The sequence below is a fragment of the Lates calcarifer genome, linkage group LG1 (assembly GCF_001640805.2).
Source record: "Lates calcarifer isolate ASB-BC8 linkage group LG1, TLL_Latcal_v3, whole genome shotgun sequence".
NCBI lineage: Eukaryota > Metazoa > Chordata > Actinopteri > Centropomidae > Lates > Lates calcarifer.
The window spans coordinates 8,798,984-8,935,053 of NC_066833.1; the positions used below are offsets into that span (position 1 = coordinate 8,798,984).

General features: G+C 42.3%; 2 protein-coding genes across 7 annotated transcripts; one reads left to right on the forward strand and one right to left on the reverse strand.

The window, feature by feature from the left end:
* The first annotated feature begins 1,631 nt into the window (after window positions 1–1,631).
* col5a2a (collagen, type V, alpha 2a) lies at window positions 1,632–35,756 on the forward strand. 2 transcript variants are annotated; one of them, XM_018683186.2, is made up of 54 exons: window positions 1,632–1,909; window positions 17,209–17,436; window positions 17,896–17,915; window positions 18,010–18,042; window positions 18,150–18,182; window positions 18,486–18,539; window positions 19,247–19,336; window positions 19,529–19,603; window positions 21,378–21,422; window positions 21,546–21,599; window positions 21,735–21,788; window positions 22,571–22,624; window positions 22,767–22,820; window positions 22,909–22,962; window positions 23,085–23,129; window positions 23,403–23,456; window positions 23,658–23,702; window positions 23,923–23,976; window positions 24,195–24,293; window positions 24,395–24,439; window positions 24,529–24,627; window positions 24,709–24,762; window positions 24,898–25,005; window positions 25,581–25,634; window positions 25,746–25,844; window positions 25,937–25,990; window positions 26,131–26,229; window positions 26,332–26,385; window positions 26,498–26,551; window positions 26,635–26,688; window positions 26,819–26,872; window positions 26,993–27,037; window positions 27,139–27,237; window positions 27,324–27,431; window positions 27,577–27,630; window positions 27,856–27,909; window positions 28,208–28,261; window positions 28,396–28,449; window positions 28,572–28,679; window positions 28,910–28,963; window positions 29,126–29,179; window positions 29,284–29,445; window positions 29,638–29,745; window positions 29,873–29,980; window positions 30,068–30,121; window positions 30,217–30,324; window positions 30,587–30,640; window positions 30,736–30,843; window positions 31,705–31,758; window positions 31,851–31,958; window positions 32,207–32,513; window positions 32,669–32,850; window positions 33,117–33,359; window positions 34,521–35,756. In XM_018683186.2, the coding sequence occupies exons 1-54, from the start codon at window positions 1,819–1,821 to the stop codon at window positions 34,665–34,667; spliced, it is 4,491 nt and encodes a 1,496-aa protein (XP_018538702.1). In that variant the 5' UTR covers window positions 1,632–1,818; the 3' UTR covers window positions 34,668–35,756. The 2 variants fall into 2 exon arrangements, with proteins under 2 accessions (XP_018538702.1, XP_050925876.1); XM_051069919.1 differs by lacking the exons at window positions 18,486–18,539; window positions 19,247–19,336; window positions 19,529–19,603; ... (5 more) ...; window positions 22,909–22,962; window positions 23,085–23,129 and having other exon boundaries at window positions 1,634–1,909.
* Window positions 35,757–36,572: 816 nt separating this feature from the next.
* On the reverse strand, window positions 36,573–71,899 carry gulp1a (GULP PTB domain containing engulfment adaptor 1a). 5 transcript variants are annotated; one of them, XM_018683187.2, is made up of 12 exons: window positions 71,808–71,899; window positions 56,064–56,142; window positions 49,115–49,176; window positions 44,881–44,952; window positions 42,614–42,712; window positions 42,378–42,515; window positions 42,037–42,153; window positions 41,021–41,107; window positions 40,144–40,374; window positions 39,815–39,953; window positions 39,509–39,603; window positions 36,573–37,380 (listed from the first exon to the last, which is right to left on the reverse strand). In XM_018683187.2, the coding sequence occupies exons 2-12, from the start codon at window positions 56,089–56,091 to the stop codon at window positions 37,309–37,311; spliced, it is 1,140 nt and encodes a 379-aa protein (XP_018538703.1). In that variant the 5' UTR covers window positions 56,092–56,142; window positions 71,808–71,899; the 3' UTR covers window positions 36,573–37,308. The 5 variants fall into 5 exon arrangements, with proteins under 5 accessions (XP_018538703.1, XP_018538707.1, XP_018538706.1 ...); XM_018683191.2 differs by lacking the exon at window positions 71,808–71,899 and adding an exon at window positions 60,207–60,361; XM_018683190.2 differs by lacking the exon at window positions 71,808–71,899 and adding an exon at window positions 60,203–60,361.
* Between the last annotated feature and the right edge of the window lie 64,171 nt (window positions 71,900–136,070).

The following is a 136,070-nucleotide window of genomic DNA, read 5'->3' on the forward strand; positions in this document are numbered from 1 at the left end:
TCCCTATAATGACAAAATCTGTGGCAAACAGGCGACAGCTGGCACCGTTAGCACTGTTAGCACCGTTAGCACCGTTAGCACCGGCCTGACGTTTCCTTTCAGTTTTTCAGAGAGAACACGACTGATGCTTTGTGTGAGTCCTGTAGCAGAGGGACTCTGAATGAACTGACCTGGTTCGTGGGCAGGGTCGACAAGAAAACAGCTGTCTTTCTCATTAGCTCTGCTCTAGTCTCTTGTGTACACACACACACACACACACACACACAGTCTGATGGAAAGCCAATCACCTGATGATTTTAGCACCTTGTGAACATGGCACACAGCTGTTTCCTGTCACACAGTTTGGTGTTAGTTGTGTGTGGTAAAGATGAGAAACTGAAACCTGTGTCGTTTTAATGAGCTGAGTATAAATACATGTGACTTGATGTGAACTGGGAGACAGATTTAACTGTGTTTTTAAAGATATTTATTCAATCACATCAGTCTGTTGAGCTGTTGTCTCTTTAGCTGCGCTGACTTCCTGCTTCTCTGTGAAGATGTTAAGTTGTTGTTTGAGATACAGTGTGCACACTGACGGTAACATCATGTTTGTATCCAGAACCCGTCACTATAACTGGATGAACGAGTGAAAAATGGCTGCACAGAGAATCCCTCTGCTGTTTTTTCCTCCCTTACGTCTCTGATTTTCCCACAGATGAATCAGCGTCTTCTTTACGAGCCATTTCTGTCACTTACAAAGCTAAACTGCTACAGATTCCTCTTTGTCTTTTGGGGGGAGAAAGGAATGGCTCATCCCATCCCATCTGACAGACGCTGGGTCTGTCTATGGCTCGGACACAGAGTTTTTACACAGGCTACAGATTAGATGTAAACTGGGTTTGCACAACATGGACTGTGACAGAAAAGGTTTCAGTAGGTTAGGGTTTAAGATTAGCAACTGTTTATCGTATAAAACATCATATTAATATTGCTCTCTCATCAGATGTGGAAGTGGCCCTGGCACTGTGGGCAGATTCCATGTTCACACCATAAGTCAAGAGGTGCTGACCTCAGATTTCTCTCTAAATTTACACTCTGCATTCCCTGGGATGACCACCTACAACCACGACCACCCAAAGTGACAAAGTCAGGCTGCTTTTTATCTCTCCTCCTGCACGGTCTAACTAAAGAGACACTGCTGATTTTATAAGCAAACAAGTTGACAAGTGATCTTATGTATGCTACAATTTCTTAACTACAGTTTCTCATCAGAAACAATGGAGTTATAAAACTCTATTCTTACTTTTAATTGCCCTGTAAAAAGGAATTCTCGGCTGACTGTGTGTCTTGTTTGGTGCCCCAAGGACTGCAATAAAACAGCACTTTTATGATCTTGCTTTGCAACCACCTCTGAACAGAGGCAAACCCCAAGTGACATCTTCAAACAGGCAAAAGTGATTTTTCCTTATCTGCTCACTGGCATCTTTTTATCTGTGAGTCAGAGCTCAGGCGATCACGTTCAGAGACAGAGAGAATCACTGGAAAGTATGAGAACTTGTGAACATGGGTGTAGCTCTCCCACAGCCACAAAAGCCTGTGAGAGGATGGTTATGGGAGAGGGCTGACAAAAGGGGGAGGAAAATTAGGCTCGCCAGCATTCTTCTCATTTAAAGCTGTAACTACACAAAAAAGCACTCACGCAGTCTGGGCTGGGTCTGCTTGCTGCTTACAAGGAGAGGCACTCTTGTATTCATGGTGGCGCAGTGATAACCTGAACATTTTTTTTTCCTTTTCCCCTCTGCTTCGCACACAAGGAAGGCTCATGTCTTTCTTATAGACATGATGAGCTTTGTGCATTTAAGGACTTTCCTTTTTCTGGTGGTCTCCGTAGCTCAGGTTTTGATTGTTACATGTCAAGACGGGAACAGTGGTAAGTGAGCCCCTCTGCTGTTTGTTTTAACACCTAATTGCTGTTGGTTTTAATGTGTGAAGCTGGTTGACCTTCAGACATTACCTCAGACTTTTTGTTTGTGCAGAAGTTGGCTTTAGTCGAACCAGTTGCTTTTCCCCGAGAGGTTTAAAGTCATTTACAGAAACTCCTCATGTGTGCTCTTGGTGAAGGAGAGAACTTATCTGAGATAAGACATATCTGTCAGATACTGGTGACTTCCTACATTATGTGTTGGTTTTGTTGAGTGAATTTACCTGCTACATGACGACTTCATTTGTTCTTTTGTTTTCTGTTGAACGTCAGATGCAAATGTAGAAACAGCACAGAACATGTGCACTGACATTACAACTTCACTCGGTCACTGAGGAGTCTGTGTATCTTAGAGAAGATTGAAAAGACACGAGAGTAGCTTTAATGTGGATTATCTGCAATTGGCAAATGAGCCCTGTCCGTCAGGAAACGGTGGACATCTGTCAGCGATCGCAAGTGATGTCACCCTCAGGCACTGAAAATGTGCAGAGGAGGGAAATGAGCACCTTTGTGGTTGGAAGTTGCTCCAGCACCACTCCACCACTTTGGAACATTCATTAAGTGTTACCACAACCACCCCCCCTTTGCACTACATTGTACATCTGCGAAAAGAATTTCAGCACCAGAGCTCTCGCGCCTCTGAGGGAACACAGGCTGCATGTTAATTCAGGGCAGATGTGAGGAGACATGAGAAGCAGAGATGCTGTTGGATTCTCTGAGTCACTGAGACTGTGGCAGCAGGAACACCTGAGTGCTCTTGTTTTACTTGAACTGTGCTTCCCCTCCTTTTTCTTTCTCGACCCGGGGCGTTTGATGTCTCGTGTCGTCACGGGGGGCTGCGTTGTTTCTACATATGACGTCATGGCACTGGAAAGTTCTTTTGATGGGCCCCTGATGGAGTCTGGCTGAGCAGTGCAGCACAGACACTGTTGATCTGTTTTTAAAGCTGTCGCTCCCTCTAGATAACTTCAGCTTTTCTTTCATTATATCATTAACTAAAACGAGTCGGCTTCACTCTTTAAGTTCAGTTTCACATAGAGCAGAGACAGCTGTGTGATAGTGAGGCACCAGAAAGAGCGCCACCCTGTGGTGAAGGCAGCACAGAGTCTCACTCAAATAACAGCAACACTGATGCTGCCATGTGAGGAACAGGGGGCGCTGCAGTGAAACTTCGGTCATATTAAATAATAGTAATATTAGCTGACCAAGAAAAAAAGATCGGTGAATTCATTTGTCTGAATTAGTGCAGGAGTTCTTCGAGGCTTCAGCCTCTGGTGAGGAGCCGTCTCTGTCCATATTTGTTCATGTGAAACAGCACAGGGATCTTACAGCCTTCTTTCCATGGAGGGCTGGTGGGTGAGGTGATTGCGTTTCGACCAAATAAAAACAGTGGAAAGTTCATGGTTTTTGTAGACTGAGGGAAAATGTGGTTCACCAGCATTTTGGGACAATGTACTTGTGTGTGTGTGTGAGAGAGAGAGGGGGCGATCGAGGCTCATTCCACACAGTGACCAGTTACATTTGTATTGAATGGTTTCCATGTGCAGATTTCTTGCCATCTTAAACTCCACCTTTTCAGCCGTGTGAAAAGAGAAGATGCTAATGGCTGCGATTGGACCCTGGTTACTCCATTTAATTGGAACTTTTATATGGAAAATTGTAACTTTAAATTGAGTGTGGCTGAATTTTGATGAAACAACATAATTGGAAGCAGACCTGCGCGCTCACGACGACTCTGAACATTTTATTTTTCAGAAAATAAGAAGAAGTCATCAGAGGTCTGTGCTGAGGTTATTGGAAAGATTTCTGAGGGACCAGACTCAAATATGCTGCTTTAAGACTTAAGACTGAAAACATGTTTAAAACAAATGCTGGAAATTTTAGCCAGAGCACTTATACAGCTCTGGATGAAAGTCATATGTCTGCACATGTGCGGAAAGTTTGCTTTCAAAAGAACATAAGTTGGCAAATCAGATCAAGGAGCAGACTTTAAGCTCACAATTGGAAATGGTGACGCCAGCGTAGATTAGCTGGGATGAAATTATAGAACAGCCCTCAGACAAATCCTACGACGTAGAGTTTGTCAGAAGAAGCAGAAGTGTTCAAATAATATTTGGAGTTAGGTTTCGGGATGTGAACATGGAAAAGGGGAAAAAACAGCAACAGATCAGTGACTCCAATAACAGAAAACAGGAGTCTGTGCCCAGAGTTTGGCCAGAGAGAGTCATGCCTCTGCATGTGTGTGTGTGTTTGAACATTACTCCTCCCAGACGCTGACATTAGCTGTAAAACATCCTCAAAGATGCCACTTAGCGCCTCACATCAAAGACAGTCTTTGTGGCTAACGTTGGTCTGTTCACACAGTTACATTCGTCTCATCATCACCAGCTTTTCTTTCCTTTTTTTGACAGTCGTCACAAAACTGAGAGAAACACACGAGCTGAGAGCAAAAAATCTGGAATTTCAAATCAACAAACCTACATTAGGTCACTCTGTCCTCTAAATTGGTTCCAGTTGTTGTTGCCACATCACTGACATCGCAACAAATGGGCTGTTTTCTACCAAAGCTGAAACGTCCAAACATGTGAATTCAACCAGGTCCACAGACGGCTTTGATTAGAAACACATGCTGCATTTTTGAGCTATGACTTGATTACACGCCTCTTTTCTTCCAGAGTTAGGGGGGGGTCGGGGGCTCACAAGACTGTACATGGTGTTGTGTTGGAGGACGAGTGAGTTTTATCAGTCGTCTGATGTGAAGCACCTGAAGCTGAAGCTGGGATGTGTCGGGGGCAGTGACGATGGAGCGGCCTGCGCCTGTGAGGAACCGCTCCATGGGAACTGCTTATAAACCAAATTATTGCAGTCAGCAAATGGAGGCGTGGGGTGGGGGGGGGGATGACTTCCAGATGTTAAAATAGTCACATTGGCAGTATTTGGAGAATATTCTAAAAGACTCAGTGATAGTTGGAAGGGGAGGACGTTAAGTGGCTGATGTAAGACGTAGTGTGTCAGTATTTCTTCAGGGTGACTCAGCCATGGATAGAGGTGGTGCTTATCGGCTCATGGTTTACTTAAACAGCCTCATCTTCACAGTCAACACCTCCACAGGTTCAAGTTAAAGTAACTGCCTCTTCAAAGGCCATGCAATTACTGCTCCTCCCGTCAGGCTTCCCGGCGCTTGATTGGCACTTACTCACTGATCTCCCCTGTGATCCTCTCAGCCTGTCCGTGTGGGAGGATGACAGGACGCAACACAAACACTGAGTGGGCTGCCGCTGCTACTCGTGCTATGCACAGAGGAAGAGGTCAGGCAGTAAATGTGCATGTGACGTGTAATAAATAAACAGAAGTCATTTTCTCCTCGATTCTACAGATAAAGTTGAGTTTACTTGTCAGGAGAAGTTACTGCCCTGCGCTCTTATTTTTGAAAAAACGTCTGTATTACAACCTGGAGATGTGGCCTTCAGGTCAGCAAAGAAAAGACGTTATTCAGCTGCATTATGGGAAATGTAGGATCAGGGATTTTTGTAGCTCGGCCAATACTAAACTGATATCTGATCCTCCAACTACACGTACATTGTTGGAATACCCCTTTAATGATTCACGTTGTCATCTAACATATTATTTTTCTGAACAATTAAAAAGTAATACTGTCCGTCCCTGAATGCCAGGAAAACAAACACGACCGTCATGTCAGTGCTTCTGAGGAGTCAGCCATCGCTGCTGCACTGAGCTCTGCCTCATCAAGTGTTTTCACAGCTGGTTGTAGATTTTTTCCAGGAGATCAGGAGGACTTCTGCCCTCTGGAGTTTATCCTCTGTAGGTTGGCAGGTCTTAGTGTAATATAGCACTCCCTGTGAACATGTTCTCTGTCTCTCCCCTGGTGACAGGGCGCTGGAACTGCTTTAAATCTTCCAATTTTATGAGAAATTATGTTCCATATGGGAACCTCTGCGTCTGTGTGCTGAAGTGCTTCTGGCCAGGTACTGATTCAGTGAGTTAGATTACAGTTGCTGCTGAGTTTCAATTAGAAATAACAGGAGATGTGTGTATGAGTCAGAGCTGAGCCTTAGACAGACGTGACAGTATAGTAACAGCACACTTTACCTCAAATTTAACAACATTTTAATCAAGTAACACCCATATTCTTCAGGTCTAACCTTCTGAAAGCAAAATAACCTCAGAAAGTCTTGATGGTGTCGTCTGTCGGACTCTCAAACGCTCTGCGTACTCGTCTGAATGCCACAGAACGGCGACCGTCGGCCATAATTGCAGGTTGTGGTTCGGCCTAAATTCTAAGTTGTAGCTAGGTCGTGTATATTACAACTTCTGAGGGTGAGCGAGTAGAGCTACATGGGTGTTGGTGGGTGACGAGGGTTAGCAATGTGGCCCAAGATATGTTTAGTCCTTAACAACTTGTCGGACAGCTGAGTGACTCGTATAACTGTGTCAAAGTGCCTGGAGGTAGTTCTGAATCCAGGTGGTCCTCCACCAGCAGGAATCAGATTACTGCAGCATGTTACATGTGATAATATCACATGTTCTTGTACAAAAGATTAATGTACAGTTAGGAGGTTAGTTCAGTGTAAACACTGCGCTTCTTTTACTTAATGCAGGCAGTGTGTGATGGATGTCTTGACTGACTCGGACCTGGTCTTATGTGTTTAATATTTCTGTACCAGACCTATGGAACCAGGTCTTCAGCAGAGAGAGTGAATCATTATAAGAAATGTAGCTGCAGTGATCTTCCATAGTACAAACATGTACAACCAAGAGGCTCGAGTTCAGAGGGAAAAACATTAGGTGTAGTAGAGATCCAACACACATAGTGCTGGAGTCTTTACTACACAGCGCTGCCAATTGTCAGCAGAGGAGCTGATGTTTCTTGAAATGTCATTTCCAATCAAACTCCTATTGTGTATTAGCTGGGAGTAAATCAGCTGTGATGAAAAGACCATTTCTTTGGCTGCAACAGTCACACAGATCAATGAGCAGGGAAAAGCAGGGTGGAGGAGGTTGTAGGTATTTACAAAGGGTTTCTCTTCGTTGTCTGTTGCATCAGTTGCGTTGCTCATTGAGGTTTCTACGAGCCAGATTTAAAGCACGTCCAGTAGGGAACTAAGTCGTACAGTAAAAAGAAGAAGGCTGCATTCTTTGAACACAATGTGAGTCTGTGCTGCCCCGTACCCACCGGCTGCAGCGTCCAGTCAGCGCTCCTGAACAGACGCTCCTCACACCTGAGCCAGACCGATGAGATGTGGAAATGTCTGCTTGTAGCCGGTGACTCACGGCTGCCGTTTAACCTCGATGATTTCACCAAACCGCTGCTGCAGCAGAGACGCGTCCAAAGGAGCTGGAGTTTGTGAGAAGGAGTCAAAGGCAAAGCTAACATTAAACAGGAGATGATTTAGTTTGAATTCAGATCGTCAGCTGCTCTGCGTCCTCACTGCTCCAGCTTTTAGCTGTTTACACCAGACTGAGTTAGAAACATCTCAAACAGGAGAACAACAGATCCAGATGCTGGCAGGGTAACATACAGTTCACCAGCTTTAAAATGAATCCATATGAATGACACTGAATACTAGTGTGTAAATATACTCCAGAATTAAAGCAAAGCCACATGGGTTTACCTAAAGAACAGTATATGGCAGAGGAACCTTGTAATTGCTGCGGTGTGGAGACATTTTCAGTCAGGCGTCAGTTAATCAGCCACACCAGCTCCACACTGATACCTCAGGTTTACACAGCTTCAACTGGGCAGTCTGTATTTACCTGGACTGGATTAGAACTCAAAGACTTTTCTATTTAATCCTCTACTGTTTGTTTGTGGCCTGGTATTAAAGGGCATAAGATTTAAACATGGGATATCATCATCATTTCAGAACTATTAGGAGGAGGAGGGAGACCAGAGTGGAAAGAACAGGGATGGAGGAGGAGGAGGAGGAGGAGGCAGGGACAGAGGATAACTGCCAACCATTAGATGGAATCTATAATGAGAGAAAAACAACAGTGAGAGGCTGTAAGAGGAAGTGGCAGTGAGGGAAATCCAGAGATTGTTTGGTGCATGTCATCAGGGGCAAATACCTCCCTGCACATGACAACAGAGCAGTCAGAGTCCAGCGCAGGAAGTCATGTCAAACTGGAATTTCCTCTGAAAGAGCTCAGTGTTTCAGCTCTGGTTGTTTTTGATGACCGTTGCCTTTTTGTGCAAGCAGCTGATAGCTCTGTCTGTTCAATACGTAGCAATGTGTTGACGCTGCTAAAGGTCCTCTCAGCTCTCTAACCACCAAAACTAGGTCAGCTGGAGATTCGTTAGCTCTTAGCGCTGAAGACCGCTCAGATAATGGTCTTTCTCTGGTTGGAGTCGCCTTTGGGAGGACATTTCTGAAGCTCACACAGCTGTTGATGACATGTTGGATAAAGTATGCAACTGTTACTGATTGAAGGGAGGAGCCACAGCAAACAAACTGCAACACATCTGCCAAGAAATAATCCACTGCTTGGCACCGAGGACACTGCAAGAATGTTTCTCAAGATACAAGTAAAAAACAGAAAGGGCTTCGCTGGCTGCTGCAGTCCTGTCGTTTTGCATGAATGTCACAAGGACATGGGAATGCAGCCGTCATACTTCTCTCATCAGAGAAATGTAGGTCTGTGGGAGTGAGAGAGAAACAGAGAAAGAGCTTTTACTTCTAAGTAGATTGAAGTCCAGTTAACCTTATCACAGTAAGACATACAGCTCGTCATCGCTTGATTTGTCCTTTCACAAACACTCAGTCTATAACTGTGTTTATACACCACACGTTCAAAAACCCGACAGTTTCATCTGTGAATTTCCATGAGGCAAATCTAAATGACATGCAGAGAGAGAGGCGAGTACATGCCCGGACAGATGATACGACTGCAGTGTGTTTATAGCATCTTACTTTCTTCCTCCTCTTGTTTTCTTTTAGATAAAGGTTGAAGGTTAAATGAAGATTGAACAGTTGTGACTGAGGACTGAGCAGAACATGTTGCAGTTGAAAAATACATTTCTATCTAGTGGATAAATGACGTAGTGGAGCTGCTGTTTCTGTTTCGAGTTCAGATAAATAAATCAATCTAATATCTCACAGCTGATTTGTGAGTCAGCTCAGTGAGTTGAAGCCTTCACAGCAGAGATCCCTGTGGCCCCCTCTGAACCAGGCCTACACCTCCTGACCCCGTCACCTCTCCGTCTCCAGCTTTCACAAAAATGCAGCCTGCAGTAAACATCAAAGGGCTCCGTTTAGTGATAAAGAGAAAGTGATAAATTCAGCGTGTCCCCCGGGGCCTCGGCCTCAGTGATGTCACTGCGGGGACGGGGGCCCCGCGGCGTCGACCGGCTCTCCGGCTCAGTTATCAGGCCAATACGAACCACAGCTAACACTGGATACTGGCCAGCAGAGCCTCCTCTGTTTGGCTTCAAATAAGAAGAAATCTGAGTCATCAGCACGGATCCCAGGTGGTTTGTACCTGCACAGAGTCAGTCACTGGAAACTACCCAGGCTAAGTAAGAACAGATTACTCTGGGAAGTGCTGCACTTGATGTAGTTCACCTGGAATTAAGTCATGGTTTCCATTTTGGAGATGATACTGGACGTAGGCCAAATCAAGCATATCTGAAAATGTTTGGAGGACTTTTTTGGCCCAAACATCTGCCCAGACACTGTTTTCTTTACAGATTCAATCTGTGCCTCCACCAGCCTCTCCATAACATTGGCTTTGTGTTAGAGTTTCAGGGCTGTAACCCATTTGTGAAATTGCATGTCTGTAAATCATGTCACATAACTTTCAAACTCGAATCTTCCAGCAGTGTTTTTGGACGAATTGTGATGCAATTTTCTGCTTTGGAAAACATTCAGAGTGTATTGTGGCATTAAGCCCTGTGTTCACTCCCTTACCTACTGACTTTATACCCTCAGACCTCATTTAACACAGAGGCTGAAAGGTGAAACATTGAGAAATAATGACTCATTAAAATAATGAATTTCATTCCTCTGCTCTGAAATGAATGAAAAAAGGACTTTAAGCTCTGAAGACCTGATGTAAATATAACTAATGTCAAGCTTGTGGCCTCACAGTATGCAGTCCAGTAGAAAATGTAAATATTTATGGGAAACATCCTCTGCCCGAGGCTGTTCATACGATACAGTGTGTGCTGAGCAGCTGCATCATTTCTCCGAGAAACAAAATGGAGACAGCGAGAGAGAAGCACACACTTAAAATAAGGACTATAGAAAAGAAGAGAGAGCAGAGAGGGGAAAAAGAGAGGAGACCGTGAGCTCAGGAGAAAAAAGGAGGCCTGGGGAGCTTGACGAGGATATGAGAAAACACCGGCTAATGCGAAAGAAAAAGTGGGATTTAAGAGAGAGCCTCCGGCAGCCATTTGGTTTGAGGAGAGAATGCAGCATCCTTAAAGTGCTGCAGCTCTGAGGTCAGACAAAATGTGGAGGCAATAAATCTCTCTTGCCTCTGGGGTTCCTCCTCACTGCTAATATAGGACGCCTCATAAAACAACTCAAAGTCCTTCCCCACCTTTACAATGATAACGGTCGAACATGTGCTTTCCATCTTTTGACTTTTACAAGTCAGCACAGAGATTGTTAGACTTGTTTCAAAATGAGAAGTGCCTGTTGTGACCATACGCTGTAGTTGCTGTTTTGTATTTGTCAGATTTCTGTGGTGTGATTCGTGCTGTGTGACGAGTGTGACAGAAAGACACGAGACTGCACCGAGGAAAAGTTTGGCAGCGCGTTATTTTCATGCAACCACCTTAATCACCGGCCATCTGCCGTTATGCTCCTGTGCTCTCATTTAATAAAAGTGAGATGAAGAGACAAGGGAGAGGTTTTGTGCCAGCACCTCAGTCTGCACTTGAAAAGACAAACAGATGTGTTGAGCGTGGTTAAAAGTGCAGAGCATGGAGTTTAATGCTTTAAACTGTTGGTTAACCCAAAAAACATATTCTCTCCCTCACCCTCAGAGGAATCCAGCCGTGCACATCTTTTCACATTAACTGCTGAAGTTTGGAGTTATCTGTCTCAACGCTGCAGTAACATGAAACATAACTGAACTCTGTTTGTGGTGTTTACAGTAGGAAGGAGGACGTGAACAACAGTCACAAGATAATCCACAGAGCGCTCTGTCAGCAGATCAATCCAAACTACCTGCACCAGACCCTTTAACATGTTGCACCACACTGACATCAAGCAGTGACCTGACAGGCTGATCTACACTGCACACACAGAAGGTCATGACTTCCTTAAACCCCCATCTCCCCACCACAGTAGAGATAATTAAGCGTACAGTGCATGTTGAGACAGATCTGACGCATCCATCAGAGATAACCAGCAACAGCTTCTATCAGACAAGTTGGTAGAAAACGGCTGAGCAGCAAATTCTAAGTTTGATTAAAACATTTTAAGCAGCAGCTGTGATAGAGGTGGATCACTGCTGTGGTCACCTGAGGGCCACGCTCGCTGCATCTCTCCTCTGGTTACATCCACAGTGTCTTTCTGTAGCTGACCGTATTTCACTGACATTTGTTTTTCAAATAGAAACACTAGCCTTCATTGTGTTTCGATGGTGAACGCTGTGAAGGGAATCCACAGTTTATTCTTTCACATCTGGCTGTGTGCTCAGTTGATGTAAAACACCGGGGTGCTCTGACCCCTTGTATACGTTAACGCTCTGCTTCTGCTAAACTGGAATGTTTGACGTCAGGCGTTTTCCTTTGCTGCGTTCCTGCTTTTACATCAACCAGTTTATTGGAACTTCAGCAGTGGTCAGATAACGATGGTACACACACAGTATATAGTTGTCTGTGTTATGTGCTCAGACCTGATGACGGTCTGTACTGACCGACTCAGCACTTTATTATACATTACTGCAGGTACATGCACTAGTTATTGTATATATGCAGGACACGTGGTGCAGCAGTGTGTGTCAGTGTGTTTCATTTAGCCTGATCAATGTGCAGGATATGAAAACCACATGTTTGACAGTCGACCAGGACCTTGTGTAAGATCTGATTTCAAATCAAACACATTCACCTGGTGAAGTTAAACATCAGTCAGGCGCTTTGTTCTGGACTCAGAGGAACACATGAAGAACCTCTGTCAGCCGTCAGTGTCGGTGACATGGCTCCATCACTGTGATGAAATATCTTTGTCTGGAGTAAGGAATAATAATAATTCATGTTGATGCTTGATGAATAATGCTGGATGACTGGTTCTTGTTTCATGGGCTGAAACATAAACAAAGAAAACACTGAGAGCAGAATGTCTTTCCAGTCAGATACAGCTGAGCCACAGGTCATGAAGCCAGAGGACTGAGGATGAGTGTGGAGGAGGGATTGTGCAGTTTGATGGTTTAAACATCAGTGCTTACATTCCCACTGAGTTCTGATAAAATATGTTTTACAGTCAGATGTTAGAAGCAGCGGAGCAGAGAAAACAAACCTGAACATGGTCGGACATGAAGCATAAAACAGAGAGAGACCTGAGGAATACTCCTCATGAAGACATGCTGAATCAGTGTTTGAACTTTGACCCTGACCTTGGTCAGAGCCTCGGGCCAGGTGTCGGCCTTTGGCCTTTGTAGTGAAGAACATTCGCCGTTTCGTAGCTTAAGTTTCCACTTGAGCAAATGATTCATTTTAGAGAAACCATCTGTCGAGCAGCATGTTTCACTCCCAGTGAGATCACTGTAGATTTCCTTTAGCACAGGATGCAAAGACACAGAGTCTGTTTGATTGGTACAACTGTGAGGACTAAGGGTCTCCCACAATATTTCATGACAACAGGTGTGAAGGAAGCTGGAGAATAATGTGGAGAATCCGTCTTTTAAAAGCTTGTTTTTCTCCCTCAGGTAACTGAACTCAGCAAAGGTTATTTCATAGGTTGTTTTGTTGCAGCTCTGCACGTATCTCCTCTAAAACAGAAAAGGCAAGGCAACAGAGAGTAAGGAGTCCGTCAGCAGAACAGACAGAGGATGGGGGAGGGGGGGTAATTTAGCAGGACCACAATCCTCTCTGGGCTGAACATGGGATGGGAACAGCTCATAACTGTGGTTGCCTCTGTAAAGGAAGACCCGTTGGAGATGGGGCCTGTTGATGGAAAAGCCCAGACATGTAATCAGCAAGCTACTTATTCATTTCAACTTTCCTGGCCAGAGCTCGCCGCCCCTCCCTCGAGATAGCGAGCTTTGTTTGTTGAAGCCGAGGTGAAGAGCATGTTCAAACTGGAGCCTTCTGTTAGACTTCAAGCCCTGTCAATACAGCACAGCTTCAGATGATTGAACAGACAGGATGCATTCTTTACATATATATAAAAAAAGCAAACAGGGGGAGGGATAATCAGAGTCGCTCTGAAGCACAGCGCGGTGTTGAGTGGGTGTCCTTGTGTTTTTGAAGGCTTACGGCTCAGGCTTTGGGCTAACATGACCAAGGCCTTGACTGATGTTTGTGTGACGGCTGCTTTTATGGACGGCTTTATCAGCCGACCCGTCACAGGTTGAGCTAAAGGTCCTTCACGGAAGGAAGATTTATGTTTCGGCCGTGACACCGAGGGGGTTTGAGAGCAGGAAAGCGCAGCTGCTGCAGAGCCACCCCTCAGCAGCTGTAACTCATCTGCATCTGGACGAGGAATCAGGCCGCACTCCTCACGGTATTAATCATGTCACTTGGGGCGAGTTACTCTCACTGCAATGAGGAACTTGTTCAGGAGAATGGGAATGAATTTTACATGAGGTTTGATTCCATTAACGTACCATCCAGTGGGCACTATCTTTTTGAAAATTAGACAACAGCTTTGGGTCAGTTGTGGGTCTGTACTCGGTCCCACTCATCTTTTTTTTCATCTTTTTTATTTTGCTGAAGGAAATGAGAGATCCAGTTTAAAATGACTCATTGTTTCCATAAGGTCATTTTCTAACCCCTCGACTTCTGGCTGCAGTAGATTCTCCCCAAACACAGTATGTTATGAGTATTTCCATATTAGCCAAGGAAAAGCCATAAACTATCTACTTTTTTTTTTTTTTTTTTTGCTTCCTCACATCTGCCAGCGACATCACATTTGTGGCAATGCAGTCGTACGTTTCCCAGGTTTTTCCCCTATGGTTGAGATGTTGGTGATTTCACAGAGGATGCTGGGGTCTTTGATATCTGGCTGGTGTCTGATGAGCTGTGCAGAGCAGACACGTGAGTCATGTTGAAGAGCTCCAGACTCCATGTTTTAAAACCAGGAGAGGAAACCGTCTGCCCTCTTAGCTGACTAGTGGAAAATCCAGATCAAGTAGTCACGGTCGGAAGGGAGCCTTTTCACCGTTGTCACGATTAAACTGTTACAGCGTCTGTGGAAAAGTGTGGAGCCTGCGATGAATTAGCTGAGAGGAGGGGAAAAAGTGAACGTCCCTCTCCTCCTCCTCCTCCTCGTCTTCCTCAAAGCTTGCGGTGGGGTTTTTAAGGCTGCTCTGAAAACCACACTTCTCTTCCAGTAATTTTCAAGCTCTCCCAGCACGCAGTGTTCGAAATCTCTCAAAAGCCCAACAGGAAAAATCATTCAGCGCCGAAAAAGTTACTCGCATCTCAACCACTCGCCCAACAAGGGACAATCCAGTTTGTTTGAGGCGAAAGAAACAATAAAAGACACCAACAAGAATTCTAACACTCTCAGTCACCGACGCGTTGAGTATTTCTAGAGAACAGCTAAGCTTGTAAGATTCATGGGTAAAGTGATTCCAAGTGTCCTCACAAATGAAGAGCAATGCACTCTCACATTCCTTGGAGAACTGGTTTTCATTTTGAAAGGCCACAGCTCAGACAGTGGGATGTTACTGGCCGTTAAAAGAGAGGAAATTTCATCGCTGAAATATGTTGTGTTTTTAGTGCCGTCAAATACTTTGCGGCTGGCAGAACTGAGAAAGCATCGCTTCAGGTTGAGTGTTGATCTTCGAAAATATCAGCAGATAAAAGGTGGAGTACAGCTGGATGACAGAAGGATGACGATAGAGAGTCGTCGTTGACGGCTGTTGTGTGTCAGGAGGTCATTTACAGTCGTATCAACAGGTTTTTCCATGATTCTGAAAACACTACACTTTATTTATACTTAATTTCAAGACTACAGTATATTTTATCATGATTGAGAAAATTAGAAATGGTAGGAAAAAGACATATTGGTCTGTGGGTATTACCTAAATCACAACCACCCATTTGTGTGAGATTAGATGTAATGAGCCTCAGAGTGTCTGATTACATGGTGCATTTGTAAAGCATCCAAGCCTCGACTTTCCTTAATTAGAGGAACTTCAGTTGTTCCAGCGATGTCTTGTTAAGTCAAGTTTACATGCGTCTCTGTCTCAGTCACATTAACTTGGTTTGATCTTTGCACATCAGACCTATGGTTGATACTGAAATGAGTAGCTCTGCTGAACTTGGCTGATCTTTTATTGTCTTTTATTGTGGGAATGTTTTGTAAACTGTTTCAAAATCAGCCAGTTAATTGAGTGATTCAGTGGGCTGTTGAGGGTGTTATTATGGCCACATGGTGTTTTAGCTGCTACCAATAGGGGGCGCCAAAGGTGAAAATCTTTAAAAGGTAAATTACCATTCCACTATTTTCTATACTATTAATGACTAATGTTAACCTAATTCTGCCACAGAACATTTTTTTGACTCTTTGAAAACCAAATTTGAGGCATTTTGACTGAAAATGAGCTTCTGTAGTATACACTGTTCAGACTTTTCCTGGTTTAGTTCACTCAGTTTATTGGTGCCAATCAAATTCAGCACTAATCAACCTTTAAGCTGCACATGCTGCACTGTATGGTGGAGCTCTGAACATGTTACATGAATGTTGTTGTGTTTCACTGAGAGCTGCTGAAAAGCAGAGTCAGATTCCTGAAGTGTGGATTGTCCTGCTGCAGTCAGCGTCTTTCATTTTGCACTCACATTAAAGATCCTCTCAGTATTATCGCTCTCTGTCCCAGGCTTGTCAAACATAAACACGAGTTTGGAACAGGGCCATGTCACAACATGTACTCTTGTTGCCTTAGTTTAAGCAGACCTGCTCTTCTACCTGACTGTTGCTGCTCTTTGACTTTTCCTTGGAGGTTCTCCTCAGTGTACAGTGAGGTCGAGTAAAATCAGTAAACCCTAATCAGTTCTTTTGGTTCCTCTCTGCAACTTCTCACTCCCTGTCCAACCTGACTTACCTGCCATCTGAAGCTCAGAGCTGCCACCTGCTGTTTATAACAGGAACAGGTAAAAGCCTCTGCAGACCTGATGTGAGCTCAGATGACGTGAACAGGGTGGATCCCTGTTAAAGAAACGCCCCGCAACAGACTGAGGCTCTCCCTTTACAATCAGAGGAAAAAAATAATTGTACTACTTCAGGATATTTTCAAGCTTGTTGTGAACAAACTTTTGTGTTTAGTTGTTACACATTACAAGTCTAAAGTCAACTCTCTAACTAAACCAGTTAATGAGACGTCTGTGAGAAACAAGCTGTTTCATAGGTGGCTGCAGGTTTGCTGTTTTGAACATGAGTCAAGTTTCTGAGACGCTGCGTCTGGAGGAAATGACCTCATGTCTAACGACCAGAGACTTCACTGCAACAAAGAGCTGCATTTTCCAGACCTGTTTTCTCTGAGTCTTTCTGCAGATTATTCCACTCTAAACACCTGGATACAGAGAGGATATGCTGATGTTAGTTTGGCAGTATACTGTCCTTTTTGTTTGGATTGATTGTCTCATGTTTGAAAGCACCAGTTAACATAAAACTAAAGCGATGGCTTTGTTGTTTGTTGTTATATCACGGTTACTTTTGCAATTATAAAACCAAACAAGTCCTGTAATAACTCAGCTGACCTCTCAGAGGCAGCTGCTCCAACCTGGACTAAACAGTTTAATTTCCGGAGGCCGCTGGGACAGGCTTCAGCCCCCATGACCCCAAACAGAAAACAGGGCTAAAAGAAAATGGATGGATGATTGTTGATTTCTGTTTCCCTGTTAAAGGATTTAAAAACATGATTTCTTCTTGGTTATCTGGAGGGTATGAACACTTTTTGTTTGAAATCTCAGAGAAACTGTTTGTTTGTGGATCACGATTGAGAACAGACAAAACCTTTTGTGGATTAACAAAAAGCTGAGAAAATCACAAACCACCAGTTGTTTTTGCTTTTTACCTGAGCTGATAAACTTAAGAGAATCCTTCTGTGCGTTCCAGGAGATGACGTGAGCTGCACGGCAGACGGCCAGGTGTACACAAACAGGGACATCTGGAAGCCAGAGCCATGCCGGATCTGTGTGTGCGACAACGGCCAGGTCCTCTGCGACGAAATCCAGTGCGATGAGCTGACTGCCTGTGAGAAGGTGGTCATCCCCGACGGAGAGTGCTGCCCCGTTTGTCAGACGGGGACGGAGTCAACCAGCAGCGGCGGGACGAGCACGTTCGGTGAGGGAGCAGTCGTTATCTGTCAGGTTTAGAAGAGGAAAACGTCTATATGAGGGAATGAACTTTAATTTATGACTTAATATTGCAGCTGAAGGGCACGTTCATTTGCTCAAAAGGCTTCAAACATCTTTGTTTTAAAAGCCTCAAATGAAGACAGACATTAAGTTCCAATCAAGAGGAATAACAATATCACAGCCCTGAGAGATGTGTTAGTTTTGGCAGGTTGTCAGTGAATGGATCTATTTATCTGTCAAACAGTGAACAAATTACTGCCATTGTCAGGCTGCTGTTAATCGACTGCTTTGTTTACCTTGTCTGACCTGAGTAATGATGATAAATGAATCTGTGTGAAGCTGCTTCAGGATTCAATCAGGATTCTTGTATCTGTTCCTGACTCATGATGCAGAGGTGATAGGATGAAGAAGTAATGTGATCTCTCATGCTTTTTCCTCCATGCAGGCGGGGGCAGGATCTATAAGGTAGGTCACTGGATATTTCCTGTTTATCAGTGATGTTATCACCATCATGTAACATGAGTTTGAAAGCTCTTGTCATTTCTGTCTGTTTATTCAGGGTCAGAAGGGTGAGCCTGGGGATGTCCCACTTGTGAGTGTTTGTTAAATATAAACATTTTACACAGGCCTGTAATGTCAGAGAGCGAGGCTCGGTCTAATTGCTGGATCTAACCTGTGTTTTTGTTGATTTCCCTGCAGGTGACTGGTATCAGAGGCCGTCCTGGACCCATGGTGAGAAACTGTTGGAGCTGTTTTAGAGATTTCTTGGAAACCTCTGCAACTGTTTCCCAGCTTTGCAGTGAATGTTCAACTACCTGAATTAACACTAGGTGGCATAAGAGGACAGTTACCTCCTGCATAACTTCACCTTAAAAGGACGTCTGCACAGCTGAGTGGTCCCACAATCGTCTGTCGCTGTGACATTTTAAGCACCACAGTGATGCAGAGTAAAAATACAGCACAGGGCTGTGATGTGATTGCAGTGCTGTCACTCGCAGATTTTTATCAGCTTCTTTTTTTGTTTGTTAATAACAGGGACCTCCCGGCTCTCCAGGAGAAAGAGGACCACGCGGAAACAAAGGAAGGCCTGTATGTCACATATACATGGACACAACATGATAAACCAGAACAGTATTTAATGGTTACAGTATGCATCAACATTTTAGAGAGTTCAGAGTTGAATTACCTCAAATACAGAGCAGTCATCCCATTTCTTTACTTCCTTCGCCTTGTGGCTTCATGTTCAGACTGCTGTAATGACGTCTGTGTGTGTATGTTTTTAATAAACAAATCAAGTAGTTAAACATAGCATCATACCCATATGATCCATCTGCAGCTCCTTCATGCTCTTCATTCCAGCCTTTCACATGACATCTGGACTCTTCCATCACTGGGGTCATGAGAACGACCTCCATTACTCCTCATTCTGTCGAACCAGCCAAACTGGTCAAAAAACCCCACTGCTGTATAAAAACATTTTTCAGCTCCAGGGCGACAGACAGTCAAAATGTAACGTAATGTGCAAAGTTGATGTATAATGTGCTTACCAAGCAAAAAGTGTAGCAGGTTGATGAATGAGTGTGACCCTGTTGGTGGAGCTGTGGTCCAGTTGAGGGCAGCATTTTGAGGGTGATTTATTAGCACATGACCAGCGGTTTCCCTCCTGCACACACTTCACAGCTCCGAGTTCATGAACAACAGAGATCCAGCTGCATCGGTCGAATCAGTATCTTAGCAGCACTGATGGACTGATCGATGTACAGGTGAATCAGCATCTCTCTTGCTCTACTTTCTAGGGACTGCGGGGTCCTGCGGGTTACGATGGAGAGCCTGGTGTGCCAGGTCAGCCCGGTGAACCAGGACCTCCAGGACATCCGACACACGGAGTGAGTTGTGCAGGAAGCGTTCTCATATGCTGCAGACACACAAAGACAAAGTTACACCTACACACTACACCAGTGCAATTTCACTTAATTTACCATGAGAGTATTGAGGACTATTGTGTTGTGTTTTGTTGTTTATCATTTGTGCTCATTTTCTCAGTAATCTAATCTAAAGGGCGTCTGCTTCACCTGCAGGGTCTGGAGTCCCAGATGGCCTCAGGGTTTGATGGGAAAAAAACAGGACCCCAAGCCATGCTAAGTGGCTCACGGGTAAGAAAAATACTGCAACATATGAACGGAACTAATCTGCCAAGTGTTTCTTAAACCACTCAATCATAAAGCAGACTAAAGCACTATTTATCTTTTAAAATTAGCTTTGATTCTTTTTTGGAAACTTCCTGTTTGTAGCTTTGGCAGAGAACAGCAACAAGCTGACAATAAGAACAGGCCTGAGGTACAGTGGTAGAAATGTGTGCACAGGATGGTAATACTTATTTAATATGTTTGTAATTGAGGATCTAAGAATAGAGGCTGTCATATGCTGTACAGACTGTCAGCACGGGTTATATAAATAAACAGATGAAATGATTCTGATTTATAGTTGTCAAAATCAAAAGCTCTCTATTCACAAAGGTCTGCCTGTGTCTGATCGTCACTACATTTCTATCATGATTTAGACTTAAAGGGTTTTTCCATGAGCTTAGTGTTGCTCTTTTGTAAAGCTGGAGGAAGTGAGAGAGACAGATACAGAAAACAATGGTCAAATCAGTGCTGCAGATTGAGAGATCCTGACTCGATACTAGACAAGTCTGAAAGAAGGTATCCCTGTTGACAGAGCTACAGAAGACACATGCAGCATTATACAGTTCTCACTATGTTAATAAAACTCTCCATGACGACTAAACAACACTGATGTGTTTGAAGGTGCCACTTGTAAGTTTTGCTATCGCTACATAGCCAGCATTAGCATCAACAGCTTCACCTACCAGTCTAAAAGAAATGTAGTGAGTTCAACATGAAGTTTCATTCATTTATTTGCTAAGAGCTGTCTGGAGTAGTGGAAAGCAACACCAGTGTTTTGCTTCTAGTTCTATCACTTCTTTTTTTCTACTGAAGCTAGCATGCTAACTAGCTAGCCTCGGCCCAGTCGGCCAGTCTCAACATTTTCCGATAGTATCTCACTGAAGCTCTGGGCAATCTGCCATCACCACCGCAGCAGAGAAATAACTCCTTTAATCAGTGGAGTTCTCCTTTAAACATGGATATATTATGTAATATTGTGTGTTGTTCTTCCAGAAGTAGCTTGCTGCAATAAAACCACTGGAATTTTGGACCTACCAACCACCACACAAACACACTCAGCAGATTTGTGGGATCAAATACAGGAAGTGGTTGAATGTTGTAAAACACTGTCCTTGAACACTGTTAGAAGAAGTGCAGGAGTAAAGATCGAGGTATATAAGTTTATTCAGTCTCATTATGCAACATGGTGAAACTCTAAGAGGAACATAAACCATCTTATTCTGAGTTTTTAGCTTGCCAGCTACTGACTTCAGATTAGGATACATTTACTCTTGTTTTAATTAGAAAGTACATTATACATTTTCATTAGCAAGTACACAACCATCCTGCTTTGGCAGAGTTTTGAAATCAATCCATGCCTCTGTGTAACTGAATCACCATGAGGCAGAGTAATGGCCATAAAGACAGGGAGAGATGTAAAATCTGCTCTTTCTTTATTGTTCTTGTGGAGGTGCAAAATGTTTCAGCAACCGTTGAGACATTTTACAGTGACTAAGCTACACGACATAAACAGACCTTTACGACACGCCTGTTTTGTCAGACTTCGGTAAAGTTACAACACTCAAGTATTTCTTTGTGTGTGAACATTGGTCGGGTTGGAAATGGACCAGAAATTAAAGGACTGCTGTCTGTGCTCTGACGTCCATTTGTTAAGAAAATTTCTACTTTAAAAATGAATTGTTTTAATCTGGAATAGGTTGATCTGTGTTCATCGTTTGATTTTGCATTATGTTTGTTTTAGGGAGAGGCCGGAGCACGAGGACCTCCTGGCCCGAATGGCGCGCCTGTAAGTCCATGACATATTCAACAAGCTTAGACGGACACAGAACATCAGGGACATTTCATTACTTTGATTTGTTCCCTGTTTATATCTTAAATGTTTTATTGTTTCCCTCCTCCCTCCTCTAAGGGTCAAGCTGGACCACAAGGGCCTCCTGGAGATGTTGGAGATCCAGGACATATGGTATAACATTATTCCTCTGTAAATATAGTCACCAATACACCTACTATACTGCATATAAGAGAGGTGGCATATATTTTTGTTGGACTGTGAGGGTTGGTTATTCCTGGATGTTTACAACCTGACTGTGTGTTTCAGGGTCCATCTGGCCAAAGAGGACCGGAGGGTCCTCAAGGGAAACCAGGTGAAGATGTAAGTCAGCTCTGCGCTTCTTGTTGACGTGTTAAAGTCTGCAGAGACAGAATCACGTTTCGTCTTACTTTAAGCAAACTGCAGCGTTTTTCTTACAGTGTAAAGGTTCCAGCCTAAAGCAGCTGAGTGTGAATCTGTAATCACTGATTAGTATTTCCACAGTTTGACAGCCCAGGCTGTGTTTATTACATTTTGAAGTGGAGGATCCTGGAGCCCTTTGACAATTAGAGTGCATACAGACAGAGAGTATACTCACAGACATTATCTGAACTGTCAGAGTTTAGAGTGGTGTTATAATAACGTATCATCACCGACCTGCAAACACTTCATTTTCCATGTCAGACTGAAAGAAGGTTGAGTTTCTGCTAAATCCAAACACACTGTTTAAACATGTCTTCTAGCATTTTTCTGTCTTTCCTTTCCATTCGTGGGTTAGTAAGACAAAATAAAAGACTACGTGTTGGTGACAAGTGTCGTGAAAATGGCATAATGAAAGGATTCGGTTCCTACAAGAAGCCAACAAAAGAGTCTGTGTTTCTAAACTCAGTGATGAGTAAAAAAGTCATGAGAAAATATTAGAAACAAAATGTGGAAAACCACGGACATTAACAAACACAGATTACATTAAGGACGGTGCACCTCTATCTGTGTATGAGTCAGATGGTTTTCATTGTTTAAACAAGAAGCCAAAAACCCACTTCAGTAACAACAAAACCAGAGAGGGAACATCTGATGTGCAGCCAAATGGGTCTGTGATATGTAACTGTCTTATCCTCACACAGGGAGAACCAGGCAAACCAGGAAACTCTGGAGAAGTTGGATTCCCTGGATCACCAGTAAGCCTCTCCTCCTCTATACATTCAACAACTAACTGCACAAACTGTATGACTACAGAGGCGACACTGTAATCTCCTGTTTCTTATTCATGAGTCCTCAGGAGATAAAACTGATGATGCTGTTCCATGTCACACACTTTAGGGTTCTAGAGGATTCCCTGGTACTCCTGGGCCTCCTGGACTGAAGGGTCACAGAGTGAGTGAAACATTTCTGTTCTGTTACTCCTTTTCCTCTCTGTACTCACAGGTACAAGTTTTAACAGTTTCTTCTCTCTTGTTAACAGGGCCATGCTGGACCACTTGGTCAAAAAGGTGAAACTGGAGCTGTTGGATCAAAGGTGAATGTTGATTGGATGACTGCTTGTTGGTTAAATGATTTCTTTGACTTGCCTTGCTACAAGGCCTGTAAATTACCTTATCTTACTATAAGTAAATAAATACCTTTCCTCTGGTTTTCTAGGGTGCTACAGGACCTCCTGGTTCAATGGGAGCACCTGGACCCATGGTAAGTTATATTCTACTGCTTTTTTCCCTAATGTTTCAAGAAGTCTGACACCCATAAGTTGCCTGGGACAGCCCATACTGATTATATTATTCTGATATGAACGTATGTGGACTACAGTAAACAGACACTGATTTTGCTTTGTCGGTTCTTATCTTGAACGAGACAAGGCTGTATCCAGAATGGTTTAAATACTTCTTCCTCTGAACTTCCTCACGTTTAACACATGCAGTGAATGGAGGACAGATGTAATTTATCACTGTCTGTGTGGAACAGGGTCCTGCTGGGATGCCAGGGGAGAGAGGACGCCCTGGACCAGGCGGTATAGCAGTAAGGATGATATCACTACGCAACACTAACATCTGCTACCAACTTTTTCTCGTCCAGCATTTGGACATTTGGAATTAATGTGTACCTGTTTGTAACTAATAAGGTTTATTTTAAGTATCATCTGTTTGTAAAACTGGGTCCTTACAAAGTGACTGTCTAACTGTGCTTTATGAATCAAAGTGAACACTTTTTGTCTTTTAGGGTAAACGTGGGTCACCTGGTAATATTGGAAAACCTGGTCCAATGGTAAGTCAGTGTTCACACTGTTGTGGATTTACTTCATACTTCAGTAACCAACATAGCATTAGTGACCAGTTTAGTTTACACACACACATAGAAGTGGATCTAAGAGTGAAAGTATTTTGTAAATAATTTTTTCTTGAATCATTGATGAGGACGGTCATGCAACCTCTGACATTTTCGATTTATCTTTAAAGTCTTATTTTCAATGCTCTCTGTTGATCAGGGTCCCCTGGGTCTCAATGGCCCACCTGGATATCCAGGAACCCCTGGAATGAAAGTAAGTACAGTAAAACCACTCAACCACTCTTCCATCACCTACAGTATATTCTCCTGTTCATGCTAATGGCTCTTTAAATGACTTTATTCACTGTTATTGTTATTACCATTCACTGTTTTATCATATTTAAAGACTATAGTCTGACACTAAATCTAAAGCCAAACATGTCAGTGTCACATTTCTGTCTGTTAATTGTACCTGGCGACTGTTTTCCTAAGGGACAACCTGGCCCCACAGGAGTTCGGGGTCCTGAGGGCCCACAGGGACAGAGAGGAGAGACTGGTCATCAGGGTAGAGCTGGACCAGTTGGCATCAGGGTAAATTTCTTTCCTTCTTTCTTTACTTACACTCACAGAGGAGTTTTGTTTTTGTTTTGTTTTAATGGAGAAACTTTTCTGATCTGTGATTGTGTTCAAAGGGACCCATGGGAACAGATGGTGGCCCAGGTGCCAAAGGACCAGTGGTACGTACACTCTTATTTAATTAAAACAACTTGTTTATGTGTGATATGACTGCACTGGGGTCACATGTAACATGGCTGACTATTCACAGGGTAATGTTGGTCCACAAGGTCCAGGTGGCCATCCTGGACCCCCTGGCCCACCAGGACCTCAGGGAAGCACTGGTCAACCTGGTATCAAGGGACAACTGGTAAATTGACTTTTAAGTTTTATTAAATTATTTCTGGAATATTTTAAAATCCTTACTAATGTCTGGATGTTTGTGCCACAGGGAGATGTTGGTGTACCAGGATTTAAAGGAGAGGCTGGGCCCAAAGGAGAATCTGTAAGCTCCACATGTGTCCGCAGAGACAGCTAGGTTTTAACTCTGCTCTATGAGAAAAACACTAAAATCTGTACATGTAGACTAGACTTGCCTCTTGGTTTCAAGCATATTCTGGCTTGTGTGTTGACTTCATAGGGTCCGCCAGGCTCTCAGGGAGTGATTGGACCTCAGGGTGAGGAAGGAAAGCGAGGACCACGTGGAGACCCAGGGTCTGTCGGCCCTCCTGGTCCTGTTGGTGAGAGAGTGAGTCAGCATCCTGCCTCCTACTGTAATATTCATCAGTCATAGAGCTGCACTTTGAGGACAGGGGTCATCACAGTAATAAATTCAATCCAGAAAAGCAATCACTCTGTGGGAAAGAAAAAAAAAATCAAGGGCACTGTGAATCATTTTAGCAAATTAGTTTGTGACACTGGAAATGCTCCTATTTATGCAGGGAATATATAGATTCTTGGATAATGTCAAACTGTTGCCTCAAGAAGGTCCTGAGTTTGAATCCCAGGCAGCTGTAGCCTCTCCTTGTGTCTATGGAGTTTCCTCCGGGTGCTCTAGTTTCCTGCCACAGTCCAAAAAACTCGGTGAACTACAGAATAAATTGCCCATAGACAAGTGACTGCCCCCACAGTGACCCTGCACAGAATCCGGTGATAAATGACAGACATTTGCTGGTATGGATTTTCTAGACACATCTAGATGCAACCTTTTCAGGTTAGGGAACTTTCCTTTTACAGGAATGTGATCTTTACTTCATTGGTACAGTTCTCCTCTGCGTGAGTATAATTATGGTATAGAACTGAACTTGTTGATGTGTTTCATAGGGAGCTCCTGGTAACAGAGGATTCCCTGGTGCTGATGGGCTGCCAGGACCTAAGGTACATTTATGGTTTCTAGAAACTGGTCTACAGCATTATGTAGTATAACAAATGATCAAATAGTAACAGCAAACTGAATTAATCATCTTTATTTTTTCTTTCCTTCTAAAGGGTGCTCAAGGAGATCGTGGCATATCTGGACCACCAGGGCCCAAAGGTTCTCTAGGAGACCCTGGGCGTACAGGAGAACCTGGTCTACCAGGTGCAAGGGTAACACTGAAGAGCTTGACATTTTACTTCTCAGCTAAAGTATCTTAATTCATCCATCCATCATCCATTCATTTTTGATCTCTTTTCCAAAGGGTCTTACTGGTACCCCTGGAGTCCAGGGGGCAGAGGGCAAGCCAGGACCGCTGGTAGGTCACAGTGCTCAATCACAGATTCATTGTTGTGGACGTAGAATGTGTTGTAATTATAATCACTCTTAGTTAGCTTTAAGGGTGTGATAGATTATCAGTGCTGGGTTGAGTCAAAGCATGGTTTGCTTCTGTCGAAGGGCGCCCCTGGTGAGGACGGTCGTCCAGGCCCCGCAGGGTCCATCGGTAACAGAGGCCCCGCAGGAACCATGGGAGTACCTGGCCCCAAGGGCTTCAGTGTAAGGCTGCAGAGTCACTGAAGACGTTGCATTTCAAAGTCAGTCTGATCCGTCTGTTTCTCTTCAGTTCTTCTTGTCTCTAAACCTGTTTTACTTTCAAAGGGTGACCCAGGAAAGACAGGTGAGCAAGGATCTGCAGGAGTGCCAGGTCAAAGAGTGAGTACTATTTATCAATGAAAAACTGTGTGGTGCACTTTGTTTTGCTGATGCAAGTCTGTCTTTGGGAGATGTGGAATGAGCAGGTTTTTAATTGTCACTTTGTTTTCAGGGTCCTCCTGGAAAAGATGGAGAAGTTGGCCCTGCTGGTCCCCCTGGCCCACCTGTGAGTGTCTGCTTTCTCTTTTGTTTCTGTTAATTACATTTTTATTCTACAGATCACTGAGACATTATCATCCCTTCTCGCAGGGTGTTGCAGGAGACAGAGGAGAGCAAGGACCTCCAGGTGTGAATGGATTCCAGGTACGTATTGACTGGTAGTAAAATGTGAGAAAAGCAGTTCATGAATGCATTCTCTGTAAAATGTCTTAGACCTCAGTGTGTGCTGCAGAAGTGCTGTGATGGTCATCTTTAACATCTTTTGTGGTCTCAGGGTTTGCCAGGAAATCAAGGCCCCCCTGGAGAACCTGGAAAACCAGGTGATCAAGTAAGTGTGACAAAAGCTTCAAATCCTGCTTTGATCAATCACATCAATATAATGTTGTTAAATCGTTTGAAAAGTTATTGATGGAGCTTGATGGTGATGAGGACTGTTGGTTATTTTCAGGGTATTCCTGGAGAGCTTGGCGCTGTGGGTCAGATTGGACCAAGGGTAGGTGGATTTCCCCATGAAATACATTCATTTCAGTTACTCTGAGGTCGATAGTGACACTGACTATCTGAGACTGAAACTGGTGATTTTCTTTTCTCCAGGGTGAGCGTGGAATTCCAGGGGAGAGAGGAGAACTGGGCCCAACTGGTCTACAGGGACCTAAAGGAATCCCCGGTGCTCCTGGTCCAGATGGGCCGAAGGTACGATTACAGTTGCACAACCTATGTAAGCAGCAGCAGATACTACATTTTAAACAAAGGACTAACCCTGGTGTTTGTCATTGAAGGGTAGCCCCGGTCCCCCTGGTGCACTAGGTGATGCGGGTCCTCCAGGTCTTCAGGGAATGCCAGGAGAGAGGGGCATCTCTGGTCCTCCTGGGCCTAAAGGTGACAGAGTAAGTTTGTCACCATCTTCTTTTTATATTGTTGCTCATGATATACCATGTGTTTCATGTCACACATGAAAAATAACGAGTGTGTGCTCTGATCTGTGCTAACACTGAATAAAGGAGCCTTACACTTTTTTCCCTGTCTGTATAGGGAGCAATTGGTGAGAAAGGATCTGAAGGAACACCTGGAAATGATGGTGCAAGAGTAAGCAAAACATCTTTCATTTAAGGTCACAACACATTCAGTCTCAGCTCAGCTGTGGATAAAGAAGCTCAGTTTACATTTGTAGGACTAAAGCAAATCTACAACTGATGATGCATCAGTGCAGAGCTGGAGACTTGTCGCAGCTTGTTTAAAGAAATGAGGCCACTGACGTGACTGCACAAGTTACTGATAGCAGTAATGAGCTGATTTCCTTTCTGTCAACAGGGGGCCCCAGGTCCTGTCGGCCCACTAGGACCTGCTGGACCCAGTGGTGAGAAGGTACAGTTTTTCTTTTCTTTCTTACATGTGTTAAAAAGCTGCTTTTCACATCACAAAAATTCAAAGTTATGACTGCAGGACACGAAGATGTTTTGAAGAAAGTGTCAGCTCCCAGAATGCCCCACTGTGCTGTTAATCCTTCTGCTGCTTCTCTTGGCTGTATTTGATCACATCCTCCAGCTTGTGACTTTGGCTTGCATTACTTTTACAAATATAAAAAACACTGGTTTTATGGGGCAGCACAGGCTCAATAAATGACTGTAGAATTATTCTCAGTAAACATGTTATATCGCTGCAGGGAGAACCTGGACCCAAAGGACCAGCTGGACCTCCTGGATCCAGAGGAGTGCCTGTGAGTAGACCTGGCCAGTGTTTTCAACTTAACTACATTTTATCGATTTTACCCTTGTTTATTGTGCTGCAGTATATTAAGTTAAGTAAGTTATTACATAGTGCTTTGACTTATAAATACATCTTCTAACACAGGGTGCAAGAGGTGACCCTGGCCCAATCGGTGCTGTTGGATTTGCTGGACCCCCTGTAAGTAGTTGAAAACACTCCCCTCATCTTTATCTCCTAAAACTATTTATTTTTCTATTTAATGCACTGTTATATATATATTATATATATATATGTTTACCAATCTTACCTAAACATTACAGGGTCCTGATGGTCAACCTGGAGTCAAGGGAGAGCCTGGAGAGCCAGGTCAGAAAGGAGATGCTGGATCACCAGGACCTCAAGGCTTGGCTGGGGCTCATGGACCTCCTGTAAGTTTACCTGAAAAATTCTCTCAATAAAAAATGACTTAAACAGCAGTTGTTCTGTCACATTTTCATCAGCAGTTTCTGTTGGACTTTTATTTGGTCCATTTTTTAGGTCTTGGTACATTAACTGTAACTGTGTCGTCTGGTGACTTTATGTCAGAGACGTTAGCTTTTGTGTGCTGCAAACAGACTCCTGATAAATACTTTTCTGATTAAGTGTTGTTGTTTTTCAGGGGCCAATTGGAGTTGCTGGACTGAAAGGAGGAAGAGGAACACAGGGCGCACCGGTAAGATCATTTCATAATGACAGAGCTGTTATTCCAATGAAACAGGAAGAGTATCACTCCTGCCTATTCACTTCATCTTATGCAGATTTCAGTGTTTGTCAAACAGCAGATGTCACCTGTAAATCAGTTTGTGAACACCTTGTGTCATTTTCCTGTTTCCAGGGTCCTACTGGTTTCCCTGGATCTGCAGGAAGAGTCGGACCACCAGGCCCAACTGTAAGTTTAGTTCTTACTGGAAATGAAAACACATTCAGGGCTACAGTGACGACATATATTTGCAATATGACTGCATGCTCCATGATTGTAACCCTTCCTACCAGGGTCCAGTTGGAGAGCCCGGACCTCTTGGACTTCCAGGGAAAGAGGGACCCCCTGGTCTTCGTGGAGACCATGGACCCCCCGGAAGACAGGGAGAGCGAGGTCCACCAGGTCCGCCCGGCAGCCCAGGAGACAAAGGGGACTCTGGAGAAGATGGGCCCACGGTAAACTCATGCTCTTGTTATGACAAGCTGCCAGTTTGATGCACACTGAGGACCACATGTTAAAATTTCTAAATTACGATAGTATGGTCAGTGTGGTGGTATTACTGCCAACCAGAATCTCAAAGCCAGAACATGTATTGATTCTGTCCACATTGAATCTAAATGTTCTGTGTGCCGTGATCTTGGCTTTAGGGTCCTGATGGTCCTCCAGGCCCAGCTGGAACTACAGGACAGAGAGGCATTGTGGGTCTTCCTGGTCAGAGAGGAGAGCGTGGGATGCCAGGCCTTCCAGGACCAGCGGTCTGTATCACTGACGTCCTCATGTCATTTACTGGACGTGGTTTTAGTTCAATGCTTCTACAACTTAGAGTTAATACTGATGTGTCTGTTGATTAGTGTGTGTGGTGTACCTCTTTCTTTTTCTTAGGGTCCACCAGGAAAACAGGGATCCCCGGGACCATCTGGAGATAAAGGCCCCCCAGGTCCAGTGGGTGTTCCTGGCGCCAATGGACCTCGTGGTGATCCTGGTCCTGATGTAAGCACAAGTTTTAAAAATGGTTTCAGTTACATTACCCATGTGTTTCTCAGATGTTGCCATAACGTGTTTTGGTGTGCTCCTCAGGGCCCTGCAGGATCTGACGGTCCACCAGGCAAGGATGGCGTTCTTGGACAAAGAGTAAGAGACAAAAAAGAATTCAAATGTGAGGTTTGTGTTGATGTGTGTATATGTTTTCCATATTTCAAGTGACTGACAGGGGTTACCTTCTCTAGGGAGACAGAGGAGATCCTGGTCCAGAGGGCTTGGTCGGTCCACAGGGACTTCCAGGCACTCCAGGTCCTGTTGGTGCACCAGGTGATGCTGGAAAGAGAGGAGATGCTGTAAGTGGACTGTGTGTTAGTTTGTATCTCTGTCCGTCAGCAGGATGCAAAAGATTAAGAACAGAGCAGCAAAAACAACAAAAACAGAGATCAGTCTGAAGGTGGACTGGATTTCACCCCTCAGGGCATGTTAGAACATAAATGGACTTAATATGAAGTGATGGGAATGATGTGCTTGGGTATAATTAGGAGTTGGAGTTTTTCAGTGTTGGCAGAGGTCTGTGCTCCCTGATGGCTGTATAATTATTTGACTCATTTGCAGGGCTCACGAGGACCTGTCGGTCCGCCTGGCTCAGCTGGAAAGAGAGGATTAGTGGTGAGTATCTGATATCCAATATTAGCCCAGAACCAGAATGAGGACGCCCCCCTTTCAAAGCAAATATGAAATGTGTTCAATTTGTCCTAATTCAGGGACCCCAAGGACCACGAGGAGATAAGGGTGACCTGGGTGATCACGGAGAGAGAGGACAGAAGGGACATCGAGGTTTCACTGGTTTGCAGGGTCTTCCTGGACCTCCAGTAAGTCAGAGTGATGCTCAGTAATGAGAACATGTCATCTCACATCTGATTCATCTCAGATGTGAATCTTTCCTGACACACCCAGAGCAACATACTCTAGTTACACTGTTTCTCCATGATGCTCAGATTCACTTTGCCAGCCGTGCTCTAAAATGCAAATTCAGAACAACAGTGATGAAAAAGTTGAGTGATGAAAATGCATGCATTTCACTTTTGATGGTTTTCTGGTTCTTCTATATTTTTTCACACAACTTTAATGCAGAGCATCAACACAAGTGCAAAGTCTTCTGCTATGACTGTTCTCAGTCCTGTTCCTAATAAGACAAATCTGTTTCTGCTGTGTGAGAACACATTGAGGTGGAAAATAAAATAAAAACACTCCCTAATGACAGTGAAGGGACAATACTAGATAGTCACCTCTCCGCTGTACAGAGCTGTGTGAATGTAAGACAAGAAAATCTGTGGGAGAACACCAGAAGTCCAACACTGTAACAGTATCACACTGGAAAATGCTACAAATCAGGAGAGACCCAAATCCAGACTGGACTATAACTGGTTGTTCCCTTATCTTTCTCTAACATTGAAAATTCCTGACAAAGAAAAACAATCATTCATTATGAGTTTAAGGCTAAAAAACTAAAAACTGCAATATGCATTTTCTCTCTTGCAAACTAGAATGCAGTTCTAAAAATACACCTGAACACAGAAAACAAATATGCTACACATTCTATAATGTAGAATTAAAAACAGATGTATATCAGATTTATAGAGGGAAGTCTTGTGGTTCAGATGTGAGTTTCCTGCTTGAGTTCATCAAGCACTGGTGCAGTAAAGATACTAATGAATATTTATTGCCTTTAGGGTACAACAGGTGAGCAGGGAGCTCCAGGAATTGTTGGACCAGGTGGCGCAAGGGTATGATAATATTATTCTATATAAGTTTCATGCTTACATTCATTTTGGAATTAAACTCTAAGCTAACGACTTTTAACTGGAATGTGATTCAGGGGCCTCCTGGACCTATTGGGCCTCCTGGAAAGGAAGGATACATTGGACAGCCAGGACCCATGGGACCTCCTGGAACCCGTGGAATCAGTGGAGAAATTGGGCCAGAGGTACCATCTCATTACACAGTACAGAGAGAAAGTTCTAACTGTATGTTATGTTGTCTGTTGAATTCATGAAAGATTGCAGCAAACTTAGTTAAAAACAAAAGAGAAAAATTGTTTGAGTCAGTAACAGCTTTAAAGAAAAGCCTAAGACTAAACATCTTTTAAACAGATGCAAGGACGAGGGGAATGGTTTACGAGTCTTATTATTATCTGAACGAGAGTCAAACACCCAACTACTCCTAAATCCACAGGGTCCTCCAGGAGAGCCCGGTCCCCCAGGTCCTCCAGGTCCACCAGGGCCTCCCATTGCTGCTGTAGAAGACCTCTTTGGCCCTCACGATTACGACTCTGGCCCTCCTCCTCCTCCTGAGTTCAGTGAGGACGAGGCCCTGCCCAACAGCAACTCCTCCACCATCGTGCCTGTCGACCCTGGCGTCCAGGCCACACTGAAGGCCCTCAGCAGCCAGATCGACAGCATGAAGAGCCCAGACGGCAGCAAGAAGCATCCTGCAAGGACCTGTGATGACCTGAAGAGATGCTACCCCATGAAGAAGAGTGGTGAGTGTCAGAGAGAGGAATGAGTGTTTTGGGAGACTTTACTCTTCCAAGTAATTCTTACCATGATAGATGTAGAATAAATCAACACTTTAGCTGAAAGGTTCTGCTACATGTTCAAAAATCCAAAGAGTTGTATCACTGTTTTTTTTATGTAGGTGAGTTCTGGGTGGATCCAAACCAAGGCAGCGCTGAGGACGCCATCAAAGTGCACTGCAACATGGACACCGGAGAGACCTGCATCGCCGCCAACCCATCCAGCATACCTCGTAAAGTGTGGTGGAGCTCTTCCAGGAACAAACCCGTGTGGTTCGGAGCTGACATCAACAGTGGAACACATGTGAGCACCTCCATTTTGACGATGGGAGAGAGAGGGGGGAGCAGGGCTGTGAACGGCAAACACACAAAAAGTTGTTAAAGCCTTTAGAGAAAAAGAGTCCTGTAAAGACTGAGACTGAAGTGAGAACGACGTGCTCAGACATGATGCAGAACAACTTAATTTTAGGGAGAGAAATAATGAAAAACTCATGTATTTGAAATAGTGCATCCTGGCTTGCTGGTGGACTTTTCAAGGCTCTTTACTGATTGCCGTTTTTGTTTCTCCAGTTTGCTTATGGCAACAAAGATCAGCCAGCCAACTCCATCACAGTGCAGATGACCTTCATCCGCCTTCTGTCCAAAGAGGCTTCCCAGACCATCACCTACCACTGCAAGAACTCCGTGGGCTATAAGGATGAGAAGACCGGCAACTTTAAGAAAGCTGTGATCCTCAAAGGCGCCAACGACCTGGAGCTTAAAGCAGAGGGAAACAACCGCTTCAGATACACAGTGGTGGAGGACTCCTGCTCAGTAAGTTCACATGTTTTAGTTGAGACTTTGCTCTTTTTACATATTCATTCATTCAAGCTCGCTGTTTTGGCTTCAAACCCTCCTGTTTAGGTTTAGTCTGTTCTCACCTGTGCTGTTCACAGACAGACAGCAGCTAACTCTCTTTTAGCAGCAAAAATGATAAGCAGATAACAGTAAACAGTACAAGTTAGCGATTAACTAATGAACATTGTGGAGCATTTAGAGAGTAGAAAACGGCTGCAGCTGATGAGTTAAGTTGAAAAAACTGACGCAAGCAGGTGGTAATGTTAGCTAGGTTGGGTAGCTAACGTTGGTACCGCTAGTAAAAGCGGGTACCTCTGATATACATTATGGCTTTAGTAGGCTGTTTCTTGGTATGAGTCCACGTATTCATGTTTTGGTTATCAGTCCATTTCTGTACTGCCCAAAAAAATTGCGAAAATAGCTAACTAAGGCTGTCTCTTTTGCCAGGCAAAGATAGCTAGCTAATGCTAGCTTTAGTCGCCTTAGCTGGGCAGCACAGAAAAGTACAGTAAACCGAAACACGAAGACGTGGGCTCATAGCAGGAAACACCCCATTAAATCCATAGCAAATATCAGGGGTGGCCGTTTTAACCGGTGGGTGGTAACTAGGTTAGCTAGTTAACATCAGCACCTACTAACTTCAAACTTCAACTCACTTTTGTAACTTATCAACAACAGCCATTTCCTCTTCTCTTTCATTACAAGGAAAGCAACACAATGACAGTGAATCTTTTTTTGGACTCAGATCTATTTAAACAACACAGAACATAGAACTGCTGCATCCTGGAAATAGGAGAACCACGACAAAGTTGGACCCGGAAACGGCTGTGACCTCAGACTTAAAAGTGGATCTCATGTGACACCAGCCAGTCTGATCTTAGTGCCGGTCCCAATAACAGATAAATGGGAGGGTTGCGTCAGGGAGGGCATCCAGCATGGAAAACCTGTGCCAAGTCAAATATGCAGCTTGGCAACAAGTATTTTTTGGCAGAGAAAGAAGGACTCAGTTACTGGGCAAAGAAACTATTCTGTAAAGTCAGTGCCCAGTCATAAAAATGCTGTTTCTTGATATGTATAAAAGCTACAAAACTACTAAGATACTGACTGAATTTCCATTTGTTTGTCTCCCTTTCACAGAAAGCAAATGGCAACTGGGGCAAGACAGTGTTTGAGTACAGGACACAGAAAACAGCAAGACTTCCTATTGTGGATATTGCCCCTGTGGACATTGGTGGCCCTAATCAAGAGTTCGGCATCGATATCGGGCCCGTGTGCTTCTTGTAAGACCGTCAGCGATCGGTCGGGGATGCGTCGGGGACAATCCTGAGACTATTGAACTGACAGCTGACACGATCAGCCACGTTGTACATACGAGTACTGAGAACTATTCTGGCCCTGTGGCAAGATATTTATTGTGCCTTTCGACCCAGTTCAAGACATCGAAGATTTGTAAGTTAGATGAATGTTTGGAATTTACATAAAAAATTGGTAAAAATCAGAATCATTCCTCTGTCTTCTTGTGTATGTTTGACTTTAAGCTTCAAGCATTTCGAGGCTCACTATGGTCCAGTCTGGTCCATAGGTCTTACCTTTTAATTTTATTTCACAAAACAACACCGCCAAAGATTTATGAGTATAAAAGCTTTAAACTGTTAATTATAACTGCTGTTTATAGGCCCAGAAAAATCCCACTGAAAACCCCACTACTAATTTTTACAGATTTGTCTGTTCTTTTTTTATTTTAAATGTCTGAATATAAAACAACATTGTGGTGCTATTGAGGAACCAATACAGCTGATGATGCGTTCACCAGCTCAGGTATTTTCTTATGACAGTTTTGATGAACCAATGTCTGTATCCAGTTATTTTAAACTCTGTACCAATCACGTAGAACATTAAAGACACATTAAGACTGTCGATTCCTCAGTGTTAGCTACCTCGTCACCGAAACTGAGAAAACGATGACACTACATGTAAATCTTTTCTTTTTCACAGGTGCTGTTTTGTAAGTAGTGTGATGATCTTTGTGCACTTCTCCCAGGCTTCGCGGTACAGGGCAGGGTTTGGGGTTGCCAATAAAGATCTTTCTGTCAACGATGGAGAGATGAATGAGGTGTCGTGTGAGTGGTGTGTGGTGATTTGTGACATTTTTTTTCTTTTCCCTCAACTTTAATATCGAACAGTAACAGGTAGCACAGAATATCCTATTTTTATGCATGTCAGTTCCCCCTTTGCAGTATCCTGGACTTATATGCTCTTGAAATCTTTTTTTTTTATAATCAGTTTTATAGAATAAGGTGGCTGTGAGTGCCTGTTTGCTTTGTATTTCTTGCTATGCAACAAATTAAACAAAATGCTTGTTAATCCCCCCAAGCTCCTGTCATATTAATTCAGGTATAGTTAGGTCCGTTAAGTTTGTTATTTTGCACACAGACTCATTTTTAGACATATTTTTGTAGTTTTAAAAAACAAATGTACTTGACATAGTTACACAGTTGTTTCTAATGTAAGCTGTTTGTTTAAAATTTTTATGAATGTGCCTTCAAGTAATTCCATTGTGACCACTTGGTTCATATTTGAGCATATTTATTATAGATTTGTAAAAGTTTGCAAGGCCTGACTGCCTGCGAACACCCGGGAGGCAGAGAGGAGGAGGAGGAGGAGGAGGAGGAGGAGGGAGCTTTCCACACTGGAAGCAGATGCGTTTCATCTTTTGAAAATAAATATTGAAAATATTTCTCTCTGCCTGTTCTTGTTTGAGGAGAGTTCATTTGGTCCTTTGAAAAACTTGATTTCAGCCTCAAGAGGGAGAGTGTGGAATCTTGAGGCTAAAACAGAAAATCTGTGATGAATGTCGGGAGACATGAAGCCAGACTGCAGGATTAATACAGCTGTAGCTGAAGAAGTGGGACAATGGCAGAGTGAACTGTCACTGAAACTGAATAGGCGCAGTCACGCTTTGTGCTGATATTTCCTTGTTTACCACTGCAGTGTAGTGTGTTAGCATGTTAGCATGCTGCAGGTATCTGGTCATAAACCAAAGTATTGGTTTGTACTAAACTTTCTGACGATCAATTCGATAGTTTTTGAGATATTTTAGTCTTTTTGCCATCTCTTAGAGATTTACAATCAAACACATTAACTACTGAACAGCTAAAGAAAGTCAGAAGAATAATATGAGGATCAATGTGCAGCATTTTTTGCAGTATTTTCTTTAATAACTGTAACAGCAAAGTCAATGCAACCAAAAGTAAAAGAATGGGAATAGTACTGCATGTATGGACAGAGTCTGTCCAAAAAAGTGCCTTCTGGTGCAAGAGAAGAGGAGACTAAGATGACGACAAAGTCATAATACGACAGGTAAATACTGAAATGTCAACTCAAATGACTTTACATGTTAAAAAACAAACAACAACAAATCCATCTGGATTAATGAACTACTTAATGTGTGACTTGATGCTGAGTAAAATAAGCTACAGTATGTGATGTTATGGGCGAGCTGAAAGTCTGTGTTAATGATACAGGTTCCATTTATTTATCTTGCCAGCTTGTGTTGGCGTACAAACAGGAATGTGTCAACAATACAGAATTCAAATGGTGCATACACACAAACTGTCTCATATGAAAATTCTGACACAGAGTGTACCATTAAACATATTCCACTATTTACATCTCTCATTTCCTGTGCAAGCAAAGGTACTCAAAACTACTCCTTCCATACTATTATTATTTTTTTCTTACAAAAATAGTTCTTTTCTATAATGGATCTGTGTTTACCTTGAAATATCGAAAAACCAATCTAAATGCAAATGCATATAAACCTCAAGATGAAAACTGTGACATCTTGACTCGACTGTGGAGTGGATTTTGGCACTTCTTCATACAAACGAGATAAAAGTACGCGACGAGGAACATCTTCTTGGCATCAGCAGCGGCTGTCGAGCGGGTCCAGAGAGAAGACGGTGCCCTCTAAGGTTAGTCCCATTTTGAACCCCTCCTGGAAGACAAGTCAGTCAACAGCTGTGACACACGGACGTGATCTCTGAGAGGAACACAGGGTCTGAGGGATGTTTAGATTAGAGCCAATGGCAAGAAAAGGCTGTAAACCTCTGAGGTTAAGAAAGAATGAAATGATCAACAAGACAGAGATTACAGCACGGCCGCTCCGTCATGCTCCGTCATGCTCCGTCATGCTCTATACACAAGATCATAAGCCCAAACACAAACAACAAGGCATGCATCTCCACGGAGGAGGCACCAGTGAAACTCACAGTCAGATTTCATTTAGCTGACTGCACAAGATAAATGCAGCCAAACTGGACTGGTAATTGTTTTAATGTGCTCTTTCATAATGCATTATTTGATACGGGTCACAACTGCAAAAGCGTATTTTTATTACCATAATGAAAAGCTTACTGATGTATGATGCACCTCTGTGTGTTTGCTCACATTAGTCTGTTGTTGTCCATAAAAGAGACAAAAGAAGCTCATTAGCTGCAGAGCAACAGAGCTGAGACAATAAGACACAAGCTGCTGATTAATGACATGGCCACAGATGCACCGTGAACATTCAAGTTTCTTTCAGTGTGAGAACATGCAGCAACATTCAAAGCATGCACGACAAACAGAGTCAGAGCACAGGCAGAGAGCAAAGAGTACAAACCATCTCTGCCGCTACAAGTAGAAAGAAGAGGAAGAGATGAGTTTGAAGACGTTCAAGTTTGCACTAAAGAGAAGAAAAATGTGTATCAGAGCAACACTGCCTCCTACTGGCCACACACGGCTAAGAGTCAGCAGATGTTCTGCTGCAGCTGATGCTGAGCTGAAGTCAGGATTCTCTGATCAGACTTTAAACAGACAGAGAAAGACATCAGCTGTGTCTGTAACAATCTGACCACACTCTGAAACTCACTTTGGAGGCTGATGAAATAAAAACTGACAGGACTTCACCGTCCTCAACTATTTACAGTGGTGGGAAATTCATACATGTAAAACCTCAGGCATTAATTTAGTGAAATCAGCTCATCTCTGCTTAAACGTTTCATTTTTAACCTCCAGACTATTTTAAAGCTTCTTGTCTTGTGGCTGAGCGATGAGCTGAGTGAACGTGTGGCTCAGTGTTTACATGTGAAGGTGGTAAAGAGAGAAAACTCTGCAGAGACGCCTCAGTTTTGTGTTTTGGAGAACGCAGCCATGATGAAAACTGGCTGTGTTTTTATGGTGATGGTGATGAAAACACTTCAGTCTCCTACACTCCTGATTCCAGTGTAACCCTGCAGCTTAACTTCACACTCTGTTTGACCAGCATCACCTCTCTGACCGTCACATTAATCATGACATCTTAATGTCTTTGCTCATGTGAAGGAACTGTTGATTTAACTCGAGTCCTTTACAACAGCTCTGCGCCCTCAGACGGGCCCGCCCCAGAGTTTGAGAACCACCAGCGATGATATGTGAAGCCTCGAATGAAAATGATCCAGAGCAGCTTGCTGCTAAATGCTGTTATTGTTTCCTCCTTCCAGACAGCAGAGAGCTACTGTTATTTCTAATGAGCACATTCTTCTTTTTATGATGACACTGTTCATTTACTGCTCCGTCACAGCACAGCTGGGACATGAAGACATTTTCACTGAAAGCTGAAAACACCTTTTTATTAATGCAGTTATTTATGAATGTTGAACTGGTTTCAGGTCCCTAATAAATCTAACTCAGTCATGTTCGTGTCATTGTGCTTTTTAAAGAGAATCTAAACAGGAACACAGGATGGGATCATCTCTCATGTCTGCTGGTGTTTTGGCTTCATGCACCACAGTCTGACAAAGCTCATCTGTTTTAACATGAATAATATTAAGAAAAAGGGCACTGCTCGCTTTCAGTTCACAACAGGCCAATTAAGACCAAACAGTCCACGACTGATTCAGCAGCGGAGCCGACCGCTGTTAGAAAACTGAATGGAGTTCAGTGCTCATGAAGCACGAAGCCTTTGTTCGTATAAACAGAGAAAATGTTTTCATCTTCAAAGTGCTGATGCTGATAATAAGGAGCCATGGGGTCTCAGAGTTTAACCAGCCTCCCTGCAGTTCCTCCAAAACCAAACACACAGTGTGGAGGAATCAGACGCTCACCTGCATCTCATCCAGCTTCGACTGAATATCAGGAGGGAAGTCAGCTGCCCCGCAGGTGAACGGATCAAATGGCTCAGCACCAAACAAGTCTTTCCCTACAAACACAGGCAGCAGATAAACACTGTGCACACTGGAGAGGAGAAACATCAACACACACTGATTTAACATTTCTGTGTATCCTGCTGCAGATACAGTGTTTAAACACAAAACAAGCTGCAATCCTTCAGTTCTGAAAAAAGTCCAGGGGACTAATTAAAACATGGAAATCTACAGATCAGAGAAAACGTGGTGAAAGTTATCACTGACTTATATCTGGTGGCAATGTGGTCGGCGGTGGTGGTGGGCAGCCGTTACTGGCCAGCGTGGGCACCAGCGGTGTCACAGGGGAGAAGGGAACCATGTCGAAAATGTCTGTGGACTGTGGTTTCATGGAGATGCTGCCTGCCTGTGTAGAGAGTCGTGGAAACGGTTAAGGCAAGGTCAGGCTTTTCGCTTAGCTTCCACAAACTACACAGCTATTTTTGCACAAAAGCAAGAGGAGCAGCAGAAAAAAGCAAAAAAGGAGGCGAAAGCAGGAGGAAGTAAGGCTCCAGGACGGAGGCAGAGCAGAGAGAAAGAAAGCATAGGGTGTTTACACGAGGCCGGGGGATGCTGCATCCCTCGGTCGGCTTAGGAGGAAGGAGAGCAGGTTTGGCAGGCGGAGGAGTTAGTAGCCCGGTGGACAGGTTGGACTCCGGTGAGCTCATAGGAGTGAGTGTGACAGAGGAGATTTCCAGACAGGACAGCGACTTGATGCTGTGACACCAGAAGAGAGAGGAGGGCCTCTGCAGCATGTACGCTTCGTTAGCTGCGTTTATGTGCAGCGGCTGAGAAAAAAAAAGATGGCAGACAGAGAATGAGCAGACAGGATTATTCAGTGCTGTACAGTAGGAGAGGTGTGGGTAATTGCCTTCGCAGGAGGCTGTCACAAGTACTGGCATGTGCCCCAATGAGATGGTGAATGTATCACATTCCTCATCAGACCAATCAGGTGTGTAATTGCTTTGCTTCAGACGCAGCTTAGACCCCCACAGACAGGTTTGGTCATTCCAAACCTGAGTCTGCGGCTGAGCCTTTAATCATAGGAGCAGTATCAGCAAACTCAGCTGTCCTTAAAAACACTCACAAAACTTGTGCGATTACATTTTGTCAACTTCTATAATTAAATGTGGTGCTGGTTGTGTACTTTTGGCTGATGGGGAACATTTGTGTCCCAAATGAACTGACAGTCAGATTAGATTAGTGTGTTAGCAGACACTGCAGTTAAAACTGTGAAACTCTTCAAACAAGCAGTTTTACTGCTGCAGCCTCACTTGGTCTGACCCGGAGCTTTCAGGGTCTAATGTTAGCTAACAGATGTAGCCAGTTAGCCTGTATTCTGACAGTATCAGAGAGGCTGCTGTTCAGAGGACGTGACCTTGGCTTGCTTTAATATTTAGGATCTAAACTGAAGGATTGTGCCTTTGTCCTTACTGGTGGCACATGAGCGATCATCAGCTGTTCTTCAAGATCTTGGAGCTGTTTCTTTAACTCAGAGTTTTCTGTTTCCAGTTCTTGAATCTGTAAATAAACAAGAGCAGTTGAGCGATGTTAGTCACCACGTTAAAGTTATTCAAAGACCAAATGTGTTCAAACCTCAGCTGAGATCTTACTCATTTTTCTTAATAATTCAAATTAACCACATGTGGGAAAAACATGGCTGCCATTAGACTATTCTGTTAAATCAATATTGTAATATTGGAAATTGTAAACTGTGGATAGAACAGAAGGAAATGTCTGCTTCTGATTAAATTGAATTAAATACAGAAAAAAACAATGTAATTCTTCACACTGATGGAAAAAGTGCTGAAATATTAAAGACAGAGACGATGTAAACAGTCTGACAGAAGAAACATTTATACAAACTTTAAACATCTAATTCGACTAAACAATCCCAACTTCAGAACCACTTCTTTCAACTTCACTAAACTTCCATGATAACAGAGTAAACCTTATCTGCTGTGGAAAACAGCTGAAAGCTCTGGAAAAGCTGGGAAGTGAACCTTGAGTGGGACTGTTTTGTCAAAGAACTATTTCCAAAGTCAACACAACACAAACAGTCTTTCTAAAGACCATTTTAGAAATGACAGAGAGACAGTCCCTGTCACGCCGGTGTTTAGCTTCCACATCAATCTTTTCATCAAGTTCATACAAAAGTCTTAATAAATCAACATTTAAACAAACCCAGTGGGATGGCTCCACGTTTTCAGCAGGGTGCACAATAATTCAATTAAAGAGTGAGTCTGTAACAACAGACTCTGATCATTAATATTCATTACTGACACACAGCTTAATTGTCCACACTGGATGATTTAAAACAATCAATAGAAGCAAGCGTTGCATTAATTAATAAAAAATATCAATGTGTCAGCATGGTGGTGCAAGTTTTCAAAGTCAATTAAAGTCTGTGTGAGAGTAAACAAACTGAACCAACTGGAGGTGAGACGTACTCTTTTCTGAAGGCTTCCGATCTGTTTCCTGGTTTCCACGTCTTTGCCTCCAGACTCGAGGAACTTCTTGTAGGCCAAGTCAAAGGCCTGACCGATAGTTAGAGTTATCTCCTCTGCCTGCAGCGTGAAAGGAACAAAGACTGGTTTGTGATATTTAACTAAATGTCACTCCAGCTTATTTACACTTCAACTGACTGATGATGGTTAATTACGAATCATCTAAATACCAGTTTGGAGAAAGACGACGATCAAAAACACACCATCAGAATATGAAACATCTGTAGGATTTCTACACCTGTCAGGTGTGTTTCAAAGAAAGGACAAGGAAACAGAACACTTACACACTTTTCACTGTCAAACACGTAGCAGAGGTGTTTGTTGGACTCGGAGTCTTTGCAGATAAAAGTAAATATCCTTTTATCAGTTTTGTCATCTGCACAGAAGGATATCCTGTGTAACTGACAGTTATGCTGCACATCCTGGAAAACAAAGGCAGTGGTCAGTGTCATCAGTGTAACTTCAGGTCTCATGTATCAGTGCACCAGCCAAGCAATAAAACTCAAACCTTTGGACTCACTTTCGTCTTGGGGTCGAGTATTTTCACACCATAAATGGAGATCTGCAGTTCCACTTTGGGAATCTTCTGTCCCTCTGACTTCTTGATATGCCTCTGAAACTGTTTATTTACAGAAATTACAAACAGGAAAAACTGATAAGTCCTTGTCAAAAAGTACAAACCTATGGAGGCTCCTTTAAAGCTGCTTAATTATTTTTCTGCCACTAGGGGGCAGCAGAACACACTGAAACCACAACAACATCACCTCAAACTGTTGCTGTGATCCAACATGCTAGCAATCAGCTGCTTATTTGCACATGGAGCAGACAGAGAGAAGCATTAGCATTGATCTGAGGACATGTTTCTGGCCACCTGGTGAATGTAACACTGAGATTCACTCTCCTTTTAGCTCTGAATATGTTGCTACCAACTCCTGAGAAAAACATCTGTCTCTTTAGCTGCAAAGTGCTCCACTATGTTCACTAGCTAGTTGCTAACTCTGTGTGTTGCTTGATGCACAGCTGGGAATAATGGCTAATGAGAGCAGTGAGACTAAACCAGTCAAGTCGAAGACCATAAAACCAAAAACAATGAACAAAACAACAACTCAGACATTTTGGGAGTAAATAAAAATCAATGGCAGCATGTTATCATTTGTTTAGGTGAATTTAATCATTAAGGTGAAATGTTTTATAGGAGACACAAGAGGAAATCCATTCAGTGGGTCACTCTTTCAAGCACTGCCAAAAAACAATTTAAGTCTTTCACAGTTTTGTTGCCAAGTGGCATAAATACCAACGGGACTTGGCAGTGAGTTTAGGTCAATAACCAATGAAAACGTCTGGTCAAAGCGTTAGCTGTCAGCTGAGGAGACACTGTATCACTGCATGTAAGGGAACTTACAGGAAGCTGTTAATACCCTATAACTATTTCTACTTTTAATGTATGTGGAGATAAATCTGTATAAAGTACCCACAGCTTTTAAAATCAGGAGATTAAAGCTGCAGCTCAAACCTTTAAGCTTGTAACGAAGGACAAAGTGTGTGTTTGTATGTAGGTGCAGTATTTTTACAATCTGTACTACAACACTTGATATATACAACTGATATATAACTACAGTATTTGACCTAAACCATGGACACATGCTTTCCAAGGCTGTCTCTCAATTCCTCTTCTTGCAACACATTTTTTCCTCCACATGATCTTTGGAAATATAATTAAGCCTGCCCTGATTGTCAGTGTATCTGGGAGAGTAACCGTGGAGCCTTGGTCTCCAAACAGGCTTTCAAGATCAAATGTAATCTAACAATAGAGGTATGGGTTTGGGAAAACAAGCCTCCCCCTACAAATGGCCTCACAGATTCAACTCTTGGCAGGAGAATACAGAAGGGAGGCCAGCAGGCAGCGAGCACAGCCACATTACCAAGAAGCTGTGAGAAAGGAGAGATGCCTGGTTTGTACCGGTTCCCATGCGTAAAGGCTAGCACTGCTAGTTTAGCTACATTTTACTAATCCTGAGTGCTGTGTATCCTGAAAGCAGCTCAGGTCACCAGTCATTCACTGTTTAATGAAACTGTGTCCTGATTACATCAGATATAAGGCTGTTGGTCAGCACAGCTCAGAATGACCCACTGAGCTTTTTCTTGGCCATTTGCCTGCTGTGTGGTCACTAAGACTACAGGTCGTAACTGAAGAAAACCAACACTGACTATTGGTCGTACAAAGGGACATGAAGCCCAGTCTCTGCTGGAGAACAGAGATGTGACACTGTTCACATTATGTACAGCCACTGTTAGCATATGATTAGTGTAGCTTTAACTAATAGATTAATAAACAGATATTTCTAGAGCACGTTTCTGTGTTTACATGACTGGTATTAACAGTTTAACACAGTTTTAAGGGATTTTATTAATATGTAAAATGTATGCTGCAGCACCTGATCAGATCATTTAGTTGGTATGAGGAACCAGCAGTGGAGAGTTCTGACAGTGTGTATTAAAGGACCTGATGGATCAGGATCAGGTCTGATAGCAGATAAATGTCTGTTTTATTGAATGTACTTCTGCCCAGGGAAGGCTGAAGTGTTGTGCTTATCCAGCAGTTACAGGCGTCCAGACTTGGGAGCTGAAAAACTCCAAGGGCACCTTGCTGGTATAAGCAATAAAGGAGGGGAGGCATTTGTCACTCATTCCCACCCCCCCTCTGCTCTGAGTCTCCCATCCAACCCAGTCACTCAGAAACACTCTGCTGTCCTTTAGGCTACAGTTTATTCTGAGGACTGACTTTACCTTCAGCTTTCTGACTGCATCCTTCACAACCTCTGTGCCTTTTGGGGCTTCAACCTCTGTGTTTCCAAGGAACTAGAGAGAAAACAAAAGGTTGTGCATTTATGATATGACAGTGATACAGCAAAGGTATACAGTTTACTGTACATGAGCGAGTGTTCAGAGCATTAAAAAGAAACACAAGAAAGGAGAGGTAAGCTGTGGAAGAGTCTGGAATAGCAGAGCATATTCCTATCTGCACTAAGAACTCCTCTACATTATCATACCAATCACCAGTGACATTTTGAATCAGTTTCTTCTGGTGTTTCTTATTAGTTAAATGAATGTATCAAATTATTCATGTTCACATCCTTCAGCGACATGAAATTTCATTTAGTAAGGTGCATATGTAAAATGTATTCATGTATTCATGTACATCACCCACACATCACAGACAGACACCGGTGCAGCACTTCTGCCGTTCTCCAACAGATGGAGCCATTAACCTTTGTGCCTGAACATGGTGCTCTCCATCTGGCAGGAGCAGCAGTAATTGTTCCAGTCACACACACTGCCTCGGTGCCTCCTGAGCTTAATGTGCGGGTGCCTGTTCCAATATCAGACTTCATAAACACCGGCGTCAGCCCCTTAAAGGTTGGGAAAAACAAAATAACAATGTCTCCCACTGGAACAGGGGCAAACAGCGCAGACAGACACGGATTATCTTGTGAAGCTTTCCATGACTTGGCTTTGCTAACGCCCATATGACTTTGGAATTTGCCTTGCAGACTATTGCCCTTCTGCTGCAGGTGGAATGATGCTAAAGTCTGTCAGTGGTTTGTTTTGTCTTGCACTTGCCTGTTGGCTCTGTTAAAGAAACCTTCTGTTACCCACACCAACATTTAATGAATTGAGTAATCAGTTATTATTTTGTGTTCGTGACACTTTGCTGATGCCTGACAGCTAAGAAATTAGGAGAGTTCTCAAATTATGCAACCAATTAAACCTGTTACATCTGTTTGAAGCATTAGTCTTTGTAATTCAGCGTCAACACGGAACCTTCAACTCCTGTCCACTTTTCTAAATGCAATGAGACAGGAGAAGTAAGAACCAAAATGGCACTTATTAACAGAAGCACAGAACAGAACAGGCTTAATACAAAAGTGTCAGTGCTGTGAACCTGTATGACAAATGTACTCTACACACTTAAGGACATGTCTGAGAGCTCTGCTGACAGATGCCCAGAATAGAATGGAGAAGCAGTTGTTCCTGACCACTGGGTTCTGGGCTACGACTGGGGAGGTTTCACGAGGCAGACCGAGCTCCGAGGCTCATCCATCAACCGGCGCGTGCAGCTGAGAAACGAAGCGACCCTGCCCCTCATTCCCCACGGTGAGGATTCTTCAGCTGTGCACTCTCAGACAAAATATGCAGAGAGACTCAGATTTCAGCCGTGTGGCAGGTCTGAAAAGTTCGTTGAGATAAACAGTGAAGAGCTGAAAACCACCTCACTGTCTATGCACAGCTCCTGGTCCAACGGCTTCTCTGATTATTTTCTGACAAACTTACAGAACTGAAGTGGATTCGACTGAAGTGATACGATTGTTGATGTCTGATCTCAGCAGCTCAGATATTAACCTCTCAACAATTTCTTTCCTCCTGTGGTCCAGAAGTCAGTAACACTTGTTGACTACAGAGGTCGACAGAAACCCACTGAAGCTGTGCCCGAAAAGCGCCGAATGGCAGCTGTGTATAAGACGTGTCAGAACAAAGGCAGAGCACTGAAACAGATGGGCTATAGAGGTAGACGACAGTCGCTGCTGTCACCACAAGAGAATATAAATCTAATTAAATTCAAAACAGGATTATGCCACCTGGACTGACGCGCTGTGTTTGGTGCTGATGAGGGTTCAGAACAAACATGAAACTGCAGATCTGTCAGGCCTTGGTGTGGAACATGGGCACGCAGAGGCGAAGGGTGTTGGAGGCATCAATTAATGGCCCTTTGTGTTTGGAAAACTGATCAGTGATGATGTGATTAATCAATAATCAAAATGAATTGCACTAATGTCAACTGAATGAAACACCTTCACCTTCAACCCCTGTTGGACAACCATGACCTGGATCTTCTCAGAGACCAGATGCCAATAACTCGTCTGTCAATCGACTTAACGATAAATCATCTAATTACTGTCCTTCTATTATCAACACAGCATCAGTGAAACACAGTCGTGCACCTGGGTATCCGTTCATTTCAAGCAGGGCTGCAGTCAGGACCTGAAATACTGAGGTAACACTGAACCACAAACCCCAACACTCCCAAAACTCTTAACTGATAAATTGACTGATTCATATCTAATAATATTCAGCTAGTATTCCAATAACATTTTCATTTCCATTGTAACAAGTTGTGATTAAAACAAAGCAGTTCTGTCATGGAAATGTCTCTCGAAATAAACAGCTTAAATGAACTCAAATAACCGTGTCTCTAGTTTCTCTGTTATTACTGTAGAACAAAATTACACTGTTCTCTCCAGGAAACCTTCATGTAAATTACTGAGAAAGAACAGACTTGTACAATATCATATTATGAGCTGAAAAACATGTTTGGTTCACCTTCAGAAAATTAATCAACAGTTGTTTTGCTATTTGATTAGCCACTTCAGTCATGTCTTTATCAGAAACACCAAGCCTGTTTTTCTCAGTAGCAGATGATAGTAGATTGATCTGAAGACAGTACGTTGGCACTGTTCACTGAATTTTACAGACCAAACAATTAATTGACTATTCAAGAAATGATGATTATATGAATAAAACTTTGACCAAAACGCACTGAATCCTTTACTTCTTTCTTTTTTTTGTTGGTTTAGAAGTATTAAAGTTAATAAAAAGTCTTAAAATACTGAAATTAACTTCGCAATTCACTAATCAGACTTCATCTAGTTTTAGTTCTGGGAAACAGTTGAGATCAAATGTAGTTTGGTAGTGCCATCGCATCAAAACAGATGAAGAAAATGGACAGTCTTTGTATTCTGAGGCAAAAAGAAGACTCCTTCTCTACTCTAACTCACTAAGAGATTGTACAGTGAATTGCTTAACTGAGCCTTTTTTCAACTATTCTGAAGTGGTTAAAAACTGGAGAACAGGCTGAGCACTTTCTCAGCACTTTTGCTGTCTCATTCCCCCCAATTCCTTCAGCGATGAGTGGTGACTCAGATCTCAGCAAATTTAGACAGACAGGCAGCTCATCAGTGAACAATATGGAAACTGACAATATGCTTTGATTTTAGAGATGTGCCCTCTCTTTGCTGAGCACAGTAAGGGAGCTTCAGCAGTTTAGGGTGGATGTGGTAGTTTTGGAGTTCCACCTCAGGTCCATCATGACGTTTCTGTACCACAGGATGGAGGCTGACAGCAGTCGGAGGAGAGGAGCGGAGCTCTTTGTTGAAATCAAGAGGAAAAGCAGCCTGACAGGGAAGTGCTCCCACAGTGAAACCCTCCTCCTTCAAGATGTGTTTGTTGGATATTTTGAAACAAGTGTTTTGAAACAGACCATGTTCCCAGGCAAGACCGAGCGTCCCATTTCATTTCAACTTATTCTTGCGTCAGGATCTGGAGTTTTGGCTGATTTTGACAGAAGCATGAGTCACGTTACATAAACACCCCCCCCCTCCACTGACACTCATTAAAAATAAACAAATCAAAGTGCGACTAAAACACAAAGGATCGTCCTTCATCACAGCACAGAGGGAAAAAAACAGCTGCTGAAGATAAATGAGGAAAAATCCACTTAGTGACAGTTGATACTGAAGGTGTGCTGGTGGAAGAGTTTATTTCCTTTCCATTAAAAATCCACATTATCACTGCAGCGCATGTCAATTTTAAAGACATGAAATGGGTTAAAGCTGATGATCTGTGCTGGTGGCTTCATCATGCACCAAACTTTAAGCAGCTTCGACCGGACGCTGCCGCACACACACTGCGAGCTGCTGTCCTCAATGAAAGTCCTGGTCGTCTCAGGAGAGTTGCATCATGGACTCAAAAGTGTCTGTTTGACAGGTCTGACTAAAGACAGCACAGATTCAGGAAGGTGGAAGATTCAGTTTCACTTCTGTATTTTATTCTCGCTCTCTTCCTGTCTCGATAAAAGCCTCCAACCATTGTTTAGCATCCGAAGGCCCTCGGCTCTTTTGTGTTTAATTACAATACAGTGAGGATGCTCAGTACAACAAGACACAACGGTGACAGTGACACATACCTTGGCATTGTAGGCTATGTAATGTTTGGCCAGTGCATCCGGGGTGTGCATCCAAGATTTATCTGAAATGATACAAAAACACCTCATTTAGTCTGAGTCTGTGATCTCAGTCAGTGTGGTACAATCAGCTGCACAACGTCAGTAGTTTCATATCACACAAGTGAACGAGTGAGGAAGAATATTACACAACAAAGCGTCACAGAAGGAGGAGGAGTAAATATATTCATAAAGTAGGAAGTAAAATGTTCAGACAGTCACACACATTCACACCTGAAAGATGCCAATTACAGATCTGTTGGGCACCAAGCAGCTCGACTGGAACAGCTGGGGGTTAAACATCCTGTTCAGGAACATACCAGTGGTGGCAATTAGGAAAGAGCAAATGTGGATTCCACTCTCTCACCCTGACTTATCCTGCGGGACAGATATCTGAACCTGTGACCTCCTGGAAAGGAGCCCATCTCTCTAAAGCTGCTCAACACCAAGCAGCTTTTTTTTCTTTACAAGCAGAACAATGCGTTCAAAGTAAATGGAAAAACATGGGTGCAAACAGATGCAACTGTTCTCTACCTGGGACACATTCAAGTGAAGATGCATCCTTGCAAGTCGAGAGCGTTTCAACATTAGAGAAATGAGCGCTCACAACCGAGGCTCCGTGACCCCACTTCAGAACGCAACAAAGACGAGATGAGAAAGCTTCGGGTTGGGGAAACTGACAGAACTGGAGTTTACATTATCACACAAACATACACACACTTCACTGGCTGACATCTGTACAGTCTGCAGTTTGAAGGCAACAACACAGACTGCACAAAGAGACTAGTGGTCAAAGTTACACATCACAAATGAAGACAAAAACATGCTCTACATTCTCCTGAGAGCATCTGAAGCCTGCTTCAAATATCAGTGCTTTATTTACTGTAACTTCAGGTAGGACAGCTGTAAAAAATGCAATAACCTCTGTTTAAACAATTGTGTTTTAGATTTCTGACACATTATCACAGAGTACACACAGTTAACGACTGGCCCTGCAGACAGTGTTTGAAGATTAAAGCAGTGGTTCAGAGGTCATTACAAGGTCACAGTCCCGACCATCCTATCACAACGTTTTCAGCATTTCTTAATCATACGCTGATTAGAGATCCCTCTCTTTCTTCATTTCCCATTCATAAGCAGCTTATCACCCCTTTAATGAAACTTGTGACAAAAGACGCATGACTGTGACCTTGGGGCGTTCGACTCCTGTAGGATGATTGTGTTAATCAAGACTTTGTAAGGTGCAAATGATGTGAATCAACTTTACCATGTCCTCTGCAGAAGTATGCTAATGACTTTGTTTAGATTGATGTTGTTGGCTAAGTGGCTTGATGAATTCAAAGTCTGTTCTAATTAGAGTTAATTTGGTGCCCCACATTGACTTAATTGTGATTGCTTATTTTTGCTAATCCACCATATTATTTCCAAAGGAAACCAGTGGTCAAACTGTTGATTTGCAAAGAGAGTCATGTTTTCATTTTCCTGGAAATCACTCTGATGGTGAAAATCAACCAAAGATACAGTTAAACAACCACTAACACACACATACAGTGTTCTCCCTGAGTTTATTTCACCTCCTCCTCTTAAGTGTTCTTAACAGCTGTGCAATGAGATTATCCCTGCATGTACCTTGCAACAGTCTCCTCCAAAGTGCAATCAATTTCCTAGTGGGCCCTTGAATGAGAGTTCATAGAGGGATGATGGAGCTCCTCCTTTCATGTGCAGCTAAGGAGGCTAAGAAACTCCCAGACAGAGTGAGGAGGAGAGTGGTGAGGGCTGACATTTTTTCAAGGCATCAGCACACACTGTTCTGATTAAAGGAGGGAAGGTGTGCAGGGGTGTGTGCTTCTTTTCTAGCTCCTTGCTGCATAAAGTGGTGTCTATACTGTACATACAAATGACTGTACGTCTGTTTCTACCACACAAATCAATTAATCTGAGAGAGACCCTGTCCTTCAACCCAACATCCTGGGTTTAAACAACGTGTTTCAAGTCATTCATATAAGAAGATAAATACTAATACACTCCAGTGTGGTTTCACTGACAGACGCCTGCTCTCATTAACCAGAGCAGACAGATATAAATGGTTGATCATCAAACAATCAGAGGAAACAACAGGTGCCGTTAGCGAACAATAAAAGCTCTGGTACCTGCCTAAACATCACTGCATCCACATCCCATACAACATTAACAAGAAACTCTGCAGAGCAAATGAGGGCACTGTAGACCAAACACACACACACACACACACACACACCAACATCCTATGGTCATTTGTGTATTTATTGATGGTCTGATCTATTAGACCTTTATCACAGACGATCTCTCCTTATCTACATGCTAACAGCTGTATTTCTGCTTTATCTCTCACTTTTTATCTCCTGTTCTACTGTGAATCCAGGCACTGGAGTGATAAAGACTCTTCATGTCAATGAGATCTGCCTCCAAAGAAAACAAATACTCCAGTTTCCTACAGTCCTCCATGTAAGAGACTGTTATAGATTATTACATATCCTCCTTCACAAAGTCTGTATGTGAGTTCAAGGACAATATTCCACTGAAGAAAAGACAACAACAGAAAAGAAGCAGCTACTCCTGCTTTTAGAGCAGACAAACAGATGTGTTTTTGTCATCCTCCAGCAAATTAACCGGATGAATCTCCTCTTCTCTGCCTGTTGTCTTACAACTGTTTCTTTCATGTGGATGTTTCTTTGAGGCACGTTCGTCTCACTGTGACAGATAAAAAGGTACTCATGATACCACCTCCATTACTACGACTACTGATAACAACAACAACCACAGTCCCTCTGTATGTTGCCTTTAGTTGCTCTGATACTGTGAAGTGTTGTGGTTGCTCCTCTTTAACATTCTGAGCTCAGCTCTTCCCTTTCGCAGCCTGAGTGCTGCACTGTAAGTGCACAATTTTTCTATAGGGCCACAGGAAGTGGGCAGGCAATAGCCTAATTCACTGCAGTGCTCAATCAATGACACACAATGAATTTGCTGGGTATGCACAGTCCTCCATCATGCACAAGACAACTTCAAATGGGCTCCACGCAGCGAGGACCTGGACCACTCTTCTATCGAGGCCCAAAAAGAACAGTGTTACTTTGAGATAAAGCATTTGAAACTGCACAACTGTGTGAGAGTAAAAATCCATCTGGCTCCATTTGTTAAACACTGTGAGGCAAACAGCATGAAGACAAAGCTGGAGGCAAAAAGGCTACGCTGCAGAGAAATATTGACCCCTTTGAGAAAATCTCGCCTCACCATAGACGGTATTTAATGCTACAACTTAATGTAATGTAACCTACATCTGCAGCCTCACAGGACAAACCTCTGTGAGCGTAACAAGTATTGGATTAACAAACATTGTTCACGTGTTTGTATCAAGCCTGTAAATTCCTCCTGTGTTGTGTTGGAAAGGTCTTGAAAGACGATCGAATGCAGCGAACGGTGCTGGTAGGAGGAAACTCTGGGCTAATGCGGATTACACAGAGCCAAAAATGGAAGTGCTTAAGGATCATAGGCATTGTCATACGGCTCTATAAAGCAGCACTCAGGCAATGACACATACAACACTTCATACTGTCCTTCCAGTCGCAGTCCAATGAGACGTGTGAAAAAATGGACGTCCCAGGAACTGATCTGAGCTCCGATCACGTTACGAACCACTGCTGATGTTTGGTGTCGTAGTCGCAGCCTGGTGTTTATATTGACCATCAGCTCAGTTAACATGGCCATGAGGAAATTACAGCCTACATCTAATTTTCTGTGTGAGTGCTTTTAGTTGATTCGATCGTAGTGATGGATCGAGGACATCTGACCAGGATAAGAAAAGGACAGATTCAAAATGAGGGCAATATTACAGTTTTGAGGCGTTTAATGCTCGTCTGTGACTACACTGGAACATGTTTATAGATGCAGAGACGGTCAACGTTTAAGATAAAGGAGGAGAAAATAACCAGAGAGAGTCTGTCCTTTGTTTGGCTCCTGCAGTATAAAGACTGATGACCATGGCTGGATGTATAATTACATGTAAACCTGAGAAAATATGTCACCAATATACCTCAGACGCTCTGGTTCCCACTGCTGCAGGAAAATCTAGGGCACACGGAGCATCGTCCTTGTCTACTGAATAATCACACAACATCGGACCATTAAATTCAGACCATTCTTCTGCTCGAACACGACTAATCTTCAACCACCATCTGTTGGTATGACAGAGATGTAATATGTTTATTCCTGCAGTCAATCAGCTCAGACACAGTGCAGCCCATTACAGTGACCTGCAATGGAGACTAACCCACATTTCTGAAGTTCACTGAGAGAATGAATGTGTCTGAGTTTCTTTACACATCACAGGGACAGTGTGACATTATAACTGAACAATCCCTCTCACTGCAACTCTCAGTGTTAAAAATCAGAGTCCAGGTTTTACAGCTGACCTCTGAATATCTGGAGGAACAGACGACCTGTAGTGACACTGTAAAAAAAGACGATTCTCTGAACTAATAATAAAGATGAAAGGTTCCTGTTCACTTTAAATCTGGACTCAAGTTGTTATTTTGTGACACTACAACTGGTTAAGATATGAGTAGACTTTGGAGCAGATGCAAACTTTCTAGCTTTTTAAATAAGTGATTTAATGTCAGACACTAATTACTGTTCAAAGCAATGCAGTGTTAGACTGGTGAGTGGTTTTCTCTTTCAGGTTTCTGTATTGTATTGCTGCTACCTCATGTCACGTTGAGTTATGTTTTCAAAGCTGCAGCTCTGCAGCCAAAAGGACCACATGAATTCTGTAGAGTCAAACTATTTGGTGCAAGTCACGTCCAGGAGCACGGGGCAATAAACACTGGAGATAAAAATGATCAAGATCCCTGCTGGCATTACCTGCTGGACATCATCAAGTCCAAAAAAACCACAGGCAGACGCTGAGATAAAGGAGGTAAATCAGTGGATCGGTCGTCAGCAGCAGACTTCACCCTCTCAGCCAAAAGCAGCACAGACAAAATTAGCGAAAGATTAGAAATGAATGACGAGTGTTGGACTTTTAAGTTCAACTTTTACCAGATAAAGAGTGGACGAGGAGAGAGACGAGCTGTAACCATCCTTTATCAAAACATTAACGTTAACGGCAGCACAAAGGAATGACCCTCTCTTAGATACATTAAGAGTTCAGCAGAGACTGAATAATTTACTCTTGTGAAATCACTGGCAAATAAACCTTTGTTCAGCTCCTGTGGGAGGCTGTCAGCTGCAGATGAAATGTTGCATATCAGATGATGTTTCTGATTAATGAGAACGTTTTATCCACGACTGGAGTCAAATTTGGTGAGAAACTGAAAGAAGTCAAAGGAATCAAATCAGTGCAGAGTGACACAAGAAACAAATCTATTAAATCTACTCTAACACAGTTCAAAGTCCTCCCCAGAGGAGCGATGGCACCAGGCGTCCTCTTATCGTCCTCATCATCTGATTCTCATTAACAACACTTTGAGATGGCAGCTCATTCACACATCAATTTAAACCTCATCTCAATGCCTTCATTCAGAGGTCTATTAAAATCTCTGGAGGACAAACATTCACTTTTCCACTGAGCATAAACAAATGTACTGAGCATCCACATGAATGTGTGCAGGTGTTTTTGTATGCTGTGGTTCATCTCTTTCTGGGAGGGAGAGGCTGTTATTAAACTACCTGTTGGGGACCTTTTGGCATCATTTGCTACAGACCTACTGTAACAAATGTTGCAGAAATTAAATCTCGACAGAAGCCTAGGGATCAGGCATCTGTTGGTGTTTAGATGTATCGGTGCATGGCGGAGGTCAGAAGCTGCTGTCCCCTCTCTTAGTGAAAAGGCTTTAATGCACTATTATGGCAGATGGGTGAGTTTGTCTGCAGCTCCCTGCAGCCGTGAGGAAATGGACAGGAGCTCGCTGACCTGTCTGGGGGCGTTTGTTGAGAGAACACTTTCCTGTCTGTGCTGACTGTCTTTGGCTAACTATAATGCTTTCTCCAACGTGCCCTCACAGCACAGGCATGGGCATGAGGATGTGTAAAGTCTGAAGATATCAGGTGATGAAATCCCACAGTGTGAGGAGGGGAATATCTGTCAGCTCCTAAAATAAACCAGCTGATGAGGAAAAAAGTGAATTATCTCACCAAAATATCATTAAAACCCAGAGCACCACCTGGGCCCCGGACACGTTCCCCAACACCGTCCAAGGCTTCTCCAGGTCTGCTGATTCACAGCAGAGGGAGCGGGACAGATGGTGGTAAACACACACCAAACATCCCCTCCCCTGCATTTGGGCAGGGTCACCTCAAGACTCATGTGCATGCTGTTGTGACTGTTTACTGGCTGGTTTATTATTTTGTATTCTGCTGGTACTAACAGCTTTGTTGTCCTTCATATCTTTGTGGAATGAATCATTTCATGTGCGGGTTGTTTTAATGCAGCCGGACAGTGCGTGAAAAAAAAATAATATAAAACCATTTCATCAGATGAAATAATAAACATATACATCACTCAGTTTTTGGTTGTTTTTCATGGGAGCTTTCAAGTGTGGGAACTTTATAGTGCTGCCAAGTTAATGACCTGCACAGGGCTAAAACTGAGAAAACATGTCAAAGTCGACTTTCTGCATCTCAGGAACAGGAACAGTGAGGGATTTGTCTACAACAATGTAGCCTCTTTTATCTCTTACCATCATTTCTGGAGCAATTCTCAGAGAAAAACCTTTAAAATGAGTTTTTAAAAACATCTTAATATCACTCTCAGCGTCCAGAGTGACAGAAACAACAGTGTTCCTGTTTCAGACCTCGGAGAGAAGAAGTCCGAGGCACCGCTGTAACTAAAATAGCTAAAATTCCACGAGCTTAATGAGCACTGGTTATTTTTGCTCACCTTTTTTCCTGTTGAAGGCGCGGTTCATAGTGGAAAAAGTGTCTCTGAGGTCCCTCCTGTGTTACTGCCAATATCCCACCTGGAAAAGCAGCGGGAAGAAGAAGGGAGTTAAAAATAGCTTTGACCTCAAGACTTTGCTAAAAACAAACAGTTTTTCTTTCGGAGAATGAGGTAATGTTTATCTGTCAGAGTGTGTTCACGTTCAAGTCCCAGTCCTTCTGAGTTACAGTTGTTTCCCCCTGAGCCACATCGTACTCATCATCTGTGGAGTGTGTCCTCCTGACCTTGTAGCAGTGATAATAAAGTACTCGCTGCCCTCTCTGTTTTACAGCAGGACGTGTCTGAGACTGGTGATTTCTATCGAAGGACATTAATAATGTTGCACAGTAAAATATAACGTTGTTTACCAGCCTCTTTTACAGTCACTGGCATTATGTTCTAATCTAAAGAGAACCAGGGCTCTTTTTTTTAACAGGCCACAGAACCTGAATCCAATCCCATCACACAGAATGCTGACTTTGAACTTCACTGTTGTTACTAATAAAATGATCTCACACAGAAACTGTAGTAGCAGCAGTGTAGCCTTGATGTGCTCTGACACAGAGGCAGCTACAGTAGATCTACACTCTGCTACATTATAGAAAAAGGAATGATTTCTTTCACAAATGCAAAACGTCCACCTCCACAGCGTCTCGTAAATGTGACTCTCTGCTTTGACTGCTTTCCAGGCCCTCGCATCTATTTTCCCATGAGAGCTCTGCAATCCTGCGGACTGCAAGGACAAAGTGTCCAGGAGCAGACAGCTGTCAGCGCGCTCCACAATCAATATTCTTTACTCCTTTACTGTGGGAGAATATGCAAGACCTGCTCCATAGCAGCTATTTCAATCTTTGCCTTTGCAAACAAATTAACTTGTGACCGGGCAATTTAGAAAATGAATTGAATTTTTCCATCTCTGGCATTTTCCATTTATCAGGGGAGCTCTAAGTCATTACACATTTTTAGTGAACGGACAAACAAATCCCGCTCATGCCTAAGAACCAGACTGCCAACATGCAGTGTCCAAACAACTGCTGTAATTTAAGAGATATTTCTTCTTTATAGAAACTATGTTAGCTCTCTGCATCAACATCCACAGAGGAGCCACTGGATTGCAGTATTCATGTAAACATTTAGCTTTTTACACAACCTTCACTCGATAAAGTCTGGAGATTTTAAACAATAACTCTTTCCAAAATGATGTGAATTTGAGAACTGCTGTAGCACACTGGTATTTATCTTCTATCACGACAGCTTCACACAAACACGTGCATGGATTCCAGGTATTCATGAGTTCAAAATGATGGATCTAATAAGAACAAAGCATAAATCAATCACTGAACAGAAGCCTCATCTGAGAGGGACCTGTGGATAATCAGACCTGATCCAAACAGCAGTGGACCTGAACATGTTTATGAGAAAGAGCAGAAAGACCAGTCGTCTTCCTCCTTCTTTTCCTCCTGTGATGACGTTTACGCACCACGTGATCAGACCTCAGATCAGACTCAGATCCACTCATTATCAGATTTACTGCGTTATTGTTTTACAGCTACCACTCCTGTAGCTTTCCTCTCTTCATCAGGCTGTGTAGTTTCTGCACGATGTAAATCACACCATTCAGAAAACAGACTCATCATGTGAAAGGCTTCATCAACCCACAGTCCTCTGAGAAATCAGATAAAAAACAAGGTGCCACTATGAAATGATGGAGTCAAATATCTTTGAAGAGACAAACAAACAAAGCATCCTCTAAAAAATACACATCTGAGGCAGAGCTGCCACTAAACAGGCTCTGCAATGATCCTTCATAACTGTCTCCTTAAACTGAAAAATGAGAAGCCCGTAGCTGAACACTGTACATAATAAGGCATATAATGATATATGGCACATAACGGAGGGAGATGTCGTTTGCAGACATGAGTACAGTGTGTGTGTGGGTTCTCACTGTAAGGGGATATTTTGCTGCAACACAGGCTCTGGAAAAGGCTGGAGAAATTTTAAATGGAACAAGCTTCAGGGTGGGGACTGGGACATTCCTCAGTCTGCCAAAACAGAATATCTCTGCTGCTGAAGGAAAAAAAACACACACACAACTTACAGGTCTAACATGCTGCTGCTGAGAGCCCTGCATGAGCAGATGAAGGACAGAGTCATGTTTACAGACAGAGTGGATTCTGCAGATCTCAGCACCAAACTACTCTGCAGTATCTGGACTGCCAGATGAAGACCTTGGCAGTGGTGGCCTTGGTCACATTTAATAGAAGCTACTTTTTGGATTTAAGAGCACTGTTGCTTTCATCCTCAAAGTAATTAAGATTTTTTTTTTTTTGCTATGAAAGAGCACAGAATTAGCAGCTTCCTTTAAAAGGTTCCTGGTGTTTTATAAAGAGTCATAATGTTCAGTTTTCTTTATCAAATCCAAAGAGAGAGGAGCGTCAGTGTGGATTTTTTGTGACAGCCTGTCTTCATTTCCATCATGAACATTAACAACAAGCAGCACTCCTGAGGTGTGTTACACCTGAGACAAACAGACCTACATTCATTTTTTCAAAGCTAAGCTCCTGCTGGAGCTGCAGTGTTTGGAAAAAGCACTACCAGGCATGTTTGACAGCTGGAATTCTCCTGAGTAAAACAGGTGACAAAAAATAAACAACTGGGAATTGATCAGAGTTTTTTTCCTTCTTTTTCTTAATTGGCCCCAGTGTTTATCCTGGGTATTCATCAGAACATCCTTAAAAACACCATTAAGAGCTTTAAGTTCTTAAAGCGAAGCCTGGCAGCCACGGTGGAAAGGTCTGGCAGCACACAGAGTCTGGCTACCTCTGTTTGTTTGTGGCACACTGTGATGTAATGCAACGCCTCACCTGACACCTGGCTGTGATGTCACTCACTCTGACTGACAGCTGCAGTGTTCGGCCTGGTTTAATAGCTGCCTGTATGGTGATTCAACAGCCCCCCCCCACCCCCCCGGAGAACTCCCGACCCCGAGACACACACACACACACACACACACACACACAGAGACTTTACACTGAGCTGCAAACTTCCTCAGTCTCCTTTCGATGTTTACCAGCTGCAGTGGGAGCTCAGTGTGTGAGTGTGTGAAAACCAGCACTCATGCAGCAGAGTATTAGAAATGCTCCAACATCATTAGGTCTCATCACAAACACAAGTGGACACACAAACCATAATTACATGGTGATTAAAAGCAGTCACAGTGCACGAACACTGAACAAGATCCTGAACACCGTCTGAAACGAACCTCCTCCATTTACATAACGCACAGTCTGAATTGTGTTTCTGAGCTTTTTAGTAAAAACAGTGGAAAATATGAGCGAGCGCTTCACTTACTTAAAATATCATCCTCCAAAATGCACAGCAGTAACCACGTCCAGGCTCTGACAATTCACCTTCAGTGACTCAAACATTTGGTATTTAGCTTGGGAAAGACTCTTTCTGGAAATGAGCGCGACCTACTTTGACCCTGTGAAGTCGTCTCCTAATCCCCAACAACAATCACAAAAAGAAAGAAAAAGAAAAAGAAAAAGGATCCACATGCAGAAGTCTGATAAAAGTTACTGTTAAAAAAAACAAAAGAAAGAAGGAAAGAAGGCAAAGTTAAGGTCCCATTTATAAATGCCTCTCAGCCACACACTAATCTGACCCATATGCACTAAAAAGGCAGCGAGCTTTTAACGTGGGGTAGAGGCAGCTGAATGCGCTGTGGTCCCAACATAATGCCTCAGAAAAGAAAATCAACAAAGATCCTTTGTTTTCTTCACTTTGCTTTCACCACAGCTCTCAGGAATCTCTCTGGATAAGCGCAGCACAAAACACATCGCAGCTACAATCTGTTTATGAATTTAGTCCCAGAATTCCTCGGCTGAATTAAACCGTGGTGTCTTGGTGTCTAATCTAAAAGCCAGGCTTGCTCTCTCACAGCCTGGCAACTTTAACTCCTGTGGATCAAATGCAGCACCCTGACGTTCTTTATCAAGGAAAAGCACCGCTACCCTTCACAGGGAGAGGAAGAAAATAAATAAAAGATCCACGGAGAGAAGCATGCAGACAACAACAGAGCTGAGATAAAAGCTACTTACTTGCCTTCAAACTGGGGAGGAATAGTGAAGAGGAAGTTCCAGCAGATCTTAATAGTTTTCAGCTGTGGGCCAGATGGTCGTACACTAAGGACTGCAGCGAGCAGAGATGATGGGGTTTGCAAACTCAACAAGAAGCTTTTGCCTCAGACACATGATACTTGACATTCAAACCCGACTTCCTCCGCCCACAGTTTGTCCAAAACGGATTCTTTTGGAGTTTGCATGTGCAAAAAAAGAGAGACCCCTTTCGACAGGAACCGTTCGACTGTGTGCTCTGTGGCATACCAGAGACGACCTATAAAAACCAACATGCCAGAGGTCGCAGTCTGACCCTTCTGCTGCAGTATGTGATTCATCATCACACTGGCAACAGCCTTAGGTCAACATCTTGACATCAATCAAACCAGCAGTATGGCCAAAACAATATGAAGGAAAAAGTCACTCTACCTCTCCAACACAAAGCCTCTCTGTGAGATTATGTCAACTTAATAACAGTGGAGGCTGAAAGTGTGCTGCGCCACTTTAAAATCAGACACTCGATGGTCCTTTTTAACCACACAGGGATGAACTGTGTGGGACACCGTCAGAGAGAGGAGAGGAGCGGAGGCCAACACAAAAAGCATCATGTTGTAACTGTCAAACACCTAGAGACCAATTACTCTGCTGACTGACAGCAGGGCAAAGAGCAGGGGGGGTGTTTTTTATATCTCCACATTTAAAACTTGATGTAAATGTTTTCTCTCTGGGGTCTAATCAGGAAACTGTGTGTCTGACTCCACATCCTTCACAGCCCTGAGAGCGACTCAGTGAGGTACAAAAGAAGAGTATATAGGTTTTAACAGAGAAGACAACACAGCAGAACACATCTGGGATGAAAAGGAAGTTTAGATAAACTCTGACGGATCACATGTCTTCTTAAAAACGCCAGAGATGCACAGCTGTCGGTGCTCGAGAGCTAAAGTGGAATTTTAAATATTGGGCCTTAGTGGGTTTCCCAACAATGGAGACATTCATCCAAATATAATAAGCATACTTTGGACCTACATGAATTCATTAGCATTAACGCTGACGAATGCCAAGTGGGTTTTGTACGAGAGCTTCAAGGACCTGCAGTAAAACGCAGTGTCTGTGAAATAGCACCTGAGGAAAAAAAAAGCTTTGACATCATTAAAAAAAAGGTAAAGAAGACAAATCAAAGGTCACAAACATTTGTCAGCCAGTTTACAAAGGTCAGTCAAAGCAGAGGAGGGCATGTCCCGTTCTTTTCAAAGTATCTGGTTGGAGATTGAGCTGGGTCAGGACCTTGGGTGGCGGCGTGCTCCTGCTGGCCAGCAGGACTTTGGTTTCTGCCTGAGACAGCATTTATAACAGGGAGGAACTCAGGACTCGGGGCTGTTCTGTTCACACTTTATTTTTCTAGGGTTTTTCTTTGCTCGGCCCTGCATCATTTCATGTTTGCGTCTTGTATGAACAGCTGTGGTGGGGTAAGGGAAGTGGCCGGCCCAGACACTTTCCGGGAAAGTGGGGCCCTTCATGCTACACACACACACACACACACACACGGATAAAACTGAGTAAAAAAAGTGAAGTTAAAAAAGCTTCATTACACAGATGAAGTGGAAAAATTAAAGCGACATATTTCTTGTTTACTTACTTCTCTGAGTATAAACAGAGAAATCTACATGTGTGCGTGCCTCTACTACAGAGCACAGGGATGAATCTCGGCCATTTTCTGAGACAAAGACGTTCAAAACAACAGTAAAGAAGCAAAACTGACACAACAACTCAAACGCAACTAGGTCAACAGTTGAAAACAATACCAATGAGTCATCTTTTCAGACTTTGTTCAGTAACTAGGCTATAGCTACATGCTTTTTTCTCCTTATTTCATGTTCAGTAGTAAAATGTACAAGGAAGAAAATCAAGTTGGACAATATAGTACAAAATAACACAAATACACTTCAGATTTAACACAGCTTCATCCTGCTCCCGACGCTTTCAGCGCTGCTGTTTACAGTTCCTCTGGTTTACTGATTTATACAAGTTCAGAGTCCAATTATTTCACTCCTCACTTGGGATATGTGTGTGTGTGTGTGTGTGTGTGTGTGTGGGAGTGTAGAGTGGGTGGAGAAACAGGAATGTGCATCTCAATGAGAAGCATCTCAGAGGATTTTCATTGAGCTCTGCAGCCTCTCCATGATTTGTGTTGTGTCTGAGCAGTAATGCAGAGCAGCGACGTGTGATGCCTGCAGTGTATTTTCCGTCAGTGTGGCGACTAAACGTCCACTGCACCGCTCGCCGTGCCAGAAATTAGAGTGAAAGCGGTGCGTTTCCGTCCACCACTACTGTACGTTGCACAAGCTCAACAACATTAAGTCAAGTAAATGCTGTTTGGAGATGATTTATGTCCAACCTGCCTTTGATTTGAAGCCTAATAAAGCAGGAAGAAAATGAGACCAGATTTAAGGCTAAGACCTTGAAAAGAAGAGGAAAGAAAATACTGAGAAAATAACAGGTCAATAACCTGAACCCTGCAGCTCCTAAAACTCTTTTTGATTCCTTTTGTTGGTGAAACCAAACTTTAAGACCTTCAGCAGCACTGTCCTCTGACACAGACTCAACATAAGGCAAAACCAACTATTGTAATCCCTGAATAAGTGTTCTTACAAAACAAAAGGCAGGATTTTGTAACCAACTACAAATCACATGCAGCAACACAGAGTAATGTACTAATATGAAACAGAACAGTCTATGGCCAGTCTATCAGCTCTGAGGCTCTGCTTAGCACTAAACACAAAGTGCAGCTGAGGCTGATGGGAAAGCCATTAGTCAATCAATCCATCCAATAGCTGTTGATCAGTTTCACTAAAAACCACGCTGGTGTCCCAAGAAGTAAAGTCAGATTCATCCTCTGGGCACCATGAGTGTAATGAGTCTGGACCAAAGTCATGTACAAACCAACTGAGGAACACTCGACTCCCTGGATCCACGCTGCTAAAAACTAAAAACTAACGTAAACAGTGATGCTTTATTCAGCCTATAAATCACTGCAGGACAAACCCAGGGTAAGGTAAATGAGTAATATGTAATAGATTTATATCAACATCATATCATATCTGCTATGATTCTCTATTCACCAAGTTTACCCGTGTTCCCCTGAGCAACTGCAGTAGAAAAATACGGTCTGTGTACTCTACTGTAGCAGCCCACAGGCTCTGTGGAAGTGTTGACTTTACAGCAGTGAATGATATTCATTAGTGTTTACTACAGTCACCTAAGCTTTATGTGCAAACAACAGACTGCTGACATTACATCTCTATACAGAAGATAATAGATTCATAACTACAGAAGCAACCCACTGCTGTGATCTGTGGCTTCCTCTCAGTTTCCAGTAACTTTGATTTTCATTATCAGTTCATCTGCTAATTATTTTCCTGATTAACTGATCACAGTTAAGCGACAGCTTCACTCTCTCTGTTAATATACTGATAAATACATAGAGAGACCCAGCAGTCATTTGATGTCTACAGCTGCTCCAGGAAGTGCCTGCAGTACCTCCAAGTGGCCACAAGATGGCCTACAACAACTACTGACTGCATTGAAGTGATTGGGAGAACAACTTGTTGTTTTCCTGAAATACAAAGTCCAGAGAAAGTTTCTACAAGACATTAGAATCTCAGTTAATGCTTCATAGCCCAGAATCAAGACCTGAACATTCAATCAAGCTGGATATTAAATATTTACTGACCAAAACATGACTTTTAGGATTGGATACCTACAGCTACAGCTACGAGGCTAATGTGAGGTAATACAGGTCACCCAAGGAGTTGTCATAAAGTCTCAGAATCTACACAGTGAAGTTCTTGTAAACACACTGACATTTGATTTAAAACTGCTGAACTATTCAGTAATAAATATTCAGTGTTCAGTAAGGCTGAACAGTTTATCAGGATATTATGGAAATCACAGGAGCTGCGATGTTTTGATGATGCTAAGATGTGTCACAACAGACCATTATAAATGAAGCATTGTGGTGTTACAGAGATGGTTCCAAAAATTCACACTAAAATCCTGACTCACATCACAGCAATCACAATACCTGTCAAAATAATTGCAATATGATTTTTTTTAAATCTTACTTTTTTGCACTATTGTTCAGCCTTAGTATTCAGTCTTGGGATTTTGTTGATGCCTGTTTTTAATAGTTTTTTCTCCCCACAGTAAAGGGTGAAATCTGTGGGGTGCCCATGAAATTGTAAACATCTACCTGTAAACTCTGTCTGATGCAGTTAGTCACTGGCAACAGCAAACCTCAAAGCTCATTAACATTCATTCATTCAAAAAAGAAAAAAGAGGAACAACTCACACTGGAATCAATTTACCAGCAAACTGTACAACAGGAAAACTCAATAGGTCATGAACTCGATCCTTTTTTGCTGATTCCACACTTGGAAGCTAATTAAAAGAGACAAGCCATGCACTATCACGTTGTACAAGGTTAAAGCAGGAGGGTGTCTACTGTTAGTGTTCTTCTTGTCACTGCAGAGCTACACACTTGTTCTAGACAGCTCAAAAGGTCATGTTATGTCTGCTGTTATGCTGTAATATTGTGAATAAATTAACTTTTATTCCACTGTTTTTTTAATTTGCCTGTTGTCTCCCTGCAGCAGAAACGTGGAGAAGATAAATCTTCACCTGTGCTGATATGAGACACAAAAGGAGCTCATCTGCCTCTAAAGCTGCCACCAGTCATTTGGTTCAAAGCTGATTTATTCTGTATCATTAAGTAAGCAGAGATGTGAAACCTGACTAAACACTTATCTGTAGAAGATTAATGTCCTGCATTAATTAACTGTAACAACCTGATTTTTTAACCATTAGTTGGAAATTTGGTTAAAGCTACAGTTAACGCTGTGCTGTTACCTGCTCAGAACCAACCATCAGACCAGTTTATCACTAGCTTATGAACACAGTGGAACATTAAGCAGCTTAAGAGACAGATATTTTCTACTAGCACTGAACAATTAACTGAAATATTATCAAAATCAAAATATAGCCAAGTGTAATATCTGAACTGCAGGGGTTAGATAGAACAGAAAGGTGATAATTATGTGCAATGTTATGTTTTTAGCTTGTTGTGCTGCCCCCATGTGGTAAGAAAAAAAATGACTGTCCAACTAATGATCCTTTGTATGTAAAAGTCAATAAACTCATCAGTCTTTTTTCTCCCTGAGAGCCTTTTCAGCCACTGTATTTCTAAAACTTTATGCTAAAAAACACATGCAAACACAAACAAAGTGAGAAAACATCTTCACCAGTTTCACAACACAGGCACAGCAGAGAGGAAAAACACAAACACGTACAGAAACGAGCTGCAAATAAAGGAAACAAAACCAAAATGCTGCAAATAGCATAGACTGCACAGAAATGTTTCCAGGGATGTTAAAAAGTGATGAACGCAGCCGGGACATTATTGTTGTTGTAGTTGCCATGGTGACCCGTCAAGTCAGAGAAACTGTACGTCAGCATTGTTGGGAAATGATTATTCAAGTTTATTAAAACAATCTGATTCAGATATCAGTCTGGATATCTGCTGTTCCTTCTGCTGCCAGTTCTGCAGCTCGGTTGGCTGTGCCGTTGTTTTCTGTATGTGCAGCATGTTGTGCCTGTGCTGTCAGGTTGCTGAAGATGTTAATTTGCATGCATTTTTGTAGGCTGCAGTGTGTTGAGCTCTCAGAGCATGGTGCAGAAGCCATTTCACTCCCTGCTGTGATGATAGCACAGATGATAATACAGGTCTTAATGGGGTAATCGGGGCAGTTAATGTTTTTATTTATTTATTTTGGTTTAAATGTCAAATTGCTGCGAGCCGCTGTACGTGTTAGCTGTAGCTCAACACATCTCACATCAGATCAGAAATAAATGCTGCTTTGTTCAACAGAGTGATATTCAAGTGTGAGCAGCGTTACTGACCTCAGGTGCAGCAACGCAGACAGCTCAGCTTTTTCTTACTGTAAAGTTTTCCACAGCTTTTCGGCAGCCATCAACCTTCTTAGATAAATCTTCTATGCAGAGGAGAACGTGTTTTTGTAGCCACTGTAGTGTTTCCAGATACACCGAGGTCTTCTGAATTCACATCATATTTTCATCAAATCCTCCCACATTTCATTTGAGTCAATAGATCAGAAACTTGGAGGCACGTCTGACAGTTCAAGGCCTGTGCAGTTTGTGCTTGTTGCCTGAGTCGATTTGTATGGAGCTACAGACAGAGACAGAAATATGTAGCTACAACCACTAAGTTGACTCAAATCCTGAAATTACCTTAGAGGCTAAGAGATTTACTCAGAACACATTCTCTGACTTTTCAAACATCAATACTTGGTGATGTTTTCTGGGAAATCTACAACAGAAAAAACTCTGCAGGCAGCAGTGGTCATTTCAGCCGACCAAACTGATGGTTAACGGCTAAAATCAGAATCCTGAATGGGAGGGATTCATATTGTTTCTGGGACGGGCCTGTATTCTGAGTTACAACATAAAACATTATTTCTGATTCCACTGAGAGACTGTGTATAAAACAGATTTACTTCAGTAATTCACAGATCAATTTATTTGTAATTAGCTAAAACCAATCATCACTTCAAAGAAAGCAAACCTGGTTTAGACATTGACAACAGGATGGAACCAACCATAAACACTTCAAACCCGTCTGGAGTCCATCCAGTCGCAGACGACTGGAAAAGTGCTCGTCTGATACTTTGACCAGTATTTCTGTAACAGATTTGTGTAGGGACTTAGTTTAAAAACTGTCCTGCTGCACTCTGTTCTGCCTTCACAGCCAGCTGTTGTTTGTGACTATAATCCTTCCAGGGGCTTTGTAATCCATCATGGAGACTGGTGTTATTTTTGGTATTTCAGGAAGAAAATAAAATCAATAAATCTGTGTTTTATGTCCTTATCTATCTATTATTTACAATCAAAACAACCTCTGCTGAGTTCTGATGAATGAAATTCACGGCGACCACACTGACTATATAAACCAATCATAAGCTGTGTTGTTGAACTGTGTGCAAAGTTTATCCAATGAGAGTCACAAAATGGCGGATGGCTGATTTACAGACTGGAGAGGTCTGTGCTGTGTCCTTCACCTGTAGAAATCCAGAGCAGCATGAACTCACTCCTCAGAGGTGAAATGATGTGTCAGGACTGTTTGGATGTAGAAGTTTTGGAGATAGTGTTGACCAGAGCAGCAGAGCACTGACAGAAGTGACCAGGACTCCAGAGGGTTAAAGACCTTTTTTCCATCTCAGTTCTCAATTCCTAAAAGACTCAATCTAGTCATTTTTCACAAGCTTTGAATGCTAACAATAACTACACGTTCACTTCATTGTTCACAGAGGAAATGCAGTCATTCATGGGCAAAGCTACTTTGAGGATATATGCATTTCATGCTAATTACACCTTTGACTTTTCTAGCGTCAGACCCTTAAGGCTAATGAGTGTAATGTTCTAAACACCAACACAGAGCTGAAATCAATTATCCCTCCAAATTACATTAAAGTCTGACCCTTTCTCATGTTGCCCCCTTTTAAGCCGATTAGCTTATCTCTGAAACGGTGGGACTGAGTCCAAAGATGCTTCATGCCTCCAGGTTTCTGCTGAAATCACTGCAGAGGTGACTCAGATTTTACTCAAGATCCCAGTGTTGGATCAATGAACTGCCACAGCCACTGGTCCAAACCTGATCTTACAGTGTGTGTACACAGACTACATGCAGACAGGACACGTGTGTTGTCATATAGATACAATCACACACATGTACACAGACAGATCCATCCTCAGAGCGTTTTTCAGTGAATAGGATAGCGCTGTGTAGAAAGTGTTCCAGGTCATGTTGTACAGGAGGAAGATCAGTCCTGTTTGCACTACACCTGCGATCTGAAGCAATAATAACTCCAGAGGATCTCAACAAGGGAGCAGCAGGTCACAGAAAATTATACTGCACTTAATAATTTATGCTTTACTGTACAAGAGAGGATACAGTCCGTATAACCAGCTAATCTCCAAACAACCAGCCGTGTACAGACGGTACACAGGGGGCGCGGTACAGACGACTTCACCTGAAGAATGTGCACATTTAGTACAAAGACAAAAAGCAATCTGCAAACACTTGCTCTAATAAACAAACTCATCAGGTGTGGAGAGAAAGCAGCCACATCATGATGAGTGCTGATGTCCGTCTTCAGGGTGGAAAGCAACAGAAGAAATAAGGAGCAGTGAAAAAAAAACCTGTACGAGCCACATTCAAAGCCCACAGGTGAAGGACGTTTCCACGTCGTCTTAACAACATCTTTGTCACAACCTTCGATGTAAACATGCTGCCTTTAGAGACATGCTCATGGTGTTTCACAGGGAACCAGACATGTTGTGACATATATGGATGTTGTTTGCAGATTCAGTGGGAGGCAGTTTGGTATAAAAACACACTGGTGGCAACATCACACTTTAGCCTCGAGTGTCTGTCCTTGGTATTCTCTGCTAAATGACAGAGGTCTTCAGAATATGTGAGGCAAGTCTGAAATTTTCACAGAAAGCAGCACCTTGGTGGATCCTTCAGGTGGTTTTCTGACTGGAAGTGATCAGGACGGTAAAAATATCTCTTGAATGCTTCATGTGAAAAATGTCTCTGCCTGTTCTGACTCTAACATTTTCACCATGTGCACTAGAATCACAGACAGAGTGTGTCCATCTTTTCATGGTTACATGTTGTAAACTAGTATTTCTTCATCGTTTACTAAAGGTCTGTACTTTCATTTCATGTTCAGAAAGTTGTGGACAGAGGTTAAAGTACTGCCAGTTGAAATTATGGCTACTTCTGCTTGAGTACATAACTATTAAAATGTATGACACTTGGTGCTGCAATCTGCAGTGCTTAGGTGTTTTAATTTTTCTTGATAGCAGTCATTAAGGATTCAAACTGTGAAAAAACTTGTTGAAGAGAGTACCTGAAAGCTGATGAATCTTTTCCCAAAACAATTTTTTTAAGAAAATGAGAAAAATCTGTCTTAAGTGTTACAACCTCACAGAATCCAGAGAATCTGTCACCAAAATCCAATGAAAAGAAATATTAAAATGAAGCACAGCAGCCTTTTCTAACAGTATATCCACCAAGATGCTGCTGCTGCTGCTGCTGCTGTAGCTTTCTGTCAGTCCCATCACATGTGTGATAGGACTTGGTTTAGCCTCATTATCTTCATGACACACAGAATTGAGAAACCTGCAGGAGCGATTTCTTGGCAAACTGCAGCTGAGCAGCTTCCTGGAGGCTTGTCCTCCCACTGATACTGCAGAAACCTGCAGTCTCTGACCGTATCTGACGATCCAGACCACAGCTGCACAGAGGTATTTGGTGGATGGGTGTACAAGCAGTCCTGAAAAACACCTCCCCCTAAAACCACAGTGTGTTTTTATGTTTCTGTAGCAGCGTGAGTCGTATAAATTCCGTCTGCTTTGGAGGCGCTGGTGGGTGCACTTTTGAACATTTCTGGACAAAGCCAAGCTCTCTGTTTGCCCCTGCTCCCAGTCTGAACCACATCCTGACTCCAGCTCTGGAAACAGCTGACCGAGCACAGCGGGTCTGGGGGGGCACGGCAGCGCCTCCAAAGTGTTTAGATAAATATTGTGCAGATCCGTCAAGGGCCATCATGGAGAGCTGTGGTGAGCGGATGCTTACGCTGCATCCCAGACAGCAACAAGTACGCCCTCTGCCTTCTCAAAACCAACACGGGCAAATCATCTCTTCTTTAATCTCTCTGTAACACACCACTCCTGACTCTCCATGACTCCTCCAGTGAAATGAGCTCCATGTTGTAGGAGAGGAAAAAAAGACAGAAAACAATGCTGTGTAATGATAGCATGTAGCCATTACATTTGCTGTATTAGCCTCAGGGTTGTGGATAGGTTTCACAGAGAATAAAAATGGAGTTTTAACTGATGTGACACACTCATAAATCTTAAAGACGGATTTCAACGGCCCATTTATGACCCAAATCTACCTCAATAATTTACCTCTAATCTACAGCCCTGTTTCTGCATGATAAGACATTCCCCAGCTTCGACATAAAACCTGGCCAAAGTCATTTACACACAGCCATATTTTACTGTCAGCAGTTGTTTTAAATGTATGGATCACACTGGAGAGTGTGGTGAGCTCTGTTTTCAAATTATATATGAGAAGATCATGTTTACTCTCACTGACACCCGTAAGAAGGAGACAAGGGCCGAGAGGTCCACAGCAGCAGAGGTGATGATAAAAGACCAAACTGTCCTCTTTTAAATGGTGAACAAGGTGTCTGCCATTCTCTACAACACTGCCATTCTCCATGCAAGGAAGCTTCAGCTTTACAACATGTCACTCTCTATCACTCTGTCCTCACTGTGCCTCAAACTGAAGAGGACGTACAGTACTCTCTAGTCTGGACTTTTACCTGACAAAAGCTATGAAGTGGGTGATGAAGAGTGAGGAAGCTAGGCTCTAAAAGGGTCTGTGATATGTGATGTTTTTCTTTTATTAACTTATATATCTATCCATATACATATCTGTTCATCATCTTTAAAAACAATGCAATCAAAAAAATGCATCAAGATGGATGAAATTAGTGATAAACAATGAAACTATTATAATAAACTTAAAATATGTGCTAAAACAGCACAACAGCTGAATGTGGTACTGACAGCTCACAGCAGCTGGTTGACATAATAACACAGCAGCCTTTAGCAGGCAGGTTTTTCCAGATGAACAACAGGCGGAAATAGTGACTGTCAGAGCAGACGACGGCAAGATTTGTCACCGCAAAGAAATGCCAACACATCTTAGGCCTAAACACAGTCTGAGATGACTGAACCTGAGCTCCAAGTCAGAGCTGCTCTGCTGTCGTGGACAGGGGAAGGTAGCTGTCCAACATCATGATCCACAGGGGGACAACTATGCAATGCTGCAGAGATACTGTTTATACCAGCAGAGCCAAATGAAAAAGCAGTGTCAATGCAAGATGCCGTGTGTGTAAAAGTGAGGTAATTCTGCTTTTCTAATTTCTATTCATTGTTTATTTTAATTTTAAAATGTGTCTGGAAATCTGATTTGAAACAGGCCCGTATTATTTTACTTACTTCTGATATTAATACAGCATCATATGTAACGTGTGTAGATGAATACATGGAGGTTTCATTTGGGAACCACTGGCTGAGTGTAAACAGACGTGTCTGATTTTATGCTGTAATATTTACCAGTGCTGTATGAATCGTTAAAAGAAGAAAGCAGAAATGTCACTGCTACGCTATAAATCCATTTTCTAAGATCAACAGAACGACATCAAAATGTCAGCTCGGTCCTGCGTATGTTCGATCACAGGGTAAAGGAACCCTGACGAGAACACACACAGCTTCATCATGTGTCTGTGTGTGCAACCGTGTCCCATTTACTGTCCTCTGTTCAGCAATCACAGTGATATTCAGCGATCAGGCCGACAAACAAGTGCTTCACTGATAATGATAGCGTTACATAATGATAGCACAGCTTCTTAAAGCAGCAGACAGGCAGTCTTACGGTTACTGTGGACTCGCTGGTGATGTTCAGGTTTCTTTGTTGTGCCTCACTCATCTACACGCTGACAGGTGCTCATTAGTGCTGCATGTTCTGTGGGCAGAGAACGAGAAAAGAATAATTAGGAATCAAGTTTTTAGACACGAACGAGCGACGCTGCAACTTCTTAGGCACTTTACCACAGTTATTAATTTCACGTCACAGACACATAATGAAAAACTATTTCTGCTTTTCTGTGTTTACACCATCTGAGGGAAACTGAGATGTTTCTCTGCTGAATTATGTCAAAGCTCAGACTGACAAGCAGAAGACGGATGAGCCTGAAGTTACAAAGCGATGCACACACCCTGTCAATCCTGTCAATGCCATTAAAGAGTACACAAGTGTGTAGATCAGACAACACAAAGAAGAAATGGCTGGGGACACAAAGAGCAGGTCTGAATAAATACATATGAATAAACAGATGAAAGAACCATCAGAGAGCAGATTAGATTACAGTTATTATTTCAGTGGATGACTGAGGTGCTGACTCGGCTCTTTCCACTGGTTGCACATGAGAGATGTTTTTTTATTCAAGCACCAACAGCTTTACCTTCTGTCCAATACTATAAAGCATTTTTATTCATTTAAGCTATTAAACTCAGAGCAGAGTGTCAGCTGAGGAGATCTGTGAGCTGTCAGTGTTTATTCATGGTTTAAAGAAAGCAAACAAACACACTGATCAATCACTCTCAAAAACGCAATGTTGGGAGAAAAAAAAAATCTATGATGTGCCTTTCTGGTAAATGTGAAATCAAAAGCTGTGAGACAGCTGGACCCAAGCTCTCAGATGATATATGTGCTCTGTCTTTATTAGACGTCCAGTCCGTCAACTTTCTTCCCACATGTTAGAAGCGAGATGATTCTGCAGAAATCATCACTGCAGTTTGGCCTTTATGAGATCTGAGGACGCCAGTGTTCAAATTAGCACTTTAAAAAAAGGACACATTCTTTATTTACTTGATAAATGAGGAGCTTTACAGTTATCATGACAGCGTCTGAGGAACGACAACAAGGAAAACGTCTTCATACCAGCAGCAGTGAAAAGTTGCAGTTGTCCAGCAGAGGTCCAACAACCACACAGAGGAGAGAGGAGTTCAGAGCAAAATGAAAAACTCTGACAACTCTGTTTAATTCCAACCTGAAAACACCAAACCCACTTTTATTATTTAATATGAATATTCCTCAGGAATCACATCCTTTCCCGCCCCACACTGTCATTTCCACCTCAGCCAAAGCAAAGCTGACAAGATAAAATCTCTCCTATCTATTTCTGACTGAGGAATAATATGAAATGGATTTTCTTCGGCATTTCTCTCAGTGTTGAACATGTTCAAGTTGGCGCCTCTCGGCATCCCACAGTATATATTATACTGAATAATGGAGAGGAGTAGATAAATAAACAACTGCCATTTCAATATCTCCTTAAGCAATGAGTTTATTTTTCAGATACGTGGTTTTACTTACTAAGAAAAGAGAGAAAGAAAAGTGTTTAGGATGCTATTCATACTGGCAAACATTATCTCAGAAATAAACCAAAGTTCACAGCACCACTCAGCTGGAGTTCATTTATCCTGTTCCTTATCATTAGTGGAAAATCACCCAAAAATCCAGAGTGAGACGTACGAGCAGGGAGCAGGTTAAAGTCCAGGGGAGCGGGGGTGGTGGGGGTCACTTGCAATAAAAGAGGAAGGTCTAGTGGATCGTTCTCCTCTTCTGACAGCCAGACACGAAGTCGACTGCAAAACAAACTCAAAGAAACAAGCCTTGATTCATTCATCATTCCAAGTCATTTTATATGCTCCCATATTAAATATGACTCGAGCACATCGACCGAGCCCAAGGTCTCTGAGTCGATAAAGAGCCCACCCACTAAAAAAACCTGTAACACACTCATCAGAAGACACAGGGGATTATAATCCAACCAGGGGATTACAACAAGTCTAATACTAATACAGTAAATCCAATACAGTGGAAGTCATCTCATAGAATAAGGTTTAGACACATGTCCGGTGAAGTGAGTAATGAAACATTGTCCAAGCAAATCCTTCACATTAAGAGACACTAAGAGCTGTGGAGGACGTGGTCCTCCATCACATCACACTCTGCCACATAATAACTGTCTAAGTTTCATAAAGACCTTGGACCTTTTCCTCACCTCTGGCAGAGCTCGGCAGTGTGAGTGTTTCTCTCACACCTGTGACTAAAAATAGACGTGTGTGTGTGTGGTGTGTGTGTGTGTGAGCTGTAAGATGTATTTAGGGGCAAAGAGAAAATATTACAAACTTCAGCAGAGCAGCTTCTATTTTTTATCTATTCTTTTTTTAAACAAAAGACTGATAACACAACATCACTGACGGTGACAGTCAGTGATATTTGTGTCTTAACGGACTGAGACTCATACTCTTCATGCTGTTTATAGTTTAAAGTGGTGGTTGAATGTAACTAAGTGCATCCACTCACTACTTCAAGGTACTTGTTCTTTACTTGAGTATTTCTATTTACTTCACTACATCTCAGAGGAAAACACTGTTGGTTTTACTACATTTGTCTGGCAGCTATAGATTTTTCAGACCGTTCCTCTCCTGTGAAGCCATGTATTAGGAGATTTTTTTAATTTGATTTGCTGCTGTATTTTCCAGATTTCCTGAGCCCATTGAAGGATGACGTGCTCCTTCATTCTCCTACTTCTCAGACTATATAAAGTATTTAGTATGGCTGTTTATCTGAGCCCAAGAAAAGCTGACCTTTCACAGACACATAGTTCTCAAAGGACAGCAACACTACAAACAGTAATATAACAATAATAACTTATAGAATGTAACTGACAAACACGCTCATGAATATTCTCTACTGGTTTAAAGCAGTTTTAAATAGAAACAATGACTTAACTGTTAAATGAATACAGTTTAAATCAGTTTTTGTATCAAACACATTTTGCTGTTGAATTGTCTCCTTCATTAAAGATTAATTTTCATTCGTAAAGTTCAGCACTTCTAAATGCTTCAGCATGTGATTCCTGCTCTGGGCTTTTCCCTGATAATAAAACACCATGATGTGGGCAGCAGCACAGATCCAGTACATGAGATGCTGGGAGTGGTAGATAAGAGACAGGAGACGTACAGATAGCACCATACTGGCTCTGGCCCATCTGACTTCCTGAGGCGTGGAGCTCCGACCGGCTCCGGGCAGATGTCAGGTTTTGTGTACAAAAGGTACGAGCTTGAAACCTGCAGCGTTCTGACCTACACTCATTGGAGAATATGGCTTGCTGAAAATAAGAAGCAGAGACTTTGTGACTCTTTCCTAAATAGCTCATCCTTCATGGTACATTAGTGCTCTTACAGCATTAAATGACAATGGGTAAAGATTATGAATGTGTGCTTTAAATAAGTGCAGCTCTGGAGGAATTTTCTGGAGGAATTCTCTGACCACAAGATGACTTCTTTTGGTAAACTGGGACATCATTCATTCATTCATGCATCCAGATATCCCCAGCTTGACTTCAGCATTTGTGTGCACCCAGATGTTCATATCCATGCATTATATATGACATATTCAGCATGTGGACTGAGAGCAGACTCCTGCATCAGAAGCACACTATACATGTTGACTCTGTGATGTGGTTTTAAATGATTTCTGGTGCCTTTTCTTATTTTCCCGCTCGTCCCCAGATCTCAGGAATAAACTTGTCGAGTACAACGCTGCACAGAAAGATCCAGGAGGAAGAAAATTGAGTTGGACATCAAATGAAGAAGATAAGGTCTGAATACGTCTATTGAAAAGCTGAGAAATATGTAAGAGGTGCGAATACTGTTTATGCACATGCCATACACTGCATCTCAGAAGACTGGAGAGGCTGCCAGCAATACCCACACACACATATTCTCACACACACACACAGTGCAGAGTTTCGATGCAGCAGAACCCTACTGTGTCTCTTTTGGTGTACTTTAGAAGAAAGGGAGCTTACTGCAGCTTTAATGTACAACCTGACCCAGTTAAAACGCTAACTGATATTCCATGTCAACTTCAGTCAAGCTAGGTTGAACTGTAATTCCACACGAGCAGAGCAGAATTAATCAGGTTCTCCCCCCGGTGTGTGCGCACAGCGAGGCCCCGTTGGCTGACAAGCAAACGCAACAAGGGGATTTGTATTATTGATAAAACATTACCAGTACACCTACTCCATTTGATACAAACACAGAAGCTCTCCACATCTCTGCTAGCGCTGAGCCGGGCTAACACGCATGATACACAATTTATTTCTACATGTGTGTGTGTGTGTGTGTGTGTGTGTGTGTGGTTTCAGGGTTTTAAAAGACAACAACACCTCCACTCAGAGCTGAAGGAAGCTTTTCTCCCTCTGACACAGTGTTGACATTGACTACCAACAGACACGGCAACAAAAAGTTGTTTGTCAGCTGAACATATGCATTTTGTTGTTGTTGTTTTTTACTTGTTCTAACTGAAAAATAGAAACTGCTTTAATGTTAGTGACAGTGACAGTCGACAGACGCGGGGGAAATGTGACTCACAGCTCAGGTTGATAATGATCAGCCTGTGGGGTGAATCCATGTCACCCCCAGGCATGTCTCCACCCATAACACAAACTCCTACACAAACACATGCCCACGTTTGTTACTGATTGTTTGCTCTTATTTTGAGTTGTAGTTGTCCTCCATGATGGAAATTCCACCATCAGATTTGTTTAACCTCCCAGTAGAGACATATATTAACACGCACTACATCCTGGGGGCGGCACAGTGGCGCAGTGGTTAGCACTGTCGCCCCACAGCAGGTTTAAACCCCAGTTCGCCCGGGGCTTTTCTGTGTGGAGTTTGCCTGCGTGGCTTCTCTCCGGCTTCCTCCCACAGTCCAAAGACATGCAGGTTAATTAGTGACTCTAAATTGCCTGCAGGTGTAAATGGTTGTTTGTCTCGGTCCCTGTGACAGACGGGTGAATCACTGACTTTATTTCCTTTTCAATAAGTTTCCACCCAGACACCATCTTCAGTGGATGCAGAGAAAACATGATGACTGCAGTGTCCTCCCTACTGCTCTGTCTAAAAAAGACACCATCATTCAGAAAGCCACGGCCAGTTTTAACAGGAAGGACGATCAAACTGGTCTCAGATCAGTGCAGCAGAGAATTGATTAAAAACTGGACATAATGTGTGAAAAACCTCCCCATGTTACTTTTACTTTTCATGGTCCTAGCTGCTGGAGTACTCGATGAGATTAGGTGTGAATTCATTCAACTATCAGACGATGTTGATGTAGTTTAAAAGCAAATTAAAAGCAAAACTCATTTTAAAACTTTCCACTGCACTTCAGATTCATTTTGTTTTGCAGTGGATGTGTTTTTTTTTATTTTATTTATTGCATTTGGTCGTTTTAATTAGCACCGAGCACACTCTGCACTTCTCTTTGCTTTTTCCCTTGAAACAAAAAGTGCTACATAAATAAAGTTTTCCTCGCCTGCTTTCGGCCATGGTCACACACACACTGCAGTTAACACAATATTTTCCTCTAAATGCACTGAAAATGGAGCACTTAGCCTCCTGTTAGACTCCGTCTCTCTTTAAGTCAAACTCTTTCCATTTCCACCGAGTCTCCTGGGGCTCAGCTGCCAGTCCAGCACCACAGGGTTTCTGCTCTGGTCATCCCTGCTTCCTGACGGTGCAGCTAACGTCTCATCTCAACTCACAACAAAGTAAAAGTAAAACAGCCTTTTTCAGCACTTTTCTGCAACTCCCAGTCTTCCTGTTTCTGCTATTCAGCCCACCTTTATTGTTCTAAATGTGGGAGACAAAATAATAGAAACACTTGTTTCTGTAAGGCAACACAATTCAACAGCAGCACAAACTGCAGCGTCCAAAGTGACCATAAAGTTGAACCAACACCTCTCTGAAACTGAACACCATAGCCTTCATGAATGGAGGATTTACTGCAGGACTGCTGCATTAGATACAGCTAGGTGTTCCTCATAAACCGAGTGTATATATATGCAGCATAAATATATTCATTATTCTCTCTTCAAGAAATCAAAAACAAGTTCCTAAGACTCAGTTCAGAGCCATAAACCTGTCAGAAAAGTGGAGAAACTACTCTTCAGTGAGTGAATCAGCAGAGTGTCACAGAGAGGGTAAGCTGCATTTTTAACGCCCTCACATTATTCACTCACAAGACTCGCTCTTACATTTACCGGCTCTTCTCGAGGTTAAACTCGGCGGTGCCTTTCACTCCGAACGAGTCTGAATCTATTCTGGGGAGAGCGACCTTTTCAGTCTGCTGACCTTTGTTAGCAGTGGAGCTGCTGTGATGAGTTGACGGCTGACTTCAGTTTTGATTTTGAATGTGACAGGAACGTGGTGGATGATGGGCCTAAACCACGGTGATGGGGAATCATCGGTTTTCATTATCTTTATTGTCGCCTCTGGAAGCCAAACAAATGGCAGGGAAGCTTGAGGCTGAACAACTCTTGTATTGTTGGTAAATCATTTACTGAAAAGATTTATTTACTTTTAAAGTCACCTGTGCACAAGATTCTTTGTCCTTGCAGTGTACCTCTTCTTAATTCCTAACACTGACCAGTAAAAAGAAAATCACTGACCGTAACTCTGAGTGACATTTACTTCACAGGATCCTTCAGGCGTGTGTGTGCTTAAATGGAAAATTAAAACAGGCTCTGTTTCACATTTCCTGCAAATATTATATATATTATATTCTGAATTATTCAAAAATATAAAAAGATTTCAATAATATATTTATGGCTTCCATTATCTCCTCTCATTTGGGGGACATTTGAGCCTGTGGAGCGCCATTAGCATTATTGCTTGTGCAATAGAGTGCTTTGTCTGAAATATGTAATTTTCTGCCACTAATTTTTCCTTGGCCGTGCACTTGTGATATTCTCTGACATGGTTGTGATTCATGTGATGGAACAAATCGCTTGGGGAATTATTTTTAGATTTTTCCTGTCACTCTGTGCTCTATCACAAAACGACTACCAATTCTTCCTCTAATGCTCCTGCGGTTACAATTTCTCCACTTGGACCGAAACGTTCTGTAATGGTCAATTATAAGCTAAATGCTAGGTGGGACAATGCTGACCCAGTTTCACTTTGAATGGACGTCATTTAAATGTCATGTTGACCACTCAAAGCCCATTCACACACATTCATGCAGCACTTGTCCTACATATATATACAGTGATCTAACATATGCAGCATCCTGCCCAAGGATTCTTCAGCTGGAGATCAAACCGCTGACCTTCTGATTAGTGTCTGACAGGAGCAGCAGTTTGCTGTGGTGCATTAAACGGGATGGGCTTACGTTTAATGAAATTTCCAGAACATAACGACGTGATTCAAACTGCTGCGACTGGTGTCAGTATATTTCCTGCATGCTAGACTGGAGTGGATTCCACTCATACAAAGGAAAGACAGACCTCGTGCCAACTTTAAAGTTCAATGCATGTACGGGCCAGTGGCCAAAACAATCTGCCAAGGGGCTATCCTTCTCTGTCAGTGTACAGAGTAGCTGTGACAGGAAATAGCCTTGAGGGTAACTAAGCAAGCGAAACACATCTTCAGACTTCTCCCAGCTCATCTTGATTTAGTGGTTCAAGTCAAGAGGTCAGGATTCCTCGCTTCTTACACAGAGACTCAGACTCTCTGCAGGGCTCAACAACAACATGTAAACCAAGTGAAAATAGCTTTTTCAAAGTTGAATGAGTTATTAAGCTTCCACTTGGAAACAGATTGTCATCTCTTGCACATATATAAACTACATACACAACTAATACATTATGGGTTATAGTGTCCATCAGAGTCTAGATAATCCTGGCCCATTAGGGAAAGAACAACAGTCTCACAGTGTGGCCGGGATCAGAGAGCAGAAACAAGTCCTAAACATCGTGTGTAACCTCTTTTCAGGTGAGCACCTCTTTAAATGTGCTTATCAATCACTGCCAACAGCAGAGGGAGTAACACATCTGTGTACAGGCACAACATTTCTTAGCATAATGAGAGAAATCCTAAGGAAGTCTGCGTCAGGTCAACATGACCTGTGACTGTCACATTGGGTCTGTGGTCGACACAGATGAGAAAACCTTAAACTCACGTAAATGAATAAATAATAATCATCTCCTGTCATTCAGAGGTGAGGATGGATCAGCCTTGAGGAATAAAACACGACTGATAACACTGGCACTTTTCCACAGAGACAGTGTTGACTGAATCAGTGCAAAGCTCTCCTCCTCTAGAGCAGGTTTCAGGTCAATACCCTTCACTGGCCAGTAAACCTGGCCATTACCACACTGAATGAGCTCCATCTCAAAGCTCCTGCACAAAGACGTGGTAACTGTGGCACAGTTCACGGACTCGATCGTCCACATTTTAAACCGAATACGTCATAACTGACCCCAACTCCAGGCTCCAGGGAATGTGGCCTTCATTTGTCTGAATGTGTGGGACACAATGATAGCATACTCCACAGCCCTCAGCATCCCATCGGGCGGGTAAATCATCCACGGGAAAGCTCAGGAAATTGTTCTTTGTTCTTCAGGCGGAGCTGGAGAACTTTATCATCCAAACAAAAAGGAAAAAACTGAAAAAATAATCATTCCCACCGGTTTTTCACCAGAACATTCCTCTGGTTCTGTCCTCTGCAGAAAATCTTTTTTTTCTAATTTGCAGTGAAAATGTCCTGCTTTTTATCTGTGGAAGACACACACTGCTGTGCTGGGACAGCTTTGTTGTGCTGCTACTTTTAGCTCTAATGATTCATGCAGGTTAGAGGGGAGAGAGTGTAACTCTGGTGATTCTCTGTAGTTACAATTTACCCACGTTCCCTAAATGCCTCACACACAGGCTGGCTAAATGCTGAGTTTCCTAAACTTTACACAGCATGGAGGTGTGGTGTGTGTGTCTTTGGTATTATCTCGTCATCCTCGGTAGCTGTGGTTGCCATTAGTGAAATTTGCTGTTGACTGGCAAAGCTCAGACGTGCAGGGGTCTCCAAGGAAACGGTAATTGTCCACATTACTGTTGTAAAAACTGCTGGCACTGGAGCGTGAGTGACAGCACAGAGAGCACCGATCTCAGTTTTTGCAATTTAGTCATTTTTCCACATTGTTCAAAAACAAAAACTCAAAATAATCGAATGATTTCGACGTATCGCAGAGCCTTAGAACAGAACTAATGAAAATAGCTGTCGGCTACAGCCCAGCATTTTTATATTACATTTTTATAATAAATAACATAATGTGAAAAAAGTTAAGGGCTTGGGAATTTATTTTGTCGTCAGGACTAAGAAAATCCAGTTGCCTCTAAATATTTCCATCAAGTTCCAGGAGGACTGTAGCAATCAGTTATCTTTAGGGGCTGGTGTTCTCTTTCAGACTCTGCCATGTCAGTGACTTCCATCAATATTCAATTGCTTGAAATGTCTCCTGATAAAGGAAGTCAGCAGCTCGTTGCTGAAAATGGATTTCAGAATTCCAAACGTCTGCAGAGAAACACTCACCTGCTATCCAACAAAGCTAACACTGAATGTGGTTTTTATGTGACAAAATATGTTTGATTCAGTGAAAATGCAGGAAAGATATCACATCAGAAACTGTGTTTATTAACCAGAGGATCTACAGATAATGCTGAACTGGGCTGAGGTGGAGTCAGTTCTAATAGTTTGTGCAACATGAATTTTAATCAGACGCTCAGAAATATTTCAAGCCATTATCATAAGCAACAAACCAGAGTAATAAACACAACAAAGCCATCTGTGCAAACAAACACAACATAAGGCCAGCCAAGATCAAAGTGGTTATTTTGAGGCAGCTTCATCAAGAGACCTCTCCCAACCAGCACAGCGTCTTTTAGCTGAGTAAATATGTGGTTTTAGGCCACAAAAAGATCAATAATCGATACTTGTGAGTGTCTCCTGCACTTTGTGAATGGCAGAGGAAATTAGAGGCCCGCACAACTTCACTTTTCATTTCACGAGAGAGAAAAAGCTTGAGAAAACAAAGCTGATGTGCATTTTTCGCTTGAGCTATTGATTTAGAAAAAGCAGATACACGTGCATTTCTTGTTTGTTTTTCATATTTTAAAGTGTGTATTACTCATTCTATGCAATGACTGTCTGGAGTCCACTGTAATGAGTACAGGTGCATTACTAACAGTGACAGTGGTGTTAGAAATGAGGAGAGCAGCTCATTTATTCATGGGCGAGAAGGGGGAAGCCTGGGCTGAGCTCGCTGGATAGGCTGTGGGGTGGATGGGCACACCGGAAAAGTGATTAGCATCCATCACTGTCTGTTCCTCTCAGACAGCGAGAGGGCTGTGACAGATGAAGGGGACACAATCAGGGGTGAAACAGCAAAGCATGGCAGAAGAAAGAGGCCTGGGAGGGGAAGGAGATGAGCCCGGTCCGCCGAGAAAACGAATGATAAAGTTGGGACATCGGCTTTTTAAAGGTCAAGATAAGGATGAAAAAAACCTGCGCTTTGTGAAGATGACAGACGTCTGAATACCCATTGTTTGCATGCAGGAAATCTCAAGAGGGTGCATTAATAAAACCTGTAAACTGTACACTACAGGAGGAATATGAATACAGAGCTAAAATAAGAAACTGTCAGTGAAGACAAACATGGGTGTGGAGGGTATGCCCACATCCTAGCACAGGCTATAATGCATCAAAGACTGACAGAGGGACAACAGCACAGTCAGCAAAGTTACCAAAAAATACACCGATGCAAATGCAGGAGATTTGCACTTAGAGCAGGGCTGCAGAGCATGACCATCCCCCAAGTACTGGCACTCCTTTGGTCACACTGCTGTGACAAAAGACCTCGGCTAAGTGTCTGAAATTTCTAACTTCTAATTTTCCTCATGACAAGGGAGGTTTGAAATCAGTGTTTTGGGTTTTCTAAAGTGATTAAAGAATAGGCTGCTTCTGGTAAATGACAATCCATTACAAAAACACAAAGCTGCAAGAGCTCCATTTGTTACTGCTGGCAATATGTCATTCCCTGAAAGCTGCTACTCTGAGTAACAGTGAATCGATGTCTGTCAGGTGCCGCATGATGTCACCAACAACCCTGTTTTCAGACCTTTACACAGGAGCAACAGGTATTTGTTACCTGATGTCAGAACTACGACGTATAATTTGACCTGGTCTGAAGGTGAACGTGAATACTCTTCAGTCCTGAACAGCCACACTGAAAGGTGCAGTGAAAAGCCGTTCATCATGAAAACAGATGAGACAGTGGTTGAAATTTGAGGATAATGGTGCTGACTATCAGACTTCCCAAAGGCATTCATAGTGTTACAATCATTTGTGCACATAAGTGTTGTAAATGACTGTGTGAAGAATGAAACCAGGAGCCAACAGAACCAGACTCTCAGCCTGTTCTCTGTGTGTCAGGCAGTGAATGAAGTGAGATTTGATGTCCAGTATTTTCATTTGCAATGTGTCTGTGGTTCATTCATTTTCTTTTCTCTAAAAACTGAAAATCCTGGTGCACCACACATCATCTCTCCCTCTCTCTCCCTCTCTGCTGTGTGGCTGCTCAAAGTGCTGACAGGTGAAAGTCAGTCACACTGAACAGTGGAGGAGGTTGTACCAGCGTCTGGTTCAGAAGTAGTTTAGCTGACTTGGCTAACGTTCAGCACCGGAGCGGAGTGCGTCAGAGCAGCAAACAGCATCACCCTCCTTCTTCCCATACATAAATACAAACTGACTTTATCAGAGTCAAATATATCGACCTAATACAACAGAATTTCCATTTCCACTTGATCCACAAGCTTCCTCTAGAATATTCTTCTTCTTCTTTCTATAAATGAAAATGACACTGTCACCTAACATGACGTCTCTGTGTTTCTGGGCTCAGATCACATTCGATTGTGAGGAGAATCAGCCTGGAAGTGTGATCTGACCTGGTTCCAGGAGACAGACAGTTATGGCTGATGCACAGTCACCTGACTCTGAGTATCGACTGAGATTAAGACAGAGCAGGAACAGAATCTAACAGGAGGGAAGTAATGACATCTTGAGTCATGAGAGTGAGGGAAGTGCTGTATATAATTCAGCAACAATTTCATTTGATAGTCCTTCCTGGAGACTGATCTTAGGCGCCGTGGCACTGGGCCACAGAGACTCCACAGTATCCAGCCAGGCTTGCATCAACGGTCTCTGAGGAGTCACCCTCCCAGGTCTGTATCTCAGCTCCTGCACAAAGAGCTAACCCAGACTGCTGTTAGTGCTGCAATTACACACTAGATTTCCTCACTGGCCTCATTTTTGGCCAAACTGCCAGACAAGCGTTCCAGGCAACCACCAACCAAGCTGGTGAGCTGGATAAAGCAAAGAAACGACCGACAAGAGACTGAAAACAATCTCCATTTCAAGCAGCTCAGAAAATTTGACAGGGTTTGTTGTTTACTAAAAATCTGGAGATGTGAGGGGAATTCAAACAGGTCTGCAGCACCGACACGAGGGTTAAACTGTCCTCTGTCCAGAGAGCAGACCAAGACTGGCTCATGTGACACTCTCAGGCCAAAACCCATGTTAGTTTAATCTATAAATAAAAATGTTTATCAGGATTATTTAGTGCTTAATAAATTATGCATTTAATTGCACTAACAGGGCAATGAGAGGTCATGTGGTTTTATTGTGTTACAGGGACTAAACTGAACTTTAGCTATCCATATTCATATTGGTTTCTGGTTGTACTGGTATAATATTAATACAGTATATGTTTCTAATGTTGAGTATAGACTTCATGGCTTCAGAATACAACATGGACGTTTTGCTCAGGGCAACAAACCTACAGAGAACTATCAGCCGACTCTCTCAGCTCATTGTGTACATTTTACGGACCACAACTTCACCGTGTTGGCTCACTCTCACTGCTCTCATCAGCATCGTTTCATCAGCATGTTTTCAATGGGAAAAGACACACACAATTAGCAACTCACTGCTGAACACAGTGAAGCTTTTAGCAGCTAGAGACACTGATAGTCTCCTCGGTGGAGACCAAAACAGGACGAGAAGAGATATATATATCAGGTAAAACTCCAAATAAATGCTCTTATGTTACCTTAAACCACACAACATAACAGCCTTAATGATTTAATGGACTGTGAAGAACAACATTTCTGAATAATGGGTTTCATTAGAACCATTAGATCCAGTAATCAAACCTGCCCTGTTCACTACATGAATCACATTTCTACACGCCTCTGCCGACCAGTCTGTACTCAAATATGAACTGAAAGCTTTGAATAAAAGGCAATAAGAGTATTTTTGGTGAAATGGAAGTTATTGCTAGAATGACATTTATGATTCTAGTGAATAATTTCCACGGATCAGAGACTATTCTTTACAGAGAGGACCGACAGGGAGCTTTGTCCCGGTCGTCATCCAGGAGGAGGAGGTGAAGAGGGTGGACTCAGTGACTCTGGTGGTTTTTATTCTCACTCTAATTGTGTTTGGTGAAAATGTTTAAGTGACAGGACTGAAGAAGAAAAGCTACAATAATGTCGGAAAGTCACTTAAATGATAGTGATGAAGAAGGTTTGTGCTGTGGTAAACTTTGAGCACAAACAACCGTAACAGGACAAGACTGAAATCCTGGCTGTTTGCTCAGGGAGGTGGCACTGTAATGAGCCCAAATAAATCTAATTAGTTTTAATGTGAATGATTTTTATGGAGGAAGCATCCAGGCTGATAGTGTAGAAGAAAATAAATAATGTGGCCTACTCAAGGAGTTTAAGTATTTACTCTAGAAAAACATAAATAGCCACTGAGGCCTGCGAGGGACGAGATATGCAGTCTACTCAGAGGATGAACAGAGAAATCAGCCTCCCAACTAAAGTGCTAAACAATACCAATAAAACACACATAACTCCAGCCAATTCATTACCAGAAGGAGGATAATGCAGCCATGTTGTCCCGAGTGGATAAAAAATGCCAGCTGTAAAGCACCGACGCCTGCCCCTTGAAATTAATGGCACTCATCAAGGAATAAAAGAGCCATAAAAAGCGGTCTGTTTTCGCTCATGACGGGATGACTTCTCGAATTAACCGGGGACGCCTTGGACAGTCGTGTGCCACTGATTTCTTTGGAGATGCTGGATCAAGAAGACACGCGTTATAAAGCCGCGGCCAAATTGGAACACGAGTGGCGACTGTGTTGGTCTGTCCCCCTGTCTGATTTGCTCAGAGGCATCAGCTCCAAATGCTGTTTGTCAGCTCCACAAACACTGAACAGCTTCTGTGATGAACTGCAGATATCCAGAGGCTTTAAATATGCAGCACACAGTGCTCTTCAGTAATGTGACTAAGCAGGAGATACAGGCAGGGCCTCTGGTGCCAAATATGGTTGGGATACCCAGGCCATTTGGCCAGCTCCTCCTCCATAAAACAGAAATGTCACAGCATAAAATTTGCACAAAATGAATTATGTGCTTGTCACCTGCAACTCTTCATCTAACCACCTCACTGTGGCTGCATCTCTGTTTCCATTCCCACCATGCAAGACGGTCCGCTGATAAAGTAAAGAGCAGAAAATGCACACACATTTTGACGTGGGTTACACTAATCAGGAGTTACAGGCTGCTCACTAACCTCAGTGATGAGAGCTGCACTAACACAACATAAATACTGGACACTGACATTTGAAAAAGAAACATGTTGGACGATAAATATATAAAGAAACTTTTCAGATATTTGCGTAAAAGGTGATACTTTTTGTTACGGGGATATTTACTGATCAGGACGTCACACAGTGAAAAATAAACTAATCAGAGCTGATGTTCAGCTACAGTCCCTAAAAACCATCACTCACATTTCTGTACTGCAAATCTGATCAGCCGTGCCAACACGTGGGTCAAACTCTGCGTCTCATGTGAAAAGCAGCAGGTGTCTGGTCCACATTACAGCAACAGAGTTTATCAACGTTCCACCAACACAGCAAAGGGAGAACAATGAAGCTTCTGTCTGTTAGATGGAGGTGAGAACAGAGGCACAGCAGTGGAACACGACTTAAAAGCAAAGCAACTCTTTTGTTGGACACAGCAGTCTTATGCTTATTCTCTTGTTGCCTGATTATCACACACATTGACCAAGTCACACTGAGGGAGGACACAGTCTTCAGTTTTTACTTGAATAGGTTTTGGGGGATTTAATGGGAAGTTTTTAAACTTTAAATTCCAATACTTAAGTAATGTAATTATAATTATTTGAGTAAGAAATCCTGGAAGAGACTGGTATACTGACTCTTTCAGGACACTTGACTGAGCAGACGTCTCATGTGTAGATTTCCTTCAGATGTTTTGAGCAGTCCCTCCATTTAAATTGGTTTCCGTGACTTACTTGGAAGTGTATTTTATTTCAGCCAGTGCATTTTTTTTTCTCATTGAATGTTTGAGCAAAGTGAAAGTGTGAAGTGAAGCTCTCATGTCTGGAGTGGATGGCTTATTCTGACTACAGTATGGGTAAGCCATGAGTCAAATAAGCTGCCACAGGGTCTTGATCACGCACAGAGCTGTAGGAATACAAATTTATTCCTAAGCTAACAACATGCATCAGCCTGTGGATGTGGACTTATGGAAAAATAACTCAGCAAACAGCAAATTAAAGGTCATCATGTCGCTGTCGTGATGAAGACAAAAGTGCTGATTTAGCATTCAGTCCACATGTCTGCTGTGTCTATTTATAGTAACCGTCACTATCAAATTCTGATAGCTATGAGCGCTAATTGTGAGAAGCCATGTTTCTCATCCCATTAGCTTATCTCTTACAAAGGCAGAAGCACATTCATCAGGAAATTACACTGCAGAGAGACTTTCATTAATCAAAATGCACAACCTTATCCATGCCCAAACTATGACAAGCAATGCTCATTGACATTCATCTGTGACCCGGCTTTCAATAACACAAACACATGCATGTGTTACAGGTTAACACTGACACCTCTCCGTAGAAATAAACAGTGAAATGAAGGGATAAAGACAAGAAATCTAAATTCTGCCTTTCTGGGCGTCCTGGCTTTTTAAATGTTAACAGACACAGAGGCAGACACAGCACACACACAGCATGCAGCGCCGCTCACAGAGCCATAAATGTAGACCTCATTAAATCAAATCAGCGGCTGTGATTTGCCTCAAAATCAGACAAAGTCTAAAGTCACATTTTGAAAGCAGTAATGTAATAAGGCTGATGGCTGCTTTCTGCTCATCAGCACGCCCGCTCATTTTCCTCCGTCGCCGGCTTCCCTCGTCTCAGCTGTGATTTACTCACATGATCAGTCTGACCTATCCCGCAGACTGTCAGAGACATTTCCTCCAAATGTCAATGAGCAACAGATGGTTATGAATGCAGACACACCTTTTGTGTTCATGCACCTTTTCCTGTCCTGTCTTAGCAAATGATGTTTGAAGGGCTGTGGTTCGAGATTATGAGCACATCAGTCAAATATTACTTCATATCAAGTCTGAAATATCCAACCAAAACAAACACTGAAATATTCAGAGTCCACGGACTGACCTGTTGACCTGCTGAACGACTTTTCCCCAGGTCAATAAGGAACCTGGAGGTTGTTGTTGTTTGTTTTTTGTTTTGTTTGTTTACAACATTAACGCCAAAGATAAACGTTTTTAATAAGGATCTTGTAAGTTTTGTTTTAAGGAAGCGACAGTTCACAGGACTGTATCCCCAACCCTAACTGTTCAATATCTACACATCTACTATAACCTAATACTGATCAAGATTATTGACAGTAGCAACATCAGCCCTTATATTGATCAGCCACCACATTAAAACCATGCACAGAGCAACTGATTAACACTGTTACAGACAAATTCAAGCCCAGGTGTCTATACGTGTTGACATGACCTAAGCAAAGACTAGGCTGCAATTGTTGCTGCTTCTTCTTGTGAATCTGTTCTCCAGCCTTTCTCCTCCACTCACAGAGAACAAGCAAAAAATCTATAGACAGTGATTTCTTGTGTCACTGAGCATAGTTCAGAAAAGCTCCACTACATCACTGGGAATTACAGTAAAATCCCAAGAGTTTGGCAACAATCCAGACTCACACAGAAGCCACGTTCCAACATCGGACAAATGAAATGACTTTGTGTCTCTTCCTAGACTCATTTATTACTTAAAAAACATAATCACTATAAGGTTACAGGATGCAGTGTGTTAAATAAGCATTAATAGATTAACTTTCAAACTTTAATTAATAGAACTGCAGGAGTCTGTGATTAGAGGAGCATTCTGACAGTAGGATTTTAAAAACTGTGTGTGTAATTATAAAAGCAATGGAAACAAATTAGACACATTATACACACAAGATACTGTCTATCAAACACACATGAAGGCTGGAACACAGACCACATCTGCACTGACTGACCTGTCGTTTCTCTGCAGCATATTTCTTGTGCCTACTCTGGTATCAGCACTATATTCAAACTTTGAGCATATTTGCAAATGACCTTTCAAAGCACAGCCAATGAGACTGAAGTTATACTGCACGAGCAGACACTGTGAAGAAATCGATACACTCATCGTGTGTTTTTAAACCTCATCAGACCATAAGACTAAAAACATATTAGGACCTCGGGGGAGAAGTGTTTGACGGCAGGTCGTCAGTCTGCACAGACTGAGGCACTGAATGCTGATCCTGTACAGACACCTAAAGGCACAGCTGTGGGAAGTGTTTTCCAGAAAAGCCATTTCAATCCTGATCCGTAATGTGCCATCTAAGGAGTGAGGCCAATAAGATGGTTCATTTATCACACTGAAAGTTTTCATTAGGACCAGCGCCTCGTTTCATTCACTCATTTGGCAGATTTACTTACCCTTGACTCATTTGGCTTTTTAAGGGGGGAAGTCCAGCTGCTGTAAACAGCCTGTCCTGACAAGAAAATGCCCACGATACAGGCTTTTTTCATTCAGTCTTAGGTAAGTTTTACATCGTACCACTTTCTCTTATTAGACAGGATCCTATTACATTAACCCACAGACATCTGGACACTGGATCAAAACCCAACTGTGTTTAAATAAAAACTAAATTGCAGGTTTGATTGAAATAATAATAATTAAAACAACTGTCCAGGAATGGTTCATATATGTTTTCCACCGTCATATATCATTTCACAACCTTTTTAATCAGCTGTGTGGGTCTTTTAAAATGATTCATGCTGCAGAAAACAGCACAAAAAAATGTTATTTTCAGCTGGAACATCAAAGCACTGAATGTAAAATGCACCTTTTTTAAGTGCCTGGGACTTGAGATATTTTTTTCTCTTTGTGGGTCTTAATATACTTCCAGACTGACACATCACACGAACAACAAAAAAGATCCATTAGCAGCAGAAAGGAGCCTCTACTTAACGAAACAATACCCGTCTCATTTATGGAAAAAAAAAAAGAGACAAAGGAAACAGGACATGAGTATGGAACAGGCAGCAGCATGTACAGACCCAGGGCTCCCTGATTAATTGAGATGTATCATAACTGCTGTGAGGATTAATTCAATCACAGAGATGGTGAGACTGAAGGCTTTGACATTTGTGAGTGTCAACACCTTCACCCAGCAAGACAAAAATATCAATTATCTTGACTTAGGCGAGTCACCGGCGTGGATTCAGCCTCTAACAAGGATTTTGTTTTGACATAGACACGATGGGGATAAAACCTGAATTAAGAGGCACTGTAATCTTCCTGCTCAGTTTTGATTCCAGAGGTAACAGCTGCAATAGTCATAGCGGATGAAAAGCTATTTAACATTTCCAGCTGTGTATGAGGCTGAAGTCACGTCAGCTGACAACAAATGGCTCAGGGTGGAAAGATGAACTCGTCGTAATAGAGTTTTTGGTGACAGTGAGAGATGGGGAGCAAGGGCTGATAGTAATGATGTTATCAGTCACTGTGTGATCCTGCACTGATAGATGAAGCGTCTGCTGGACCTTCTGAAGGCAGGCAGTGAGGGCTAAACACGAGACTGTCAACATTACAGTAGCAATACACTGATTCTCTTAACCACCTACTTAATGTGCCAAGACCTGGTCATTTCTCAGGTGTGACAACTCAATATGTGAACGTTATGTTGTCTGACGGATAAGAGGATCACACATATAGAGGCTGAACAAACATGTGAATGACGCTGACTTCCATGTCAACAAAAATAATGTCACGTTCACCTTGCAAACCAAACATAGTGCCTAGTAATAACAGAGCAAGCCACACACAGATACTGTCTGAAGAAAATGTAACTTTGACTCTTAATAAGGCTGCTACTGAAGTATTTTAAATGTTGTTTACTCTGGAAGTTAGATTTTCAATTCAACAAATACTGTTAAAGGTGCTATACGTAGTATACGAGTTCAGTGGAAGCTGCAGTGGAAAAGGCACCTGCACCTGACGTGAACTCTTGTTTTGCTTCTATTTGTATCACTTCTTTTTTTTTTTGACTTAAGTTAGCACACTAACCAGATAGCCTATCCCATGTTGTAATACCACTTAGCGATAAGGAGCCACCAGTCCAACATGAGAGGATGAAGAAGTAGACTACTGTCTTGTAAACACAATGATGGCTGAAGATTTTGGTTAAAAAAAACAGCTGTTAATGCTAACGTTGGAGTTACATATTAAATACAGCGTAATGTCTGAAAATGTCCTGTTTGTTCGATTGCAGCGATGAATGATGAAGAAAAGCAGAAAATCCTCTCATTTGAGAGGCAGGAACTAGACGGTGTCATTATTTCTATTCTAATCTGAAAAATGACTGAAACAATTAATCAATTATCAAAATAGATGCAGATTATATTTCTGTGGCTCGACAAACTGATGAACAAGCTAATCATTTCTTCTCTGAATATGAGGCTTATTAGGCTTCAGGAGAAAATCAAGCAGAGGCTCAGTCATATAGCACCTACACTGATAACAAGACATGACAGGAAAAGTCTGATTCAGCTCAGCAGGGGGCTGATTCTCCTCCCCACCTCCACCAACCAATTTCCTCACTGAGAGTCTGCTGCAACTAACTTAAAGCCAGTGTCTGACAAACCCTCTGAACCTGTTGCATGTTATTTGCATCAAAACCCCACACTGCATCTTCTGTGGGTCAGCATGAACACACATAAGATGTTCACTGAGGGTAAACTGCATCCATCTCTTTAGAAATAATGTGACACACGCCACATATAACTTCATCTTGCATCATAATAATTAAGACATTTTTTATAAGCATCAAAAGCAGTGTACATTCATGCTAGCAGTTTAAACATGTACTATGTTTGATCAAAGCACAGCTGAAAAGAAGCTCACTACAGGACGTCATGTGTACATCACCCAAAGAATTATGTCTGTTAAAAATCTGTTGAATCTGTTTTTTCTTTTTACTGTTTCTCGTACATTTGCAGCTTTGCAGCATCATCAGCAGTTCCTGACATTAGGATCTGGACACCGTGGCTCTACACTGAATTAGGAAGCACCTTATATCTTAAATGCACTTGAATTGATGGCATCTGAACACAAGTGGCAGCAGGCTTGTTTACAGAAGACAGTATCACACTGCTGATATATTCCAACCACACTCTTTAATACTCTGTGGTGAGCAGAAGCTCATCCAACTCTATAAAGCACAGGGAGGCAACACGCTGGGAGCCAGACTGTTAAAGGTGAAAGTCGTTTAATTAATGTGACCTTTACGTAACTCTTCTTAAAATCACATCTCCACAACCACCCTGATGTTTTAGCACTCGAGGACAACTACGAGCCTGAAAACTGCTCCGCTGAATCACAGTTTTTAGACACACTCAGGCTAATTCATGCTGATTTCCACAGCATACGACGTCGGACTCCTGGAGAGCAGCTATTCGATGACTGCCACCAGAGGCAGGGGAAAAAACCCCCACAGCTTGTTCACCATCAACCTGTTCAGAAGCAGACTGGACACTGAAAATGTGCATGAGTGAAACCGCAACAGGTTTTCCCCCAAAATCCTCTACTTCTCGAGCACAGAGCACGATGAGAACTGTGAACCAGAAACCAGGACTACTACACTGACACATGCTCATCCATCCTCAGAGCAGTGGACGTAACCATTACTGAAGTTATTAATATCTCTCAGCGCACAATGGCAGACAACTTACAAAGCTAACGCCACACCGAAGCCTCAGCTCTCTATTAAAAGCAGCTACGTGTGCAGAATGTCTGAAAAGTGAAGATGAAAGGTAAATACCATCTAAAAGATCCTTGTTCATATTGAAGGTTGAGAGTCATCCGGCTCGATGTGCTTCTCCTGTCTGAGGAAATAATAAAGGCGAGGCTCTCAACATCCAACCCTGCACACACACATCCTACAAGGAGGACACACACACTCAGCACATACGAGCAAAACTCCAGAATAGTGCCTCAGGAGATGGTTCATATTTTGGTCACAGAGCAGAGCAGCTTGGTGTGTTTGAAGTACAGCAGCTCCGCCGGAGTCCTGCGCCCTGCTCTATATTTAGATACAGGCAGCGTAAGAAGTAGATTTCTTATTGTATTCTAATGTGTTCCTCCATCATCAACTGCACTGACACTAAATATATCTAACGTCACCGCCGGTGCGACTGACAGCGAAGGTTGTTTGTGGCCACAAAACACGCAAACGTAAATGTTAAGGTGAAAAGGAGGTGGAATTCACTTCAAAGTGATAAAAAGGTCAAAGATTTTCGACCAAGAAAACGAAGCAAACTCGACACGTTAGCTCAGAGTCCACCTTGCACGGACTTGCGCAACAAACTTTCCCGTTAGCTCAGGAGTGGCTTTAAATCAGAGACACAATGTTGCAAAGAGAATTCTAACTTGTCCACAGCAACAATGTCAACTTCGAGTTGAGGCAACATAGTCGCACGAGCGAAAAGTGAGCAGCAATAAACAAAGCAGCCGGGGGAAAGTCGACAGCTAAGTCGTAGCAGCAGTGAAGGAATCTCAGAGACAAGGAGGAGGGAGGGAGGAAGAGAAGACCGCTTTACTCACTCAGAAACCAGGGAGAAGTCCGAACAGTCCCGAAGGGAAAAAGAAGAAGCAGCAGCCCTCGGTCCTCAGCGCTCCACAGTCCGAGCTCCACATCCAGCAGTCTCTCTCTCTCCTTCCCTCCTTCCCTCCTCTCCTCCTCCTCCTCCTCTCCTCGCCTACAGCTGCTGGATAAGTTTGCTGACGTCAACAAGCACTCAGTCTCAACCGGCGCAGCTCTTTGGTCGCAACTTGAATAATACATGGAAAAGGAGGGGAGAGACGCGACCGGAAAGAATCGGGGAGGCAGGCACATTAGAGGCGACCCTGTCACCACAACGGCCATGTTCATTTAGACAAAACAAGAAAAAAAATAATCATTAAAAAGAGAGAGAGGGAGAGAGAGAATGCCGGTGAATAAAGCTGACAGCCTGAATTTACATTAACCTTTTAAAATACACATCATGTTGATCGCTACATTCATGCTAATCTTTGCCTTTCTAAACAGGCACCTGCTTAGGTGTCTGGATATTTAAAAAAAAAAAAAAAAAAGTATTCACAAAAAGCAAAAAGTGACACAAACAACAAAGCCAAGTAGCTAAGCTAATGTGAAAATAATTTAAATATAACGTCAGATATATCGAAGTTTAATATGTCCGTTACTTCACCTGATTCTAAGTAATGACGCAGTTTTCTGCCAGCCGTTAGCTTCCTGTTAGCTAATGCTGTAGCCGAACACTGTGGAGCAATTCCTTCAAATCGTTAGCTAGATTAATGTTAGCTTCCAAAGTGTTAGCCTGTTCCTTATGTCAAACTGTGCACATTTAAACAGACTATTGATTATTTTGTACTGCTTTGTTTTTACAAATATTATTTATGATAAATGTATGAGTGACTGTGAAATATATGGACAGTTTTTACGTAGTTCATACCTACTTTTTGCAAGCTTGATAGGCGGGCTACTTCTTAAATCCAAGCTAGAAATTTAGGAGGTGAAACATGTCTGATTGTGGGGTGTTGAGGCCTTTTGCAGTGAGAAGAGTTACAGTCGTGGGAATATTAAAACTACTGCAAATAGGTTGTGAATGACTGAAAATGAATGTCTTGCATTGATAGCATAATACAACATTTTAAATATTTTGGCCCATTAGTCAAGTCATTGGGGGTCTTTCCTAAATGTGTGTATTGGTGGGCAAGGAAACATTTTTGCTAATCTGACATTATATTCCACATTTTAAATTAAAGTTTGCACTGAGTGAAACCACTGAGAATACATAGAAGAGTGCACCAAGTTCAGCATATATTCCCATTTCTCATTTGTTCTTATGGAGCCAAAAATCTGAATAAAAGTGCCCAAATCAGCAGAGTAAAACAAGTAGTGTGTAATAAAATAAAATGTTTGTTAACAACTACATGATGTGTGTTGGATACAAAGCTAGAGTCAGAATACCTGTGCTGTATAATTTCCTGATCATTTTTTATTTATAGAATTTGAAAGTTTCTGTGAATCCTGAGGTAAACACTGTGGCAGACAGAAATACACACTGCTGTCAGCAGCCTTGTGTGGCTTTGTCTCTTGATTAGTTTTCTAGAGAAGCACAGTGAGTGCTGTGCTTCAATGTCATATCATGTCAAAGGGAAGAGACACTTTGTGCGTGTATATATATATATATATATATATATATATATAAATTTTATTTATTTATTTATTTATTTTCATGTCTTGAGAAGAGCAGAAAGGCAGTTTCCTACGGGGATCAGTGACACATTACATTACATTAAAATATAAATCCCACTCTTAAGGATTCTCAAAACAAAATCCAAATAGGTCAGTCGCTGTATCCATGATGACAGAGAGATGTGCTTTGCACAGTCAAATGTAGGCTCTTGTTTAAAGCATTTACAAGAAAATTAAGTTTCTTTCATGACAGCCCAAGTCTGGCTTAGATATTTCACAGAGGATTATAGATCCTGGTCTCAAAGGAGCTGGCAGACACTCCGCTTCAAATGGCTTTCCCTCGACTACAGTTTGCTGAAAATCATAGGAAATCACCACAGGTGCTGTCACTGTATTTATCCTCTGACCAACCTCAGAGAGGCTGATTTGATGACTTTGCAGATACAGTATGTGACTTGGCTTCCAGATTTGAGGTTAGGGCAGACACTGTTTTCCAGTGATGAATTTCATTGATGGATCTGTGATGATGATGATGCTGGGTGGGTGTAGCTGAAGCCTGATGTTGTTCATTCTTCTCATAGAGCTCCATTGTTGTCACATGCCACATGTGCACAAAATGTGTATTAAGATATTTTTTCTCGGTTCTCACAAAACTACCAAACAACAAGTCTTTGCTGTTGGAGCAGTATCATCCGTGACACTGTTTTACCATGGTAACATGCCTATTGGTGATGTTATCTTGCAGTTCAACAATCAACCCTCCTTTTGCCTCTAACAGTGTTTTCCCGGAACAAACCAGTGAGGCAGGCAGATAATATACCATATTAGGTATGCAAATTTAAAATCCAGTTTATTTACAAGTGTTAAAGGCTGCTTGCACTCGTGGCTATGTAATTTACTGCTGTAAATATACTGATGTAGAAAAACCTCTGCTGCTGATTTGTGGGGCAAAGCTACAAAGAGTGCGATCCACTTTCTCCCAATTTACTGTTCTTTTTGTCAGCTACCTTCCCTGTTTCACAGAGCATGGAACAGAAAAATATGCTTTTTCAAAAGAGCTCCCTGCATTAGAGATGCTGTCTCCTCTGTATAATGTCAGCGCCTGCTGATTTTCACTGAGCTGAACCCGTCTCGTTGATTGTTTTTGACATGTTTTAGTGTATAGTCAGCATCACAGCTATTTTCAGGCAAATATTAGAAATTCACACCGTATCCACCCAGCTCATTAATTCCTATATAGAAACAGAAATGAGAGTGTATATTCCAGCTGAACTGAAGGTCTTGCTTTATGCAGCAGCAGCTTGTTTGAGCTACCTCTATTTCACACTGTTATTTGCAATCTTGTTCTCAGTCCATAACAGGGGTCCCCTCTCAGAAAATACTCATCATCAGCACCCCCAATCTGTCCATTTCCATCTGGGGAGATGAGGCTGCACATTAAGAGCAGAGCTAAAGACAGATCTCTGTATCCGTCACTGCTGCAGCTCATCAGCGCAGCCGTCAGCACAGATCACCACTGCAATGATTAATGTAAAAAAGGTGCACGAGCAGAGGGTTGCCATGCTTCTCCTCCTGTGCTCCCTAAACAGAGATGATAAGAAACTGAAACTTTTTTTTTTTTTTTTTGGAATTAAACTGAGAAAATTAGACCTATAATTGCCAATATCCACACTATCAGCTTCTGCTGACAGACAGCACAACAGTGTAAGTTTTACGGCTTTAATTCTGTCTAGTGTACAGGCTCTGCTTCTGCCTCACATTTCTGTTTCTTTGTAGACAGAGGATTCGTTGTTTGCTGTGTCTCTATATTGCTTAGATCCCTGAGCTTATATGCTTTTTTGAGAGACACTTCAAGTATTTTTTAAGTCCTTCAGAGTGTTTCAAAAAGTTCCTCCATTATAACACAGTGGAAATAAATGGTATGTCTTCCCCCACTAAAGACATAAGCAGTCACACACAGCATTGAAATACCAATGTATATGTCAGGGTATCTTTGTTGTGAGGTGTACAGCAGCAGTACATCATGAGAACTCTGTGCACAGGGCAGTCCTGTGATCTGCTGCTGCAGTAATTGGATTTGAAATCCATGCAGCAGCATTGTGAGTTAGGGGTTGTTTCAGAAGTAGAGCATTAGATCCCGTATAGCCGAGCTCATGAGAAGATGAGAGCATCGATGTCACATAAAGCAGTCATTAGGGGACTGTGCTTTGGGAGCCTTTACCCGCTTTGTGTGATGGTATTGGCTAAAAACTTCACCGTGATCTCATGCATTGTCATGCCTCACTCACATCAATTACTCCTCCCTCTCCTCTCCCTCATTAGGAGTTCAGGATCCAGACAGGAGGGCGAGACTGACACCGAAAATCAAAGTCAGCTCTCAACAATAGAGTCGGCAAAAATGCAATCATGTGGTGATGGGAATCCGCAAAGATGCCACTGCTGTCTGGAGCAGGATGAAGGTTAGGCGTCACCATGAGCTTCGAATCTGCTGATGTGACTTATTCAAATTAGATCTGGTAATGTCTCTTCATAGAGAGCGAGGTGAGCGCAGAGCTTCGTGGTGGAGAGATCCTAATAGCTCCACCAGGCGAAGAAATGGCCCCTCATGAATCACTGAGGAAAGGAGAGTTACAACGCATCGACAGCAGCAAAATAGAATACTGAGGACATATGATGGAGCACGACACTGTGATATACCACCATCAGGATAAACAACATCATCAAACTCTGCTGAGCCAGCACACTTCTTAAATCTGTCACAATCAGTCTCATTACATGAGCTTAAAGCTTTGTGACACAACGCTCTCATGTGGTTGAGCCATCATCATTATCAGCCGTTTTCAGTTCTGTTTTTTTTTCCTGGTGGTGCAACTGAATCTAACAGGAACAGTCATGTTTTTTTTTCCAAAAGAGCATTAAAAGAAAGCTAGCTCCATCAAAAAGACTGAATATTGAAGCTGTTGTGGGTGGAGGACGAGGGAGGACGAGGGAAGACGAGGGAGGACGAGGGAGGATGAGGGAAGACGAGGGAGGACGAGGGAGGACGAGGGAGGATGAGGGAAGTGAGGCCGCTGCACAAGTTCTACAGACTCAGTGGAAAAAAAGTGTCATTCGTAAGAAGCTTTTTCAGGTGAATCTGTTTTATAAGACTGACCTGGAGACTGCTTAAGGTTAAGGTTAATGACTGACTGTGGTCATGAACAAACTAACAGACAGACAGTTAGAAACAGGAAACAAACTGTGTCAACCTCCTCCCTCTGCTGACTTTTCCTTACTCTATCACAACAAGAGAAATCCCTCTGGTTGCATAAAATAAAGACCTGGGTTTTTCTATGTGCACTTGAGAGGAGATTTCAAGTGTCCCTGAATCATAAGAATCAAAGAGGACTTGACTTGTTCAGTTATTTTTCACCTTGGCTGATCGTCAGCAAGGACCCTCCTGAAAGAGAGATGGTGTGATCTAAAGTCTGACTGCGTTTCATATTTTATAAACTATAATAAACTCATAATAGGCCAATCTCTGTCTGTGTCTTTGTCTTTTCTTTTCACTCTGAAGATGGAGCTCTGAGCGACTGCTGAGGTTCAACTACATATGTCATAAATAAAAAGATTTTGAAGTGTGTGAGTAGAAATTCAAAAACTATTAACATAAAGCAGCATTCACTCAGACTGTGAGTTTCTCTCTGCCTCTTAGCGTCTCTGTCCTGTGAATTATCCAATCAGCCTGAGCAGTCGTATATTTTCCCTTTGCAACATGCGAGCTAATATCTGCATTACTCTACATGTCATGTATAGAAATATTCCTAATCTTCCCCTGTGTCAGAGTCGCTCTCACCCAACAGATTCAAGTGATAGAAGTTTGCAGCCGATCAGAAAACACAGTAAACCACACAAAGAAGAGAAAGAAGAGAAGTCATTTAGAACTGAGCTTAAGAGCTTTGAGCGCGATTTCAGCCTCAGGCAACTCAGACCCAGAGGGCAGATACGAGTAAATCAAATCTCCATTACGGAGCTGACGAGTCCATGTGTTGCAGATGTTATTACCCTCATTACTGTGATCCTTGGTGGAGCACAAAAGAGAACGAGCCGGAGCTTGTGAGCCTTATTTTCAGCCAAAGACAGCGTGTTAGATGTGTTAAACCTGCACCGCGGCTCAAAACAGACAAAAGGGAACAACTCTGTAGACTTCAATTAAAAATCATAAGCTGCTGTCCCACCACTACTGTCCTAATTATCCCTCACCTCGTTAGCTTTTCTCTTAGAGGATACCAGACAGACAGACAGACAGACAGACAGACAGGTTTGTGCTTATCTCCCACTATTCTTCTCTGTATCCGCTGCTTTTTTTCAGTGAATTTAAAGAAAAGACTAATCCCTGATTTATTTTCCAGCTTTCTTCAGTGAGGATACGCTTCACTTACTCTTTAGATAACAGATTAGTTCTACGTAAATGAGACCTCATCATTACACAGTCTCCAGAAGCCATCAATCAAATTACAGGCCATCTCTCCCAGAGACTGACGCAGAGCACCCACCCTTTAATTTTAATTGACTGTCTTTAAAGACATTGCCAATTTGTGGTTCTTGTTATCGGGGGCCTGCAGGCCCAAGAACCCCCCACCTCCACCACCCCACCATCCTCCATCAGTCAGCATTATGATCTCATGAATAAAAGCTTGCATGTGATAAATAAATCTAACATCATCCCAGACATACAATACACTCAGAGCAGAGATTATGTTGGTGTATGAGAACAGATTTACTCCTCATGTATGTAATGTACAGAACCAAGAGGAGACGGAGAGCAAGAAAACAAACTGTAAAGATGTAAAGTGCGTGTTGAGACCTAAAGCCTTTACAGTGTTCACCTGAAACACTCGCTCTATAACTCCTTTACCATAGAAAATATTGCAGATATTATAAACAGCTTCATGCTGCCAAAAATGGCTCACAAAGCTGTCACTGAATACAGTGCATGTCTGCAAATTCCTGGACCCAGTTTCCCTCTTTTATTATCACATTATTATAATCGGATGTTCCTCCAATTGTATACTGTAGATTTCAGCCATTTGGCCACTGTGCCTGCTGAATCAGGTGTTCTGGAGAGTGATGTACCTCTGCTAAAAGCGGGCAAGTTGCCTTTAGTAGAGGTGGATTAGAGCAGTGGATTAGAGGAGCTCACTGTCATATTGCTTCAGTGCATGTACCAGGTTCTGCTCTCGACCCACAGCAGCAGCAGCAGCAGCTCTGAGTCTTTGCAGCTCCGTGTGGCCTCGTGATGCCATGTGTAGAACCAAAGCATCCAGCTGTGACTGTAACCTTTAAGATGTTTGGAGAACACTCGGGAGACTCTGGAGCAATATGTTATTGGGAGGGGGGGGGGGCTAACTTCTGGAGTCTGAGGTGAAAAAACAGAAGGCAGGAAATCTGCTGATAACTGAGAAACTTGCAGTGTCAAGTAAAAGCCATAAAATCCCTGGGGTGTAAAAGCATGCTTTGCTCCAGTGTCTTCTAAATCAACGCTGACCTTGAGGTTGCTTCTCTTGACCTCTCTGGTGTCTGACATGCTTCTGTGCTTGTACGATGGATTCGTTTGGGTCTTTGCACAGAATGATCATTTTTCATATATTTGCTTTCTTGCCAAAAGATCTGAGACGGTCGGTATCCGTCTCATGTCTGTGCGTTACGTCTGGAGACGATAAGCTAAGATTAGCATAAGTACTGAAAGCAAAGGGAAACATGTTATGTAACCTGCTAACACACGTTGTGTTTAGAGTGCATGCAGAAATTAAAAACCACCTGGATACATTCTATTAGTCCTATTAAACTGGGGTAATGATGTTCTGCAGCCTCGTGTGGCTGAAATGAGTATTACAACAACACGTGGAAAAATAAACAATTACCTGCCAAAACTTTTTGTCTCCCACCTGTTTCCACAGGTGTAAAAAGGGAAGTTGGATAATTATCCAGGTCATTTATTTTATAACCTGGCAAAACTTTCTTCCTCCCACCTGTTTGACCAGTGAAAAACAAGAATCAGCAACTTAAACAGATTATCATGGTGAAACCTTTTCTCACCTCTTCTTAAATTATAAACACAGGAGAGAAAATAAATCACCAGAATTGTCTTTTTGCTCTCACCTCTCAGAGCTTCCATAGAATATTAACACAGTGTGTGGATGTCCTGTTATAACAGCTACATCAGCATTCATTCATCTAAAAGCAAGTGAAGCTGAATTTGCAGCCAATCTGCAGTGAAAGAAAATGACCATGAAAGTTAATGTGTAAACGTTTTTGTCAACAGTGAGTTAAGGATAATAACTTATTGGCGTAACTTTAAGAGTCCAAAGGGAGTTGTATGTGTTTGTGAAATGCTGGAAAAGGTTTAGTTTTGTGTGAGACTGGTTTCCTTCTCTGCCCCCTGTGATATTCAGCACTGAACGCTGTTATTTCCTTTGATTCTCAGTGTGGCAGTAAAACTCAGGGCACATGGCTGCTGGGTAATAATCACTGTGGCCGCTGTCAGAGGTAGCAAAGAAAAAAACTTTGCTCGGGACCTTTCAGGGGCTTTAGGGTAACTTCAACCACAACAAAGTCCTGGTTCTGATGTGAGCAGACCCAGAAGAACTTGGCGAACACGTCGTGTAAATCTTGTAGAATTCAGTTTTTTCCCTTCCTCACAAACATCGGCCTCCTGCACACTCAGAGAGCTCTGCAGGGACTGTGGAGGCTTTAGCTTCTTCTTGCTGCTCTCTCCTGCTGTACTGTGCTGCAGATCTCCACTGGGGTCACCCTGGAGGGCGTCATGGTTCGTTGCCTTATGACAGCCCATGAGCTCGCCCGGGGTTCTGCTCAGTCTTTCAGCGTCCACTTAATGTCGTCTGTGGCAACGCTCGTTATGTACACAGCTATTTTAACACTGCAGTGACCATGACTCTCTCAGCAAACTGAATTATCTCAACCGTAATGTGTAAAATGAGTTTCTGCATGGCTTGATCCCACTAACAGGGTCATATGTGGAGCCCAGCGGTGACTTTGAAGCTGATTTCCACACATATACAGTCACAGATCCATCGGTCAGACCTTTAAGTCTGACTTGTTTCAGCTCAGCAGCCGCAGCTTGTTGCCTATGTGACGAGTCCAAAGACATAAAATGATGAATCCATGCAGAGATATATTATCCAGCACCATTCATTATCCAGCTCTGTGCACCAACAGGATGTAGAGACACAGAGGATCAAAGGCCACAAAGAGACGACTTTTCATCTTGGTAGTGGTGAGTAGCTGCAACACATTCAGTGTCCGTGTCCGTGTGTGTGTGTGTGTGTGTGTGTGTGTGTGTGCCGTCGGCTCCTGTGTGGTTTATTTTTGCTCCTGGAAAGCCTTAAATAAGAAATAAAGAGTGTGGAGTTTATGGATGTAGCCAGCCATAGAATCAAAGATTTAAGATGCAACGTTTAGGTACATCACAGAGGAGAGGGTTATGTGTGTGTGTGTGTGTGTATATGTGTGTGTGTGTGTGAAGTAGCCCATTTGTAACTTTCACTGAGTTCAGTGGGACTCTGCTATTAGTAAATGATAGATTTATAATGAGCGTCAGGATGGTCAGAGACAGCGAACAAAAGTCTTAATCAGCGTTGGAGGCGTATGTACAGTAAACACAGGGGACTGTTCTTATTAACCACTCACTCACTTCATTGCACTGTGGAGTAGAAACATCCTCCAGTTTGTATAGAAGTTACTGGTGTGAGCCCATCACACCCACAGTGTTCAAATTAAAGCCCATGTGTTGATGATAATTTCAGTTGATCATTGTAGGAAGGATAAAGGCGGGTGGAGGAGTGAGTCCTCGTCTCTGATTGTCAGCAGCTGGACGGCTGCAGAGAGCTGGTGTTACACTGCAGGGAACATGAGACTAAACTAAATTGTTGCTTTGCCTTTATGTCATTGTTAGTGTGACTAAAGAGTAAGGAGCAGCAGCACCTGTTTAATGAGCAGCTACCTCACTGTGGAGCCTGCAAACTGACATCAGCAGTGTCCTGCAGGCTGAGGTGCAGGTCCTCATGGTCACCTCAGTTCAGACAGCTGATGTGGGTTGTTGTGGAGCTGCTTCTCTGCAAGGTGCAAAACTACAGAACCATTTTAGGGTCTGTTAGCTCAGGGTTTTGGTTTCACAGTCCAGGACTTCACTACATTTGTTCAGTCTCAGATAATTTGCAGCTGCTTCCAGCCAAGTCTGCTCTGCTGAATCTGCCTAACACCAGCTGGCAGACAAACAAAGCCAGCTACTACCTGGTGAATGGAACAGAGTAGTGTATAGATCTCTGTGGCTCCTGTAGCCTTTAGCATAGGCTCCACTGGAACTCCCATCAGTTCCTTGCAGCAGCACCGTCGTAATCAGATCTGCCTTTGACCTGATGATGCTCTCCACTGAGGTGAAGGGGGGGCGGTTAGGACAGGACTTCTTTTTTCTTTTCAACTGCAGCCATGGACTCAGTGACTTTACATCCAAAAGGTCAAAGGTTAACTTCACTGAGACGTCACAGCGTTCTGCAAAAACACTCTTCTGGCCTTTGAGGCTGAGGCTGGCGTTATTTAACAAACTCATTCATATTACAACAAGAAAAAAACTCATCATTCATTCATTATCTACTGCTCATCCCTCAGGGGTCACAGGGGGGTGGAGCCATGTGAACGCCACCTGGGCCCACAGGTGACGCTCACACCGGCCACGTTAAGTGTAGTGACAACATGTTGCAGTCAGACTGTACTGTGGAGTATTCTTTGCATTGAGATGCTGAATGTATTCATAAAGGAGGAGGATTAGTGTCATGTGTGTGTTTATGTGTGACAGTTTGCTGTATTCTGGGTGTTAAAGAGAATACACATGTGCCTGTGTGTGTCTATAGCTGTGTGGATTTGTGTTTTGTCTGGTCGTGTGTGTGAGGCTGATTGGAGCTGTAATTCTCTCTCTCAGTGGGCGATGACCAAATGTGTTCACCACACAAGATGGCACCCACACGCACAGAACACATGGAACTGGAAATCCCATTAAAAATGGGTCAGCTGATAAGAGAGATGAGTACACGGCGCTCCAAGTGATTCCCAATTTCACACCTCAACATCTCTCTCCTTTTGGTGGCGGGGATGGGGCTGCAGCGAGGGAAAGTGAGGAGAACTGCATATGCAACGCAACGAATCCTATTTAGTTTAAAAAACAAACAGTGTGTGCTGAAACTCTGCAGGAAAATATTCCTCCCAGATAAAACACTGCCAAGATCCAACCTCCCACCTCCTGGTGCTGTTTCAGGTCCGTGATCTGTGAAGAGGGAGCAGACTGCAGATATCACCGTCCTCAACAAACTGTCCCAACTGCTCTGTCAACAAAAGAATGATGCTTGTTAATCATTTTCAATCTATGGAGGGTATAACATAATATATATATATATATATTAATAATATGTAGTAGTTGTGTAGCTTTGTGTCTAGATAACTAGGTCATGAACTGTTAGAAGAAGTGATTTCTCAGGGCTGTAGGTTTGTGCTCGGTGACTTTATAGGTCACGTTGCCGTATTTGTTACATCACCGAGGCACAGTGGAGAATAACTTATTTTAATGATGCAGTTTTATCACAAAATGGTGCAACAGTGAGGAAAACAAGCTTCATGCTTTAACAACACTTAGAGAATATCTCAGATGACAGAATTCACTCTGACACTCTGCTTTCTCTCGCCGGAAAACAGTCAGACAAAGTAAAGACAGCAGCAGAGAAAGGGCAGTTGAGGATCTATTGTTGAAAAGAACGTGTTCCTCTTGTCAGTTATGAAACTTTCCCCCATAACTGCAGAGGAAATGATGAATTGTGCTGTAATAAAGAAATAAAGAAAAAAGACTTGTCCGGAGTCAAATCAGGAGGCAGTATCCAGGGGGAGCGTGCTGTATTGATAAGGATGTCATGGGGAGACTGGCCTTTAAAGGGTGAATTATGGCTCATCTGTGAGAAGTGAAATTGTTTTCCAGCACATTATTTCAGAGTCTCTATTTGGAGCCCCTCGCTGCCCAGGGATCCACAGCTGGCAGTGCCACTGTGCTCGCTGCTGCGGGCCAATAGGAATTCATTACTTAGCTTGGCCATTGATTTTCCTCCTGCCTAGAAAGATGCGCGAGAGAGAATATGAACAGCTCTCAAGATGGATTGCCAGCGTTTGGAGGGAACTTGAAGGACGTTTTATCACGGCGAAGGGAGTCGGCTCTTTGCTGTTCTCAAACACTTCTGACCTTAATATGCTGCACTGCTGCTCTCTGCTTATTTCAAAGGAGCTGAAGGCAAATACTGAGTCATCTGCGACGTGTAAAAGCTTCAGTAAAATGTTATGGTATTTCTTTCAATAAAAAGCTCATATTTCATCTGCTGTTCTGTATTAATATAATCTGTCCACACGCAGCCACATGTCTCCATGTATTGAAGCTTAATCAATCAAAACCCCAAAACCTCAGGGAGCTCAGAGGAGCCTCATCAGCAGCTGATTGAAGAGAAATATATCAAAGCTGCTGTAGATCTTTATATGATGTTTCAGTGTGGTCCACGCTCGTAACATTCACACTATCATGAGCAGGGTTTTCCAGCAGGGTGCCGGCAGATTGGCTCATTAAGACTAATCACACCATATAAGAGTTCATCAAAAAGAAATTTGCACTCAGACCATTAAGAATCTCTCTGGGGGGGGGGGGCACATTAAAAACACAAAGCAGATTTTCAGTGCACACTGTTTCCTGTCAGATCTGCTGCTGTCAGCCGTGCTGGAAGGAAAATGAACTCACAGCATTATATTTCCCACCTGTCACCCAGTGTGTGGAGTGTGATGAAGCAGCCCGAGTGTTCATTTGACGCACATTAATTCAGGTCAATGAGCACATGACGTATGCGTGCGGCGGTGTCGCCGTGTGGTGGTGTGTGCAGTAATTAATTACCCAACACATTTATTTAAAGCGCCCTCAGAAGAGAGAGGAAGACCACGAGGACGAGGGGTTTCCTCTGCCAGACGGCGCTTTGAGAGAGGAGTAACTGCTTTGTTGGCTTCACAACGCACCGGTCAGTCTGAGCTCCATCATGGTGACAACTTCAGGACAGCTCATCAGGCTGCTGGACAGCCGACCCCGGCTGGTCATTGTGCACGGGACAGGCTCGCAGCAGCATTACACCGGCCGGCAGAAACTCATCTTTGGGGAAATGAAATGACAGTGCGGTGGATGAAGAATGCATCTGCTGATATTTTTCAACAGATTTCCTCACAGAGGCTTTTTCACCCTTTGGCTAGTCGCACTCTAAACAAACAAACACACAAAAACAATCCACCTATCACAGCTGTCAGTCCGTCTTCCAGAGGCCTCCTGCTCACATGCCCTCAGTCCTCATGCATTTAGATCTTTTTATCAGGAGGTAAAGGCTGGGGCTGCCCAGAGGGGAACAGTTGATCCCTCTCCACTGTGGTGAGCTGCTAAGTGGAGCCTCTGTGGCAGCTATGGAGGTATATCACCGTGGCTATCTAATTTCCCAGCCTTACTTAAGGGACCAACAAGGGCAATTTTCTGCTCTATCAACACTTCCTTCGCTTTTCAGTGCACTGAGACCTCTTCCTTTGGCCGAGGCGTCACAGAGCGTGTTCGCTGTGAGGAGAGACAGAGAGCTCTCAGAAGACGGAGAGAGGCAGAGGAAGATAAAAAAAAAAATGTGCACAACAAAGCTGCACAAGAATGTGGAGCAGGGCTGTAATGAATCTTGGCAGTCCACCAGAGGAGCATGTCCTCAGCAGAACAGCCCACCAACAAACAAAAGAGTGCTGGTTGGTCCATCTCCCTCTCTCCAAAGCCGAGCGGCCCGCTGTAGGCCCAGTTCTGAGGCCAACATGGTTCACGTGAATGGAGCATTGAGGGTTTCGGTACGGGCCAGCAATCAGCCCCTCTCCACGCCTCACAGTGCTTATTATCAGTGTGCATGGCTGGAAGTGATGCACAGTCCAGGCATTCTCAGCCAGGCCACAGTGGGAAGCTCCTCATTAGGAGCTCTACGTGGAGATGAGAGTCATCTCATGACTTTGCAGGACATGATTAATGTGATTCAAAATGCACATTTGATAATCCTGTTATTGTCACACGGCTTGATTAAATCTCAGATTGGTCTTCAGTTCCATTAAATAAGAGTTGATCAAGAGCTTATCCTGAATTCTTCTGTAATTAAAGTCTGATGGAATCTGTGTTTTCTTATCATCCAACTAAGACTGATCTATATTATCTATCAGTGCTGTTACTCAGGTCATATGTTCTTCTCAGAGGGTGAGAGTCAAGATGAGGTGATGAGTTTGAACTCTTATTCTGTCCTCTACACTTCGTATTTCTGTTCCCTGTAAATATCGTTTCTGCTTTTTACTTTAACAGTCATTACAGTCTGATTTGCTTCTGTTCTATCACTGTGATATTTCACAGATTACTGTTGTGCACTGTTGTGTTGTATTTTGTATAATGTATGTAACAGGAGACGTCTCAGGAATCATTTCTGTATTTGTGTGTTTTTTTAAACTCAACCTTCCGCCCTCACATCCACAATGAAATACCAAAGACTCTGAGCCAAGTAGGAAAAGTGGAGCGCTGACTGACCCACTCTTTTCCACTGAGAACATAATTACAGTCCTCAGGGTAGCTGACACCCAAATTATTTTTGGAAGTGAGATGAATTGAAAATATAAAGGACTAATTCCACCTCGAACGATCTTTGTGGACCTGACAATTGTTACTATCCACACTGACTGTAAATAATTACTCACTGCTGCAAATAAACGCATGCATGCTTATTTTTAACAGTATTGAATGTTTTATTCTTACACTGTACAAAAACCCATCTAAGCCTTTGGGGAACAGTGTAAACAGACTGCACCTGACGTCCTCCTATAGAAATAAATCCATACAGTCTAGAAACAATACATCCAGCAGCCTGCATGTGGAGTCTGACTGACAGTTGCACACAGTGCCAGAGCATCTGTTAAGATTTCCACGCCAAGTCTTCTCCTCCTCCGCTCCCCCCTCCCCCCCGGCGTCTCTATCTTGCCCTGGGCAGTGGGTTTGTTGGCGGACTGTACAGTACGACACACACACACACACACACACACACTGTATGCTGTGACATCTCTGATTGTTGTCTCTGTGACAGGAGTGTGTTGCGTCCTGAGCTGACGTGCATTCATTTAAACTGTTCTCTGGAGCCACGCTGGTTCAGGTTCTTCAGAGGGAATAAGGTCGACTTTGTTGTTGGATTTCATGATCAATAGATGAAACAACAGCAAATAAAAAGAGCTTTTTTTTTTTATTTTAATTTTTAAGAAGCAGATCTTATGACTGTGGCTTGATTTCATATTGATGTACAGCTGAGAAGAGTGGCCTGAGTGTGTGAGCGGCCACACATCAGGATTTAATAATTGAACTAAGAGACTCTGGTGGGTGAGTGATGATGGTCTGTGTGGAGCCACACACACACACACACACACACACACACACACACACACACACAGAGCTACTGATGCAACAATTTCAAACCAGAAACTAAAAACAGAAGGAATAAGCCACAGGTTTGTGTTGTGGGGGGGGGGTTTAGTTTAATGTAGTTTAATGTAGTTTAAAATAAACTACAGCTGGAACATCAGTCACATCTGTAGAGTTCAGTCTGTTTCATTAATTCAAAGATTTCAGCCTTGGGGCCCCCTAGTGGCAGGATCAACAAACACACTGGACAGAAAACAATGCTACTTTAAAGAAATAATAACTGAACTGTATCCACACAGTTATTCTTAAACTGTTATCTGATGGTTGAGTTTAGGCAGGGAAGGTTTTTCTCGTGAAGACTTCATTCTCAGTGGAGGGAAAAATAAATCTGGAGATGTCGCTGATCTTTTCATCTAACTGAAATATCTCGTCAGCTGAAGCAGGCAACCAGTGTTTTTTTAAACAGTCATCAAGAGGCTGTTCCTGCTGAGCAGAGGAAACACAGTGTGTGTGTGAGGCCATTACTCACACTGCTCCACCGGCGAGCAGAGATGACTGGTTGAAATCACTGCTCGACCACCACGGCAGCATCATCCCACACTTGGACACAACACAGCACATCTGCAGCACTGTGTTGTAGCAGCCCATGCAAATTTGACCTTTTTTATGTGTTCTCTAATGGAGCAAATAGACATTTCATGTCCTTTATCTTGACCTTAATCTGTTATCACATTCATCATCTCTGAAGGTCAAACTGTGAGAGAGAGAGAGGGAATGAAGGGGATGCTTGTTTCACCAATTAAGCCTCAAATCATCACAAAGACTGAACCTCCATCAAGAAAATGGATGAGATTATGAATCAAGCAGCAGCACTGGGGCTTTTTAAGGGAGCCTCCACGTTGCACTGTGTCTGATTGGTCTGGTGCATCATGTGCGTTGGTTACAGCTCACACCAAATGTGTATCAATCCGCTGCTGAAAATAGTCCCCGACAGGTGCACAGTTTCCTCCTGTGTGAGTTACATTTCCTGAGAACCACAGTGCTCAGCTGTTTTAGGAAATGACAGAGCCTTCAAATACGTCCTCTGAAGAACAGATGGACTCAGGGTTGAGTGTTAGGTTGTTGTGATTTGAAGAAAAACACATTTTGAATGACACTAATAATTAGAGTTGAACAGAAATCTAACAGGCAGTTTTTATAGAAACGGGGTCAGTCAGTCACAGTTGCAAAAGGAAAATAAATCCAGAGTTTACTGCAATAAAACTGGAATATAAAATGTGTCAGCTACATTTAGAGAGTCACTCGAGGCATCAACACCGTCAGGCTGAGCCACAGCTACAGCTCCCATGTTGCTCTTAATAAAACATATGATGAGAAAATGTGGTTTTAAATTGTAACCCATCGCAGCAGTGGGTGAAACTCTGCTGGAAGAACACGTGATGATGAACCTGTTCAGGACTGTGGAGGAAGTTTAAATAAAACATAGTTAATGCCATCTGCTACATGATGCGTTCACATCCCTCACTCCACCAACAACTATGACCAATCTACGAATTCAGTCACCGTGAACACTTTGACACATTTCTGTTGGGTGCAAAATGAATGTTTCCCAAGGTCGCAGCACTTGGCAGCGTACGTTCACACTGTCACGAGCCTGAGAGAAGCAATTTAGACTTCAAGTGACAGCTATCACTTCTCTGCCACCTCTGCACTCGACGGAGAAAGAAGCGCGACGGAAACTGAGACGCAGGTTTGAGCAGGTGAGGGAGGAGTCCGAGTGTGAGCAGGTGTGGGGCAGCAGCTTCAGTCGCACGAGAGATTTTTAACAGTAAGACCTGAGCTGGGATTTACCGATCAGCAGACCCTGTAGAGCTCACTGTAGCATAGGTAGCATGTGGAGCTTCTAATTGGAAAAGAGCTTACACGTACTGAACTGGCAGCTCAGGCTGAGTGGTCAGGCTGGAAATTAAACAGTTTGCTCTCTGGAGACGGACTGTTGTGGACTTATGTTCACATCTATCACCAGGTTACTCAATAAGGAAGAATTTGTCTTGCAGAAGCTGCACAGATATGAAAAATGTACAGACTCATCAGTTTCCTTAAAGAGCCATGATGCATACTTACAGTAGATACCTGTGTGGAAAAAATCGAATGCTGATTTGGTTCATAGTTGCTGCTGATGTAGCTGCTATTGATCAACACTGGTTCCTGGGAGTCTCACACTCACTCCCATATTCTCACTTTACTTTCATCCTGTTTTAGCTGAGCTCAGTGTGAGAGGGAAACATCATTACACAGTGCACAAATGCGTCCGGTGCCACCATGCAGGAAAGAGTCTGCTCAGCCCAACCTTTATTTACCATAACCATCATGTTTCCCTAACCTGAAACAGCATGGCTGTCGTGTATCTGCCTGAGTAGATGGACCTTAATTGGATACAGCCAATTAGACCTGGAAAAGAAGCAGCAACATCAGTGTTGTGTCAGCAGACGGTCACACTGATCCAGACAGCAGCCTGCTACACACAAGAGACACACACTCTGGACAACAACCCACATTAGCCGTCCTCCTTAAGTCTCCTCCTTATCGAGCTCACAAACACGACCATACATCTCGTCCTGCACCTGCAGCTTGTTAAACCAGCCACCAAACAAACACTCGCCAGGGAAAAGTTCCTGCTCCTGCAGACAAAACCGAGCTCTGCTGATATTTCTCCAAACACCTTTCTTCTTTCCTTTAATAACAAATGAAGCACTGACATTTCTAATAACATGTTGGCATTATGTTTGACCACCAAAGGACATGACTACATGTGATAAGGTTCAGTTCGTTAAAGCTCTAACAACTGTTTCAGTCTTCAATTAGTAGCATCACACTTTGGCCATTTATAGCACAAAAATACATAAGAAATAAAACTGAGCAGTAAGTCTCTCTCTCTGTTTTCAGCTCATTATTTACAGCACTCCAAAACACTTCACTCTCTCCATATTTACACAGGGATGCACCACAACAATGACAGCACGGCTAATTTCTAATATGACTCGTTCACTGTGTCAAGTAAGAACTGATAAGTAAAGAGGCATCAGGTACCTGAAGCAGCAAGAGGATTTCTGCCTGATCAGCAGGGAGGTTAAAAGCAAAATGAAGTTTTAATATGTGTCGACATCACAAAACGTATGTAAAAATCTAAACAGAAAGGATGAGAAAAGCAGTGTTTTCAGGATGTCAGAGTGTAAACGTGTGTGTGGATGCAGCCTGGCAGATGAGGAGCGTGTTTTTATTATTTCAGCAGCTCACTGACATTTGAATGTGCGCTCACTCAGTTTCTGTTGAAGTGCATGGCAGGGGTGGAGGAAAAAAAATCAAAGCGTTGGGGCTTGGCACTGTCAGCGGCAATAATGTTGATGTCACTGTTGGAGTGTCGATGGGAAACTGGCTTTGTCAGCACCCAGGTGCTCATCAGCATACACAGGGTTTCAGGGAGACTGGAGACATCAATCTAGACAAAGCAGTTTTTGACAGTTCGCTGTCAGTGGTGCTCTTAATCCTAGAATACAGAGGCAAACTAAGCTCCTGGAAGACATGCTTCAGGTCAAAACTGACGTGGCTTTACATTCAGACATCTTACAACCCTGTGTGAGCTTATATAACAAAATCTTATTTGTATTTTCTTTGCATTTACCTGATGAGACAGCACGATAAAAGAAGACAAGCCACAACTTTATATTTCACCCCAACCTCAGGAAAAGTAGACCTGAGACCAAATCAAATCAAAGTTCAAGCTCAAAGTTGCAGCTTTGATTTTCCATCACAGAATTTACACTCACTGAAACAATTTAAACAACATGATCTGACTCATCTTTTGACATTAAAATAGCTGTGTCGTCTTTCATTATTAGTTCATCTCTTTGGCAAGTGTCCATTTATAGGACAACAGCAAAACAGTGTTTTATTAGCCTCTACAAACCAGACGAAAAGGTGAACAACAGTTAGTTCTTAGATTATGCTAACTGAGCAGAGCTACTTCTTCAGAGCTATCGGGAAGTAACGAGACAGGCTGGCTGGGTTAGGGTTAGCTGGTTAGCATGCTAATTTCATTAGAAGAAAAGAAGTGATAAAACTAGGAGCAGAACACTGGTGATGCTTTCCACTGCTGGAGACAGCTCTTTTAGACTGGAAGGTAAACGGCTGCTAATGCTAACGATGGTTGTGTAGCGATAGCAAAACGTAAAATAGCTTCCTTTCAGATAGCTCTAACCTTAGCTAACTTATTTTACAGTCCCTTAATGCAGTGTTGTACAAAACAGCAACAACAGTCGTGTTACAGTTGAGCATATTGTATTTCTTTATTATTCTTGTAGCACTGCTCTGTTAGTCCTTCATCTCTGCTCACTGATTTGTTTGCAGTGTTGGAAAGAAATTTGTGACGCACATTTTGACTTGTCATAGGAGCAGACACAAAATCTCCACATATGTAAAAGTTCCAACACTGCAGCATTAATACGTCTCCACAAAAACACTGTTTGTACAAGCTCAGCTTCAAGCGATCAATTATCTACACTCAAGTGAAAGACTCTGTCAGGCTGGATCACAGCAAACAGACCAACTGCTGGGGCAGTCGCTGGGAAGCCTACCTGGGGTAAATCACCCAGCACTGCCTGCACGTCATTCACACACACACACACACACACACACACAGCAAATGAGATGGGAATACACTAACATGAGCATGAACAATAAAGCTACGACACAGGACTGTAACAACTGTGATATAAGCAAATAAGATGGTTGATTTTTCCACATGAAACTCTTAAAATAACTACAATATAAAAAAATGTAAACAACCAAAAAAATAAAAGAGTCGACTGCACATTGTCGTGGCTGGAGTCATACATATGGAACAGTATTTCCATGCATACAGATGGTGTTCTTTCCTCAGGGGACAGAATGAATTCAGGGCAGTGCTGTAGATATAGGAAATCGATACGAGTGCAGACGCTGCCTCTTGCTGATGCCTTAGAAAGGTCTGCATTTACATACTGTACAATAATGTACAGATCTGATGGGAATCTTTTATGCCCTGACTTCTGATTGCATTTTGAGTAACTAAGCAATCAGAGGTTAAATTTCTATTGGTTAGATACGAGGCATGGAAGACAAGTAATAAATATTTGAAATATTATTAAATAACTTCCTCCCATTTTGTCATTTTTGTAAAGTAAAAAGCTCCGTTTTGAGTTGGTAAATATTAAATGAACTTGCTTGTTTTTCCTGTTTGAAGGTCAGCCACTTGCATATGTGTACTGCTCTTTATTTTCACGTTGGTGTGATGCAGCTTTTCCTCAAAGATGATTTGAGAAACTTCAGATGTAAAAGCGGCTTGGCCTCTGTTTAAAAGGCCAGCGCAAATATGTCTTAACCCCGGAGATTTACATAATGAAGAGAGAGTCCTTTCAACAGTTGCCATCAACAATCATATGTATGGCAGCGTGCAGGAGTGTACTTGTTATTCAAAGGAAGTCCACAACTGGAAACAGATGTAAAACAGTCCTACATCTGCCTGCCAAGTCCAACACTCAGTGTGACACTAAAAGCAACAAAGGGGCCTTATTTACACACTGTCATGTGGTGTTGCGACATGTTTGTGATGTTAAGAAGCACATGACTCCAGATTTCCCCATCGTAACAATTCAAGGCCGACACACATGAGAAACCTGCTGTTGATTAGAGACGTACAAAAGGCATTCTTTGCCAAGAACAGACTCTTCAGAACAAACTCTGCGTTGGTAATTAAGACCTTCTTGAATAACAAAAGAACCATGGGAGCAAATATTATACAAGCGTTATTTTTGATCAAATGTTTTTCTTTAAAGTATTTAGTGTGGGTTTAGACGATATTATTCAATCTGGATTTCGCTTAAGAAATTGTTTCTATATTGTTTTCTGTCTGAGAGACTGATTTAAACCTAATTTACATGCTGAGCTGATACAGTTTGACGCACTGTTTGTGCACCGAAAGCTGAGTAAATGAAAATGAAATGAGGGAAGGAAAGAAAACATTTGAATAAAATGTCTTCACAGTGGAAACGTGCTGATATTTATTGAGACGTCAAAGAGAAAGTATTTGGATATATATGAAACACACACTATTAAATGAGAGCCAGTGAAAATACACTGAGACCAAACATCCTGTAAAGACTCAGTGACTGGTGGAGAAAAACAGGGAGGTAGAAGACTGAGGCTCCTGAGAATGATCTGAAGGTCAGGGTGGTAATGGGAAAGTGGAAGGATGCACAAAAGTAGGCATGAAACGCTTAATTAAAGAATAACAATGAGCATTTATTCCAAAAGCCAACTGCTTCCTGAAAAGATGACTGTCCAGATAAGACTTGGTTAATGAGAGGTTACCTGTCAGTGCAGGTAAATGGAGGTGATGGAGAGTTTGGGATTTAAAGTAAGAGCAGGAGGAAAGAGGAAAGAAAAAGATGAGATATTAAAGTGAAACCAGTGTAGTTATATTTTAACAGGGCTCAAATGAAATCCTGTTACACAGTGAATACCGTAGTTAAGATGTGGGAGGCACAGATGTTCTCCACATTGGAAATTTCCACTTCAAAGTTTTGTAAAGTTATCCTTTAATAATATCCTCAATTTTCCTCGGCATAGAAAAACAGAAATATTCTGCACATCTGCTACACAATAACAATGATATCAGTTTATCTTACCATCATCTCTTTTAATTATTTCACCTCAAACTGCTCAGAATTAAGTTTTAGCTTCGACACTGATGAGATGATGACCATGTGATTAGGTCAAAAGCTGCAGGACAAATGAGGAAGGGAAGCCTTGAGGTTTTTTTTCTGCAATTTCAACTGCTTTTTTAAGAAACAGATTTTTCTGCTTACTCGTGAGCTTTAGCTGATGTTGTTTGTGAAGAAGCTGTAGTAAATTCAGAGGACTACAGAACACAACTGGGGAAAAACACGGTGCCAGGCTTCCTTAATTAACTTAAAATCAACCCAGAACTCAACAGTAAACTGCCAAATGTATTTTATCTTTGCTAAAACTGTCAGTGACCTAACATCGTCTTTGCTGAAAAAACTTCTCGACTATCTGAAACTGCCTCCTCTTTGCAAATACATACTTCATATCCTAAGAGTCCTGTAAGAAAGTTTTTAAATGATGATGAGATGGTTCTGAATCCATTATACTATGGATCCCAGGAAAGATGGCAGATGACCTCCTGTCCTCAGTGAGCTTTCAAGCTCATAACTGTCATTTAACTAAAGCTTCATCTGTTCACAAAGCAGGCAGATGACTGTAGATCAGGCCTCTCTGGTCATGTGTTAATCACATGCATTGTCTCAGACAGTGCTGACCAGTTAAATAAATGACACAAGTTAGAGGGCTGGCTCGTTCATGTGCCTGCATTCAGTCAGAACGCTCCGACTGAATTCTAACAGGCACTAAAAGTGTGACTCATCTCCTCATCACACTCCAGTCGTTCTCTAAATTACAACGTGTGGTGACTTAAAGAGTCGCCACAATTACAGAGTGAAGTTAGAGGAATTTGTCACTGACTGGTTTTGATAGAGGTCACATCACTCATGGACCACAAGTCCTGCTGCATTTCACTATTTTTGTTAAAAAGGGAAGCAGAGGAGAACTATCTGAAGTAAATATAACCTTATAGACTGAATATCCATCCATCCATCTTCTACCACCTGTCTGGAGTCCACTTGTGGTGGCAGCAGGTTAGGAATCCAGATGTTCCTCTGCTCAGTCTTTCCGGGGGGGTTGATAACAGTTTATAATTCATTGGTGATAAACCTACATTAGCAGCTATTTGGATAAACCAGTGGTGCTGTTGTGTTGCCGGTTTGTGTTCATTACCAAACCTCTAATTATGAGAATTTACAGTTTAAGTGGATGAATTTTGTGCCATTTTTAAATTTCACCGTCCACTTATTCATTTTCCTTGATTATCTAACCCTGTCACACAGTTAGAGGATTAATTCGACTCATTACAGACTGGGTTTTATTTTGTTGCTTTCATTTCTGTCTGTTCAGCTCATTTTCCCTGGGAATTAAGTTCATATTGGACAAATCCATTCTTCATGATTACGTCCAATGTTCAGCACCTTTTATGTAGTGAGGCAGAATGTGCAGATCTGCAAGTAAAGCTTTTTTTAATTTAACCATACCCACGTGTTTTAGTTGCATAACCGCTACCATAATTTATTTTCTATTTCCATAATCTAAACATACATAACATTAACCACAGCATAGCTTAGTAATGCAGATATTGCAGAAAGTGGAATTTTAAAAACAAATGAACTCCAGGGTTTTGCAGGAATGCCAAATGTTCGCACCCAGTAGAAGATATATAAGTTAAAATGAACCTATTAGTTACTTATTTGTAAAAGACAACAAAGACAAATGGTGCAGTTACGACTCGAATGGTTTTTTAAAGATCCATCAGTTTACAGACTGATCCTGGTTCAGCTTTGACCTTTTGTATTTACTGCAGTTGTGCACAAAGTTTTCTTCCTGTGCAAAGTGAGATAGTTGTTTTCCTTTCAGATGAAGTGTTTCTGTTTCATCTCGAGATAAACTGCCGTATGTAATCCTGCTAAACTGGCGGCTTTCTGCCAACGTGTTTGATCATCTTCAGATCTCACAGTCACTTTGTTGAGTACGATGTCTTTATAGCAACAGGAATGATGGGCAAAATTATTGCACTTGAGTTCTAAAGCAGAATCTGTAGACGACAATGGATGATTTACTGGTTATCAGGATTATACGTCTTATTTAAGATGCAGCTTTGTGGGGAATACATTCATGTAAAGATCAGTAAAGAAAGTGTCTCAACATAAGGAACAAATGTTTAAAAACAGGCAGAAAACAGCACAATGACAGTCCAGATGACAGTAGCTTTGTATCACACAGAACACCATGTGCACGTGTTACTCAGAGAGCTATTAGACTCTTTAAGTGGTCTAGGTTTAATGTGCTGTCGAACACATTAATTACACACTGCCCGCAAAATGTTCCAGCCCCTCAGCATCTGGCTAGTAATGTCAGGACGTGTGCATGGCAACAGCTGAGGGGAGCTTGTGTCAGAGGTGTTTGGAGGTTAACACAGAGGCACTGGCCCTGCATTAATCACTGAAAGGTCAGGCAGGGAAAGGCCACATAGAGCAAATTACTCCTGGCTGGACTTCATGTGATCTGAATACCCATGAACCTAGGTACCACATCAACGGTAAAACGCAGTCACTGTGATGAACAATGTGATGGTATGCATCCACTGATTGTTCATACACTGTTTTAATGATTTATATTTGTAACTTAACCAAAGTGTTTTTGGTGCCTTAACCTAACCACTGGATACAAACCCCAGTTTACAGCATCAAGTGTCAACTGCAGCAGCTTATTATGCACCAAAACCACCTCCCTGCATTTTGTGTGGGGTACAACAACATCAAGAGCAACAAGTACTGGACTGGAAAAACACTGCCATACACATAAGTAGCTGTAGAACTCCTGGAACTCTGAAGCTACCTTGATTAGTACTTATGAAGATCAGTGGGCTGTTCCCTGAGCCCTGCCTCCCTTCGTTTCAGTTACTGTGTCTGTCCAGCTTTCTGTTCAGTTGTAGCACACATGGTTCAAGTGGTAACAATGGATCCTTGATTTCAGACACAATCAGGTCTCCAGGTCTCTGGTTTCTACCTGGATTTTGCAGAGCTGCTAGCTCTGTTTAACATGAGCTTCCTTTTACATGTTTTTGGAGATGCTAAGACACGGCCCTGCAAATTTTCAATATCCACATCCACAAGAAAGCTTGACAAGTCTGTTGAGGTTAGTTACGGTTAGGTCAGCCTTGATGGTCAACCACAAAAAGAAGATTACTGCAGTTTGTGTCACCTTTTCTTTTCACCATGACTGTTGTAAGCTCAGTAACTGAGGTTGGAAAGGAAGTTTCTGTTGAAAGTTTTAACCTAAAAGTGAAACTACAAAGAAAAACACCTTCTGTTAATTAGAAAAACAAGATGCTATTGACAAGGGAAATGATTCCTGTGGGAAACGGAGCAGATGCGCTGATTAAGCCCCTAAATAAGAAACCTGCAACTACTTCTTCCTCTGAAAATTAACTTCACAAGTGTGGCTTTATTGAGCGGCAAACCTGAGGTAATGCAGCACCAAGGAAAGTACAACTTCTAAGCTCATCACTACTCTGACATTTCATTCCGTCTACTATACCTTTATTGATGGTTGATGTCGTTCACAAGTCCGCAGTTCAGGTAAGAAATCTCTGGTAATTTTAACGGCTGTGAACTCAAGGAAATGTATATTTGGCTGTAATCCTTTTCTTATTATTTTAAAATGTCACTGTCTGAGAGGAAATGATGAAAACAACTTAACTGAGGATCCTGTCAAAAGGTTGAAAAAGTTTGTCAATACCAGCTACCTGAGGAGCTGAAAGGAGATGTCGATTTCTAGCTCGTATGTTTTTAAATGCTCACCACTTTCATTTAGTTCTTTTGTATGTTAAGCTTCTGTGTAAAGATAAAAAACCTATCAACTGTCCAGAGAGTAATCGCAGGTTCCAATGCATCCAGATGGGACTATGGTCACCAAACTGTCCAACAAGGCTAAGTGCACAGTTATCTTAAAGCCTCGCCTGAATTCTCTCCACGTCGCTTTCACACAAAAAACCAATACAAGACAGAGGCGTCGCTAATCATCGTGGACAGATGATACAATCTCTCTGACTGCCTCGGTGTCTTCTGGTGTGTCTCTATCTGTGTTGTGTCTGCAGCACTGTGTTTGTATCTCTAGTGTTTACCTCGCCATCTGAGGCTTGTTTGTGTGTGTGTGTGTGTGTGTTTGGATTTAAAATGGCCCCTATCACTGAAGAAGACATTAAACAAGAGGCTCAGATGTCAGATGAGACATCCCATTCGGGGAGATAAATGGATTTCCACTACACAGAAGTTTTTCCTGTGTGTTCACATTATGGAATCTTTGATCAGCTCAAGGACAAATCTTGGAACAAAGTGTGAGCTCACAAGGTGAAGCTGAATCGCATCAGAAAATTACTCTTTCACTTCACCTTGAGGTGGCTGCTATTCACAGTTATGGTTCAATTATTAGCTCCACAGAATAACAGCTGCCCTCTGTAGCATATTCTAAAACTACTTCACTCTGCGCTGAAGCATTTTGGTGACAGCTTATCTTTGGCATAATAATAGGAGGTTAGATTAGCTGAGTGTGAAGTGGGTGCTGCAAACCAACAAAGACATGCATATACCCTGTTAGCTACATGAAGTCTGAGGAATTAGGTTCATATTAGAACATCCCACTGTTCTGTATTCCTGCTGTGCACTGAGGTTATTTCCTCAACTGGTCTCTCAACATGTTCCCAGTGGGAGGAGAGAGGTGTCAGTCCAGCACTGCACTGCAATCTTGGTGGAAAGACGGTGCATTTTGCACAGTTCACTCCTCGCCTGCTCAGAGCCGGTCGACAGCTCAGCACACTAATGTTCTTTAGTCCTTTAATTTGGTCAAATCAGAGCAGCATAAACCTCCCTTAATTCATGCTCATCTTTCCACTTTTACTGTGTGTTTTTCCAACCAACGGACATTTGATCAATAGTCGAGCGTCACTCAGTTCTCAGTCTGACATGAGAGGATGAAGAAGTAGTAACTGTGAGTGAGCTATAAACCTGTCTCTGCAGCATTCCTCCGTCTTTCCTCAAGCTCAGGAATTTCTCATAGAGGCCACTGACCTCCTGTCTGCAGTCCCAATCAACTCCATTCAAAAGTCCACAGTCTAACAGTGACAGAAGGGTAGACTGAGCCTTCTCCCAGTTAATCCTCAAGCTGGCACTGCTGAGCCCAGTCCTGGATCACACACACAGCTCGCTCTCATACTCCCCCTCTCCATATTCATCTGCATCAAACTTGTTTTGATGAATTCCACAGTTTCTGCTGCAAGTCAAAAGGTGTGCTGTAAACACTGAAAACACTTCACACAAACAATTAACTCTTCTCTCTCAGGATCGTCTGTTCCTGTCAGTCCTCTGCCAATGTGTCCGTCCAAAACACCAGGTAACCAGGGACAACGGCCACACACGCCATCAACAACAACAACAACAAATCTGACCAAATACAGGAAGACACGTGGCTGTGATGACCAGGGCTGTTTGGATTATCTGCTGATCAGTTTTGATCAGTTTAACTCAGATCATTTCTAGTTGAAATTCATTCATGCAAATTAAAGACAAACATTTAGTTTTGAAAAGCACCTCATTGTAACAATTGAAAAAATGTCTATAACAAACTCTAACTCACTATTTAAACTCTGCAGTCTATCAATGACCTTTTGACCCTGCGTCCACTGCACACTGTACATTTTTCCTTTAATTTATTAACACAACTGTTACGAAACATCAATCGTGGGTGTGTTTTTAACGACGCAATGAAAAGTTGGAGAAAAATGGAAGCTGGGAGACAGAACAGGCATTATTCAAAAGGCCTATCGCCCACAGGCTGCCATGCGGAGAACATTTATAAACATAATCCCAGTGCTATTTAGTGCTGCTGATGTGTATGAGAGACAGGGCCTGAGAATCTCATTACATCCGCTGTCACTTCCCTCAGGTGTTGTGAGTAACGACACCTCACCCACTGGCGCTGCAGAATCCGTGGCCGCCGATTAAACCCTGGCCAGGTTAGAAATTGATTCCTCAGCTCAAGTTTTGCAGCTTAATTGAGTTACAGGACGGCGCGTGAGCGTCCTGCCTTCGTGGCGTCGCTGATACGTGAACTCATCGGCTCGTTGAAGTTGGAACTTTTCTCTCTTCTAGCGAAGAGGAGCGAAGAGAAATTTGTCAGCCAGAGACACATCAAGGTGAGATGGTTAATAATTTGATGATGCACTGTTGTGGTAGATATACGTTTAGTTCCAGACTTTAAATTAAAATGATTTTTCTCACTGTGATCCAAACAATGAATGACTTTTTCATTATAAATTGTCATTTTTATGCGATTAAGAAAGAGAGTGTTTTTGTGCGCCTGTTAATTTGTGTGGGAAGGCAATTATTGGTTGCTGTGCATGCAGCAAATATACCGTGACAAATTTAATTCCCTGGAAACGCATGACATTTTAAATTTGATGTTTGTGATCTGATGGTGTAATATCTAGTAGATTAATTCATTAGGTTAAATCTCCAGTTCACTGAGGTTTTACCTGCTGGATTCAAGGTCTATACCATGAGAGTCACATTAGCTCTGTGCTACAGTGCAGTATAATTAGCCTTTTTGCTAAGGTTACCATTTGAAACTAGTAAAACAACAGGCCTTTGGTTTTAGGCATTTGTGGTGTTAGCCGATTTCAGCCCTAGCTAGCTAGCTAACATTAACTCAGTGGGCTGAAAACTCAATATTTCCAGGCTGATTTTAAAGCAAAAACCCTGTAAAAACTGTCACATGGAGAAGACATGCAACTTAATGACTGTTCTGATACAGCTTGGTAGCTAGTTAGCACAAGTATTGATGTGTAAAATCACACTGCGGCCTTGTTTTAACTGAGCCCCCTTCACAGTCAGGGGAAAGAAAATGCAATGACGAATCAGTAAATATTTTTGTGGTTTTTCACAGGGAATGAAAAGATCTTCACACTTTGCTCTGAGACATATTTGAGTGAAAGTTCTCTCTGTCTCGACTGAACCTGGTGTCAGCCTGGCTTGGTTTGCCTGGCCTGCCGGAGAGCAGCTTGGCTGGAGCAGGAGGGCTCTGGTTAATCCTCGGTGCCACTGGGGGAGTGTGAGGTGGGTGTGAGCCACCAAACCTCAGGCCTGCTGCATATCACACTGGATGCCAGCCACCGGCCCCACGAGCAGCATTTCAACTCTGCTCCAGCTCCTGCACAGACGCTGACCTCAGGCACTCATCCCACCTGTGTGTGTGTGTGTGTTTGTGTGTGATTTGGTCTGAATGAAATATCTGGAGAATATGATGTGATGTCCTTAGGGATATCACTGCATTAAAAAGATGAAAAGAATTCCTTCACAAATGGCCAACTGTTTTTCAGTTAAACATGTTTGCACAGGCTGACTGATGGAGAAACAGTTTAAATATTCAGACCGTACGTTGCATCATATTCTCCAGTTGCTAAGAAATGTGAATAAATGTGATAATGTAGGGAAACCCGCGCAGCTAATTAGCAGGAACAAAGAAAACTTTGGCAAATGCCACAATTCAATCTTCACATTCTCAACGGCTCTTTGATGTTAATACTTGAAGGGCCTGGTGCTGCTCACATCACATTCCTCACAAGAACAAACCTATCTGAAATGAAAATGTGCCTCTTTCATTTTGGATGTGATTGACTCAAAAGTCTAAATCTGTATGCAAATACAAACAAAGGGATCAGTCACATCCCAAGTGCAGAGAAGGTAGAGCCAAAAGTCAAACAGTGAATAACTAAGGTGGGTTTTTTTCATCTTCAGTAATTGGCTGAACAGGATTATGGAGTTTTCAGACTACAGTTCTAAAAGTGTTGATACAACCAAACAATATTTGCATAAGGCAGAGTCTGCACTGATTTTCCTCTGGACACTGACACAAATTTGAATTTTGTGCGTTGTGGAGAAACACGTGAATATGAATCCCAGGGAGGGACACTGAGAAGAAAAACAAGCAAACACACAACTATGTGTCTTCACTTGCAGCAACAACAAATTGTAAAGTGACAAAAGACAGAAATATTGATACTGATCAGTAAAATGTTTCATTTGTTTTCTGGTAAAATATCCAATCATGCAGTAAAGTATCCACATGTAGAGACTTTTTAATGTTTGTGTTTAGACACTCAGTGAAATACTCTGCTCTGGTTTCATACAGAAACAGCTGACAGTGACTTGATTCATCAGCCATGTTGATTTAGATTTAACTGAAACCAGGATCTGTCTCTAACTGTAACAGACAGGAGTCGCACAGGAGATCACTGTTTGGACACAGCAGTCAGTGTTCTTAAACTATTTTAACCCTGAGCCACGATCTTTTCTGAAGCTGACCAAACTGAGACTCTCTGAGACAGAAGAGGAGTCAACAGAGGAAAGTTTGTCATCTGCGAGATCGTAACATCCCCTCTGCTGAATAAAGAGGACAGACTTTCCTGTAAATCTGGTGGTAGCTGACGCTGTAAGGACTCACCAGATAAACACGTATATCTGGACATGGATGGGACATCCTCCTGAAACAGGTTCAAAACCACCTTGAAATCATGGTCAGAGACCAGAGAGAGGAAGCTCAGTCTTTGGCTGAGGAGACTGGAACTTTCCGTTTACATCCTCAACAAGATGCAGCATGTGAGTGAAGTGATGCAGTCATCCTACAGGCAGCTGGATGCAGCTGTCTACTGCTGATTCACCTCAGAAACACACAGAGCACCTGGTGAGAGATTTCAGACTCTGGGAGAGGAGCTCCTCAACTTTCCCAACATGAGTTTCCATGATGGACAGACACATATGGATGGCAGGGAACTCGCCCAGAGTGTGGATACCTCTGGGAAACTCCTGCTACAGTGGCTGCTGCTGAAAGGAGCCTCTCTCAACTCAAACTAATTAAAACCTAGCTGAGATCTGCTGTGGTGCAGGAAGATCTCAGTGGATGGTTTCTGTATGAACACAATGGGTCTGGCTGTGATGAAAGAGGCTCCAGCTAAAATGTGGGCAGGGCTGACTCTGGCTATGACTGTGCTAAAGCATTGTTAGATTTCTGGCAGCATGGTGCACGCTGCCTTCTTTCATTTATCTGTGAGTGGAAATGGCTTGAAGCAAATGTGTGAGGTGAACGAGTTGGTAGAAGAGGAGCACACACACCAGCACCACAGGAGTGCAGAGAGAGAGAGAGGCACATGCAGAGATTGTTTTTTGACAGCCATATTGATCTTTTCCACAAACAGATCTGTGGCCGTCATTGTTGCTGAAACGTTTCAGTTTTCAGATCCTCGTCAGTTCATCTTTAAACCCGTCACATCAAGACCACACTCTGCTGCTGAACAAGACGAAGAGGAGAATCCAATACAAGAAAATAAATTCATCAAGTCTAATATTCAGTTCCAGGTATAATATCATTCAACAACGCTCCTGTCTACACAGGCTGTTAGAGAGACGCCGCCATCATCATCATCCTTCATCACAGCATAAACAGCAGCGACGTGTTCACTCTGACACCAAACACATTCATCTACACTGTCTTCAGCGTGTGTGTGTGTGTGTGTGTGTCTCCTCACTTTCTATTCAGTTTGATGTGCAACAAAATTAAATTCATTTATAGATGATTTCAGCGTCTCCTCACAGTCTGAAGACGAGCAGGTTCACTGTGAATGTGACTGTGAATGTTTGTGGTGATAGACTGGGATTGTTCCACTGTTTGATAACAGGAGTAGTTTCCATAGGATTCAAAGTCACTGTGTCTCCGTGTCCTTGTTGTAAAAATACACTGTTCACCTTCAGGGCACACACACACACACACACACACACACACGCTGTCTACTTCCAAAAATCAGCCAGAGTTGTCCATTTGAACATTTCCCTATTTCCACCTTAACAGGGCCACTCTGTCAAATATGTTAATGAAGCTGAGCACGCTGATGCCCTGCCCTGTGGCAACACAACTCACTTAGTGTGCAAACCAGCAGCTCATTGATTTGCTAAATATAGCCACCAATACAACAATGTAAAAATACTCTATTACAAGTAAAGGTTGACTCAATAAAAAAAGGAAAAACTGGTAAATCTAGTGATTTCAAATCCAAAATGAAGGCAGCACTGAAGTGAGGAGCTGGATGATCATTCTTCCCACTGCACCAACCTCACCCAAGGGCATTTTCTGAACAGTGTGTCAGATGTGAGCAGGAACCTACCACGGCACATTCAAATTCATGAACGGGAAAGCTGTGCATTTCCAACACTTTCAGTGCTGAAGTATTGGCGTGCAAATTGTGAGTGAGAGGTGGCGTCTCAGCAGGCGAGGCGAAGGCAAAGACTCTCTGTCTGAAGTGACTGTTCTCATTACCTGCTGGACAGTCAATCAGACAACTACAGAGAGATGCAAAATGACCACGAAGAAACCAAAAGAAAAGACGACAAACACAAACAAAATGACATCTGCACCCACACCAAAGGTCTGACTATACAACACAGATGGAAAGACCCAGTCCTATAAATACTGTTGTATATATATGAATATTGTAGCTGTCACACAGTCACAGTGTCCCATAATGTCTCACATGCTGTTATTGCCATAGAAACAGCCAGGGGCCATTTCTAAATAATGGATGAGAAAGCAGGGGAAGGGCTGCGTACTACATCTGAACTGAGCTCAGTAATTCTGGTAGTATTAAGTACATTACATTAGCACACAGTAATAGCATCTAGAATGAATAAGCATATCTGACAAGCAGGAAAATGAAGAAAGATTTCCAGTAGGATTGTGAATGAATCAGTGATGGATTCATGGTCAGTTCTGTCTGTATTAGCTTAGATGTGGAGGCTGTTTTCATGCTCAAACTTGAACTCTGAAGAGCGAGGTGCATTTCACACACTGCACTGATGATGAGTTTTTACCTCTTCCAGAACTGCATTTCCAGGCTAATGCCTCTTGATGAAGCTTGACAGATGCATTAAGGAAGTGTAACCTCAAAATAGATCTCACTGCAGGAGAGTCGCTTTTCATTCAGTAGGAAGGACGAGAGAGGGGGCACAGAGGGAGGTTAAAAGAGGAAGGGAGGGATTTATTTATTTACCTCATTAGTCATGTTGTTGAAGCCTGTGACGGGTTGCAAACGAGGGACGGAGCAGAGTATTGACAGCACACATACATAAGGTCCCACCGGGCACTTTGAGAGGAAAGAGACATGTCAAAGAAACGAGGACGCAGCCCCAGGCGGAGATACGTGATTTACAGAGTTAAAGATGTAGTAACACATAATGTAAAGCAGTTTGCAACTCTCTAAGAATGACCGACCTTCAAACTCTGCTCTGATGAATTATTTACTGAAGATTTCCTTGTGTCTCGTTTCCATGATGCCTGTTATTGTCGTTTCCTCCTCTCACTCTGTGTTTATTTATCTTCTGGTATGAACTGTCAGGACAGACAGTGGGGAGCAGCAGTTATTATTTGTATCTTACCATCAGATTACTGAGTGTAGCTGCGTCAGGTTCAGCTATTGGATGCCTTGTTTGATTTAATAAAAGATCGTCCTCAACGGCCCTCAAAGTCCACAGCACTGAACCAAGTCATGTTTCTTCCTGACCACTCGCTCCCTCTTGAGAAAAGCATTATTGATATAGGACACGTTCTCCATGCAGTATAGGATTTAAAAAATAACTGGTCGCCTACGAGGCTGGAAATAGAAAGATGTTGATTGATTGGCGTCGCCGGCTGTATTTCTGTCATCATGTAAAGTATTGATCAGACAGGACAAGCTGACAGATTTCAGATACATTGAAACATCAACTGTCCAAAAACACTTGGACTGAAGTTCATCATTCACTGTTTTGAAATATAGAGAAGAAATGAATGTCATCAATCTGGAGACTTGAAAATATCTGTTATCATCTATAAAATACTATCATCTGTTTGGATTGTTTTTAGGCATATTGTTAAATTATTTATTATTTATTCAGTGTTTGTTTGTTTAGTGACAATCAGCATTTACAACAACTATATAAGTTGTTTGTCCCCATCCTCAGGTACGAGCCAGAGGAGCAGGTGTACTGGACGTCTGTTGTTATGGTGACAAGAATAAACACGTTAAGGTTAGGATTGATTAGGTTCAGGAAAAGATCTTGGTTTGATCATTATTAATAACTAATGTTGTTATTATGTTTGAATAAAAGCTCAACTCTTTCCTGGTCGTTAACAGAAAGTCTCTGATGTTCGATGTTATTTGTTGTAAAAGATTTGATCTAAAATGAACTTAAATTGTTTCCCTAAACATCTTAGCACCACCTTTTTCTAAACAACATCAATTTTGTCCAGAAGCAGAAACAGAATGAAAACAGCTTCTGTTTTGGTGGAGAGTTGTTTGTTTGGCTCTGTTTCTTCAGCTATTTCAGAGATCTCTGGCTCCCTCGATTACTTTGCCACCCATTAGCCAGGAGATTTGTCTGCACACAATGTCCCTGTTACTGACTTTTACAGACACCTGGATTTAGAGAACTCAGAGTATGAAATGACAGTACTGTTTATGGCTTACTTGTCCTAATTGGCAGGGTGTGGTACAGAGTATGGCACAGTAAGAGACTGAAGCCATCAGCAGTACAAATCTACTCACACTGAACAGTAAGACTTTCACCAAAGGTTACAATATGTGCAATAATATTGAAGGTATTATTTATGGTGTGGATCTGTCCGGTGGACGGGTCACAGCCCATTTCATCGTCTTGCTTTGGGCCTGTGCAGACGGCTCAGACAATCAAGGAGGAGACGATTAAAATGAGAGAGTTGGCTTCACACAGCCTGATGTGATTGCATCACCTCAGGAGGAGCCTCTTATTTGTGCAGGGCAAAGGGAAATCACTGCCATTTGGCAAATTTGTCGAGAGGATGGGCTCTAATTTCAGCCTGGAAAGTAAGTATTTCAGCAGTCTTATCAGCATGTTCTCCACATTAACCAGCTGCATTCATCAAGTTTGTCATTTATGAATCTGTTATTTGTGCTTAAGGACCTGCCAACACAGAAAAAAAGTCCAGCAAATTAGAACTTTTCAACATTTTCTTTTCATTGCATATCGATTCAGAGGGAAAGTAAGAATTATATTCACAGAAACAAATGAATGCATCCTCCGATGCCTCGTTATATGAGCTGCGATCATTTAACGGCCAGTAAACTCCAGGATAGTGACGGCATATTCTCAACAGTTTCTGCAGACAGCACTTCAGGGAGACAGTGTAACCAAATCATCTGCAAACACAAAAATGTTATGAGGCTACTAAAAACACAACCTGTTTTTAAAGTCATTTAACTTCCACAACAAGACAACCATAAGTACGTTAATCAAGCAGGGAGATATTATACCAACCTGCCTGTATACCATTATGGAAGAGCCATGTTTATCTGTATAGCATTCAGACACAAGGCAGTTCACAGTGCATTACAGAGGCTTAGAAACACCTTCCAAACTAAGGCATTAAGACGACATTAAAGTTGCATTTAAGGGACGCTGGAAACAAGAGGACAGATGGAAACAAAAGCAAAACCATTTAGTGCTTTCTAGACTGGTAATGGGATTTTAAAATCCATCCTTTGACACACAGGAAGCAACTACAGTGATTTAAGGACCATTGTAATGTGCTCCAGGACTGAGGACTCTGGCAGCAGCGCTCTGAATGAACTGCAGCTGTCTGCTTGATTTATTCTTATTTTTTACCAAGACCTGTGAAGAAACCATTATGTATCTTCTTTAGACAGAAATTCTTTAATTCTTGCTCTCTGTTTAAGGTGGTAGTAGGCTGATTTTTGATGGTCTTTATGTGGCTGTTAAAGTTTAGGTCAGAGTCCATAACTACACCAAGCTTTTAAGATTTTCATCTCCTGGATTCAAGGTGAGCACTGACTCTGAATCTTTCTTTTTCAGGCCAAAAACGATTATTTCAGGTTGAGAATTCTGGCACAGCCACTCACTGATTTGTTCAATGGACTTTAATGAATGTAAGTGACTGTAGTCACATGGTGACACTGTTATATAGAGCTGTGTGTCATCTGCATATGTATGGAAAGATGTGGTATAATATTACATAACCTCAGTAAGGAGGAGCCTGTAAATGTTGAATAGAAAAGAGGCCCAAGAATGGATCCCTGAGGGACTCCATATGTGATTTTTGTTTGCTCTGATTCATGATTACCGCCTGACACAAAATAGTCCCTGTCTTGTAAATATGACCAAATGACAATGAACAGAACACCAAACTGGAGTACAGACAATGACGAAACGAAATGAAAGGAGTGACCTATCAGTCATTTGTTCCTACCCTCTGATAAAATGCGTCCGTACAGTGGCAGGTTTACCAGAAACACACAGCTAATGCTTCTAATGAACAAAAGAAATCTTGAACACTCTCAACATCTCTTGTTAATGGTGTACGTCATGCTGCAGTATGTAATGATTTACTGGTCATTCATATTAAGTATTTGTGATTAACTATCAGTTTTGAGAGCGGTGTGTTTCAGAAATCAAACCCTGTCTAAATAAAAGTCCTGCTCCTGTTTGATCTGTACGACGAGGCTTCCCAGTCTCTCAGGAAAAACACGACACGAGGAGAAGTCATTAGAGTCATCAAAAAGTAGATGCCTGGAAGCACTAAAGAAACAGTCAAAGTGTGTGTGTGTGTGTGTGTGTGCTCTTGTATTTGTCTGTGATCCAACTTGGAAGCACTGACTATGCTTTCGAATTAAGTTTCTTCAAAGTGAGACTGCTGTGTCATCTTAAAACTCAGATGAAGCATAAAATTTACTAACTTCATCAGTGCTTTTATTATGTCTGATTTTCTCCTATTTTCAGTTTTGCCCTGTAACCACAATCACAAACTCAGAGGTTGAGACAGAACAAGGACCTTGATTGCAGAGCAAAGCCTTTGTATTCCTATTTCTGTATGAAGTAATTGTGCGAGCTGGAAATCTCCTTAGGCTCCTTTGTTTGACATTAGCCTTGTACGTAAATCCGTTTTAATCAAGTTCCAGTGGACTTTTCTGTTAATGTGACCTATTCATGCTGAGAGAGAAGTATTTTTACGACAAAGCGAAACTGTCCTTCCTTGAACTTGCTTCAGACGCCTGACTGTAGAACTGGTACATGGTGAAATGATATAGAGCAGTGATTCACAAACAGAGGAGAGATGGTGCAGCAGTTTGACCAACAGGAAATTATGAACACAGAAAACAAACGGCAACACATTCTGACCCGTCATCATGGCTATTACAACTGATCTTAGAACATCACTAGCTAAGAGAGTAAGTGACAGATAACCAGAGGAAACAGTGGGTAAAAGGATTACTGGTAAAAAAGAATAAGATAAAAGCAGTGGATAAACAGTTTATATAGCTCAAGGTGATGGATAAATAAAGGTCCCGTCTCTGTCGCAAACCAACTGACAAACCTGACTTAAACACTGATAATTCACTTGTATGCAAACTTGAATTCAGCTGAAATGATCACTTTGCCAACGTCAGACAACACAGTCGCAGATTTAGAGAAAGAGGCTTTATCTGACAGTACATCTTTGTTCTCTGTGTTTGAATTATTCTCGAGCCCAGTAAACCTTTCACAAGATGGCGCCTGCATTAATATGACTGCGATACTCGATGGCACTGAGGATGTTCTACTTAATGATGTTTGATTTTCCTTGTTGTCACTTGCATAACTTAAATGTTAATTGCACAGAAGAAGGAAAATCCAATTAAAATGTACTTATTCATCAATCTGCTTTAATCCGTTACTGCCCTAAACTTGTGACATTTAGCACAACAAGCACGAGCAAGTTTTTCTCTGTAAATTCAGGAGTGTGAATATGATATTAGCTTGTCTCCCTCTAGATGCAAAATGACTCATCACCTCCTGGAGATGCAATTAAAGAATCTCATATATTTAACTGAGACTTGAGGTTATTGTAAGCTGGGTTCAGGCGCTGCTCAGGGAACAGATAATAACATACGTTACAATGTTGTGCTATTTTCCCCTTGATATTGAAGCAACAGCAGCTTGTATTTCAGGTCCTGGTGGGAGAGCTGTTTGTATTGATAACTGCCTCCACGTTCCAGCAGCAGTGGCTGTTTGTAATGCTGTGGTAGATAAAATAAATAGTTTGGACTGTAATCACGGCACCATTTTACATCAAAGAGAGCTACTTATTGACTGGCCCCTGTGCCCTGAAAAGGTGCAGAGATTACGCTGAGACAGATAATCAAGTGCAGCAGGTGGGTAGAGAATCCAGCAGGGGGGGTCACATTAAAGCCAGCAGGTGTTCTGACTCTCTGTACCTTGATTTATAAGTGGCTATATGTTTCAACCCACACTGCAAGCCTATACTGAAGGACCATCCTTCGTCAAACAAAGACTTCTACTGACTCATTAAATGAAGTATTGATCTGGAGGTTAACTCACTGTGCAGTATTATGTAAATTGTTGGCTGCTTTTCTTAACTGTATAAAGGAGCCTAATTTTTAAGTTGAACTTTTGTGAAAGCTTTATTGTTCCCCTAAATCACTTATATTGATGAACATCATCTGACTATTTTTTAATGTCTTTCCATTACGACTTGAAGTATGCTTGGCTGCAGCAGAGGATTTCTAACGGAGCTAAATGACTGTGAGTGTTATCTGAGCAAAACAGGGTCTAACAGGATGAAGAGTTCTTGAGCAGGCCTTAATCCAAGTCTTCTGGGTAGAGCTGCAGCAGGACAGAGGATGATGACTTTGAAGACTTAGACTTCAACCCATCAAAACTACCAATGTTCAACAGCTGGGTGTGATTCTGCTATCAGAATTATATGGGAATACATTTAAAGTTTTTTGTTTGATCAGTACTTTTTGGGCAAAAACGTCAGTGATTCTCCACAAGGGGGAAGTGTTTGGTCATTAGAGACACAGCCAAGCAATAAGTCCATCTGTTTTTATGGCATTTTCAAATGTTCAATTAAGAAAAAAAACCTGACAGAGTGAAATGGAAGCAGACCTGAAGCACAGGACTTAAATCCTGTGTGCAGTGATGAGGAGTGTGTGCATGAAACACCATATTTCCATCAAGTTTTCCATATTATTTTCATTTGAGATTCGACTCATCTCATCACAGTGGTTTAACGGCGACCAACTTGAGAATTAGCTTCACCAACGGTTTATCTCAGTGTACCCAACTCCATATGTTCAATAATTTCATTCACCAAAAAATAAGAGTTTTATGCACAGCAGCAAGGAAACGTTTCTTCAACTTACCTAAACTGACTCATTGTAGGACTCCTCAGATTTATCCCATGATCCCTTTGGAGAAAGACATGAAAGGATTAGCTGCTGCAGTGTTACTGTTCCACCTCCTGCAGACATGTTTGAGCTTTTACAATGAACCATATATTAGCTAAATATGATATGAAATATGAATATGACATACTAAAAATCATCAGATAGCTCATGTTCATTTTTGTAAGATATTATCATTGTCGTTCATTTCCCTTTTTAAACATACTGTAAATGAATTTAATGTTTCTATGAATGAACAATAAATGTGTGAATAATGTGTCGTTTCTCGTGCTCTCTTCATCTCTAATACATTTTCTTTTCTGGACACAGATGAAATCATTTATCTCTGAAGTTACTAAGAGGACAGACAATTACATCATTTCATCTGCTACCAGCCACAAAGTCTTCCACTCTTCTACTCTTTGTTTTGAGCAAGAAATATTGAGGTCATGATATCGTGGGAAAATTAACACACAGGAAATTCCATCAGAGCTTTTCTGCAGATTTGACCATGTGACTTTTACTTTCTCTCGCTCTACAACTTTCCTTTCAGAAGGTGGTGGTGGGGTGGAGGGGGTTCCCACAGAGACACGGTTTCCCTGAACGGAGTGAGTAATAGCGCTGCTTGATTACTCTCACAGACAGGCACATTCTTGTCGACTGACATCCCACACATGCGCAGAAATGTACAGCCAGCACAATACACACACACTGTCAAAGTGCCAAGGCTGTGGACTGGTGTGTTGCAAATGATTCCGCCTCATTTTTACCCTTCAAGGCTCATTTTGTCTCCACAAGAACAAATTTGTCAACAGGGTGAGATAATTCAGCCTGATCTGAGAGCTGTTTCTTTTGTTTTGAATCTTTAAACAAGACAGGATGTCATTTGACTGTGCATTTATTTACATTTTCTATATATTTAATGTTAATTCTTACTATTTATATGTACATATGCTACAGCCAGACATCTTAAAACCAGCTGACCATACATCTCAGACTGTATAATATAGTACAAACAAAATGACTATTGCATCTTCTTAACTGGCTAATTTGAGAAAACAAAATGCATTGTGGGGGAAACATAACACTGGCTAGGTTACTCTTAAAACTCTTTAAACATATCAGATATATAATGCCCAAAATACTGGCACCTATGAATCAAAGTGTGGTTAAAGATAAGCAACAAGTTTAGGGGAACAACATGCTAATAGCATAGGTTAGCGTAGCTTTAACCTGCATGTTTAGCATGTTTACACCACAAGCTGTGACTGGAAAACATGTCAGCAAACACTTGCTTATGTTTACATCCAGCAGACGCAGAGCAACATTAGCATTCACTACATTTTTGTCCAAATGTTAATCTAATACTCCATCTCCTTTTAGCTCTGTGTTGGTCTCCAACCAAAACAGACATAAACCTTAACTGCTATAGAGGAATGAATAAAATTTACAGGAAACAGCTGCTGTTTGGAAAATCACACATATCCAATGAGCTTTAAACCTCTCAAGGTACTGCTTGATATCACTCCATGTAAAATGGAACAGTCATAGTTTACTCAGGGTGGTTGATGTGATTTCAGTGACTCATAAAGTTAATAACATCTCAGCTATCTTAAAGACATCTTTATAGTGATACAGCACTTTAAATCTTTTTTATTATTTTACTCCAAACCTTTATTTGCCAAAGGAAGGTGGACTTAGCATCTTTGCCCTTTTCCTACTCTGCATCACACTCTCAAAGTCCCAGACAGTCACTCCTGGGAGCTGACCAGTATGACCACTGTCTACTGCTGCTGGCTGTTTACGAGCTCCATGAGAGCAGTTGGGGTTTAGGAGGCTGGCTTGATGGCACCTCAGCGTCCCTTCAGGGAGCGGAAACAAATATTAACTTTCCCTGCACAGATTTTCCCAGCTGTTCTGGGGAGTTGAAGCAAGACCCCCTGTCACTGTCTTGTCTGGAAACAGAGCTTGTCTTGGCAACTGAGGATAGCACAAAAAGTTTGAGCATGGTTATCAGTTTGGGAACAATTTGCATTATCTCTCACTTTCTTTAACAGCACTTGGAGTTTATAAAAAATACAAACATGATTCAGTTGATTAGTTGAACCATTTTAACAGTCACATTTATCTAAAAGCCAAAACCCTCCGTCAAGACTTTGAGTATCTGCAGTTACAGTTTTTAACAGCATTAGTTCTGGCTTAGAAAAAGACTGATGATAGTCAGTGACTGTGGAACACTCTGAATCAGTGGTGATTCAAAATAAGCTCATGTGGCACGGTTGTTGAGCATCTCAACATTTACTTTACTCCTACCAAACGAGAATCAGTCAGATCAGGCACTGATTCTGGATCATAACCCAGCTGGTTTTCAGTTTCACCCCAGAGGTGTTCAGGTGCTGTCTGCAGGTGAGGCGAGTTCTGCCTTACCAAAGAGCAAAAACAACATCTTTATGGACGAAGCTTTGTGCAGCGGGAACTTGCTATTGCTAGCAGCCGATTAGCATAGCTTGGGTCAAAGACTGGAAGCTGGGGGAAACAGCTAGCCTGGTTCTGTCGTGTGTAAAAATGACAGTTGTTTTCTTTTACAATATATTTCTGTTCACCTTGATATCTAAACGTTGAGGTTTAAACTCTGTAGCTCAGTTTATCATGGCCGTTCCATCTAAAGACCAGTCAGATACATTTTATTTATAAATCCTCAAATCACAGATTTGCATCAGAGGGCTTTACAACCCGTTCAACACACGACACCCATCTCTGAACTCTGCTTTGGACGAGGAAAAGCTCGTCTAAATTGCCGTGCCCGACAGTGAAAGCGTGAATTTTTACTCTGCGTGACCCCCGACTGTGCATCAAATCCTCAGCCTTGGCAGCAGAGCAGCCATCCATATTTACTGTACATAAATCCAATGTGGTATTTAACACAGTGTAATGAATTCATTCAGGTTATGAAAGTGTGGGGTGCGAAGGTGC

What these genes read in the sequence shown, in the direction of transcription:
- col5a2a (XM_018683186.2), top strand. Translation starts at nt 1,819, where the DNA reads ATGATGAGCTTTGTGCATTTAAGGACTTTCCTTTTTCTGGTGGTCTCC. An exon ending in GCGGAAACAAAGGAAGGCCT is followed by an intron (nt 18,540 to 19,246) that starts GTATGTCACATA and finishes TCTACTTTCTAG; the next exon opens with GGACTGCGGGGTCCTGCGGG. An exon ending in CTGGCCCCAAGGGCTTCAGT is followed by an intron (nt 26,230 to 26,331) that starts GTAAGGCTGCAG and finishes TTACTTTCAAAG; the next exon opens with GGTGACCCAGGAAAGACAGG.
- gulp1a (XM_018683187.2), bottom strand. Translation starts at nt 56,091, where the DNA reads ATGAACCGCGCCTTCAACAGGAAAAAAG. An exon ending in TACTCGACCCCAAGACGAAA is followed by an intron (nt 42,516 to 42,613) that starts GTGAGTCCAAAG and finishes TTTGTTTTCCAG; the next exon opens with GATGTGCAGCATAACTGTCA. An exon ending in TCGGAAGCCTTCAGAAAAGA is followed by an intron (nt 41,108 to 42,036) that starts GTACGTCTCACC and finishes GTTTATTTACAG; the next exon opens with ATTCAAGAACTGGAAACAGA.